At 39.1% G+C, this 144,179-nt stretch overlaps 3 protein-coding genes across 5 annotated transcripts; 2 read left to right on the forward strand and 1 right to left on the reverse strand.

Moving 5' to 3' along the window:
* Window positions 1-11,830: 11,830 nt before the first annotated feature.
* On the forward strand, window positions 11,831-12,910 carry NEUROD1 (neuronal differentiation 1). Its single transcript, XM_065638007.1, has one exon. It carries the CDS (start codon window positions 11,831-11,833, stop codon window positions 12,908-12,910), a length of 1,080 nt encoding a protein of 359 aa, XP_065494079.1.
* Window positions 12,911-21,657: 8,747 nt separating this feature from the next.
* Window positions 21,658-74,538, forward strand: CERKL (ceramide kinase like). 3 transcript variants are annotated; one of them, XM_065637996.1, is made up of 14 exons: window positions 21,658-21,717; window positions 21,805-21,967; window positions 44,186-44,428; window positions 52,207-52,338; window positions 56,616-56,679; window positions 61,089-61,231; window positions 66,625-66,699; window positions 68,129-68,306; window positions 68,585-68,653; window positions 68,997-69,025; window positions 69,110-69,218; window positions 72,124-72,220; window positions 73,396-73,571; window positions 74,352-74,538. In XM_065637996.1, the coding sequence occupies exons 1-14, from the start codon at window positions 21,658-21,660 to the stop codon at window positions 74,431-74,433; spliced, it is 1,620 nt and encodes a 539-aa protein (XP_065494068.1). In that variant the 3' UTR covers window positions 74,434-74,538. The 3 variants fall into 3 exon arrangements, with proteins under 3 accessions (XP_065494068.1, XP_065494069.1, XP_065494066.1); XM_065637997.1 differs by having other exon boundaries at window positions 21,658-21,685; window positions 21,791-21,967; XM_065637994.1 differs by having other exon boundaries at window positions 21,658-21,967.
* A 2,138-nt stretch (window positions 74,539-76,676) lies between these two features.
* On the reverse strand, window positions 76,677-115,394 carry ITGA4 (integrin subunit alpha 4). The gene is made up of 28 exons (XM_065637543.1): window positions 115,012-115,394; window positions 114,786-114,907; window positions 107,733-107,839; window positions 107,505-107,634; window positions 106,082-106,149; window positions 105,238-105,367; window positions 101,618-101,703; window positions 101,230-101,289; window positions 101,000-101,137; window positions 99,843-99,954; window positions 96,696-96,790; window positions 96,238-96,328; window positions 94,910-94,955; window positions 94,377-94,531; window positions 92,286-92,440; window positions 89,830-89,979; window positions 88,454-88,530; window positions 85,598-85,748; window positions 84,862-84,960; window positions 84,349-84,428; window positions 83,953-84,039; window positions 83,300-83,390; window positions 82,488-82,595; window positions 82,098-82,217; window positions 80,253-80,372; window positions 79,649-79,747; window positions 79,321-79,440; window positions 76,677-78,442 (listed from the first exon to the last, which is right to left on the reverse strand). Exons 1-28 carry the CDS (start codon window positions 115,194-115,196, stop codon window positions 78,350-78,352), a joined length of 3,075 nt encoding a protein of 1,024 aa, XP_065493615.1. The 5' UTR covers window positions 115,197-115,394; the 3' UTR covers window positions 76,677-78,349.
* Window positions 115,395-144,179: the final 28,785 nt, after the last annotated feature.

Raw genomic sequence — 144,179 nt, forward strand, 5'->3', positions numbered from 1 at the left:
TTTGAATTGTTTTATTTTCAAAAATTCAAAGCCAGTTTGTGAATCTGAATTCTCCTCTTTCTAGGACCTATCTGTAGGACAGGTTCTTTCAGTGCCACCTTCTGGTAGGCATGATCATCAGGAAGACTATGGCACTGAAGCTGACGTAGGTGCAGGAAGATTAAATGCCAACATAGATATTTATTTCTGGAAAATTATAAAACAGAATGACACAATCTAGTGGCAGATTTTTTTTCTGCAAATGATTTCGATTGTTTGTACCACACATTGTTATCCTTCAATACATACTTATATACATATATTAATTTACTTATAAGTAAATAAATGGACACATAAAGCACATGAAGCATTGCTATTTTGTGTCTAGAATATGTGAGAAAGATTTTCATTCAAACAAATGCAAATGTGAAAATAGATTTTTAAGGGGAGTTAGTTTGCTTATTGTCACCATCTAATAAATATTTTCTTTATTTAGGACATACCCATCTTCTCTGCCAGAGAAAACAGACCATTTTTGCGAATAAGAAGAGGGCTTTATAATCACTTTATTCACTGACTTTGTGGCAGCCTCTCTGTGCCATCTTCAAAGATATATGTGCTGAGATGAACTGAGGATGGAGATGGAAAGAAAAACTTGTGCTCAGATATTACTGCAATTCCAGAGCAGAACTTAGCATTCACAAACATAATCCTGCTCCCACGTATGGGTAGCACGGTCCTGGACCACCAGCACAGGAGCCCATTCAGGAGATGCTGGTGCCACTGCTGGGAGCCTCAACAGCCCCTGCAGACTGTGGAGTACAGTGGTACCTCTCTGCACACTTCTGTTGTTCAAAACAACTGGCAGCTGGTATAAATGGGAAATATTCTTCATCTTCTCTAATTTATTTGGAAAGTTGATAGGGAATGCAGTAGTTAAATGAGCACAGAAATGGCTTTAAGTTACCTTGTTTTATTGCCTCCTCCACTCCTCCCACTCATCTGCACAGCACTGTCCTCATTGCCATTCATCTCTCCACCACAGCAGTAATATGCCAAAGTGAACTTCTGCACAGGTGCCCCATTTCTTTTCTATTGCCAGTATGAAGCAAAACATTTGATCAAATCTATTTTTCTCATTTCATCTCACATTCTAATACCTATATTTCATTGAAGACTTATTTCCAGTTCCCTGTAAACAACCTCACATCATAGTCGAGAATATTATGTCCTATTTCCATCTTAATGCAAAGAAATGAAGATGTGTTCTCTTGAAGTCAACCAGAAACAATACAAAACAAAAAAGGCTGGCTGAAGTTCATTGTGTTTAATGTAGGGTTTATTTAACAATTCCAGGGATTTAAAGAAAAAGAGGGTTCCTTCTGTTTATTGAAAGGATTCATAGAAAATACTAAATTTTATAATCAAATAAATGCCAGCAGTAAGGTTGTTAGAAACAGCCTCTGCTGGTTGAAAGTGATTGTATATTGATCATACTGGCTGCAGCTTGGAAGGAGGAGTTAGCTGCAGAGGTGCAAGAAGTCCTGCGTTGCTAGCGATGGATCCTGAACGCCACCTTCTCTTAGTATGATATTGACTCTTGCATGTTTCTTCCCAAATAATGCTTAGTGAATCCTTTTACAGAACCCCCTCCAACTTGGTGTGGCGGAACGTCAGTATCTCGCTGGATATTTTCTTCCCCATGGAGTCTGTTAGTTTGGTTTCTGACTAAAACAATGCTGTTGCCCAAATGAATGAAAGCTGCCATCTCTTCATACCAAAAATGTAGCTCTAAGCAGCCTTGTGCTGTCTGTTCTTCAGACTGAACTACTGCAGGTAACACATGAGGGTGAACTTGGAGCAAGAAGGAAGCATATTGCAGATGGACAGTACGGTGGGTAGGATGACATGGGTGCCAGCTATCCAGGGAGACTTTAGCCTCACTGAAGACATCTCAGGGATCAGTTGTTCAGGGATCTGAACGGGGACAGGCAGGAATTCCCTTCTGCTGCTGGCTGATTCCTACAATAGTAAAAACAAGGAGAAGGACAGAATAATGTAAACATAATAACATGATGTCCCCATATTGGACCAGACCAAAGGTTCATCTAGCCTGCTAATCATGTTTTCAACAGGTCCATCCTGGGTGGTTTAGCAAGGAGAGGAAAATGATGCAGTTCCTCCAGAAATGATGGCTCAATGCAGCACTTCATTGCAGCAGAAAGAGCGAGGGTGTCCTACCCCATTCCCTTTTCCTCTCTTCCCCATCTTCATTCTGCTCCTGGCTGTGCATTCCTGCCCCTCACCCTGCACTTGTGAAGGTGTTTGTCCATGACCCAATGTCACCTGTTCAGTAACAAGGGGTTTTCTAAACGGAGTCACAGGCAGCAGATCTGGTTCAGGAGATGGAGCAGACTACGCCAACCAGGGCAAAGGAAAGAGAGACATAGAAAAGGAGGCAGAAGGGATGAGCCCTCCTGGCTTGAGCAGCAGCAAGCTGTTACATTTGTCTGACTGCACATGAAAAGGCAGCAAAACTGAAGTGTTTATCTATTTCAAAAGCTTCATGAGATAATGCCCTGCTTCTGTCTTGTAGACGTGTGAGCTAGAAGATGCGCAGGTAATCACACTAGTTCTTACTGTGATCCCTCACATGCCTGACATAAGGTACGCACCTGCATCGTCACATTCAGGCTCATTTTCTCAGAATGAAGCCCTCAGTCAAAGGGTGGGAATACAGCAATGCTGCCAAGGGACAGCCAGACCTGCTTGGCAGCACTGCTGCTTCCCGGTCACAGCTCTCACATCCATTTGCTCACATCAGCTGTTGAATGAGCTGCCCCAAAATTTCAACACATAATTTGAAATCAAGGTGATCCAAGAAACTTATAACTTCTTGTGGATATATAGTAGAACAAATGAACCATAAATTACCTTTGAACTTGATTATACGCCTGACACCAACTGAAATTGCCAAGGGTCTATAATTATATCTATGGTTTATCCTTTCAATAATAATTTATTATAGAAATACAAATTTTTCAAAGGTTGCTTCTATTGTGAATCTTGAATGTGTAGTTTAAAAAAAAAAAAAGAAGGCTGACAGTGGCTTTTGAATTCTGGAGGGATTATTTTTTTAAAGGAGATTTCTCCCTCTAAATCAAAATCAACATGGACAACTTAACTCTTTAAATTCATTTCAGAAGGAATACATAGTCTACTTACTGATAGCTTTGCAGAACACATATCTACCTAGAGATGACATGGATACAGAACTACAGATGATAGTTTGAAATAGATCTTTAAAAAATATATCTTAATGGTATGCTCTATATTTCTGCTTCCAGTCAATTTTAAAAGATGCTAGGTCTCATTCTCCATTGCCCTGCTGTTGGTTTTGAGGTTTTCTGTGTTGCCAAAAAGATTCTGCCAAATACAGCAAGACGTACCAGGATAAATGTACAGAAATGCAAAAATCATAGATCTGCTTTCAGCTGCTTTATATTTCATGTTGTGAAATACAGCTCTGCAGGCCACCTGAAGAGTGATCAGATGAGAATCCTCCACTCCCGTCACGAGGGTAGGTTTAACACTGACTTTCAGCAGTGACCATGCTCTGCAAAACAGTGGAGAGAAGGGTTATTTATGTGTTCTTGTATAAGTGAACATAAACAAGTGGGTGCTCTAGCAAACTGACAATAGACTAACAAAGGGCTAGATGCTCTTATCCTCTTACAAGTGTGAAGAGGCACAAAATGAGTAATTATTTATCTTATCATAGTGGCACATAACTGGAGCTCAGCTGTGGAGGAAACAGTGATTTACCAGCATGTTCCTCCTCTTTTGGGAATCCATATAAACCAAGCAAAGGTTCAGCAGTGAGAAAAAAAGTCTGACAGAAGGACTGAGCAAGATGAGAGAGCTACAGGTTTTCAGGATGTACTTTTCTCTGTGCTCAGAAGATGCCTAACAAAGAGAAATGTTTTCCTGGGCAAGAGTCACCACAGATGAGTACAAAAGCTCTACCTGGACACATAAGTGTTTGCGCATCACAGCACACAGCCTCACCCCCAGCACCTCAGAAATTGTCTCTGCTAGAGCCTTGAGCTAAAGCTCTGCTTTCAGGACCTCTCCCTGCCAGATGACTCCAGCCAGAACATCGTAAGTTTTTGTGTCACTGCACATGCCATAACTCCACTAAGGCCAGCTTTCCTTGAAAGGGCAACTGGCAGGCTACAGTGTGTAGATCATTCCTCATCTACTGTTTTTTTCTAGTTTGTCCACTCTTGTCCCACAATTACTTAAAGTCAATGGCCATCACAGAAGGTTAATTTTGCACAAGAATTTTAAATATTTTGTATTCCATATTTTTGATCCTAATGGACACTTGCCTTTGAGAGTTCTTGAAGTGTGACTGCAGGCTACTTAGGTCTATGTTCTGTGTAGTCTCAGTCCTAGGGCTTTCATATGTCCACAACTCATTTAGGTGGATGTTAAGATTGGAGCAAATTGCACTCTCTGCAGGAACTGAGAGCAGAACAAAGATGCTTTTTGGTTAACAAGATGGCACCTCTTAAGTGTGCCTCTGGAGTCAAAGGCGGCAAACAAAGTGTGCTATCTGATGCTCGTCCTGTCCTTTGTGGGTAAGAGGTTGAGACACCACATTGAGACACAGAGAAAGACTACATCATACGTCTGTGGAGTGCAGGGGAAAGCATACTTGTAGCTGGGATAGTTAACATCCCAGGAGCATCTCTGAAAAGCAGTCACATGTGATGACACATGCGCTTGGGCATTTCCTACACTGTTGTGAAACACCAGTGGCAATCACAGTGGTAAACTGGGAGTGATGACAGGAATGGCAGAGGAAGGCAAGCACTCAAAATGTGGTGCTGTATATAGTGAATAATATCCCCATATACACTTAAAATTCTTAGTAAGAGTTTCAGTTGACCAGTTTTGTTCTACAGCTGTAGAGGTTACACTGTACTGTGATGGGAAAATGATTCTCCATCATGCCCGGCTCACCGTGGAGCACTTAAAGCACAGATCCAGGTGTGAACTCACTCCGAGAGGTAAAAACAAAGCCGCATTATGTAATAAGATTTAATGATTATTTGAATCTCTTTTTCCATCCCTGTGGATCATTGATTTAACCTTCCTTCTTTTTGTTCTCAGGATACTGCTGAAACAAGTAACCATATTCTGAAATTAATCAGGATCATTTTTTGCATAACCCTGTAAGAGTGTTGTGACTTTTGCTTTCTCTCTTCAAGAAAGAAACACTAACAGAACCAGTATCTTTGCTAGGAACTGCAAAATATTCAGATTGCATGGCCATAGGGAACGAATACATAAGCTATTACGTGCATAGCCTGGGGTTCAACCATTATGCTATCTCAGAGGAAAACAAAATCAGACCTTTTAAAGCCTCCACTAAGGAGATTTCTATTTAGAGAATATGCAATAACTCATATTGAGACAAGATTTTAATCTCAGCAAAGCTTTGGATAATCTGCTGGCACCTGTGTTTGCTGCTCTTCCACCCCATTGCACTGCTCAGCGTGAGGGCCAAAGGCCGGATCCTGCACGTATGTCAGTGGCAGCGGTCCTGCTTCCCTGAGAGAGAATCTTGGCAGGACCGAGGCAAAGATTTTTCAGGATCTGCCCCCCAAAGAGTCACCTATGAGGAAATGATACCAGTGTCATCGACTTTTCTGTTCCACTGGAGCCTCTTCTTCTTTTTTTTTGCCAAGTACCGCACTAGTTGACATCATTTGTTGTGGTACATACATACTGGTATATCGTGCTGACTTGCTTGAGAAAAAGGTGTGAAGTATAGACCACTCTGCCCACGAGAAACAGATAGAAAGGTATTATCTGGAGTGGTTTATGAAAGAATTGGGAAAGCTTTTTCATACATAGATCTAAGCTACTGGACATGTAGTCTGTGTGTGCTCTGGAGAGATTTTTATAGTGGTTTAATTACACGAGCAAGTGGGGGTGTTTTCTGCACTATGCAGATAGCACTATGGATACTGTGGAGTCCTGTTGCTGTGGAGGCCCTTCTATCTGACTGAGATATGAACTCCAGTTACCAAGTGTCACACTTGTAAGACTTTAGTCTCTGCATCTCAAGGAAGGAGAAAGAAATGTTAAAAAAACAAAAAAAACCCAAAACAAGCAATCAACCAACCAAACAAAAAAAACCCCCAAACTTGTTTTATTCACGATAATTTGGGCATGCAGCGAATGGTGCTGTAAAGGAGATCATGTGACTGGGCATAGGAAAGAAAATTTAAAAAATCTATTGCTGATGTATCTCACATAGGTTTTATCCCCTTAAAAATGATCATTATTTATTTGAAAGGATTAAAAATAACATCAGATTTCTCTCCTCCTTTCATTCTGTGATTTATGCTTCCCATTTTAAAGCCTACGCCCTGTGAAGAGGAGTGCATTATCAAGGAAAGGAAAGAGGCTTGCCAGGGACAGAAGGTAATTTCCCGTAGCAGGTGCGTACAGCAGGTGGTACACAGTGTACCTGCAACGAAAAGGTAGATTTAGTCTAAGATTTTATTTAATATGGAAAACTTATTGCATCCTGAGCCACTACTGGGGACGTGCCAAAAATCGTGTCTGCAGCATGATTTATTACGTGAAAATACCACCGAACTAATCAGTGGAGTTACTAATTAATACAAATCTGCATTTTTGCATAAGCAATTAGTGCAAAGAGAGTGCAATGAAAGAGGAAGTTTGACTCATTTAATCTCAGTGTCTATTCAAGCGGAAAGACTCACTAGGGCAAGGCACTAGGATCCACATTTGGATTTTTTTTTCCTTTTGATTAGTTAAAGGAACTAAAAGGTCGAATTATCAATATTTAATTCAAATGGAAATGCATTTGTTCAAGAGGAAAGAAAACACTTTATTTAAACAAGGTGGGACTCTGGGGGTAAATGCCTGGATCAAAAATAATTAGATTTTGCAGTTATAAGAGCATCTAAATCCCGTCTGATAAGAATCCTTTTTCCTAATAACAGAGGTGGTTTGACACCGATAGCAAAGACTGCTGATGTTATTTAAACTCTAGCTCAGGCAGTAGCTGGCCTACCAATATAATTTAGACATTTGCTTTAATGGTGCGTACTTGTCTGATTTTTTTTAATCAATTTGAATTATATTTTAAATCTATTGTGATTTCATAATTGTGTGCACTTGACTAAAAGAGTCATTTAAAAAGCTGATAATTAAACCTTGATGATGATGTATTTTCCATTAACTAAATAGAAGTTTACATTTATAGAATTAAAACAACAACAGTATTTATCTAACGAGGAAAGGCTCAATACAATTAATACACTGAGTCTTAAGGGGAAAAAGAGTAAAAACGGCACCTTAATCATTGGTACCAATTTCGACTCCAGCTGTACACGTATCCTAGAGAGTAGTTTGTGCGATACAGACGCATCCCGGCCCCAAACCGTTACCAGGGCGCTATTTTAAAGCGTTCTTCTCGCCGGTGATTTCTCAGCCGAGGCAGCCAGAGCCGTCCGGGCAGCGGGCGGTGTGGGTGTCCGCTCCTCCTGGCCCCTCTCGCCGCAGCGCTGCGAGAGGGGCGAGCGGGGCACCCCCGCGATGGGCCCGGGCCGGCAAACCCAAGCGGGACCTTCCCGAGCCCTGCCCGGCTGCCCGCGCCGGCAGTGGCCCCGCCGTGCGGTGGGATGGAGGGGCCGTGCTGAGCGGAGCGGGGGGGCGGGGAAGCCGCTAGGGACACTTTCTCTCTTTTTTTTTTTTTTTTTTTTTAGGATAACCCTCGGGTTCTGTGTGGGTGCCCCACTGGAGAGGGAGGGAGCGGAAAACGTGACAGCGAAAGGAGAGAGCCCCAACAGCCTGGGCTGCCCGGGCAGTAAATCACTCGCTAAATTATCAGCGCGGCTTCCTCTCTCCAATAGCTTTAAGCTATTTGGGGAGGCATCCTTTTTCCGCACTCTCGCAGGTGCAATATGAATCAATTATCTTAATTAAGATAATGCCGCAAACCCAAGAGATTTCCTCAGGAGCGGATTTCTCGGTCCGGACAACTGTAAGGCATTTCCACAGCGCTGCTCCCCCCACCCGCGCCCTAACGAACCCTCCTCCTGCCCGGCTGGGCCAGGGCTCAGCCCCGGCGGCGACTCGCTCTCCTCTCCACCGCTCGCCGCTCTGGGCCCCAGCAGCCCCCGGGCTTCCCCTCCTGCCAGGACCGGGAGGCAGCAGATGAGGCGGGAGCCGGGGGCGGGGGGCGGCCGGGCCGGGCCGCAAATTGTTGGGACGCGTGCGGTTCGCGTGCCGCGCCGCGGGGGGGGGGAGAAAGGAGAGAGAGGGGGACAGGGCGGAGAGGGAAAAAGAAAATGAAAAAAAAAAAGAGAGAGAAATAAAAAGAGAAAAAGAAGAGCGGATTCGGGAGGGAAAATAAGCAGAAGCCGAATTAGAAGCCAGATGGAGAAGGAGGAGTCTATGGGTCAGGGAGGAAAAAAAAAACCAACAAAAACAACGATGCTCGGAGCGATAAAATCAAGGGGCTGGGAGGAGAGGCAGGGAAGGTGGGAAACCGGAGCCGCGGAGCCAGGGAACGGTCCAAGGGGGAAGCCGGAGCCGTCTCACTGTGAGATCCCGTCGGAGAAGTGGTGCCGGAGCAGCGAGAGGAGCGGGAAGGATGAAGCCGGCGCGGCAGAGAGCCCTGGAGAGCAGCGCCCGTCCTCGGCCACGACGGGCCGCACCGCAGAGTGCCCCGTACCTACCGGGCCGGCTCCTCCACGGCCTCGCGTGTCCCCTCGCCCAGCGCCGCCTGGGGCGGAACGAGCTCCTCGCGCCGGGCTTCAAACCCCTCTGTCCGACTGCCTGCCGGTTTATTTGTCTATCTACTTTTCTGGTTACCGGCAATTTGTTGACTATTTTGTTCTGGAGGAAGCTGACAGTACTGAACACACGCAGAGGCACACGAGCATCCCAAATCTCTCACCGCTCCCCGGGATCGAGCTCTCAGCCAGGGCCCTCCTCCGGGTGTTTTTGCCGGTTGTTTCCCCAGCGCCCCGCACTCCCGGGTGTATTCCCAAGTCAGTCCCATTCAAACACGGATGACATTTTTCAAGCAGCCGAGACAGGGCTGGCCCAGCCCCAGCCCTCTCCCGCGCCCTCAAAACCTGTTCGAACCTCACCGGTTCCAAAACGTCTTCGCTTCAGCAGCGCGGCAGCCCCAGCAGCGCCCCGTTATCGGAGTCGCGCTCCCGAAGGGGCGGCCGGCCCGGCGGGACGCCCTGCCCAGCCTCCCGGGACACCGACATCCTACCGGCCCCTTCCCCGGGGGCACCTCTGCGGGCACAGAAGGCGCTCGCCGCGGGCAAGGGCTGCCGGTAGGTGGGCCGGCACCGACGCTGCCCTACTGGTCGTGCCCCAGGGAAGGGCCGCAGCCGCCGGCGACCCGCTCCAGCCCCGCTCATCCCGCCCGGCGGCACACGCCGCGCTGCCGCCCCTCGCTTCGCACGGAGAACCGGCCAGCTTGAAAATAACAAAAACGCAGCCGGTTGTCCTTCGTATTTGATTACCGAGAAGGCAAACATCCCCTGGAGTCCCCTCCTGTCGCCCCGCCAGCCCCAGGGCTATGTAGGTCACGAACAGGAGAGAAACATTTTAAAAATAACCCGCCCTGGAAAAATATCTTTCGAATCGGTCTCCGCAGGGCGGAATTAAAGGTTTCACATTTAAAGCTGCATGAGGCGAAAATAAATGATTTTTTTTTCTTGTATTGATTAAATCTCCGGATAACGCATGCCGGTAGCAAAGTTCCCCATGTTATCATGCAAGGGGGTATCTCCCTCGTTAAAGCAAGCGCATCTCTAAAATTTGGCGGTGTTTGCAAAGTCCGCCGAGGCGTTTAAAGACTTTAAAGCCATCGCTCAGCATCTTTCTTTCAAACTCCACGTAACCGCCGGTATTTCCATCAAAAACCCGGGGAAAGCGAAACAGCATTTGCTCCAGACGGCAGGACGCAGCGAGGGGCACAGCGGCTCCGGGACGCCGTTTACCCCAGCACCGGGGAAAGCCACGAAGGGGACGTTTTATCTGTGGCGGCGAGGGAACGGGAAGGCCGGGGACAGGGAAGCTCCGGGGGCCAGAGGAGCCCGTTAGGAGCTGCAAAGGAGGGGCGGCGGGGCCCGCGGAGGCCGCATCTCTGAACAATGGGAACAATGCGGCTCCGCGGATCGGGGCAGGCGGCCTCCCAGGGCGGCGGCGGGGCGGGCGCGGAGAGGTGCGGAAAGGAGCAGAGACGAGCGGTGGCTCCGCTCCGCCGCCGCCCGGAGGGGGCCGCCCGGTGACAGATGGCGGCGCCCGACGGGCCACAAAAGGCGTGGCGGCCCAACGGGCGGGCGCGCGGCCGCATACAAATAAGGGGCGTCACGTGGAAAGGAGGGACACGGCCGCGCCTGACGTGGGCGGCCATATGGCGCGTGCCGCGGGGCGGGGCGGGGCGCGGGGCGGGGCGCAGGCGCGCTGGGCGGTGGCGAGCGCCGCCGTGCACAGGTCCCGGTGCCGGCCCCCCGCCGAGCATCCGCGGCCCCGCTATATAACGGGGGAGCCCGGCGCTGCGCAACCTCGGGAAAAAAAAACACGCGGTGCCCTCGGACGGAGAGCTGCGCCGGGGTTATGAGACCGTCACCGCGCAGGACAGGCTGAGCAACGGAGGTAACGGGAAACCGGGTTCCTCCCGCCCCCCGCGGGAGAGGGGTTGTTGGCGGCGGCTGCCGGGGTGGGAGAGGAGTTTGCGGGGTCGGGGCGGGAGGGACCTGCCTCTGCCGGACCAGCTTCGGTGTGTGTTGTCGGTTGCGGTCGTGGGAACGGCGGTCGCTCTTACCGCTGTGTGCGCACACCTGTATCCATCCATACACGTACACGCATATATGTGTGTGTATACGTATATGTACATAAATGTACATATGCGCCTATGCACACATATGAATATGTGTGAGTACGTCTATACACATTATATATGTACATGTGCTTCCACCTATGCACCTCCTAACTTCCAGCTCCGTCTCCGCCGCGGCACCCCGCAGGCTGCGCCCCAGCGGGCGGGCGGCATTGTTCCTCCCCGCTGTGCCCGGCGCGACCGGGGGACGGTCTCAACACATCACGAAAGGCCCCCGCGGGAAGCGGGGGGACGATGCCCGTCTGCGGCGACGGGGATGACGGACACGGAAAGCCGCGACCGGTCCCGCACCTGTTACCGCGGGCGGGGGCCGCGGAGCGCCTCCACTCGCCATCTCGCCGCGGGCACCCAGCAACAATCCTGGGGGCGGAGGCGGGAGCGAGGAAGCCTCGCCAGGAGGGGATGAGCAGCGTCGGTCGGGGGAGCAGGTGCCCAGTGCCTATCGAAGGAGTGGGGGAGCTCCGCGCAAGGCGGCGGCAAGGAGGAGCGGCAGGGACAGGCGTCACGGGTGGCCATCCGTCCCCCTCCCCATCTTTCTCGCTCCGCAATTCTACACATGTCGGGTTTTTTTAAAAAAAACCCGCTTGGTCTGCTTGCGTCGTGCCGCTCGGGCTGTCTCCCGCACACGTAATCTGCTTATATTCCCCGTTAATATCGGCGAGTTACATAATGGCATTTGAACATATGTCAATTTGATTATAAGGCAGGACCGCGGAGACAATTAAAAGTTTGCGCTGGCACCGTGGGGAAGCCGGGGCTTCCCGTGGGAGGGGAGCGCGGGCGGCTTCTCCCCGCGGGTTCCTGCGCGGGGCCGCGGCCGCTGGTCCGGGTGCTGATCCCGCTCTTTTTTCTGTCTCCTCCGCGACGCAGGCGCTCACCATGACCAAGTCGTACAGCGAGAGCGGGCTGATGGGTGAGCCCCAGCCCCAGGGGCCCCCGAGCTGGACGGACGAGTGCCTCAGCTCCCAGGACGAGGACCACGAGGTGGACAAGAAGGAGGAGGACCTGGAGGGTCTGCACGCCGAGGCCGAGGAGGACTCGCTGCGGAACGGCGAGGAGGAGGACGAGGAGGACGACTTGGACGAAGAGGAGGAAGAAGAGGAGGAGGAGGAGGACGACGACCAGAAGCCCAAGAGGCGGGGCCCCAAGAAGAAGAAGATGACCAAGGCGCGCATGGAGCGGTTCAAGCTGCGGCGCATGAAGGCCAACGCCCGGGAACGCAACCGCATGCACGGCCTGAACGCGGCCCTGGACAACCTGCGGAAGGTGGTGCCCTGCTACTCCAAGACGCAGAAGCTCTCCAAGATCGAGACCCTGCGCCTGGCCAAGAACTACATCTGGGCGCTCTCCGAGATCCTGCGCTCGGGCAAGAGCCCCGACCTGGTCTCCTTCGTGCAGACCCTCTGCAAGGGCCTGTCGCAGCCCACCACCAACCTGGTGGCCGGCTGCCTGCAGCTCAACCCACGGACTTTCCTTCCCGAGCAGAGCCAGGAGGTGCCGCCCCACGTGGCGGCGGCGGGCGCCCCCTTCCCGGCCCACCCCTACCCCTACCAGTCCCCCGGGCTGCCCAGCCCGCCCTACGGCACCATGGACAGCTCCCACCTCTTCCACCTCAAGCCGCCGCACGCCTACGGCGCCGCGCTCGAGCCCTTCTTCGAGAGCGGCCTGGCCGAGGGCGCCAGCCCCGCCTTCGACGGGCCGCTCAGCCCGCCCCTCAGCGTCAACGGCAACTTCTCCTTCAAGCACGAGCCGGCCGCCGACTTCGACAAGAGCTACGCCTTCACCATGCACTACCCCGCCGCCGCCGCCGCGCTGGCCGCCGCGCCCGCCCACGCCGCCATCTTCCCGGCCGCCGCCTCCCGCTGCGAGATCCCGGTCGACGGCCTGGCGCCCTACGAGGGCCACCCCCACCACGAGCGGGTCCTGAGCGCCCAGCTCAACGCCATCTTCCACGACTGAGCCCTCCGCCCGCGGGAGGGGCCGAGAGGAGAGGGGCAGAGCCGAGCCCCGCCGCCCGCCGGCGGCCAGCGCCTTGTTTACAGGGGCAGCCCGGCGGGGCCCGCCGCTGCCTTCGGGGGCCCCCGCGGCCCCGCTCACCTTCTGTCTTGCTTCTGCTCCTCGGAGCGACGCTGTAAATTCGGGGTAGGGGCATTGGGATCGCGTCAATTACCTGATCGGGATAACAAAATCACAAGCAATAATTAGGATCTATGCAATTTTTAAACTAGCGATGGGCCAATTACAAAATATATATGAGATCTATATTTTTCAACCAACGTTTTACTACTTGTTACCTTTCCCATGCTGAATTATTTTGTTGTGATTTTGTACAGAATTTTTAATGACTTTTTATAACGTGAATTTCCTATTTTAAATCATGCAGCTTCATCAATTTTTATACATATTGGAAAGGTAGAATTATATCTAATTTATACAAAATAATTTAACTAATTTAAACCAGCAGAAAAGTGCTTAGAGAAGTTATGTTGCCTTAGCACTTCTTTCCTTTCAAATAGTTAAAGAAGAAAAAAAAATGCACAATCCGGGCAATTTCTTTCCCATGAAAGTATTTTTTTTCTTTCTTATTTTCTTGTTGTTTTCTTTTCTTTTTCTCCTTTCTCCCCTACAACAAGAACCAGATCCCCTAGGTCTTGAGAAGATATAAGAACGAGAGACTTATTTTCTATTAAAACATATCAATTCAACACATTACTTGCACAAACTTGTATATAAAGATTATAAGCAAATGCCAACACCCTTTTTAAATCGAAAGCTGCTTGACTATCACATACAATTTGCACTGTTTCTTTTTAGTCTTTGAACCCTTCGGCATTCCGTGTTTGGTTTTGGTTTTTTTTTTTTTAAGAGAACTTGAAAATGTTAATGTTTCCAGGCGATATAAATGCATGATTTTTATACATATTCACACAATCCGTGGTTGTCATATGCTTATCTTATAAATCGGAACCTAAAACTAATCAGGTTGTTAAAGTCAGGCTATATACCTATTGTAGTCGATTAGTACGGTAGCTTGAAACAAATTCAGACCATTTAATCCGTAATTAGAACAATAGCTCTTGCATGTACAATGCAGTCCAGAATAAGTGCTGTTTGAAATGTAACGCTGGTTCAACTGGAATCAATCTGTACTGTAATTTTGTTTGTAATCCTGTATATTATGGTGTAATGCACACTGGGATTTTAGAAAAACATCCATTCTTTGGCAACGACATAGTATTGAACATTTGGTCGAATGTTGCATTTCTCCTTAAATGTGATTATTATTTTTTTTTCTTAGTGTATGTAATTCCTATGGGATTATTGTTTTATTCGGATAGCTCATGAAAGGTGCAACATTTATTATTTGTAGAATAAAATTGGACTTTAAAAAAAGGACACGAATTCTTTACTTGAGGGGTTCCGGGAAAAGGAGGGGGGTTGCGGATTTTGTTGGTTTGTTTACAGCGGAACTGGCCATTTGCAATGCTGATTTGTTGAATTAGGGAAACGGGCAGAAACGCGGTTCGCCTGGGACCTGCGGCTGCCGGGCTGGGCTGTGCCGAGCGCCCGCTCCCGCCCGCGGCCGGGCAGGCTCGGCTCAGCCCAGCCCAGCCCAGCAGCTGCCGCCCACCCGCGGGTCCCCCCTCTCAGGCCACGGCGGGAGCGGTGGAGGGACCCCCAGTCCGCCTCGAGCCGCCGTACCGGCGGGGCTCCCCGCACCGAGAGGCACACCGGGCAAATGCCGTTTCGGCCCCGGCCTCGCCGGCAGCAGGTGCTCCTTCTCCTGCAAACCAGCCCAGGATCCAGCGCTGTCGATTCGCTGTACCCCCTTCCAGACGCGAAACGTGTGTGGTAATTCTGGGGTTTAAACCCGGAGACAACCTGCGGGAGAGCAATTCCCCTAATGACCAGGAACAATTATCAACAGGTCTTTGCCTCCGACCCGCAGAAACAGTTTTACGGGGCTCCCTGAAATACCTTATCTGAAACCTGTCACAACGCAGAGGTATTTCAGAAATATTTCACTTAAACCCAGCAGAAAGTGAACAAGATCTCCTGTGGACGACGGCATTTTTATTTTTTTTTTCCCCAAGAGAAATCAAGCTCTTGACGTCTATTTTAAAGGTGTTTATAGCTACGGAAATCCAACGCGTAAGCGTTGCAAACCCGTGTTGGTGGTGCAGCACCCGTTCTGCCAGTCTTTTGTGCTAAAAAGAGGCTGAAAATTAATTGCGATGCCGGCTGATGCATTTTGCAGCATCTCGCCGCGTTTTAGCTGAGCTCGCAGCTCCGCGCTCCAAAACTGTGGCAGAATCTGAAGAAAGCAAGAGGCAACTTTTCAAGCACCCGATTAACCTTTCCCTGTCAGTGGCAATACAGCTAACTATAACCTAGGTAACCTGAGGTGGGGAAATGAATGACAATTTTCAGATAAAATTGAAAAAGCTGACCTAGGCTTGCTCGCCTTTTGGTTACACACCTTCTTAAATATAAGGATTCTTCTAGTTAGTCAAGGGGCAACTCACATGCCACCATCTTTTATTCAAAGGCAGGCACAGATGTTCCTTCTGCAGGGGAGGTTTTAATTTATGAAAATGATATTGTTTATGCATGAATGCACTCTGCATAACACACAGTACTTCCATCTGATGAGAGAAATACCACAGAACCAGTGCCAATGTCAGGAACATATTCTGCAAATTTAGTTGCTTAAATGTTTAATGAATATTTGGAAGGCATTTCCAAACCACAAGAAACCTTTTCAATTACCTTTTCTTTTTCCATGGTTAATAACAAAATTCAACTCCTCTAGCCAATGCAATTTACTTAAGTGATCTACCTAGGCTATCTGAACGTTTGCTATTGTGATACTTTAGAGAAAATAATATTTTAATGTTATGAGCATCCAAATAAGGCAAATGAATTAGGCATTTTAGTAACTAGAAACTCCATTTCACAAATCACTTCTGAGTTTTGTTATTTCAATTAGTTTAGGGTTTGCTTTTTTTTCCTCTTGCCACCCTTATAATATATTTGAGATTTTTTTCCCTTTGCTGCTGCTTCTGATGCCTTCATGATATTTATTTTCTCTTACTGTTAATATCAAGAAAAATCTTAATCTCTGCTCATAACTTCCACAGAAAGGTCTATCAAGGTCTCTTTCAAAGGAAAGAATTACTCATACTGCTCCTCTGCTGTGAACGTACCGCTAATTAACTAAGGCTATGGTGGGATTATCTAATTTCCACATGCCGAAGAGACTCTGGGGCTGAGTCACACACACACACACTGAGTCAGCCAGCAAAGGCCTGGGACTCTATTTTTATGGCTTGTTGGGACCAGTGGCATTTCCCTCCTTCTTTATGCCATACTGGTGCGTGCCTGAGAAGACCTCAGTGAAACCTCTCCAGGAACCACACACAGGTAACAGTCACGACTGGCAGCTTTTCCCGTCTTGGTTTTCTGAAGCAACAGAAGAGGGTCCAGAGGTTGTGGACTCATCGTTGCCTGTGCTACAGCTGAGGTCACAGCTATGACAGAGGGGTCTGAAATGTTGGAACTCCAGATCACATCCACAATGTGTCTGAAAGGCTGAAGCCTCAGGTTTTACCTAGCACAAATAGAAAAATGTGCCTAAACAGCATCAGCCTTTGGCCCAGTGCCTCCAGGAGGCCTTCCCAAGTGAAGGGAAGTAGGTTCAAGGAGAATCAAAATTCCTGAATTCACCAGAAAACAGAAAGTCTCTTCCTCCAGAAGATAATGTTCCAGAATTTTAATAAACTAACATTAAAAACCAACATACAATCCCAGAGGTAACAGGAATTACTAGAAATAATTCTAAACTAAGACTTGAGAGCAAATAAAACAGACCTTTTTCTGTCATCTCTAATAGTAAAAATTCTGGCTTACTTCAGTATTGTAACGGATCAAAACTGGATTCACCATGACTTTAACATAACTTTTGACATATTGAAAATATAATGAATGTCCTTTTTTAAAAAACAAACAAACAAAAAACCAACAATGACCATAGTACTTCTCTACAAAGAACAATCTTGTGACATAGTTTTAGAAATTACAGAGTTAAATTCCTGTTCTCTTGTTTGTATACATATAGAATCTAAAGAGAAGAAAAAGGAAAAAAAAAAGCAAACAAAACCCACTCAGTTCTCACTCATTTCTATTGAGGAAGAACTCACAGAAATGAAAACCTGGAGTTCTGCCTGGTGCTGTATCAAGGAAAATATGCCAAAATTGGTCTTTGTTTTTATTGACCAAGATGGGTTGTATAGTAATTATTTCAGAAATTATAAATGGTCTACACTATTTTCTTAGCCGAAAATCCTATATTACAAAAAGTCTTAAAAAACATAGTACAGGAATGTGTTGAAACAGTGAGCTGAAGATCTACAAATAGACTGTTCTTTAAATATGTACATAAGTGTTTTTTAAATAATTCATATATGTATTTAACAAACTGTCAGAAGCTATGCAATACAAAATTAAAACTGACAATGCTCTCAAAGCATTCTCTTAAGTATTTAGGTTGCCTACAGGATATGTAAGACATAGAATATCAGTCCTGGCTTTCACTTTCCTAGCTTGTAGTGGTCTGCAGCATATAGTTAACTGCATTTTGCTGAAATAAAATAGAAGCAACTAAGATTTACACTATCTGGCAACATTTTGGTGAAATAAGAGTAGAAAATAAATTCAGAGTAAAACTTAATTATCTTAAAAAGATAGCATATCAACCTTAATGCAAAGAAAAAATAAAATATATTTTTGTCAACATATTCTCATTGCATATTCCATCCCATTATCACATTTTCCTTGATTTTGAATAAGATCAGTTTCAGCTCCTGGTGCTCATAGGAATGACTTCAACTTGAAACTGGTTTAGCCGCTTCTTATTCCTGCATAATAATCTCACTCATTCTTGTTCTATTCTTCGCAGAATTTATCCATCTCCACGAGTTCAGACTTTCTTTTCCTTAACTGCTCCTCTTTCTCTCTCTAAAAAAAACCCAACAAACAAACCAAACCAAACAACAACAAAAAACCCACAAGAGGGGATGTCCCCTCCTTCACTCAAGAGCTGTGGTTAACAAGAGATTCTCACCCTGGTATCTGCTTTCATGATACTGCAGCTATGCCCGTACCCAGCCATATCATGACCCTCATCACAGACTTGATATCCTTGCTTGGCCTTGCACCTGCCTTGAGAGTACAGACTTTTCTGGTGGCTGCTGGACTGGCACTGGTTCCTGTCACCAAGCCTAACCTACTGACTCTGCTTTTCAGCTTGATGTTTGACCTACCTCATTGCAACTGGTTTGTCTAGCTAGGGGGACCCTTGGCTGCAGACAGGTCTGCTTGCCTTGGTTAGGTACATAGTGATCTGCCTAACTTGTGGTCACTCTCTGCTCCACTCCTGCTGTAGAAGATCCTGCACTTACTGCTCTTTGACAATTCTTTTGTGTGTCTGGCTGCTTGGGCCCTGGGGCCACTACCAAGCCTTAAAAACCATGACCAGCTCCACCTGCAGCCCCCCCACCCACCCCACCCAAGGGCCTGGAGCTCTATTTAAGCTCAGCCAGGGCCATCAGTTCTTCTTTTAGAGAGGCTGTGGGATGCTGGTCTCCAGTTTGGCTGTAGCCATGATCTGGCTATGAGTCTTGATAATCTAGGTCTGCAAACGGGCATCCTGTTCTGGCCTAAGCCCTGCTCATCACTGTAAGCTTACATGATGATTTGGATTATTGGGGGATCCTAGCGCTCTCCCCTGGACTACCTTGCTCAGGTATGATGTCTGTTGATCATTCTGGAATCACAAGTACCTATATGTTCCACTTCCAAATTCTGGCTATGATCAAAGATGTAGAAGAAAACAAGGCCATTCATTATATGTATGCTCTATACTGTTGCTCTATACTGTTTGCCTACTATACAGTTCCTGCTACACATTTACTTGTTGTCTTGTGTCTCTCTTTTTCTTTCTCTAGTATGGCAACATCACACCATACACTCCATGGGATGATCAATACACACAATCCTTCCTACAAGAAAGGACAAAGGAAGTTCTATGTGTGAGAGTTCCAGAAATAGTCTGGAAAATTGATAAAATGATATTGCTAGACTATTCCTTGTTTTTTTTTTCTGAACTCAATGTACAAATCTGAAAGCTGTAATATTTTTTTAAAAGTCTATTAAAGTAGACTTGCTTAGATTTTTCTTTTCCCCGCCCCCCCAAGAAAAAGTGTCTAGCTTAGACTTACAAAGGATTGTGGGGACTGAGGATTTGTGAACAGACTTGTATATTTGCTCCTCCTGTGGTTTTTGTTACTATGCACAGTTCTTTTACTATTTTCATCTACTACATTTTAGTATCTTAACAGTAATTGATTTAATACACCTTTCAAGTAACATCAATAAGAGAGTCTTAAGTTTTAATGACATCAGCTGAAAGGTATTACAAGTCTCTTAGGAACTGTAATAGTCTTCCACTCATGGTACTGAATTATTTTATGGTTCTAAGACAATGCTCAGCTTATCCTTTCCTGTACCTTATAGGAAATTATCTGGTGACAATATATAATACACATAGATGGGTTAGGCTAACAAATGGTCTCAGAAACAAACAGAAATGACTGCAGGGGATTAGAAAGGGCGTACTGCCTCAAAATTGATTCAACTCTATCCAGTTTCATGTTGTGCTTTATCTTCTAGTTAATGATTTAGCTTGCCTTTTGAATGACATCAATGCAAACACATTAAAGATCACTGATGCCAAATAACAGACACAAGTTTAATTGGTTCTAGTGTTGTACCAGAATGATAAATTGGTATGGCAAGTTTGTTTGGCTTGCAGTTATTCCTGCCTTGTCACTCAGTTATCTTTAGGCAAAAAATGTATTTTGCATAAAACTTTCACATTTTACACAATTTCAATTATTTACGCTTTATTTTATCTGATTATTCTGCAGTCAAGATATTTATATGCCAATAAAGAAGATCTAAGGGCCAAAAAATATTGACACAATTGAAGTCAGAATAAGCCTATTGACACAACTTTAAGCAAGCAAAAATGTTATGTGGTCATGTTATGATTCAGAAAGGCAAATTGGTGAGGTCTGCATTTCAGTGAAAGCTGTATCAATGGCTTGATGCAAATTGAAAAGCACTTATAGGTTGTGTATTCAACAAACATTCAGAGTATACTTTAAATGTGACAAAGAAATAGATGGAAATAAGTATCAAAAAGCTGTACCACAGTTATTTTAAGAATGTATGTTAAACATGTCTCCTCAGCTACATAACTAGGAGCTTGGTACAGGTTCTTATGCAACAATTAGTATTACAGAAGGCAGCTTAATAGTCGTGAAATCATATATCATCTCATGGACTCTTGGCTGGTTTAATTGCAGACAATCAGATTTCCTTACCTGTAAAAGCATTTCTCTTCTAAAGAGACAAGCATCACAATAAGAGCCGTGGGTATTTTGACATGCACTCTGAAATGTGGTTTGTATCAGTGTGCAAAAGGCAATTTTTATAATTTGTTGCTTTATTTCTCAGAGAGATGTTGCATATTTGTCTTATTACAACCACTAAAGATAAAATCACTAAACTGCTCATTTACAAATGTCCTTTTCATGCACTAATAAGCCACCAGGACATTATACAACTCAACTGAAAAAGCTCTTCTTGCGTTCCTTCAAGTGAAGCCCTAACAGGCTCAGGAGCACCTTATAACTTGGAGTTAATGTGATTGTCATCAGTGAATCTTACAGCACATGTGAGTGAAGCTGTCATACCTCCAAACAGTTTACAGACTGGAAGCAAACAAGTGTCTTCCTCTGCATTTAAGCTTTGAGGGTGAGGGATGACTATGCCACCTTCTGGGTAAACTTTCTGCATTGGCCCACTTGATACAGAATCTGATGTTGCATGAGTTTATATCGGATTCTGAGTCCCTGTGTTCCTCAGTTGTTATGAAGGATATGTATAATTGTGATACCTCCACCTAGGTTTATGATAATACTGTTCTGTAGGATGAACGTCAACATGTGATTTATCTTAAGGCTAAGCCACAGACACAATCTGCGAAAGACTTGACCTTTTTAGTATGAAAGGGCTATTATAACTTCATGTCATACTTTTCCAAAGCTAAATAATCTTATTATTTTAGTGACGACAGGAAAATGGAAGACATATGGGAGTCTGACAAGGAAAATGAACTTCTGTAGCTAGAGAATTCCTTCATTGTACTTCTTGGGGAACCACTCAGAGTAACTCCGGAGAAGAAACCCTTCTCACGCCAGACAGCGCTTGGGCTGTTGTCACCGCACAGAGCTCCGTCCCTCGAGCAGGGGCCGGGCTGGTGCCGGTGCCCGCGGCAGGCTGGGCGGCGCCAGTCCCCGCCGACGGCAGCGAGGGGCTCGCCCGAAGCGGCACAGGGAGAGGTTTCCCCCAGACGTGGGCTCAGCGCGGCCCGGCCGGGCTGGCCCGCTCCTCTCCCTCCGCTCCCGTGAGGGAACGGGCGCACCCGCGGGCGGTGCCGGGCGAGGACGCGGCTGCGGGCCCGGGACGAGCTCCGTCCCGCCGGCCCCTGGGCGGCCGCGGCTCCGCCCGCGGGGCGGGGCGGGCGCTGCCTTGGCAGCAGCCGGGACGCCGCCAGCGGCCGGTGCGGCGGTGCTGCCGCCATGCTGGGCGCCGCGGGCCCCGCCGTCCGCCCGCAGCGACGGGCCTGGCCCGAGCGCCCGGCCCGCGGCCGGTCCCCGCGGGAGCAGCGCGCGCCGGCGGCGGCCGTTGGTGCCGCTCGCGCTCGCTCCTCAGCGGCGGCACGCGAGGAGCGGCGGCGCAGGGTGGCCCCGCTGGCGGCGGCCCCGCCGGCCGAGGCGGGAGAGGAGCCGCTCCTCAGGGGCATCTTCGAGATCAGCAAGAGGAGCTGCGACGTGGTGCTGAGCGCCCGGCGGCTCCGCTGGAGCCCCATCCTGCCCGAGAGCCCCGCAGGTGGGACGGGGCGGGGGGTGTCCGGCGCGGGGGCCGGGGCCGGGCCGCCTCCGGGAGCCGTCGGTGTGCCCACGGCGCTGGGAGGGAACGGCGAGCTGCGGCCGGGGCCTCTTGAGGTGGGGCCATGGCGAGTCGTTTTAAAACGGGATTATAGTAAAGTAGTTCAAGTCAGTGGTGTCAGACATGTCTCTTCCCTTCAAGGTTACGCTGGGGATTTAAAAAAAAAAAAAAGTTCATAACGCAATGAGCGTCTTGTATCTAAACCAACTCTTCCCGGCAAGAGCCCTTAACTTCTTGGCGGGTGATATGAAAAGGACAAAATGTAAGAGATGGTGTTTTATGGCTTCTTAGCCCCGGGTGGAACAGTAAGAGGATTTGATTTTGTTTCTGCTGTATCAGCTTTTCTCTGTTTATTCCCTTTGATAGGTACATCAACTAGAGTGTGTATAGGTGGGTATGATTTTGTGAGACATGCCAGAGTTTTGTGATGAGGCTTCTGTAACAGGTCATCATTGCTCTATGTTTTCCAAAGAAGCAACAGATTATGAGAAAGTGTTGTTGCAAAGGATTTGATCATGTGAAACAAATTATGCACAAAAGTTTTAGAAGAATAGGGATGCTCCTTAAACTTATCCAAAGTTTTTTTCTCTCTCTTTTTTTTTTTTTTCTCCTAGAAACTGCGAAAACATAAACTTTCAAAACTATTTACAAACTCTTATAAGTGCTTGTTTACTTCCTTGACCTCCCAGTGCTTATGTGAAGGAGAAATTGAAGTTGTGTTCAGGAATGCAAAGTTTCCAGACAGCACAGTTGCCTTCTGGTATGGTGCAGTTTACTTGTTCGGGTCTAAAATGCCAGATTAATTTTAGTATTATTTTGGACAGAACTTAGTACTTCATGTAGGTAAGATCCAACAGCCATAAACTTGGCATACAGAGAAACAAATTTTCATCCACAGACCAGTTTTTCTATGTTATAATAATCTGTTCCTCTTCAAGGTAGCCTGTATGCTGCAGAGGCTTGAGAATGGTGTAAATGTCTGTGACTCCAGTGCAGCTGCTGCAGAAAAATAATCAGATGGTCACAGTAGAAGTCATTATGCTTTGTTTCATGAAAACATGTTGACATACCAGAGCTACTGAAATCAAACCAATATGGTGCCATGCACAGCTATTGACTCTTATCCTCCGAATAGTGTAACAGTGTTAGTGCAGTGTTGTGCTTAGCTACTGGCTTTTCAGGAGGACCGCTGAGTTCTGATGATGGCCGCACTGACGTGCATATGGTAATTCCTCTTGTGGAGCCAGTCTGGGTGCTTTAGTAATGCTGTTACACAATGCTGTAGCCTCTCTTCCTTCCCTTTTGGGATTAACTACAGGTCTCTGTCTATGTAATCCGAAGTGAGATTTATTAATTATTTAGTTCTGTGTGCAGTGCTCTTATTTGATTGCCACTTTAACTTCTAGTTACTTTAATGTAGCTTGAATTGTCATATATCAGGAAGTAGGGCCCATGAATGCCTTTTGTTACCAGGGAAAGATTTTAAGGTACAGAGAGGAAGAACAAATTTCAGTATGTATTGCTTCATGCTTCCAGGGACGGGAATAAATTCTGTGGGTTTTTTTGTTTGTTTTCCTAGGAAAAATTCACCCCCTAAATTGCTACTTTTTTATACTGAGCTTTTTATACTGAGCTTACTCATGAAGACATTGTGAGCTTTTCTGTCTTAGTTCCTGGAAGGTAATAAAGTATGCAGAGCTTGAAGTCAGACCGATTACAGATGGCAAAATTTCAGGGATCTTATGAAAAGCAGCACTGACAATTTGGTGTCAATTATATCAGGATTTTGGCTTTTACTGCACATGTGTTAAATATATGCCGATACTTCATTGTCTCTGACAATTCAGTTTTGTACAACGGTGTATTGAGCTGCTGAATATTTTGGTTTCTGAGAAGTTCTTTATGTCGTACTTCTTTATTAGCTTCAGTGCAAAAGGCAGTGGTGTCTTCCAAATGCTAGGCTTTTCCCTGAGGGCTGTGGTAGGCTATGAGCTTTTACCATAGGGTTTCCAAATTCTTAAATGTCAAGTACTTACATTGAAGATAAAAGAATTTTCAGTTCCTCAGTGATACAGATGCCACCACTATGTCATCTGTGGCTGTTCCTGCTGATGCAGTTGCAGATGTCAAATGTGGGGTTTGGAACCTGATTTCTGACACCCCCTGCTCCCCATCCCCCATGCTATTTTGTATCCCGGTAGCAATTACCCTCGGGTGTTGCAAGGGTGGGACCTGTACTGGTGATGGGAGGGGCCATCTGTTACTGTCTTATTCCATGTAACAGAAGTACAGCAGTGCAGAGCTTGGGCTGAGCTGTCAGTAGGTACAGAGAATGGTGGATGGCAATCTGAATAGGTCTGTTCCACTGGGATTTAGCTTAAGCATACTTTCTCCAAAACAAAGGATTCATAATGTAGTTTACTTTAGGCTCTAAAAGGTCAGGTCTTCAGACTTTGCCAGTGATGCTAAATGAAATGTCTCTTGCTTGGAATTGCATGTAGTAATTTTTCATATTTTCAGAAAAGACCTTTCTTCTATGGCAGTCACTCTAGTCTGTCAAGTGCAGGAACTGCTAGGTAGTCGCTTTCTCCCCTTTTCTCTAACCTCACCCCCGTCCCAAATAGTTCATTAAAAATATTCCTGTCTTGCTGAAACTTTCATTTGTTGTCCACAGTTCTGTCATTCCCATCGTATGTTCTTGTGTGTGGTAGTTCATGCAGCCTTGGCTCCTTCAGCTTCTCTTAAATAGAACTCAAAGCCCCAGTTTAAAGTTCCCAAGCAGGTGACATCTGCTCTGCCTGGGCTTCACGTGTGTGTAGTTGTGCTCCGTTGCACTGTTTCTGTGGAGCTTTTGGCAGTGATTATAAGGCAGACATCCTTCTTTACGCTCCCTTTGATTTCTGTAGCTTCTGTCTCCTAGAAGTTTTTGGCTGCCAGTGCTCGCTGAGGATTTTTGATGGCATCCTTTGTTGTTCACTCTCCATTCCTCATAGTAAGCTCCCCAGCAGCCTTTTCTCCCCTCCCAAATAAGCATGACCATTATGATTTTTGTGTGTTCTGTATTATAACACAGCTTTGGGCAGCAGTAAGGCTTGGGCAGGCAACTGGATGTGGAGCCTGAGGGAGCGAATGAGTCAAGTGGGAACATGGGCAGTGCGAGGCAGGGCTTGGCTGCCCCCCTGACAGGCTAAAATTACAGCCTGGCTGTGCAGCTCAGCTGAGCCTTTTCTTCTCACTGAAGCCGGATACCCTCTGACCCAGAGCTGCTTGCTTGCTTGTAACAATGCACTGGGTAGTGCAATGAGAAGCAGAGCTCACAGGCAGTAGTTACTTGTTTTTTCTCCAGCTTCTTTTCTGTGTGACTTTGTTATGCTATAAATATAATCACTGAAATTAAGAAAACCCAAGACTTCCCTTTCTGTATTAATAATCCAGCCCCAAACTGTAGAGCTTCTCATTTTGGACGCTGCTTCAAAACCACAGCAAAGAAAGCTCTCTTAAGTACATGCTTGAGTATTATATGTGATTTTTAGATGTTTTCAGAAGATAGTAAGAATGACTGAATGATGGAAAAAAATTATTTACGTTTAAGAACAAATGCTCAGAGTGGAAATTTTTTTTGATGTGGCTAAAGTTTAAAAACTAATGAAATGTAGGGTATTAGTAGCAGCAGATGTGGGAATTATTTGTATTTTAGGACAGATTCAGTCTTCTTTATGCTGTTCTTCCAATATGGCTTGCTTTTTGCTGTTGAATGAGCACTTCAATCCTGATATTTCTTTAAAGTTTTCAGCCTATTTTTAAAGATTGCTGCAGAACTTCCTGGTTTACAATAACTGCAGTTTTTCAGCAGATTTCTGTCAGGCAGAAATGGAACAAAACCGGCACTCACTCAATGTTTTAATGGTATGTGAAGTCCAGAGGCTTTTGATCATTCTGAAAAACTTTGTAAATGTAGTTTCTTGTGTGTATAGTGTACTTGACTGAGGGGTATATGAAGTTGTTCTCTTAGACTGACAGCATGTAAGCTGGACTAAGTATTTGCATAATAAAAATAATTTGGATAAAACTTGCTTTTTAAACATAAGTAATTTAACATTATGTTATAAATTAATTGACCAATAAGAAAGGAAAATCTCTGGAGCAATCCAGAGGTTCATGTATTATTGACTATATATTTCCATAATGAAGTAAAAAAACCCCAGTATGTGTTGAAGTATACTATTCTTACATATAGCATACTATAGTTCTTGCTGATATTCTTCTAAAATCTAGATTTATAAATATTCTATATAAGTGCAGCAATAAGGAAAAAAATCACTGCTGTATTGCAACAGTGAAAGAGTTAGCAATAAAGGCTCTAATATTAATTCTGAGTGCATAGTGGCCTGCTGCCAAGGCTATTTAGGAACAGATGTGGCTGAAATAGATACCAATAGTCTGTTTGGGATCTCTGAAGTAAGACATCTGTCAGTCTATCGGTCAGTCAGGAATAATGGAAATGGAAACTGGCTGTTACAAAATGTGAAGTTCCACATTGGTGAAATTCAAAGCTTTCGATTGCACTTCTGACCTGTAGAGAGCATAATTTTTATAAGTGGCTTGCCTATTGTCCAAATAGGAAACTATTTTTAAGGAAGAGACATAAAAATAATAATATGAAGTATATCCGACAGTGAGATGTACATGTATCACATTAATATATGGCTTTAAAATGTAAATTGGAGGAAGAAGGCATGCTATTTTAAGCAATTCCATGGTGTCTGAACTTGTAAGACACTCAAATATGTTTCAAGGAAGTCCATAAAATTAAGGTCTTTAAGATTAATACTGCATGAAACTGCAAAAGAATTTATTAATTTACAACGTCTTGTGAAAAATTAAAAATATTTAAGGAAATTTGGTATACTAATTAAAGGCCTCTTAAAATTAGTTCTTAATTCATGCAAATTTGAGACATAATGTCTTGATTCTCTGTGTGTCTTTTATCCTTTATAAGTACATCGGTTCATTACTATGTGCTTTTGGAACAATTTACGCTGTTTCATGCTTTCTAGTATTTTTCTTGTATTTCACATGTTTATGTACCTCTCTGCTTATGTTGAAAGGGATTAACACACTCTGGGCATCTAATAGTGGCTTTTGTATGTACTTTAATTCTCTACCTCCAAAGAGAGAGATCAGATATTTAAATCTTCACTCCAGAAAATAAGTTTCTATGCTAGGTCTTGCGAATTGTATTTGTGTGTGTTTGGGTTCACCTACATGTTAAGCTGCACTTGTGTTAGTGAGTTGGATTCTGGTACTCTGTAAGTTTGAAATAAAATTATTTATTTACCTTCCTCATGAAGTAATAACTCTTCTTCACGACCTTTTCTTTTTAATGTAAAGTCTGAGACTGCTGTCTACTTTCTTTGTCTGTGGCTGTTTCTCTCGTTGAACTGTGTGTAGGATGTGGTTCTGTAGCTCCTTCTCTGGGATAGTTGTGGGGATCATGGTTCCTAACGGATGGTAAAGCCATACAAGCATGCCTCCATAGTTGTAACTGTTCATGGTAATAAATGGGTTAGAATTCAGAAAATTATGTTCTTTTGCATTTTCTTACTTTGTATCTTGACAAAACACGTACTCAGATTAAGACATTTCTATCTTTATTTTACAGTTACAAAATAGAAATACAAATAAAACAGCATAGTCTGTCGTCTGGTCTCGTTGGAGTCAAAATAAACAAAACTCAGAAAACCAATTTTCCTTTCATTGTAGATATCTTATTTGTGAATGATGTATATTACAAGAGCAGCAGGTAAATAATAGATGTTGCTGCAATTATGCAAAAAGCCAAACAAATAGGTATTGGATAGAAGGAATCACTTTCTGTTTGCGGTTTCATTTAGGTATATCTAACTATATTATGCACTGCTTTTAGAAGGAATTTTTTACTTAAATACCCATAGTACTCTAAAAATATGTTTATCCTTCTTAGACAATTTATGAAAAAGCCTAAATGGCTGAAAATCTGAGAACATAAACCTGAAGAACTGTCTTTGTGTACATTAACATTAGTGGTTTGTGGAACTAATGTTTTCCTTTCAAGGAAATCAGTGGTCCTGTTTTTTATGACTTATAACAGTATGTGCGGACAAAAAAAACCATAATGTGTTGAGTATCTGATACATGTATTACCATATTGCCATAAGGAACTGCTATTATGTTAGACACCAACTGATTTTGTGATAGTGTTGGATTTCTCTCACATATGCTTATGTTTTTGTACAGATGATCCTTTAGGAACATCTGCTAGTTTTGTGGTGGTATCTGCTGTTTCCTTTCAAAATGTGACCTTTTTGTCATTTACTGCTGGGACTGCTATAGAATTGCATTATACTAATATCTTTTTCTAAATTGATTCCCCTCTCGTAGACATTAACTGTCAATTTTTTGAGTTAATTTGGTTTCACCATTTTCTGACATACTACAGATTTGAGTGCAACTGTAAAGTTGATAAATTAACCTTTTAAAATACCATTTAATAATATTAAAAAAAAAACACAACAAAAAACCAAACCAAACCAAAAAAACTCCAAACCACACCTGCTAACTTGAAATAAGTGACTAGAACATCTTCCTTCATACTGTTTAGGTGGTCTCAAAAATACTTGCGTCTGCAGACGAAGTATCAGGATGGTATTTCTCAAACTATTTCATTAGGGAAGAAGTTTTGGAACTCCACTCTTGCAGTTTAGGAACCCTTCCCCCTTTAGGTGTAGTGCAGATAATATCCTTTGGACAGCCATACCAGTTTAGGATCACATCTTCAAGTGTAGCTGAAAAAGTGAAATTGCAAGCATAGCTGAAATTCAGCTGTGCAGGTGGCACTGCAATCGGCAGGGGAGTCATGACCATATAAATGCAACCAAAAATGGGCTTGTAGTGTGCTGGAAACTCCTCCTCTTGGATGAATCACCCAGACGTATGAGAATGTCCCTTTCACATATGGATGTTATCTTGGTAACTGGATTTTCTGTAGTTACAATGAAGAGTTGAAGACATTGTTATTTCCTATTTCTGCACTCTGGCTGAGCATAGAAATCCTTTTTGTAGGACTTCAGATTTACTATCAGACTGGTTTGCTGTGGCCCTTTGCAAGAAAAAAATTGTGTTGATGTTTTGTAATTTGGAAAAGTGGCTAATTATTTTGTTTCCAACATTGGATATATGCTTGTATAGAGAGAGTACTTTCACATACTATTTATGGCATTAAAAGTTAAATGGTATTTAAGCGTGCATGAGACTTAATATATTTTGAAATATAATTAGGCTTCTTTAGCTTCATTCATTGATATGCATTAACATCTATTACTAGTTATACTTTTTACTTCAAACTGGATTAATTTCAAATGTGATTTTGAAGTTAAAAGTAATTAACTTAATACTCTTCAGTGACAATACTGCTAAAGGTGAAAAATAGTTAACTCATTTAAAATGCATTTGTGGCTTTCTTGATTGAACCTGGATTTCTTTATGAACATGCATTTTGTTATTATCAAAGTATTGAGGTTAAAAATGCTTTATTGAATGAGAACATTTTGCTTCCTGTAAGGTCTCATGGTAACTGTTTTTCTATTGTGTTTCCTCATGGAAAAAATTCCGCCCCCCCCCCCCTGCTTCCGACTTAAGTCGAGCAAAGCAACAAGAGTTGTCACACAAACCTAGAAGTTTTGTGATACTTGAATTACCAATATCATCAGCTCTCCTTTGGAGAAGAATCAATAAGCTGTGTTTCACACAACATCCCAGTCCCCATTATTTAGGTACAGTTATCGGGAGTGGCTTGTTCAAGGTGTAGGACAATATTAGCTGAGTTCATCTTTTGGGAATGAGTTTGGTGTTTGGAGATGAGTGCATTTGTTTGAAGCCTTGAGCTGTATTTGTATCTTTATCCTACTTGTAGGTGGGGGGGGCTTAAAAATGCCTAGGTAAAGATTGAGAGGGTGCTTCTGATTTTATTCCTTCCCTGAATTTTCCTATTTTTTGTTCTGTTTAATATTAAACAATGTCCTCACTTTATTCTTTGGATGGGTTTTTGATTAAATATTTTTTTCTGTGTGATCTGTGTTTGTCATCCTAGCTGAATATTGTGAAATATTTCAACAGTGTCTACTGTAAATGCCAAATAGTAAATGTTACTTTATGAATGTTAGAGATTAAAGAAAACAAAAACAAAGCACAGAACTCATGTTGAGCTCTTTATGTATATCTATCAATGACAACATAGCTCTTAGCTACTTCGATGCTATAAATATGTAAGCCCTTAAGTTACAAAACCAAGAAAATGTTTCAAGCCACACTTAATTTGGAGGTTTTGTAATATGATTGTAAGCCAGAACATGTAGAACGATTGTAAGCCACAATGCTTAATTTTTGTAAAATTAGAGCTCAGAAACCAGAGTGGATCCCAAGTTATTCATATGATCCCAGCATAACTTGTATAAGAATTAGAAATTATTTTCCAGGCCCACCATGGACTTTATGTTACAAGGAACAATTTGTTTTCCTTACTAGTAGTATGGAGGCTGCTCTTTTCTCTCATGGTCTTTTAGTGGTAGCAGACACAGAGAAATGTTTGATTTATTTTATTATTTTTTTTTTTAAAGGAAGATAAGAAGTGTTCATAAAAAAAATCTAGGTCTGAATTTTCATGTGAGCATTGATGTATGATACCCTTTCTGTAAGGCATTCGAATAAAGAAAATTCTATTACTTCTATTTAAGATCTGGTGCAGCTTCCTCCTTCCCCTGTCCTCTTGTTTGGTTGTAGATGTAGGATTTTTTTTTTTTTTTTTTTTTATTTAGAAGTACAGTAACTTGGTTTACCTCACAGTTCTTTAATCTAGCATGTGGTTGTTTCTTCCCTGTGTTGCGATTTTAAACAAATGGTCAATTCATGAGCAGAATTCGATGCCAAATGCTGAATTTCCCAGCTTTTGTCTATTTGGGCTATGTAAGGTGGTAGTTACATGGTTTTCAGTATGGAGTTGTTGCCATAGTTGTCAGTTTATTTGAACTGTGACAATATATCTCTTCTGTGAGTCCATACACTGAAGTGAATATAGGAAAGTATACTTTGCGAAGCTCAGAAAATGCAAAGCGACAGATGTTATGTACTGCACAATTATGTGTATCCTGGAAACAGATCTTTGCACAGTGCAGACAGTCTTGGAAAAACAAAATTTGACATACAAAATATCAAGTTAAGGGTCATAGCAGTAGATACATATGACTAAATATAATGCTGTTTTGCAGATACTGTTCTGAGTTTGAGTAATTAAGTGCTCATCATTCTATTAAAACCCCTTGTCTGACGGATGTTTAAAAATCATCTTTATATTTATATTTTGCTCTGTTGTTTTAGTACAGTAAAGTAGAAATAGAATAAGTATTACCACTTAATGTTGTAGGAAAATGACTTTTAAAAAAGAGCCTGTGTTATTTTAACTCAAGTGAAAATTCTTGTAAATAAATTTTTAAAAGTAAGTAGAAAAAATTTCAAGATAACTGGCTTTCTGTGTGAGAACAGCACATCTTTGCCTGACTAATCTGTTGACTGTTCAAGATGGTTCAAAATGAGATTGCTCCTGTCTAAGTCCTCTCCCTGGTATGGTGTTTGTCACAGGGCCTGTTGGAGACTTGTCAAATAGCTCTGTCAAGAAAGGTATTGAAAAACTTCACACTTGGATGGTTTTGGACTTCCCAAAGGCCTGTTCTGTCACATCTATGTAGAGTAACTGGGGCTGAGGTAATTAGTTAGGGATCAAAATAATCATAGCGCCACTGAATAATACACTAAGTTAGATGGCTATAGATGGCGGTAACTCATGTCAACATCAAACTTCGAACAGATTTATGGCTTCATTTAGTAAATTCTGCAGTTGACACATTCCAGGGTAAACCTAAATATATCGATATGTTACAATAATTGGGAGAAGGTTGTATGTAGATGTCTATTTTTAACTTGGTATTATTTTAATTAAAGGAAAAAGAATGCTTCTGCATATTTAATGTGATACTGATTCTTGGTCACTTAACTGCAACATGCTCATTTAACAAGGCTGTGATTAAACTAAGAATATCCTCCAGATCCTTTTCTGTTCCATAGATCTTTTGTGATGCAAGAACAGTAATAACTAAGATTGCTTTAAAAAACAATGAAAAGAGCACCTGATAAATGTTTGTAGTTTTCTTTTTTTCCTTTTTTTTTTTTTTTTTTCCCTGTAGTACAAATATAAGTAAAATCAAAAGGTGGTGTGGTTTGGTGTGGTGTGTGGTTTGTTTTGTGGTTTTGTTTGTTGTTTTGGTTTTTTTTTTCCCCGCTTACATTTGTTGAGGAGTTAATTATTTAAAATATGATGGAAACAAGCAGGTGGTGGTTTTGAAATTTTGTCCCTAGGTCTCACTTGTTTTATGGAAACCATTTGTGGAATGTATACACAGCAATTCAGTACTGAACTTACAATGTAATTAATACACATTTGTTTGTTTTTCTTGCTTAAAGCAGCTATTACTTTTTTGCCTTTGCAAGTTTAGCAGTTTAGCAATCTTAGTTTGTATGCAGGAGCATAGTAAAATGAACTAGTAAAATGAACTTACAGTAGAAAGAAAGCTGTTCTTAAATATGTTTCTCTTTGTTTTATGTTTCTAATATTTGTTTTCTTTGTCAAATTCATGGAGTGAAGCCTGCCATAAAATTTCATAGTGCCTTTGGTATATTAACAGTATGATCTGGAAGGAGTGTGGATGAGAAAGAATGACACAGGATAAACATAGAAAAGCAAAAATGCTGCATTTGGGGTTTTGGGGACTGTTAAAATTGAAGTGGAAAAGCATTTAGAGGTTGTCAGTTATGTCCTACAGTACAGCTTCAGACCCACGTCCGTTCTACAGATTTGACTAGACAATGCGACAGTGAGTCCAGGAGTTAATATAATTAAGCATAGTGTAATGTACTGATCTCTTATTTGAATGCCATCAGCTTGGGATCAAGATCAGGAGCTGTAGCTGCACCGTTCCACATTAGGAATGGGTTTATTATGTGGAAAATGTCATCTGTCACTTAAACAATTGTTAGGATTATTATATTAAGGATCATTAGGACATAAATAGAGACTAAACCAGATGTTTGTATGCTCTCTAAACGAGCACTTATTTAACCATGTCTTGAATACTGTGTGCAGTTCCGGTGTTTCTCAACAAGGATGATGTGGGACTGGAGAAGGTTCAGAGTATGACAGTGAGTAATGGTAAGGAACGGCTCCTCAATGAGGGTGACGTGACGGACTAGGCCAGCACTCTTTGGTCTGAAAGGGAGGCTGTTGAGATGAAGCTTGGAGAGAGTAGGTGGCAAGGGCTTTCTATCTTCCAACATAAGACATACAGTGCATTTAATAGGCTAAGAAGAACCAGACTCAAAACAAAATAATCATGCAGCAAGTAAGGGAACCGCAAAACTTACTGCCAAAGGAGATTGTAAATAAGAAAAGATTTTGTGGATTCGGCTGGAGATGGAAGGCCTAATTTAAGTGCTTTTCAGTGTGAAGAAATGGCAGTCAGTTCAGTGTGTCCCAAATGAAAAAAGTTGAGGAGTGGAAAAGTATTGGTAGAAATTAGAATAAATGCTTGCTTTATTCCTTCTCTTCTCTTAGTATCTGCTTATGGCTGCAGTTTGACACAGGATACTGGGACAGATGGACTTTGCTCTGACCTGCTATTCCTGGTCTTAGGTACCAGAAGCAGGTTAAATTATATTTAAATGATATTTTATATAAAAGTGACATCGCTAGTCTGTAACTCCATCTCTATGTAGAATCTGAACTTCAGTTTGCCTAGCCTTCCATTTGCAAAGTACTTGTTTTTATCAGTGGATCAATGTAGCTTAAAGAATGTGTGTTCTTTGACAATATATCAAAAGGTTAATTTTATTAAATCTTGTTAAGAATTACAATGCAGTAGTGGACTGCATAGGAAACTCGTATTTCTTAGCTATAAGTGCCTTGAAAATACTGCTGTTGTGTACATTCATAATTACTATAGTCTTGTGTGGGTGGTGTTTGTTTTGTTTGGTTGGTTTTTGTGGAGAAGGGAAGCTAAATTCCAAATACAATATCTACACTTGTACAGGATATGAATCTGAAACCATTGCAAACCATTTCAGAATAGTAATTAGTTTCATCAACCTTAAGATTAGGAAAAAGTGCAATTTTAATATGCTTTAGGTCTTTTTTTCCATAAATCTCTTTCAGAAGACTTCTGATGTTCACAGGGTAGAAGATGACACTCAATGTAAAACATTCAATTCATTATGTCAACAGTTCAAAGATGTGTGCCAGAGTATCTATAGTAATTAATTCTTGAACACAGGTGGTGATAATTTTCTTGCACTGGTTCACATTAGGGCTAAGTCAAAGATTATTGTCTGATTTGTAATGTGTGGCTGGATATGTGTGGAAACTCAGATTTGTTCAATTTACTTTTAAATGAGAAAAGTAAGTTTTTAATATTGAGACAGAGGAAAATTTAGATAGAATAGTAATAATAATGTACATACTGTGCACGTGCCTGTTGGAGACAGTCTGAAGATGCATCGCTGTTAGTTGCTGTATGAGTGCTTTAAATATGAATCTCTCTCTGATCCTGTGACCATATGCAGGATCTTTATGGTGTGAGTAAAATTCTTAGCATCTGCAAGTGAGATATTTACTTCAACCTCATAGTGCTAATCCCTGTACATATGTGTCTGTGTGGTGTAATTCTAGCATTTACAAGTTTGGAGGAACAAAAATTCGTGTGTATTATGAGAGATTTGAATTGTATCTTTGTCATCTGACATGTGTTTCTCCAACAGTGAAAACTCATCTGAATTTTTTTTGATATGTCAATCAGTAGTCTTTCTGTTTGATTTTAGTATTTCCTGATACTGGATTACTAGGATTAGGAATAGGCTGCGATTAGGAGTAGGTATGTAAATGTGGTATGTAGCTACAGTTACCATACTGGAGTTAAGAGGAGTAGATGGGGTATGTCAAGGAATTGGCTTAAAATGGATAGGAGACTGCTTGTTCGAGACTGTTGATGCACACAGGGAAGCAAAGCATACATCATGGAAAATTTTGGGGTGTTTTTTGACTAGTGGCTCTGTTTTGAAGAAGTTGGTATGCCTGTCAGAAAATAAGTAGGTTTCTATATGTAACCTAGTATAATACAGGGTGTTTCAAAAAGACAGACCCAATTTGAAATCACTATATCTCTGTTGGGACAAATTCAACTACCTTCTCGAAGCTGTCCTTACAGCAGGTGGAGGGAACACAGAGCATTTATAAAAAGGTTACTTGATAACTCTGTTAAACCATTTGTAATTTTTTGTGTAATTGTAACATGTTGCCATTGTGAAATACACTGCTTTGAAATTGGGTCCAGCTTTTTGAAACACCCGATAATTTATAATGCTTGATGTTAAAGTAAGTTATTTCTGTGCTGATAGTTAATTTTGAATTTCATGGTACTTAATGCTAAAATTTTATTCACAAAATATTTTATGGATTCTGCATGTTCTTTATAAAATACGTTAACTTATTCTACTTTATGCACTTGTTATTACACAAATAAAAAACAAGATGGAGATCTCTTGATTTTTGAGAATCTCATGAAAATTTCAAATAATGTGTTTCAAATGGCTCATTATCATTTGTTCTTATAATTCCTGAACTGTATAACAATATAAAATATTAAAATAACTCAAAGCACTGGCTTTACCTGGTAATTTCTGAGTGTATTTTGATTTCCAAAATAGCATTATATGTAATTTATTAAAGTCTAATCAGATATTCCACAGAATTATTTTTTTCTGGAAAACATTTTGTAGAGCTGATGATATACTTTGTCAGTGTCTTATGTACATGGTTCAAAATTTAAATTAGCTTAAAGAGATTCATTATTTACAATTTTGGTTTTGTTTCAACATAAGTGTATTGCAGTGTGTATTCAACAGTTCTGCTGCTAAATGAAGTAAGCATATACTTAGCTTGCTGTGCAGATACATGGGCACAGGTGGACGTCTTGGTAGCGTGCACCATGCAGTGAAACACATGGCGCTACACAACATGGGGCAAAGAGCACGCAGTTTGAATTAGAAGTCATTTTATGGATACCTTGTAAATTTGTGCTTGCTCATATATAGACTGTAATTTCTAAAAAGGATGTTTATGTTTTTATGTTGAACATTTGTGATACATCACTCTAATGTAGTTGTCCTTTGTGGAGCAAGGCAGTATTGTTTGAGCCCGTTTATGTCAATATTTTAATAATATATCTTTATAACTGCTTTTGTCTATATTTATAGTAACATTGGCACCCTGTGTACAGAAGATACAATCGATGCTGAAAGGAAACTTGCATCCATCTGGAAGCAATAAACTTTTCTAAAAGACTGCACAGTGTTACTTAATCCTGTGATTTCTTACTGTGAGCGAAATTAGGGTTTGGTTCAGTTGTGTCACATCATATTGGTATCAAATTTTTTTGTGAGAGCTTTGTCATAGCATTAAGCTACAAACAAAATTTTAAGATTGATGAAAGCCTGAGAATGTAATTTCCTCAGTCACAGGATTACGCATCGCTGCAAACGTAGTCAATTCCGTATAATAACAATCATTGTAATACCAGAAAGCCGCTGGAGTGTTGCATTTTGTAAGCATTCTCTTTAGATGAAGGGCTAATTTGTGTATTGCACAACTGACTAAGTATACCTTAAATTTTGCATTGTGTTCAAAGTAATTTTTGTTCTATACCTATATGCCGAAATATTTTACAAAGTTAGAGAAATATGAACAGTTCCCTTAAGAGGAACAAGAACATGTATGTTATAAAGATCATGTAACAATTGTTTTTTTCTTTTAAGTCTGTTACAAGTGTGGTGTATATGAACAAAACAGGATTCATTCACTCATTCACCCCTGCAGGCAAAGCGGTGTAGCTTACATTCTTCCTATTCCTATATGGCAACTGAACTGAAGAGCATTGGGGTGAGGGAAAGGTTTTATGCTTGTCAGAGGATTCTGGTGGGGCTGCTCCCATCTCTTACCCTTGGGCTAGTGTAGAAGGTCCAAATAGGATGATACAAAGGATGACTGAGTATATGAAGAAAGCTCCTAGAAAAATAGACCAAAGATCAGTGAGGATCAAGCCAAACATGTAGCTGTTAATCAGTGAGAAGTTCATGGATGAGTTTATCTAGCAGCTAATAGCTGTGCTTTAATACCTAAAAGCTAATATACATGAATTGCTGATAGTTTATAGAAGGAAATTGTCCTGTGTTTAGAATGGGATGTGTCTGTTCTTTTTTCCTGAAGGAAATGTTGAATTGAAAATCTTTTCCAGAAAAGACCAGAATTCAGGTATTGGAGGCATGTGGAGTTCCCTGAAAGTGAGACATTAATATTTAGCTTTATGGATGGTTTGTAAATCTGTATTTGAGGCTAAAGCAAATCTCATGCCAATAAGAATCCAAGTAGAACCAATCATTAACTTGTTGTTGATAAAACTCAGTGATGTCATGTGGCCATAAAAGGCTGGTTTGATTCCCCATGTCCCTCTTATCTTCTGAAATGACAGAAGTAATTGCTGTGATTATGACATAAATTAGTAGGTACAAAACAGTGTGTACATGTGAAGTTTTTTTAAGGAATATGAAATTGAGCTCATGTTTCCTCTTTGGGATTTTTTTTAGTACCTTTCAGTTCTGCTACCCCATTGTATTAAAACATGTAAGCCACTAGATCTCAGTCTTACGCTTTATTTCAGAAATCTATCTCTTTTAATGAATTCCATTATATGATGGTTGTATTGTTGGACTAATCATTTAATCTGATGGTTGTGTTTGCAGAGGTTTTACAAAATTATGTAAATCATTGATGTTTGTTACCCTGTTACTCTGAACTTTGTTACATAACTCCTTTCACTTATTACATGAGAAGCCCCAATGTTTCAGGTGCTTAATAAAAGGTTTGCTGCTACTTTTCCAACCATATTATGAAATTAGGCACTAGGTAGGCTGTAATCTTAATGTTAGTTGTAGAGCTTTCTATAGTAAACTTACTTTCAGTGACCTCTTTCTTGGTGTGGTATTAATGAGAAAATGTTAACTATAATATTAAAATCAAAGTCTCTGCTGCATGCATCCTCTCAAATGCTTCAGGTTCAGAATCACTCGCTTCTTTTCAGCTAGCATTGTTGTTCTGCACAGCATTATTCCCAGTTAAACCTCTTATTTGGGAGGTTATTTTTCATTTCGTCATTCTTTGTTGGAGAGTAATGGGAAAAACTCTTCCTTAAGGTGGAGCTTCTTGTCTGAGACAGCATTAGGCCTTGTGCTAAGCTTTAATCACACTTTTCCATGGAGGTATTTATTCAAGAAGCTATTTGGTTTCATTTCAAACTGCCAGTTTCGCTAAGTTTTTCTGAAGTTCTGCCATTAGCCTGTAATTAATAAGCAAGGTACTTCACTGCTGTAAAACAGAGATGGAACAAGATGATAATGAAAACTTGATGGATATATGTCTAATGAGCCTTATTACAAGAAGAACGGCCTTGTCCATGGCCTGCTGGGCATCATAGAGCCTGCTGTGGATTTTGTTATCACTTTGAAGCATCTCCAGTTTCATACAACTTGTGTTGAACTGATTATATTAAAAAAAATGTCAGAAGACTAAGCCAGCAAAAAAAAAGAAAAATGAACTGGACAATCTGTTACTTTAGGGAGTTGAACTGACTCAACCTGGTTTTGCCAGGTGCCAGATGTAAGGAGAAGGGCTGGACTACACAGTTGTGGCAGGTAAGTGAGGGTAGGTGCTGGTATTGGAAGAAGCATTAGCAGCAAGGTATTGCATTGGCTTGGCAAAATACATCACTTCACCCTCAGACTCTCTGGAGGAGGAGAATGAAAATTGGTTGTATTCCTGTCAGATATTTTTAAGATCAATTTTCTGCCCTGAAGGAATACAGCTGTTGCTGCAAGTGAATAGCTGCCATTAAAAGATTAAGTTAGTAGTTACACACCGCTTTTACTCTCCAGCTCTGGAGGAACTGAGATGCATCTCTTTAATACTTTGTAGTACTTTCTGAGCTTCTTGCTGTTTCCAAGGAAGTCATTACACACAGTCTGAAAAACGTTTTTCTGTACTAGGGCCTCAGTTATGTTGTGCTTCTCTAGGAGGACTGGAGTAGTGTAAATGTAATCTTCAAGGGAAAACCAGCTCCTCCCTAATCCGGCACTTGCTGTACCGTGTTCTCCTCAGTTTACTCTTTGAAACTCTTGGCAAGCAGAAAGTGCAATTTTGCTTTCTCTGCTTGCAGAAGAGCGTAAGAGGGATAGCATCAAATTTTGCCAAAGGTGTTGCATGACCTCTCTTTTTGAAATATAAAACCCTTCAAAATTTAGAAGTTCTGAAAATAGCTTTTATGGCTCATGTTTTTAGTCTTTAATTTAATGTTAAATAGCCTGAAAAGCTATACAGTGATTCTCAGCTCTTCTGGCAAGGATGATCATACTTGCTCCTTTATATTTCTCATAGCCAGTCCTTCTTAATCAAAGGTGTAGCTGGAAACTCTGTAGAGCTTTTATGAATGAGTTGTATGCTACTTATTGTGCTCTGTAGGCTATAGTAGGGAAAAAAGGGCTTAATAGTTACTGTTGATTGCTGTATTTTCTTTGGTATAGTCTTGATGATTTTTCTTTCTAATTATTTCTATAATGTTACACTGCACTCAGCTAAAGCAATCGACTATTAATGAAGTAAACTTTGAGAGCATAATGGGATAGAGAACCTTAAATGTTTAAGAGATTTATCTACTAAATGTAGTTAAGTGGGACTAGGTGTCTTGCCAAAGGCCATAGGAAGAATTTATGGCCAAGGGAGTATAATAGGTTTTCCTTAATGTCCAATTGTCATACTTGAATTATACAGCCATGTTTCATGTACATTTTCTACTGTATCCCATGTACTCCAGAACTTTGCAGTAGAATTTAATTCTTCAAATACCACTTCTGGATGTTGGGCCTCTATTGAAGGAAACCAGTCCAATAAATGTTTTGTTGTTGAAGTGTCAGAGTTGATATTTTAATACTGGATTTCTCTTTACAAAGTTCTATTTTTCAGTAGTACTGCTTTTTCTTTTGTGTATGTTTTCATCAATTTTGCTTTAAACATGAGATGATCTATTTGTTTAAAGTTTAGTTTAACACTCTTAACTAATTAAAATTTGGTTTGGTATTTACAATTAAACTTTGAGTGAATTAGCCCCTCACCCTTTGATTTAGCTCAGTGTGGTGTATTTAGACATCATTTTTCATTAAATAGGAGATTAGATGAGGATAAATAGGAAAAATGTAGGATAGTCCCGTTACTTGAAATCAGTGAGAAGATAAATAGGGGCATAAAACTTCCTAGAAATTCACATATCCGGGCAGGCTTTTTTTGATGCTGTATTTGGAAAAAAAAGTGGACATGTGCAGAAACTGTGAGTACAATTAGCGTCAAGCAGATAAATCCAACTCTAATCCTGTTTACGCTCTACATCAGACAGATGTGTTGAGATTGGTTTAGACAAGCCCTTGGCTTATAGTAATTTTTTTTAAAGTGCCATATATTCTGTTTTTGTTAGATCATTGTTAAATGTTAAGTGCTGTTAGTTTTACTCTTCCTAATGCCTGTAACCTACTTTATACAGGTTCCCTCTCTGCTCTCATGATGACAAGGCAGCCTGGTAGAAGAGATTATCTTTATTCCTTGTAATTAAGTTGACTTTTTTTTTCAGAAGATACAACAATGGGAAGTGGGTACTGAATTAAATAAATAGCACGATATCTAATAGATGTATACTTAAATCTCTTGCAAGAACAGATGGTACCCAATATCTTTCTAAGTAATGTGAGAGGACAGTTAATGTCCTGAAACTGCTAGCAATAACCAATATGATACTAATGAACCAATAGGTTTTTTTAAGTTTAAAAATGTGTCTAATCCAAGATACACTTTAGAGTAAACTAAGTTGTTGTTACATACTATAAATATTTTATAAATGTAGCTCATGACTTATGTTTTTCAATCCGAATTGTTTTATAAATTTTTACTGCATTCGTGATGATCTTATTTTCAGTAAAAACAGAAGATGAAAATTATAGAATATACCTAGGGACTTTTGTGCAGACTTCTTTTCAACATTAGTAAAAATTGGCTGTCCTAATCCTACTAGCTAATTCAATATCTCCTCTACAGTTTAAAACTTGAGGATGATGCTTTTGTATGATTCAGTATTCCTACAGTTTATATGGTTCTCCAAGCTGTATCTGAAAATATATTCCAGTAAAACAACTAGAGTCAAATACTGGTTTTGAAAGTGTAGTTCAGCCTAGTAAGAATGTATTATTTTAATTTTCAAAAGTTTCGATGTGCATCTGAACAACACAAGAATTTGACAGGTACAGAATAAGAGGAAGATGTAAGGGAAATAAATATCAGGCTGAAAAAGCAGCATGAAAACAAGACTAGAAAAGCCTTACCTGCCTCATGACTAAATGTCATTTTATGAAAGCTAGTAGGGGGAATAAAAAGTATTTTAACACGCTTTCATTTGACCTGATTTGTGCAGGACGAGTAGGCTACTATTTGTAATTTATTTGTGATGTATATACATAACCTTAGCATAACAGAATTTGTGATATTCTCAGCAAAACTAACAGTTTAATCCAAAATGTTATTTGTTTAAAAATATTTAAAAAGCAAACTTATTTAACATATTTGTATTGGTCTGGGGGAATAAATACTGCAGCTCTCTGTTGCTGCAGAACAGCTGTTATACAGGGTGTTTCAAAAAGACATACCCAATGTGAAATTACTATGCTTTGAAATTGGGTCCATCTTTTTGAAACACCCTGTATTTCACATGTCTTTATGTTTACCCATTCCTGAAACTTTGAGTTTGCGTGCTGGAATTTTCAGTGTTTTGTATGTCTGACAGTGAGACTTTCCACAAAAAGATAAGCAGACCTCCTTGGAAATGCTGTTTTTAAAATTAAAACAAGTCATAAATAAAGGTACTAAACTATGTAAGTCTAGGTAAGTGATTCAGGACATCACAAATAGGTGTTTCATTTAAGGCCTACAAAGACTATTTACACCCAAATGTTTTAGAAGAGCAATACAAATTTTGAAAAATAAAAAAAAAAATCAAGTTCTCAGATTTGGTAATGTTAGTATTAAGGTTGCTTGTACAATGTCCACTCACCCTTTGAGTGCATGTAAAATCAGAGTTCAAATGGAATCATGCAATTTTTTTTTCCCCTCAGTCCCCTGGTTTCATTCAATGTATCTTATAGAAAGCACTTTTACAGCAGTTATTATAGTACTTTAAGCTTTGTTTTGTTTCATATTTTGTTGAGTTGCCTTCTGTTTATTTGCTGCATACTTCTGAAACTCTGCACTACGGACAATTTCCCATATACTATCTCAGCGCACACAAACATTTACTTGTCACGGTATTCTGACTAAGTACGGAGTGGTTTTAGTCCAATTTTACACCTTAGTAGCTGACACATGGAGAAATTAAGGTGGTCAAATGTATGGGAAATACAATAACGTCATGCTTCTATCTGCAGTAGGTTATGGGTGTGGAACAGGAACAATACTAAAATGGGTTGATTGATGATTGTTCAGAGAGGCAATACTGACGTGAGCTTCAAGGCATGTTAGCATTGCTCCAGGATTTCTGGATAGAAAGATGATCACTGCATAGTTTGGTTCAAGAAATGATGTTGAGAAATGCCAGTTTCAAACGGTTACAAGAATTGCCACAGGCTTTATTTTCCTGCTCAGAAAATGTATGACTTTCTGAAGCCCTCAGCTTCATGTGCGATAATGAAATAGGTGATACCTGATCTTGCAGTCTCACATCTGCAGGGCTGTCCATCTTCTCCAGGAAGACAGTCAAAATACTATTTTGGAGCTTCTCTCTGGCGCTTCAGTAGAACATGCAGCAAATATTCATCAAACAGAATCTGTTATGGCTTTTCCTATTGAGAAACCACTTGACTGAGTTGTTGCTGGATTTGAAAAAGGTTTCTGGTTTCTAGTTTTTCTTGCCTTGGGCTGCAAAGGGATCTTTATTTGTCTAGCATATCAGATCTGCTGTAATTACAAAGAAAGCAGGGAAACTTTTGTGTCTGGAGTATCAGACACCTACAGGAACAGCGACTTTTTTCCTTCACTCTGTGTATTTGACTTTATTTTTGAGGAATCAGGTATTTTACAGGTCAAGAGAACAGAAAAAGCAGAAGCCTGCAGCACGGTAGTTTGGTTGCTACATCTCCAATAGGCATTTGGAACCAGTGTCACTGAAGCAATAGTGTCTGCAGCCACAAGGGCCGTGTGTAAAACAGCCCTAAGATAAGAAAACCTTCACCCAGTATTCCAGCCTCACACAAACCTCCCCCAGTGTGAGGGTTTTGAACTATCATAAGAAATTTTGAAACTATTTTTCTTTTACTTGTCTTCTGAAGTAAGTTCATAACTCAAAAATGAAAGATAAGATGGGTGACACGCTTTTGGTTTATTTTTCTATTTTTGCTTAATTATTTTCTGATATATGTTTAGTGTAAGCCCAAAAGGCAGCAATTGTATCACATGAAAAAATACATTGAGCACCTAGTCAGCTTGAGTCACAGCACACTTTCTGATCTATGATTGAGGAGAATACGATTGCTATGATTTAGGAGAATTCAATGAAGAATTTGCTTTTTGAATGCAAATACATAAAAGTGGTTCACTGTTCTTAAAGTCTGCAATTTTATTCATTTTTTGAATGTCAGAAAAAGGATTAAATAACCTCTTTGAAATAATTTTGAATTTTGCATAGCCAGACACCTAACCAAAATAAAGTTGGTAAAATATAAGACCAGTGATTGAGGCAAATGATATGCAGTAAGTTTCAATATAGGCATGAGCAGATGGAATAAGTGAAGCTAGATATGAAGCCATAATAATATGGGTTTTTTAGATCTTACTCCTAATAATATTGGTAACACTTTTTTTTTTTTTTTCCTTCCCCCGTACAGGTGATTCCACTATGGTATTACAAGCTCAGGAGGAGATTATTGAAATGAAAGATGTATTTTCGGTAAAACTGAAACGTCGTCGTTTTGTAGGGCAGAAAAAAGGTGGTACTTTGTTGGGCATCACAATTTTTAAATGCTTGGATAAAGAAGAGAATAAGCTAACAGACTGCGCTATCAATTTAAATAACCTAAGTGAAGATCATTGTCATACATGGTTTAGACACCTAAAGGAAATTTTGAATGGTAAGCACTTAACTGGGGTTCATGTCGTTATTATTTCAGACTTGTTTCTGTTGGCTGTACATAAGGTTGAGTGAAGCCTAGAAAAATATTTTGCCTGTGGGAGTTAAGAAAGTCAGATATGAATATTGTTGCTGGAAAATGTTTACTACTAAAGGTTTACATGGTGAAGTGTAAAATTTAGGAAAGTGGCAATAATAATTATAATTAATAATTAAACAAATTGGTGCTATGTTTTGGAATTGTTTTGGAAGCTACTGAAAATAAGTAGCTTTTACTGTATTCTAACTGAAGAGTCTTCTGGGAAATCTACTTCTTAAATAAATAAATATAAGTTGTTGATGTTGTCACTTGGAATTGCAGCACATCTGATAGTACTACAGTTGCTGCAGTCCTGGGAACCCTTCAGGGACTTCCTAGTGACTGTTCAGGAGCTCCCACCTGAGACCTACAGATTCTTTTAAGAGGCTAATTGGAGAGGCTTTCCTCTTTATAAATTTACAGGTGGAAGTGCTCTTAGTGTTCTGTAGGACTCTTATTGTAGAATCTGATACAAAATGTATTGACATTAGCTAGTGATGAGAGGCAATACTTTATTTTAAAAAGATCTTTCTGTGTTTGCCTGGCCTAATGCCAGTTTCAGGATGCTTTGTTTAACCCATGATAGTTGCATTTATTTCATGGAAGCTGTATCAAATTCAAGAAAAAAAATATTCACCATTTAGGGAAAACAAATAAACAACAACAACAAACAAAACCTTTTCACTGTAATTTAATACAGTGAATGTTGGAAAGACATAGAATATAGCACACTTGTGATTTAAAAAACAAGCAAACAAAACCAAGACAAAAAGCCACGAACCAAACTCTGATTTAGCTCCAAAATGTCTGTGTTTACAGACTATAGCAAATTAGTTTGTATACTACAGAAGAAAAACAATCCATCTTGTAACAGACTATTAAAACTCACACTGAATTGTTTATACTAAGCCAGATTACAAAATTCAAATCCTACGTGTTTGCAGTGTAACAACACTTCCAATAGCGATTTGTAGTGTACTTCTAGTAAAGTGACTTTTTGTCAAAAACAAATATTAGAGAAAGTAAAATAACATGAGTTATTAAGAACGCATTCTTACATAGTTTGCTTACAATATGCTTTCGATTTTCCAAATAAAATGTGTATTTAAAAATGCCTTCCCTTGCACCTTTTTGAAAGACTTTGTCACGAAATACCTCAATCTGCGGAAGTGCCAAGATTCTTGCAGATCTCCAGCTACCCATAAAGGCAAGGACATTTGCATAAGGAGCAAATGTCTGTTTTGTTCCCAGATTACCCTCCATCCATCAGGAGCAGTGGTACCATATGTTCACAGAGAAAAAGCTGCAGTATCTCTTGCTCAGGTTGCCTTGACTTCGAGGTGCAGTCTCTGTTTTATAGCTTTGTAATTGGAAGCCACCTGAACCCGAAAAAAACATTCGGTGCAATGTTGCTGTTTCTAGTTCTCCCTTCAGCTTCGGTCTTTCTCCAGAAGCTTGAACCTTGTGCAGATTTTTCTTGATCTCTAATCAGTACATTTTTCTCCTTTCCTTTTACTTTAGGAAAAATCAGGACTCGGAGGTGAAAAAATAACCAATCACAACCCTCAAAATATTATTTACTAATGTGTTTTTTGTTTTAAGTTCTGTAGTTACAATAAAAGTAGTTTTCATACTGTTACATTTTTAAGTCTAAATAAATATTCAAACTGCCTTTCTATCTAGAAAATCAGCAAAAAAGCAGCATCATTTCTGCATTCAATGTGGCAGAGGCACATTACCAGTAATTCAAACAGTGATGGTATAGTAATGGTGTAATTCAGAAAAAAATCTTCTCATTTAAAATGTACCAAACATTGTTCCCAGTGGGATTCAAGTCTGAACTAAAAGTGTAAAATGCAGACAACTTCTGTTGATTCCTCAGTAAGTGAAATCTCAGAAGGCACATTGATATAGCTCTGCTTGAAACAGTGATGAACTTTCATAGTTTTTGCCACAGATTGCTTTCGTAATGGTGCTGATGACATCTTTGTTAATGAACTCAAATGGGCTCCTTTTTGGTTTCCTTATGAACTGCAGGATAAAATTAAAATTTCATTCTTCTAAAATGGTCACAATTAAGTGTATATGTCTCTTTTCTAATCTATGTGATCACAAAATAAATTTTCATTAACTGCTGCATTATTTGTTTCAAGGTTTTTTTATTGCTTCTAGGCTGGGACAAATTAAAAGCAGGTGATTTATTAATACCAAAGTGGAATGTATATATGTTTGGGTATGGCTATCAGTAAACATGCATTTTCATTTGTCAGAATGACTAAATAGTATGAAGAGTTGTCTCTCCTTTGAAAATAAATGCAATTTCTATTTATTTACCTTGCTCTTTGACAAGTTTTAGATTTTTACGCATACACATTCATTAAGGAACAACAATAGCAAGTTTGTCAGTGATGATACAAGCCAGAGTTTGTTTTGGAGATTTGTTCTAGTGAAGATCTCACTTTTTTCTTTTTTCTGAAATACCATATATACAGTTTTCCTTTTACTGTGCATTTTATGTCTGACATGAATGTTTCTTGCATGGTTTTTCCTGCTCATTCTTATTCTCTTCATAGTGGGTATCCTCTGTTGCTTGGAACTTGATTTCAGAGTATTTCAATTCAAAGCCTAACTAGGCTATAATTTTTTATGATGCCTATCATAATAGAAGTGACACACAGATACAGTTGTAGAATTCACAGTGGCTTCTATTATGGCTTTTTGTGCATGTGTGGCAGAGTAACAAAACACATGAACTACCATCTTATTGCTTTTAAATAAGTTATTTTTTATTTGCATAACGTTGCTGCTGTTCAGATGCATGCCAGCTAGATATGATAAGCTTGCTCAATGACATGGTGTTCAGGAAAATTGATCTTCTGTATATGGCTTATTTGTTAAACTGACATAAAATTACCACTGCCGTCTTAAGGCATGCACCTATGGACCCTTGGTTCTGGACTGGCTCCTGGAAAGCCCCAGATGGCAGCTTTGACAGATTCTAATATGTTGCTATCTTGTGTCAGACCTGTTGTACACTTGACTCTTGGCGATATCCTTTTGTACTTCGCATCTTTTTGTACCTGGACTTACGGCCATATATAGTGCACATACTCTATCACTGGAATTCACTGTTTAATGTAGTGTCCTCTATGCACACAAATGCCCAGTGTTACTTAAAGGGTTAAGATAGCCCCAGAAATGAAAGTGCGTAATTGCCAAAGCTTTTTTTTTTTTTTCCCCCCAGCAAGATAAGACTTATTTTTATTAACAGGTGATTTGAAAAAGTTTTGCTTAAAAACTCTGTAAACTATCAGAAGACACTAAATGTCATTAACAATAAATGGCAAAGTAGCAAAAAAATGCAGGAAGTGCATTTTATTTTTATCTACCATTCTGTAGTATCGCTCACAGTGGGATTTGATATGAATGTCTGAAACTTCACGCATGAAGTTTTAATTAAACCATTAATGTTAAACATTAACTTTGGTTAGTTAATATTAACAGTAGTGTCTCCATAGTTACATTAACAAATCTGTCTCATATTATTCATTTTCCTCATGTATAATATTCTTACTGTTGTACAAAGTATTTATAAGCGTATGCGGTAATGACATGATTCCAGGCTCTTAACTTTTGTAACATAAACCCGTTTTCATAAAGCTAAGAACTGAAAGCAGCACAGATGTATGTCTGAGTATAGCGTCTCTGCTGCCCTATGAGCCTTTGTTTTCAGAACACCCTGATTGACCCACCACCCTTCATGGTTCACTGATTCACTTGATAGATCAAGTTTAAACTAGTGCATATTAGCACATTTGTTAGTACTAGAGGAACAGTTGGCCTTCCTGCTTAGGCTGCTGGTTCGTTTCAAATGGAGCAGCCACAGAAAACAATAACCGAATACCAGTTAGGAGAACACCAAAAGGCTGACAGACTGAAATCAGTTGCAGACCACAGTAAAAGAGATTTGATTCATTCATATAGATGTTGTTTAAAGAAAATTAAAAGACTATTATTATTTTAAAATACTTTAAAAGAAGTTTTGCTATACAATTGCATGAAAGTTTAATTTTTTACTGTTATTGGATGTTCTCTTATTAAACTCAGTTTTTTGGTGTGTTATAACATGTCCAGATCACGCTGGGAATTATAAATAATAATTTTTGGCATGATGATCCTTTCATGTCAGTTGGCAATCATTTGGCACAAACAAAACCACATCACTAGTTTACCATGTCTCTGCTCAAATGCCTTCTTTTGGTACCTATTTCTATAAATAAAATAGCTTACCTCTCTAAAAATGTCAGTTGATATTCAAGTAGTCGTAAAGAGAATATTCTAACACTTTTCTCCTGTGAATTTATTTGGTTATTGAAAGTCTCACTAGAATTTATGTATTAACTCTGACCTACTTTTCATAATCATAAATACAGTTCCTGGTTTACAATCATTTAAGGAATGAATTTTTGGTTAAAAAAAAAAAAAGAAACAAATTCAACTGTTTCCTTAAAAATCTAGCTTTTTCCCCCCACCAATTGAAAAGTCTTTATTCTTTTGCCTGCTTATGCTTTCTTTTAAAACTTTGTATTCCCACTTGGGGAATAAATTTTTACACCTAAAACTCAAAAACAGTTAAGTGAGATAACGATGTTTGGGGTTTTTTCCTTCAGTTTTCTCCTAATGGTGCTTTAGCAATATTGTAGCTTGCACTCTCTGGGTAACAGAATTTATGATACTTCTACACCTTTCTCTACTTCTACAAACTCTATACGTCACTCTTCTTTACCTCTGCTTTCTGTAGTATATTTTTATATATGTATATGTATCTATTTTTTTTTTGAGCTTAAAGGTATGCTTTACTTAGAAATCAAAGACTTGAGTCAGTTTTTACAGTTTTGTGTCTCTGGGTATTGGTGGGGATTGAGCATTTAGGGCCAGCTGATCACAGGTAACAGTTCCCATAGAGAAGATAAGAAACATGACAGCACATTTATGAATGTGGGTAAATATTTTATCTTTTAAATCAGGAGTCTTAATTCTTGTAGTTTTCAGTTTAATTTCTGTTGACACTATAGGCAAAATATCAAGTCACTAAAATTTTTTTTTGGTCTTAATATTTTTATGACTTCTGAAAGACTGCAACAATACCAGATTCTTGTTAAGTGTATTGAATAAAAATTATTATAATGCCTGTATGGTGATGATTTATGTATTTTAATAGTCTTTGGGAACTTTTGTGTAGTCTTCCTCATTAGTGTTGTGATTTCTGTTATTAGAAATTATACTACAGTTCACACCTGCAGTGTTTGTTTCTGTTTCCAGAGAATCAAGAATAGTTTAGGTTGGAATGGACCTCTGGACATTATCTGTTCCAGCTTCCTGCTCAAAGTGGGTGAGCTTCTAAACAAGAACAGGTTGCTAAGAGCCATGTCCAGATAAGTTTTGAAAATCTCTAAGGATGGACATTCCAGGCTCTCTGAGCAAAGTGATCCATGGCTTAACCGCTCTCATGGTAGAGTTTGGGTTTTTTCTTTATTTCAGATTGGAAGGTTCCTTGCTGTAACTTGTGTCTGTCCCCTTTTTGTCCTTGCACCTACAAGAAGTCTGGCTTGGTGGTCTTTGTTACTCCCACATAGATAGTTAAGGACAGCATTTAGGTAGATTGTCTTCTCAAGGCTATACAAAGCCAGCAGCCTCTGCCTCTTGCATGTGGCCTCTTCAGCTGCTTGTTGTAGTCACAGTTCTCTGTTGGACTCACTCTACCTTATCAGTCTGGTGCTGGGGAACTTAAAGGCCGATGCAGTTTTTGAGATTCAGGCTCAAAAGATGTTGATTCAAGGGCATAGTGATATCTTTTGAATTGCTGGTTGTCCTCTTGTTACTGCAACCCAGTAAGCACTCGGCCTTCATGGTATCAATGGCGCACTGTTGACTCATGTTCAAGTCCCTGTCCATCAGGAACTCCAGATGCTGTCTAAAGAGGTCAGTCCCCAGCCTCCACTGTGAGGGTTTTGCTGGGCCAGGTGATGGACTTTGTATTTGTCTGTATTGAATATCTTGAGGCTTTTGTCAAATCTTTCTTGTAGCTAATCAAGGTCCTTGTGAATGGCAGCTCTGTCCTCCAGCACACCCGCTGTCCTCACCAAGTTCCTTATTTTCTTTTTATCTCCTTTTTAAATGAGATACTTTTAAATATAAGTACTAAGGCATATTAGCTAAGACATTTAAGATTCATCGGGCGTCAGGGATACATCAGGATTAGTTTGCTGTGCAATGACATGGCACTGTGTGTAACATTTTGCAGTAAATAGAATTTGAAATCCTGTTTTTTATATATGCTTTATAGCAGCAAACTGATTCAGTATTTTCCTTCAGCATCTTGAAGAAATCATCTAAGATTTACTAACATAGACTGGATAGAGTGCTACTTTTCATTTCCAGAATCTTTGTGTTTAAATAAGTGAAAAAATAGTCTATAGGACTTTTATAATTGTTATTAGATATTTTGATCTTAAGGAATACTTTCCCATTTGCTGCTGAAATAGTACTTAGCTATAATTTCTCTGAGGAATTGTTCCTGGTCAGTCATTGAGGTACAGTGAGGAAGAAGAGTTTCAGGAAGTACCAGCTGACACTCTGAAGGTACCTGTGGCTGTAAAAATTGAATAGTCTACAGGGGACAGGAAAATGTGCTTTCACTCTTGGTTTCTTCTGGAGTTGTGGCCTACTACTAATTTTGTTCCTGAATGCTGAAAGCAGCATAGTTGCCAGATATTCTAGCTTTCATTTGGCTAAGAAAGTGATAGTTTATCCTGATACTAAAAGAAAATTTAGAATTTATAAATGAATTAATTAAATACAAAATTGCACAAATCATATATTTTAAATGACTATCAAGGGAACAGCAGTATCATATACCACCAGTTGCTTTTTGTAGCAAACCAACCTCACTGAATCATGACAATTGTAGGAATTCTAGAAAAGAGAATTTGAAGACTAATGTTATTGTTTTAGTAGAAATTATTTACCAGTCAACAAAATGCAATATTCTGAACAATAAAATTACTTAATGGGATCAATGTGCAAGACAAGGTAGTGTTTGCATAGCAGTATTTCTTAATGCTGTTTGTTATTTCAAAGACCTACATGTAACTTTTTTAAAAAAATAAACAATATTTCTCAGATTTCTGAATGATACTAACAAGTTTTCTATTCCTTGGTATTTCTTCAGACCTCTTTTGAGATAAGGGATTTCCTTTGCACTGTTTGATTTGCATCTTGGAAAATAAAAATATTGGATTGTAGTATCAGTTCTGTTGGGTGTTACTGTCATATGCCTGCTGGGAGTGTTTCATATTAAATTCCAAGAAGAATAGTTTTTGATGTTTGGGGTTTTTTGTTGCCCAATCTTCTAACTTCTCCATATTCACACTGTTCCTGTATCAGGGTTTAACTAGGTTATGACATATACTTTTTTTTTCCTGGTGATTAGTTTCTACTGTTTATTAGCTGTACGCTCAAAAGTAATCAGTACTGTAATTTAAAGATAAATAGCACACATCCAAGAAGAAACTGAAACTTTTTAAAGACTATAATTTACTTATCCTGTTAAAATACTGTAGTGGTTCTAATATTAAAAATCAAGCTGTAAAAATAGCTGAGCTGTGTGTAATCTTAAATGTTTTGTGTTTTCTTTGTAGGCTTTCAAAATAGACCAAAATCCTTAAAAGTGTTCATCAATCCAAGCAGTCACAAAAGAGAAGCCACTCATGTTTATTATGAACAAGTTGCACCTCTTTTCAACCTTGCTGACATCAAGACTGATGTCACAGGTAAGTTGCTTCAAGAGCATAGTTTAATCCTTTGTGAAACTAGTACTTAAGTGTGCAAGACAATTTGAATTTACTGCTAATCCTTATTGGCTTTGCCTGCAAGTAGTGCATTTGGAACCGTAGATATATACAATAGATAGGTATATACAATATAATATAGTTTCGTTTTATCAAAAAATGGTTTAGTAATTCTGTTATTCATTGAAAGATTTTCCCCTGTAGCTATCAATACTAGTAATATACTTTTTGTATTTTTTTAAAGCAGGCATTCTATAGAAAGAAACAAGCATAATGTGTGAGTTGTATGTACTTGCTAAGAGTTGTTCCTGCGTTCTGACAAACACGTGTCCTTAAATATTACTTCTCTTCTGACAACATCTATTGGCCTGACATCATAAGAGGGACTTATCCAAAGGAGACATTATTTATGGGTTCTGACTCAGTTTCAGGGATGATATGGAGCCTGAGTGATTAAGTTCTGTGATGACAAGGGCAGTTCTCACGAGGCACATGGGCATGACTTGCGAACTGGAGAATGAAAGGTGGAACTTTCATGTTGTAGCAATGCTGCCTTCTGCTCAGCAATGGGTTCCTGATAGCAGGGTTGCATTTAAGGCTCCAGTTTCTGCCAGAGTTCTGCTTTATGTCCTGAATTTGCCCGTTGGCTATTTCCCTTGATTGACTTTTTTTGTAAGAAATTGAACAGGGAAACAATGAATTTTTTTAAAAGCAGTAACACCTTAATGATCTGATCATTACTTTTGCCTCCTTCTGTGAAGAGATTGAAACTTAGGCTGCATCAAATTTGGTCTCTGAAAACACCCAGGTTTACAGAGAAATTATGTTAGTATTTCCCATTCCAAATAATTTTTTATCCGTAGCATTACAATTCCCTTTAATACATTGCTAATTTTTTATTATGCATTTCAAATTCATGTGACATGTAAACTCTGATGCAAGACCTTTAACAACAAAAAGTCTTTTTCCCATGTCTGTTGTAGTTGATTTGCAAAATAATCAGTTCCATCTTAAACAAATTATAAGATAGAGGGCTCATCCTACAGTTGTCCATTAAACTTCTTGTGAAATTGTGACTACTTCAGGTTGTAGGGCAAGAATCTTTCTGAGCAAATCTGATATAGGCATGAGGAGTGTATTTTTAAGTTACTTAGCCCACAATATAAAGTAAAATCAACTGAAGATTAAAGACACATGAAAAAGATTGTCTGTGTTAGAATTCTGTAGTGATAATTTCTTAACTTCCCTTAACTGACAAGGGAATGTCAGTAGCTTTATATAAGTTTTGATTCTCACAGATGTATTTTTCATCTGCAAGGCACAGATGACAGTGTGAAGAGATTAATCATAATATTGTTTTCTTAGAAATTGAACTTAGACTTATTTGGTCGCAGTTTTTTGAAAGAATTTTTTTTTTTGGTCAGGCAAACCTTAGTTACAGATGGCTATGTCATATTGTTAAATTATTAATTGCTTTACTTTAAACAGCTATGTAAAGAAAATTGGTTTTTTTAAATTGTATGCCTTACTACTGGTTAGTGTGTGTTTGCTGTGAACACAACCTTGTTTCTTAGACCCTATTAAAAGCAGCATTATCATTAACCTGTGTAAGATTATATTTTTAGCTATGCAGTGTCACCTGGAATCCTAAAGCTGAAATAATAAACCAAATCTGTATCAATAATTTTTTAGATTAATTCATAAAATGTCATATGAGCTCTGAATATAATTTGTAGTGGTTTTAAAAATGTTTTTCCTAATTCAGTAAAACCAGTTAAAGTTTTTTTTTTTAATTATTATTATTTTAGTTTTAAATTTTGAAAAGAAACTTCCAGTTTTAGCCAGGTATATGTTTAATGGCTTATCCTTAAAATAAGGTTATTTTGGCAATGTCCAGACTATTGTGCTTATTAGCTGCCTAACACTCCTCCTACAGGCAAAATGAGAAAACTACAGTTTTAAATGCTGGTAGAGAACTAAATAATTAAGAATTATGCATTAAAATAAAATTTTAAAAAAAAAGAAGGGTGGTGGTGGGTGCTGAGTGAAAGTCCTGTCTACTGGTACCATCTTCCAATAAAACAAGTACCTCATTTCAAGAAAATTGAACAATTTTTTTCCCTCCCATAATTGTTTCAGATTTTGTGGAGTCTGTATCTCACTGTTACTGCTTTCCTGAAACACGGCCAATATTTATATACATAGTGGTTTTTTTTTTTCTCTCCCCTGAATTAGAACAGGACTATGTATCCATGTATTCAGACATCTAGCTTTTTCACACTATCAGAATTACATTTATGTGCCCCTCTGGAAGTTGTCAACCCTGCAGAAAACTTTTTAGATGTGTGGTTTTTTGTGTCAGTGTTGGATTTTTTCATTTTTTTTCTACTTGATCGCTCTTCTGTATGTTCTCATGAATCTTTTTCCTGGAAACTTAATTTTTTCCTTAACTCTTTGTCACAGTGTTTCAAAATAGATGCCTCTGTCATTCTCTCATTATCCCCAGTGTTAAGTGTTGCAGCAGTCCCTCTATATAATTCCAAATTTAAGATCTTAGATGCAAAGAGGATGGAGTCCCCATCAATCTGGCTAACACTAGTAATTTTTACTGCCTTTATTGATTTCTCTGTACACGAGTTCTCTTTTTTTTCCTGTTGTTGTTCTTTGAGTGAATTAATTTTGCAACAGTATTAGGAAACCACTGAGCATGTTTTCTCTTACAAAATAAAATCTTACTTATAGTACCATTTTAATTAGACCGTATTCATAACTTTTGAAATCTCATCATGTTCCTTTAAAAAGCATGTACCTGGTAACCAACTCTGTTTTCATGGGAACAATTTCTTTCATAGTTAAGCAATGGTAAAATATTTAAACCTTTCTGCATTTTTGCATGATGCACAGTTTTATTGGTCACTTTTTTCCCCAGTCTACAGATAATGACAAAAGGATAGTTCATGTCAGTAAATGCAAAACTGAGTATGATATCTTAAATATTGTGCTTTGAGCTTCCAGAAGAGGTCCTGCATGAAAGTAAATTCTATAAATAATTCCTAAAAGCTATTATAGTGATAGGTATTTCTGTAGCAAAATGATAATTCTCTGCCTTTGGTATAATAAAAATAATTCTAGTTTTTAATTAAGAATTTAAAACCACCAAGCACTAGAACTTTGCTGATACTGTTGGAAGATTTTGAAGTTATATGGTGATATACAATTGTTTAGTGTGAATTGTAAAAATGTTATCACTTTTATTTTGATATTTTATTAAATTATATATACACTCACTGTATACATGCATTCTTGTGTGTGCATATATTTAGGGAGAGAGGTGTTTTCAGTTATTGTAAGCAGCATTTGAATAGTCTGTAGAAATACTGTTATAACAAGTACAGATACGGAATGATTGTTTTAGACACCAAGACTAATAATTTTAACAGTGTTTAGAAACACTGGAGAAAAGCCTTGAACTATGCTAGCACCAGGGACAGGCAAGCATGAAAGATTAATGTAATTTTGCATATAATGATGCACATTCTTACACAAAAAATCCATCTGCAAGTGTCATGTCAGTCAGCAAAAATCTTTGATGGGTGGCTGCAGCTGGGCTGCCTCTTCTGGCAAAGCTGGCCTAGAAAATGCTAAATGTAGTTATGATGCTTTGTGCCATCTGTAGTATGCCAGTTTATCCTGTCTTCACTGGCATTTACAGTGCTATGTAGGGTATCAGCAAACACAGAGACGTCAATGTAGAGTGACAGATTCATTTCCTCCAGAGGCTATGAACTCTGGTGTATACTTGTGCCACCTTCCTCTGCGTGTTATATTCTGTTGTCACTGGTATTTGGCTTGATTTCGTACTTCTCTGTTTAATTTCTCGTATTTTTGATTTAGCAATTTGCATATCCTAACACAAAGGCAATTAAATTTGATTGATACTGAAATAATTCAGTCTTAACTGAGGATATGCTTACATTTTCCTGAAGTTTACTAACTGTGTCAATGCTGAAACTTGCACGGCGATGCAAAAACATATCTAATTCTCTGAATTTAAATGCACTAAAAAGCTGAGTTTTAATGTCTGGCCTTTTAGCAAGTGTAACTGTAAAACATAAGTTCTCATACTTCTAATGCATTCAATTATTTTTAAAATATCTGAAATGAATTACTCTATGTTCCTTACGTTAGAAGGTAAAAAAATTAAAAAACTCTTAAATTATCTGATCTTCTGATGATTAAATAATGTTGTTTTTCCACAGTAACTGAATATGAAGGTCATGCTCTCTCAGTACTTAAAGAATGTGAACTCCAGGCATTTGATGGGTAAGTTGGTTAGTGGCAATGGATGTTAGTAAACCTCATCACATCAGTTTCTATTTGTATTCCATCCAAAATTATGCTAGTAGGTATTTAATGAGTTACTCTGTTTCACATATATGTTAAGACTGAGAAAATCAGTTCTCATTCAATGCTTTGGTTCTTTATTACTTACTGACAATAGATATGTATTTTAATTTCATACATAATGGTAAATAAACATAAAGCTTTCTTAAATACGCTTCATAGAAGCTTCAATCTCTGTATTTGCAAGAATTTCACAAGCGCCTTGTATATCGCTCTGTCCATTCAAATAGTACTTATGGAGAACATTTTATCTAAAAGTAATTTGAATTTTTTTTCCATTTAAAAAAAAAAAGAAATCTTTGAAACTTGGAGTCGAGAGCGAAAATGCTTGTTCAAGCATTTCTAAAGACCTTGCTATGTGGATTAGTCATGCAATCTTTGGCGTTTTTACATTAATCATTCAATAATAAGATTCAATAATATGTATAAAAGAATAGTTTCGCATACTGTGAAAATCTTACAGCATTCTTACAGCTCTTATTGGGATATGTAGTGAGCCATACAAAAAGGCTGAAATAGTGGTTTATAGTATAATCAATCTCTATTAGTTCTAGAAATTCATGGAGTTAGGTAAGAAAATGTATCTGAAAATGTATGTATGTATTCCAGATTCTGGGGGCAATTTCTTTCCAGATAAGACATGCCTATTGGGGTTCTAGCTGGGGAACCAGTTTGTCCTGGGAAGCAGATATGAAGACAGAGAAGAAAAACCCTGGGTTGTATCTTCTTGCAGAAACTCCTCCTGCTCTGAGTCATATTTGAGTGGTTTCATCTTTGATCAATGGGTAGAGTCACTGAAGTACTTCTGTAAGACTTCTCTTCACTCACCAGAACTAAGGGCAAATAAGAACAGAAGAAACTGGAAGAAAATAACCCTTAAGTCAATAAGATGCTAGGATTTCCAAGGTGAAGAGATCCCTGTCCTTTCTAAGTTAACTGTTTAAGTGTTGAGTTTTGGTTTTGTGGTGTGTTTTGGTGGTGGTGGTTGTTTTTTGAGTTTTTTTAGGGTTTGGTTTTGTTTTTACCTCATGTGGAAATTAAGTAGCTTTTATTATCAGGCGTTAAAAGCAAAAATTAAATTTCTGAAGTGTTTGAAAAATGAGTTTTACAACTTCCCAAATAGCCTGGCCTCCATTTATGTACTCAGTCAATAAACTGCAATACAGAAAAACATGCTATTAAATAGCTAACTTGGGATGCTTTTTTATTTAAGACCATAGGGAAGATGAGTTGCAAGGGTAACTCTTTACGTTGAGGTACCTAGAGATATCTTAATTGCTGTATTCAAGTAAAATCTATAGAGACTGATAGGATGTGGTCAGCATTCATAGTACACTGAAGGACTGATACTTTGAAAAAGAAAGCTACAAAACACCACTAGTCTCTTCTCCATTATCTTCAGAGTTGTTATGAAGAACAGGAAGATAATATTTGAAACTGGGATTTTCTTTTTGAAATTGTTCAAAGGCTTGTTGTGTACTTTTGATTATGTTCCTGTGAAGTACTTTGACTTCCTCGTTGCTGTCTAGCCTAAGAATTTTTGCTGTATATATATAATTGTAGCGCCCTCCCCCGCCCCCAACCACCTCAGTGCTTTCCAAATAACCTTAATGACAATTTTGGTTTATTGAAAATTGAAACAGAAAATATATGAGATCTGGTTTGAATTAATATGTAACTTCACAACAATGAAATTGTCCTACTCCTGAAAAAGTCATGCCTTTAGCAATTCTAGCAGCCACCTGACAGTGTCTTTTCAGTATTTCTCAAGACTACCGAGTCTTGAGAAATTTTACTTGTTTATTGAGCAGCACTGCTTGTGACTTGCCAGGCTTCAGTTCTTTCCTGTTTTGCCCTGGCTTCCTGTCCAGTTTTGTTCAAGTCAGATACTATATCTATCACTTAATTCCCTGGTTAGAAAACAAAATAGCACTTCTGTACCTCCTTTTAGATGTGAAAGGCACAGTATATGGTGGTAATAGGTAAGATATTTTTTGTGCTCTTTCTACATGGCAGAGTTCATGTAGACCTAATCTTCATCTTGACCTAATCCCAAGCGCAGAAGCGACTGGAGGCAAGTTAGATGTGGGGTGAAGGCCGTGCCTTCATGCATTAGTCTGCTTCTCCAACTCAGCTCATGCTTTTCAAGTGTTGCCTGTTTCAGACTGACTGGAAACTAATTCAGGTAAAAATGTATAAAGGCCAAGTTTTTTATTCACTAGAGTAGGTAAGCAGTAGAGCAACATACAATATCTGGTCTTTAATTTCTAAGAAAGCTATGGTTCCTTATGTGTTAAACAGCATAGGAAGTAATTTGAAGCTTATGGTTTGCAGTAGTAAATTGGAAGTGTGTATCTCAGTGCTTTCTGTAAGCAATACTGCTATGTTTTAATTCTTTGTGAAAGATGTTGGTTTCTTTATATAATTTATTTCCTCTGATTTCTCCAGTTCTCACTCTGTTTTGCAAGATCATAGGCATATGTCATGTATCTCATATACTCCCACCTTTTTTTGTTATTCACTTTTTTTTTCTTACCAACACTGGAAATGTAGGTACTTTGCCAACTTGGCAGTGTGCTTTTTTTCCCTGCCTTGAGGCCAAGCCTTAGTGACAATCAGAGACAGTGCATTTGTGATTCTGCCATCTCAGCTGCATTTTCTTGTTTGTACAGTGACAGAAATACTCAATATACATGCCTGTATTTCTTCCCTCATCGGGAGCCTAAGGTATTATGGATATTATTTAGAGTAGTACAGTTTAGTCAAGCTTCAGTGAATAGTTGATTAAGAAACTTGTGTCTGGTTAGACTGATAGTCAGACAGAAGTTTCTTCATCTAAGGAGCCTTCTTCAAGGTCTTAGTCAAATCTGTTTGCTCAAGACTTTCTACTCTTTTATGTGTAGCAGGTTCTCTCCCATCAGCTTTGGAATCTCTGGTCCCTGACGATATCTCTATGTCCATCCAAAAAGGCAACTCTTGATGATCAATGCTAAATTAATAAAAATTAAAGTTGGCAGTATTTTCATGTTATTCCTTGGACTCTATTTCCAATAACAAACACAGCCTCTTCCCCCTCCCCCCAAATCAGAAGAAAATATATCTGTTTTCAAAAGTGTTAATAGCTAGAAGACAGGCCACATAAGTCCTTCCAGGTGTACAATTTATCATACTATAGAGATTAACTGGTTTTGCTGCTGTCGCAGAAACTTCTAAGCCTAGGAATAAACCAGTCTAAACTCGAAGTGAGACAAAAGACAGGAGATGACTCCCAATTACAAGCGGGAATAAAATGTGCTCTGAATGTTTGCTATGTACTTTTTAAAATGTGGACAGTGTGTTTAGCTAGATAGAGGAAATATTCCTAAAAATTTAGAAATTAAAAAAATACCTATGAAACAATAGGAACTGAAGAAAAATATTAAAGGACCTCAGATAATTTAATTTAAACGTTTAATAACATAGTGAGTATTTTCTTATAAAGAGCTTACCAGTTTTATCTGGTTGAATTACTGGACATAGTTTCATAACTGCATTCATATAGAAATACGAAAAAGATGTTTTAAGTAAGTGCCTCCTAAAGTAAATCCAACATTTGTATTGTAAATACTTGGATTGTACTGTTACTATTTTTATCATTTAAATGTATTGACTTTAAAAATTAACTTTCAAACATTACTGATTTGGAAATCACTTTAACAGTTACTTAAATAAATAAAAACAGGAGGAAAAAGAAGTTCTTTGCTGTAACAGAGCTTTTACAGACAAATGCAGTTGTCTCTGTAGTCACAGCAGGTGGGAGTTTAATTACATTCTCCAGAAGGAGAGATTAAGTACCTTCATGCAAAGGATTGCTGGCATGAGAGTTTTATACCTTGCTAAATCCCTCAACTGCCTGCATAGTGTGTGGAATTAGCTATTTTCAAGTATTTTTAATTTTATCGTAATATTTGGTGAGTTGTTATTATAAGGGCAATTAAAAAGCATTGGAATGCTTCTGTGGGTTAGAATTGAAAGATTTAAAGAACTTTTACGCCGAGGCACTTGAGCATGTGCTTAACTCTTCCATTTGATTGGTTCACATGCACGACATGTGATTAGGTAAGAAATACTTTGTTAGTTGTTAAATATATTTACTTCCAAGGATGCTTGTATCTTGTTCGTTAGCATTCACTGATCTGACAGCGAAGCGTTAGTCTGTTCTTAAAGAAAGAATGTTTATCTTTTTGAAATATCATTGTGTAGATGGTGCACGATATCTACCTTCCACTTGTTTGGTCACCTGGGGAAGAATTTATTTTGAACTATTTATAATTTTTGTTTTGTAATAGGGTGGTTTGTGTCGGTGGAGACGGATCTGTCAGTGAAGTTGCTCATGGTCTGCTACTGAAAGCCCAGATAGATGCTGGAAAAGACACAGACTATATACCAACACCTGTCAGAGCACCGATTCCTCTTGGAGTAATACCAGCAGGTGAGACTAAAAGATACTGTTACATTTTTAAAGTCATCTGTCTTAAGTGCTTCTGGCATGTTTTACAGTTTTGGCAACTAAAGGCAGTTCTTGGTGCCTTCAGTTACTTAAGGGAGCTATTGAATAAATGCCCTAAATTAGTGATTTAGATTGATTACAAATGACTAGATTTTAAATCATTATGATAATTTATAGTAATGCACAGATGAGGTCTTTGCCTAGAGGAAGAAAAATGAATAATTTTCAACTGATCCATGCAAAGATCAAGTTTTGCCCTTATTTGTTGCCAGAAATTATACCAAATGAAAACTTTGTTTTCTAGAATTTCCTTAATATAAGCCATACTGTTTCACTTCTCTCTTCAGTTTTCTTGGCAGGATTCTCTGTTGGATTCATGCTTAGAGTCTATTTTTAAATGATGTCTGAGGAATACATTTTGTGAATTATGTTAAAGAAAAATAATACTGTGCACACAAATGTGCTTTCTCTCTCCTTTGCTTCTACAGACCTGAAAATGTTTGCATCTCTCTGGAAAAATCCTCTTGCTCCTTTATTAAATTCTGCTTGCATCTTGTGGTATGGGGGGTATTTTGTTTGCTTTGAGGGTGTGTGTGTCCTTTCTCCTTCCAATTTGCCCTTCTTGAAGTGTAACTTGGGCCAGGCAGGGAGGCTTAGCTAGAATTAGTAGAGGCAGATTCTGGACTGGTATATTAATCACTTCTCTTTAAGAGAGGAAAAGCATTTTTGCACAGACATGACCTTCTGGCGTGGATGTTGATGTGACCTGCAAGTTAAAAAACATTTCAAAATGCATTAGTAAAAGATACAGTGATCTCAAAGACATGAAGCAAATGAATTTTAGTGCAGGAATTGGACCATCTCTTATCAGTTCAGTTACTGAGAATATCTTGCTGGCGTTGAGTTGGAATCTCTCCAGCACTTGACTCCGTGCTCTCTGGGTGTGCTTAGGTCACTGTGTCTCATCCTTAGTGCTTTCTCTCCTCTGTTTAAGACAAATGCATCATGACGAAAGAGGATTTGTAAACCCAGAAGAATGCTGTATGGCTTGTTACACGTAATGCCATAGACTTTGTAGAAAGAGGTTGAGAACAATTTATAGAATGATAGTGCGAGAAAATCCTTAATAGGTTCTTAAAAATAATCTGTAGCTTATTTTATTTCCATATTATTGATATTCCAAAAAGTAGTCAGTTAGGAAACAGATAAATATGATACTTGTGTACCTGAAGAAGATGGAATTCAATGGTCAATTATTTTTTTTTCCCAGAAATCCGTTGTACCAAATTCTTAGATTCTCCAGCTGAGTAAGAATAGAAACAATATTACAGGAGACCATTATTCGAGTGGCTTAAGATCTGATTTTAGCCTTGGCAGCATTTAGAAGTTTCAACCGACTTCGATGGGAAGGAGCTGCTTTTGAAACCATTTACTTCCTGAAGAGAAAGGTTCAGAAGGGAGTGTGTTTTTACTAAAACATTCCACTGAGCTGCCTTATTCTGGTCCAGATGCAATGGCTGAGATGTGGGGAAGCTACGGTTGTACTGCTGGCCCTGAGCAAGAGCGTGTGTTGCTATGGGAACTACAGCTAAGAAACTGCACGGAGGGCGAATGGGAGGAAGGGGAGGGGGAACTGGAAGGACATTAAAAAAAGCTATCCAGTTGTTGCAGAACATGAGACAATCTATATCTGATGACTCTGAACCTTTTGGTCCTAAATGGTTCATTTAAATAAATTCATGATTTCCAATTAATTCAGAAAATAAAATATTACTGAGGGGCTGTTAATTTCTGTGATATTTCAGGCAAAGAACCAAAATGTTGGTGCAGTTTTCATCAGAATTTTAGCTATGCTTGACTAGGAAGTCATTACATCACATTTATCTGTTTGGATGGGGGAGACATTAACAGCCTTATGAATATTCATGTTGTCTGGTTAATTAAGTTAATTGTACTGCAGAAGTGCTTGCACTTCCAAGGACAATTTTTTTCTCTACAATTTCTGTTTGGTACCTTCATCAGTCATGTTTTACATGACCTGCAGATACTTTGTCCTTACTGTGATGCTTTTGCACACTTCATTGGAAGGAGGTTGTAGGAAGTTGGTTGTAATGTCAGGAAAATTGGTTAATATTTTGAACAGAATTATATTTTTATTAATAACAGAACCTTCTTTGTTTCTGTTTAAAAAATGCTGGAGTTGTATGAATTAAACCTTTTTACAGCTAATTGAGTAGCTGGAGTGAGATCTAAAAATGTGACTTGGTAATCTGTGATGGGTGCAAGCCCATACACAAGCATCAAAGAAGGTTATTAGTCTCTGAAGTAATACAGCAGCATTCAGGGGAACCATCTTGTTATTGGTAAATAATATATCAAGCTTACACAGGAGAGATAAAGGTTTAGATGACTTGGGAAGATGAATAATGACATTAAAACCACTCTTACTGAATCACCACTTAAATCAGCAAAGCAAAAGTTCTAATATTTTTTGTGTGATAATTTTCATTGTTTACGTTCTGTTTATAAGCTTTGTGTGTGTGTGTGGCATCCTGCTTGTGTAGGACCTAGGTAATAAGACACGTTATTCAGTCATTACTGGGCTCAAAATGCTGTTAGGCATGTATTAAAAGTTTTTTAGAGAAGGTGATTGTACTTGCTACTGCAAAACTGCACATGTTCTGGATCTTCAACTTGTGAAAGAGTGGATAGTTATTTATGTTTTTAAACACAGGCAGAACTTGTTTTATTTTCCCAGGAGTCGTGAAAGAGTGGGGTTTTGCCTTGTTTACTTCTGCAAATATTAATGAGCTCCACAGATTTAAAAGCAGGATGCAATTACTTGTGCCCATCCTGTTTAGTAAGAATGAGATTTATTTCTCATTAAAGTCAGTATGAAGACTGCTATTGACTTCAGCTGTAGTCATTTGTTATCTTGCTGCCATCTGCATTGACAAATTGCTCTTACTTAAATGAGGAATCCCAATCTTAAGACTTACTGAGTTTGATCTTAAAAGTGTATTCTGCCTTGTGCTCTTTTATTAGCTTGATGTGTAGTGACAAAGAAAAACATTTTTTTTTCAGAATAACAACTTCCTTGTTGCCAGTTTACGGGAAATAAACACAATTTCCATGACTTGTGATGATCTGCTCTGTGTGTGTGTTATTTCCTTTGTTTTGGAGAAGTTCCCATAAAAGTTGATAAGAGTTGGAAAAATTTGGTTGAAGGAAATATTTTAGTATTTTTGAGTTACTTCTTTAGGCAGCTTCACTGGCTAAGAAGAATTAGTTGAATCTAGAGTTTAAATGTCATAAGTCATTCAAACATGAGGTAGTGTTGGACATATACTTGTATTATTCTGTGAAGAATTCTCTCTTAGATCAAACCTATCTTTTTGTCACTGAAATTTCCTTTAAGAACTGTTTTTCATGTTCACTGAATTGAAAATCTCACTATTTTGCATAGTAAATGGTATCTAGAGCTACATTTTTTGCCTTTTTTATGTGTGTTGTACAGAAAGTTCAAATTACTTTTAGTTGGATGTAAGTTATTGGATTGAAATGACTGAAATTCTAATATTTTTAATAAACTGGACTTCTTGTTAGTGTATCTAGAGAGACTTTCTTTTGTGAGAAAAAAGTGAAGACTTGCATTTGGCTTTCGAAGTTATTGGTTTATTCTTCTTTCAAAGTACTTCATAATCCCAATTTGCTGAGTTTATTTAAACATTACTTTTTTTTTTTAGGAAAAGGAGAAAAATTAATAGTATAGCCAACAATAAAATTCTGAGAAATATGTGAATGAAATGGCTGCTTTTTTAATTGTGCAAAGAATAAAATTGTACATAACCTGATTTCTTCTATGTACCACTGGAAATGTAAACTTCAAAGAATGTTTTGCATTGTTATCTTAATAGAGGTCCCTCACTTTTCTCCTTTACGTAGTAGGAACCCTGAGAGCCTTACTCAGAGCTCGTCTCTCTGATGTTACAAAGGCTTTCCTTGAGGTTCTGAGTGTTCTGAATTACTTTCAGAGACTAAGGTGTTCTAAGGATGTAACAGGTGCTCTAGGCGATACTGAGATAAAATTCCCAGTTATTTTACAAATTCTTATTCAGAGAAATTATTGAAAAAAATTGAAGCGTATACTCCTGAGTAAGAATGACAAGATGCCTTTAGAGCTTTGTAATTATGTACATCAGTCTTTCCAAATTTTTTTTTTTTTCCTACTGCTAACATGACATCAAACATTGCAGAATTTTGGAATGAACCTATTTTTTCAGTCTGGTGCATGATGCTTTTGAAGTGCTTATTTAAACATTGAGTGCTTCTTGTTTGAAATGTAATAGTTTTTCCCTTTCATCTTGTGTCTCCCTCACTTTTGAAAGACAAGTTTAAATGCTTCAATAAAACTTAAGACAAATTTAGCATCCAGAATAGTCTGTTGCTGCTGTAACACATTAAATAATTCAAGCAACAAGAAAATTATTTGAAAATCTAACTGAATTAATTCCTTTAAGGCATGTTAGGCTCTAAATTGTTCTTTTGTATTTTTTGTTACTTTAATTAATCTGTTATTGAATTATTCATCCCTTAATCAGTGATATGAAGAAGATTAATACTCTGCCTGCTTGATGGCAGGCCCTGGTTCTTTATTTTTGCAGAAGTGAATCCCATGGCCCTGCTGCTGGGCTAAGAAATGCCAGAGTTGTGATCAATGAGAAAAAGTAACTTGAAATTCTGTTAAACCTGTACGCAGTGTGGAAAGACACAAGTATTCTCTGTTCAAGATTTTTAAAATAAATTGCTGTTTAAAAGTTACCTGATGTACCTTGTCCTATACATTAAAGCAGAAGGGCAAAATTTACATGTATATTGCTGTTTCTTATACAGGTAAAGTGACTTAACATATGAAGCACCACCAAACATGAGTCTCAAGAATGATGCTTCTTTTTCTTACGACTAATAGCTAGTTTTCCACTCTCTCTAACTCCCTGATGACATTGCTAGTTCTTGACTTTTTTCTATTTACTAGCAGATTTACTACTTTTTCCCCTTGTTTCAGAATAAATTAGTCTCTTCTGTCCAGTGGCTGGTAGTACAACTGCTCTGCCAATGTCCAGGCTGAGTTGGTTTTTATGACACTTATGAATGAATTAGCAGAGATGATTTTGTAGAATGTCTAGAAGTTTTGATGGTTTCAGTTTGTATTATTCAGCATTTCTGCTGTTACCAAGATTAAGTAATTGAGCGGAAGGGCATTTTTTTAATGCAGTAAATGTCCTAGTTTATTCATTTAAAAAATGTTATATATATTTTTTCTTTTTATTCTGTATCTGTCTTATTTTTACAATAGTTTGTGTTCACTTTTACAGGTACTACTAATATTTTGGCCCACACTCTCTATGGTACTAAGCACGCAGTGACTGCAGCACTGCACATTATAATGGGTAAATGTTTTTACAGACGTTTTCAGATTTTAAATAATGAAGCAACATTTAGAAGTTTGCTATAATCAGTTGTTTAATAAACACATACCATTATGCTATATCACTGTAAACTATATTGTAAAACTTTAAAACCCAAATGATTCTTTCCTGATTCCTAGTGTACTAAAAAGGTTATGATTCTTTGAGCATAGTTTAGTAGCAAAGGTTGCGGATCTCATCTGGTAACTGAAATCTGCCATGGAATAATGCCTGATTTTGCCATCCATGCCCTATTACTTATATTCTCTTAGTGCAAAAAGTAACATTTTCCAGACTTGATTGTGTGAACAGTGTTACTCTGTGTGTGTTACTATGCAATGGTTGGTTACATTAATCACTTGATTATTTTAACTTAGTGTACCTGCTGAAGACAATAGGAAAATATACAGTACTAACAGATTGAGAAATTGGTTAGAATTAGACTTCTAGGGAAGTATTTTCCTATTTCTGAGAAAGTATAATTCATTTCTTTAGCTCTGTGTATTTTTCTTTCAAATACTAGCAGTTTTCTTAAGAGAACTTTATTAGTAGAAAAAACAATATCACTTGCTATTCAGTCTGCACAATATAAATAGGTTTTTGAATGTGAAAATGTAATTATGCTAAAGGAAAAAAAACCTAGGTTGCCAGTGCAAACCTTATTATCAGCTCTTAGGCACTGTTAATATTTCTCTCAAAGCAATTTTTCTTTAGGTCACTTTTTTTTTTTTAAATAAAAAAGAGAATAATGGGGAAGATAGTTCCATCTTGAGTATCTATTTTCTAGACTGTACAGTCAGCAGTGGAAGAGCCTTTTCTCTACTTCTTAGTATGAGCCTTTACATGAAAAATCTAAAACTGTATAAGAGATACTGAATCTGTTGGAAACCACCCAGGTTCTATTACAGAAAAAATGTACATACCCCATCTTGAACAGATGTAGATGTCTAAATTTCATAACTGTAAACATAAATATATTTGAAACCTATATTTAGGAGTTCCTGTAACTCCTCCAGTACAATGTTCAGTCATTACAAATATTTGGTGGAATGGTTGGAAATATTTATGTAGCAATATTGCATTTTCTTTCATGCCGAGTTTTGAAAATTGGAATAGAATTAGGAGTCACACCCTGCACAGCCTGATGGAATGGCCGAATTTTTGCTGTAATGTTTTTAATATTTTGAAGCATCTAAAAATTTTTCCCTGAAAATATGACTTTTACAGAATCTTATTTGTGTCTAGATTGATTTCAGTTTCAATCAATAAAACTAGACTTCCTAAAGAAAGGAGAGTCTAGAGGTTTTTTTTTTCTCTCTGCTGAATTAGGTGGAAAGAAAATGCTAAGTTGCATTCAGTTTAAAACACAGACGTTATTTGTAATTTCTGATCTTTATCTTTGAAATTTTAGGACATACTCAAGCAGTAGATGTCTGTACTTTCAGTACTCCAAGCAAGCTTTTGCGGTTTGGGTTCTCAGCTATGTTTGGTTTTGGTGCAAGGACTCTGGCTTTGGCTGAAAAACACCGTTGGATGCCCTCCGGTCAGCGGAAGGATTTTGCTTTTATCAAAACACTGGCAGATCTCAAGTATGCTATAAGCTGTTCTATTTTTGTAGTATTTCTCATTTTCTTGAGGAAAACACAATAGCTAATGTGATAAAAATATAGACAACAGTAGTTTAGCTGTCTTGACTTCTCAATTGCAGACATTTAACTCAGATGTGATCTATATCCCCCTTACAAGTTAAAGAGTCGATAAATTCTGTATATTCAGCACCTCCTTAAAATGATCTTAACTTGGATAAAAGTCTGCCTCACAGTCAGAATGTTGGTTTACATTATAGTAAATATCAATACTTTTCTAGGCCAGAGGAATGTGAATTATTATTTCTACCTCTACAATTTCCACAGGAGGACTATCATGAGAATGACGGGTAAGTAAAACTGAATCAAACAATTCCAAAGCTACAAAAATGTGTGTGTCTGAAGATAGAATTTTACAAATTCTTAATTTTGTTCAAATTTGATCATCAGGTAAAACAACCTTAAAAAAAAGATGTATTTTGCCAACTGCAAACTTGTACATTTTGTCGAGTGTCCCCTATAGACTGTAGAGGATTTGTTATGAAGCAGTCTTCCACTCAGTATTACTGATTTTTTTTCAGTTACATTGATCATTTCTTGCATTGAGATCTTACTTTTTTTCTAAAGTAGATGTTGTTTAAATGTGCTAAAATGACTTTGAGTTATTTTACCTACATGTTTCCACCCTTTTAGAAAGAAGAAAGAGAAAATTAAAAATAAGGGTGAGTTTTTGCTTTTATAATTATTTAAAAGCAAACTGTGGCTGGTTAAACTGGAGTAATATAAAATTACTGTGTTATATTTAGGTAGCAAGGATCAATGGCAAAAAATTCAGGGTCATTTCCTGAATGTGAGCATTATGGCAATCCCTTGTCTGTGTTCAACAGCACCAAGAGGCTTGGCACCTAATACGAGGTCAGTAGGGGTTTAGAGAATTAGTCATGTCTATAAATTCTGACATCTTACCTTAAGACCTTGGCTTTTCCAAGAATACGAGCCTTTGTTTAGGTAGTCTAGACCCTCTGGAATGGGGGAGGGAGCATGGACTGCAGCAGACTTGATAATCCCAGGAATTGTAATCAGTTTTTGGATCAGGCAAATAAGGTCAAGCAGTCTAACTAGAATAATGAGTAGATAATTGCTGTGATTAAATTAGTTGGCAAGTCTGACTTAAGTAGTAGTCATCGAGCAATCATCTGTCATAGGATTTGGCTATATATAAAAACTTTTTCTCTTCCCCCCCCGCCCCACCCCGAACTTGGGAAATATATCTTCTGCAAGTAAGGTTTTGGAAAACGAATGAGTATGTAATCTGGTTGTTGACATTTAATCATTTTGCCTTTAGCTCATTATGGAGAGCATGCTTTGAGGTGATCAAAATAGTTACTGGGTTATAAATATTTGTACTTGATTTATCCAGTTCATGATTAAGCAGAATAGCAAGTACAAACTTGTTGTATGCAAAATACAACACACTCCCTCAAACAAGAATGCAGAAACTCGTATGCGTGTGTGTATCTATAAAAAAAGCCCCAACTAAACAAAAAACCCCAACACTCATAGAAGTTTATGGAATGAGTCTGTTTGTTTGTTTTTGTCATTGTTGTTTGTTTATTTGGTTTCTTTTTTTCATTTGATTATCATTAGATGAAAATGGATGGGCCTTAGAATTGATCAAGTATTTTTCTTCAAAATTACTAGTTGATCTGGTAGAATTTGACTTCTAAGAAACAATGTAGAAACAAATGGTTTTGATGAAACTCTTATTGAGAAGTTTTCGTTGCTGCACGGGTCCTCCTAAGACTCAGACACCTCAAGATACTGCCCTGATCCCGTCCTTTCTTAGGAACTTCCTCTGTTCAGCATTTAGTGTGTTATATATGAGTCAGTAGAAAAGCTCTGACAAAAATTGAAGAAATTAGTCTTTTTCAGCTTTGCTTTCTCTTCCCGTCTGTTCTGACACCTGTTTCTCAGTGACAGGGAATTTTACAACAACTCCATGCAATTATTGCAGGTTTGAATGAGCCTGTTTCTCCCACAGTGTAGTTGCTCAGTGGACCTCCCTATCCTTTCATAAGGGACATGCTTTTTTTTCCTCTCTTTTAAAAAATAATCTTAGGAATGCAGTCAGATAGTAGAGGAGGAAGAGCAGACTCTTCAGACAGGTGCTTCATTTCTCATAGTAAATAGCATCTTGCCTGTAAGGCTTTTCAGCACTAGAAACCTAAATGTTGCACTAATTTTTAGAGACTCAAGACCCATTCTGGAAGTGTCAGCTAAACTTAGCTAGGTTTCTTCACTCTGTCCTATTTTCCCCAAGAGGTTTTTGCCAGATGAAGACATTTGAAGTGCAATGAAAGCTTTGACTGCTGCTTGTAACACTAGTTATACTTGTATAAATTTGCAGAAACATGTCAAGGTATGTTCAGCTGTCTGTGCTATGTGAGCCATGTGGGACATGTGTTTCTCACAGCATAGGTGGTGTGCTTTGCTGCAGATTGGACTTTCAAGAGAATTAATGAGAATTCTTAGTCAGCTCTGAAGATAAAAGGCCATAGTGCCCGGTAGCCTGCTGTGCTCTTTCCTTGCAGCAAATGTGACAAGGAGGCAACTTTTTCAGTTTCACCATCACTGTTTTCTAAATCAGCAGAGTGACTTGCCAGGTGACTTGTGTAATGGCTATGTAAAAAATTTCTAGACTGTGCTGTGTCATAGTCTGAGAACATTTCTGATGCAGTCGTTCAGTGGCCAGAGAACTAGGAGTGGGGAAAGATCTGTGGTGATAGGCTGGAAGTATTTTTTTTAAACATTCTTAACATATTTTCCAAGTATACATGCTGAATAAGTAAATATATATATGTATCCATATGTATTCAGAAGATACGAAATACATCATCTTCATATAAAATACTATCTTAGCAGTGAATGTTATGTTCATCAGATACTCCTGCTGAACATTGATTTGTCTCTGTAACTTAAATTGTTCTTAGGAATGATTGCATTGAGATTCACGTTATTAGCTTCTGTGACAAGGCACAGTTGTATTAAGGACTCTGTGAATTGGTACTAGCTCATTGTCTGACCAAATTATCAAAGATGCTAAAATATAAATGGTGACTGGATACCACTGAGTATCTGCACGGTAGGGTGTCTTCTTGATTAATCTCTAGTATATGACTCTCTTATCTCATACAAAATTCCCTTAATTTTTTAACTTTCATGTGCTTTGTGAAATGTGTAAGTAGAACTGTACTGAGAATTGCAACAGGAGTTTGAACAGTGGCATAGTTGATAATCAGGGTCTATTTTAAGGCAGCATTAGTGTTAATAGAGGAGGTGAATGAACCTGTCTGCACTGGGCTGTACGATGGGGACGTCCTTGCATGTATCACAGGAATGGCTTATTAGCGAAGCTCTGCCTCACAACAGTTAGGGTAATCATTATACTTTGCTGGAGAGAAAAGCATAAAGATAAATTTGTGATCCCTGATGTTTGAAAATCATCTGTTAAGTAGAAAAGCAGTGTTTTAGATTATATGTATTATGTTCAATAAATTATGGATGTTGGTAAGGGAGCACGATTCTATTATTACAGTGTATATCATAAATACAAAGATGCTGAATAACCTCAGTTGCATAGTTTATATTGATCTACAGAGGGTGGTGGTGGGGTTTTGGCAGGAAGATTTGAAAAAACATTGAGACTATTCTATTAATTTACTCTAGTAGCTTTTTTGTTTTAACCTAGACTTTCGAAGGGCCTGTTAAACTTCCAAATTAATGAATTTTCTTTTGGGAACTAAACTGATCTGCTTTTCAGGTTGAATAATGGAAGCATGGCTCTTATTGTCGTAAAAAATACTTCTCGGACAGAGTTTATGAAACACCTGAAAAGATATGCCAGTGTAAAAAATCAGGTACTATTAATCTCTTTCTGGTGATTATAAAAAGAACAGTTAATCATGAAGGTAGACATGCTGCAAGAGTTAATGTTAGCATCCTTGTAAAGAGACTTAGCTTCCTGTCAGAATACATTAGCCCCCTTTTTATCTGATTTTTTTTTTTTTTTTTTAAATCACTAGACTAATACCGATTAGCCTATTTCAGCCCATCTGTTGTGGTTTAAATTGTATTTGTGTTGTACCATAGTTTTATGGGTGTAAAGCTCTTTCACCAAAACAAAGGAAACGCATCCTGCGTTTAAATTTTGTGTAGTGCAGAGATGAAGAATGCAGACTGGGGGTGCATCATGAAACTCTTTATAAGAAATAGGTGAAGTCCATAATTTCAGCAGATTACTGCATGCTCTGCTGGCAGCAGTGGATTATGACCATTGATTTTTAGCAGGTATGCATTCAATCTAGTTATGAATGTTCGCAAACTTGTGGTCATTATTCTGTCTTCAAAGACAAAAATGAAGCATCCAAACACAGTGCTTTATTGCTGTCCTAAATACCCAGTGCATAGCCAAAGTACACTGGTACCCGTTCAAATGTTTCAGGACTATGGAAAATCACTTTTACAAGAAGGTTTAGGTTTGAATCTGTCAACGGTCAGAGAGTTTCAGGGGAGAGGTGGATGACAATTCCGTGTGACAGCACTAACAGCTGCATTTAGGAAATAGTTTATGCTTTCCAGTTATGCTTTTTAAACTTAAGATGACCATTTACTGGAATTCTAACTAGCCTTGTTTAGGACAGGATTACTGGTTATGATGAACAGAGCACAGGAAAAAATCTGCTTGAATTTTCACATACTCTGAACACATGTGCCACTTTGTGTGCAAACTGTACCATCTCACCTGTAAACTGAGCAAGTCTGACATGGAAATGCAAATCGAACACTAACATTTTTTCTGATACAGTATTTAGGATAAAAATAGCATGTTAATCTATAAATGCTAGCTATAATGCCGTATGTGGTCAAAGCTAGAGTTAAGTGTTCCCATTTACTTCAGACCAAAAAAATAACCAACCAAACCCAAAAAACCCCATGAACACCCAAGCTTTTTAATTTCAAATAATCCAGTTTGTTGCTGAACTACTACATCTATCTTTTGTCTTCATTTAATATATATCTGTGTTTGGTTTAGTTCAATTTTCCCTTTGTTGAGACCTACACAGTTCAAGAAGTAAAAGTACAACCAAGACTTAAAAGTGGGCTTGATGCCAAAGAAAATACATATTTGAATGCCGCTTCTGCAGAAGGAAATTACCCTTGGAATATAGATGGAGACTTAATGGAAGAAGCATCAGAAGTTCATGTTCGGTAAGGCTAAGTATTATGATTATGGACTGTGTGCCTGTAACAGATTAGTACTGCAATCTTAAATGTACATAGTACAGATGACATCAAAACTGGGCGTTGTAAATACTGTGAGAATGGTATTTTTGTGTGCTCCTGTGCACCGCACCCTCTGGTCCCTTTGCCATTGTTTGGGACTCTGCCCTGTTGCCTTGTGCTCATCTTTGGAGAGGTTTGTTGTCACCCACTTGGCCTTTCCTTTCTGATGCTTTATCAGCTTCCAGCTCCACTTCTTTCTGCCTGGGACTTTACCCTTCAGATTCCTAGGGAACACATGTATATAAAGGTCTGTGACTTCTGGGAAGAGGAGCTTCTTTTGGGATAAGGATTCCTGCTTGGAAAGCCCTGTGTGTAACCTTAAAAACGTGCAGTTGTTCAATTGTGGGGAACTTAGTGCTGCTCAAGTATAGTCTCCATATCTTGGACCAAAGAGCGAGCCCAGGAAATAAGAGGAGTATCAGTGGAATTAAATGGGCAGCAGCTCATTCTTCTGCAGCGCACGCAGGACTAGTTGAAGGCACAGAGCTCAGGGTAGTAGTCTGGTATGCGAAATAAAAGGCAGATCATGTTATAGGATATATAATATGTACTTCTAAAGGTGACCTTATAGGAATGGTCAGAATGTAATTCACCTGATTTTATTCCATATAGCAGTTCATACATATTTGCTCTCCCCCTTGATCCCCAGAAATGACAGCCCCATTGCAAGGGTTAATGATAAAGTTTGACTTCCTCACTTCACAGGTTGCATCCTCAACTTGTTAATCTCTACGGAGTGAACACTGATGACCTGGAGAGTTCCCAAGCAACATGCAAGTGCATATAGGAGGGACACACCACAAGTTGTGTTTTACAGAGTCCCAACTCACTGAGTTCAGTTGTAGCAGCTTAACTGGGATATTTGTAATATTTCTGGTTTGAAATTTTAATCAAGTTATATATTTTTATCAGTTTGTACTTAACTGTAAAGAAACTACTAGGCTTAATAAGAAAAAATGAAAAATTATTATATTGGTCTCATAAATGTGAGGTTTGAGAAGTATCTGTCAGGATAGAAGAAAATATTTTTTTTTTCTTGAAAATTATTCAGCTTTTGCAGAAAATACAGTATTAGATACATTCAAGTCTGCTGTTGCTCTCCATGTTGTCAGATAACTCAGCTCAATTAGAGCTGGTGAGTGGAGGTGTGATATCACCTCATGCTAAATAATGGTGGCAAAATATAGATAGTTTATATTTTTTTTTAACCAAGTACTTCCATTTTAGGTATCATTTTTAATGTTGCTTTTATGTATTAGCTTTCAAATAACTTCCTGTCAAACAGTAATACAAAAGAATATGCTAATGTCTTATATAGCTTTTCTTTGTTGAAATGTATTTTAAAGACTACTCTTTATACAAAATAAATATTTTAAACTATTTTATCTATCCTAGAACTGAAATCATATTCAGCATAGTTTTTGTTGTTGCTGAGAAAAATGTTACGATAAATACCTTAAGAGTTGACTTATATTTTTATAACTGCCTTTTAGGGCATAATTTTTATGAGCATTTGGTTTTTGTTTGTTTGCAAGTTATTAAATACTTAATACAATTATTTGAGACGACAGCAAATTAAGACTACATTCTTTCTGGAAACTGGCTTGCTTTGAGATGATGAAAAGTAGCAGCCCAACAAGTTTGTCTGCCTGCAGGACCACAGGGATAAATGAATGTTTTCATGTTCACTTGTCTATGAACCATTCAGAGAGCGGCTGACAAATAACGCTATGAAAGCTGCATTGTCTCCTGGCTCGAATGAGCTGCTTCAAGTTCCTTCTTCAGTAAGCAGTCAAGTATAATAGGAAATCTAGTCATTTAAAATCTTGTTAAGTCAAGGTCCTAGGCCTTCACATGGGATCTAGACCTACTACTTTTTATTTTAAATACTACTTGCGAAAAATTCTTACCTGTGATAAATACACAAGAGAAAAAAGAACTGCACCTAAAGTACAGCAGATGATTGTCTCCTAGGAACAAGCTGTTACTTGTTGGAAATCTCACACAGTTTCTGTGGGCAAACCTGGCCAGCAGTAGAGGCCCATTTCCCAGACAAACAATTGTTGTAGGGCTCTTCCAGCTGGTTCTGCTCTTTGTCCTGGGGGGCTCAGAGCAGGAGCAGTCACAGCACCCTTTGGGCTGGCCTGGCCCTGGCCCAACCTCCTGCTCAGAGAACAGCCATGAGACCAGGTCTGGTCGCCGAGGGCTTCACTCAGTCTGGCCTTGAACTGTCCAAGGATGGAGACGACACCACTTCTCTGCAGCCCTGTTCCCATGCCTGGCTGTCCTCGTGATGTTCAGAACCGACCCCTGGTCTGAGTCACAGTGAGTAGTCTCCAGTTAAACCACTATTAATTGATACTGTATCACATCCAATATTTTTAACATGCTAAGACAAGTCAAACTAAACTTCCTAAAGTTGTCTAAGAAGGAGATTCCAGCTACATTCAGCAGATTTAACTGTTTTTATTACATGACTGAGAATTAACAAAATGAACTTGCAGAGGAAACAGCATTCATGTGCTTAATTTTTGGGGGTATTTTTAATACAACGAAATTGAGTGATACTTTATAACCTTGCCATCATCTGGACATTGTACTTTTTTTTTTTTTTGGTCAGCCTGGTTTATAAAAGCTAACTGAATTTTGCTTCATATCCTAAAAACGGGCAGCCAACATTAACATGTTAATAATAAAATCTGAATAGGAAGTATACAATTTCCAAGGCAACATTAACACATATACTGACTTATGTAAACTATTTCAAAGATAAATAAAATGTTTTCATTTCACTTCTTTGCATTGCTTGTACTAAAAAGAATGTTAATGCTTCTTCCAGTATTTGAGGTATATTTTTTGCAATATGCTGTTATATCAAACTAATTTCTGTTCAAAGATATTTTTGTTAAAGTGCAAAAATTCACTAAAGACATTTGGAAGATAAGCATTTTGTATGCATTTTCATAGACTTGCAAGAAAATATTTCATTCTTCACATACTTTATTTTGAATTTTTAAAAAACATACACACATTCATTTGTCCTTACACTGCAGAAGATTTTAGAGAAAAAATTTACTTCAGAGTGATCCACATCTTTGGCATCAAATGAAGTGAAAGGAAATTACAAAATGGTCCCCAATACCTTTAGAATATGTGGCCAATGTGGCTTTTATGGCAGCAAACACTCTATTAGCAAAAGTGCTTGCTGAAGGCACTTCTGTATTGCTTCTGAGTCTCAGGCTAATTCCCATATGATGGTGCAGGTTCAAGGCATATGTACGTATTACATTCATCTCTCCTTGCAGCTCAGAAAGACATCAAAGCCCGACAAGAAAGGCAGTATTGTGCACTGCTGCTGCAGTAAATGCGGTTATTGAACAAGTTGTACATCCTCCAGTTGTACCAGGGAGAAATGCAATTTTTTTTTTCCCTGGATTGTACTATTTCACCAAAGCTAGGTGGCAGTGCAAACTTAGCTAGCTGAAGAAACTTCCTGTAGTAGCAGAGCAGTGGTTTGAACCATGTTTCTATTCCATCGTTTGCTCTTCCACTGAGTGGCTTCTGAAGTTACCTGTTTGGATGGTATTTACCTAAAAGCTTCACAAGAACTCAAGCTAGTTCTCTGAATGACTTCCTTACTAAGTACTTTCAGGTAAAGGGTGGCACATTGAAAGATAAAATTTGGCCCAGTAAGGTTGGCATTTGGAGACTTTTGAGTATGTGTTCCTCTGTCTTGACATCATGTGAAGGTTTGGGTTGTTTGTTTTTTTTTTTTTCAGGTCCCAGAAGAGTGACAGTACTAAATACTATTATGCTAAGTACTATAGAAAAATCTTCAAATAAATAGAAATAAATACTTGCTTTAAAAAACCCCACATAGAAATATTTCATTGGAGAAGCCCAAAATATCACGGCACCAATATCTGAGGAAGGGATGAAACGACTAATTCTATCATGCTTGCAAGTACCATGTTAAAGATGGCTACAAATGATCATCTCCAATGCATTCCTCTTTCTACAGCTGAGCGAGGATTCTGTGTTGCATCTCCAGGCTACCCCACAGAATTCCCTGCTCTAAATCCACCTCCATCCCCCCCTGGTTCTGGCTTGCCTGGGTGTCTCAGTCTCTGCAGTGCTGGGGCTGTGCCCATGAAGCCAAGGCTTATAAGGTTACCTCCAGAAGCCCAAGAGAACTTCTGATAGCTGTTCTCTGCACCCATGTGCTCCACTTATGGTTCTTTTAATGGTTTAGACTAATTTACCCTTGTAAAACTGCCAAAGCAAGATGAGGCAGGATTTCTCCTTGAATGGCTAATCAAAAGATAATTGAAACTTGAAGACGAATAGAATAACTCATGCTAATGTGTTTGAGATCTTATTTTCCAGGATTGGCCAAATGTTGTTACTTTCTAGAAATTCTTCTCTCTGGTAAGTAATTATTTTTATCTTTAGTGTTCTTCTATCTGTTTGAATATGGCATTTCAAATAATACTGTGAGACTTCAAAACAAACTGTCTTACCATTTTCATGTTAGGAAAACAACAGTACTCTAAGGTGTAGTCCTCCATACAGTTCAAGGAAATAACGTGTATTTTGTAAGAGCAAGTGAGCCCACGACCAGTTTTCTTGTCACTGATGTTTCTCCTGTGAATTAACCTGAATCTTAAATTCTTCATTTTAAAATCAAACATTTATTTGCCATCTTAGTCATCTTTGTTCCCACTTGTAAAACTCCAGCTGTTTCTTGTGTTCTTGTCTTGAGGGACTGGCTTGTATTGCCTTTTGAAAAAGCCAATCTGAAAAACATAATTTTAGAATCTGTTGTCAACAAATCTTTGTTATAAAATCTAAACCATAAAAGATGAAGTAAAATAAAATGCATATTTATGGTGTTTATGATCGATGGTATTTGCCACTGCTTTGTCATACCAAGTAATCAAGTATTACTCATCAATCAAAAAAGTGGGTTTGCTTTTTCTTTGACTTATTGGGAGGCTAATATTCCCCTGCAAGGAATAAGGACATGTGGGCTTGTGAACTATAACAATCCACAGAATGCAGTATTTTTTTTTTAAATGTGAAATGGTAATAAAAATTTCCTGTTAAATTTGTTTCATTTCTACATTTCCCTGGGAACAACAATGGACAGAGAAAGTCTGCATGTAGGTAAAGAAGTTAACAGTCTCTTCATCGCCTACCAGAGAAGCTGCTTCCTTCATAGTTTTCTTTTTTTACTTATGCATAGGATTTTTTTTTTTTAGCATTTATGTTGCAGTTTAAAATCTTAAACATTTCATTCTGTCATGAAACTATGTTATAGACTATTAGTCACTCTGTGTCAAGTGACATTAAATATGGAGCACTATCCCACAAAAAATGATCCATTTGATATCAGTAAATTATATAAATCATTTGCAAGCATGAGATGCCATATAAAACATGGGAAGGGGTTTGTGGTGTTAGATAACAGATGTAGAATACGCAGAAGATAAAATGAAGAGAAATGGAGAGGTAATTTGAAAAAACACAAGTTACAGGAGGAGTTATGTTTCTTTAGGAAGGACAGATCATAATAAAATATTATTTATCCTTTAACCTGCATTAACCGATCTAAAGATCCACCAACGGTGTGAATTCCTGACCTGAGAACAACTGAGAAATACTGAAAACCCACCTTCCATAGCAGAAGTGAAAGAAGCAAAAACAAGGTAACACCAACTATTAGGCCTAGTCCAATAATTAGCACAGTAACACGGTATTTTGGCTTTTGGTGGTGCACTCCTTCCAAATAGACCTGGAAAGCAGAAAATAAGTTTAGTGCTAACTGATTTCTCCCCCCCACTAAAAGATACTAAAGCAAACTAGGAAAATTAATTGCATCCTTAAGTAATTAATGCTATATTTATTGCCTGTTTATATCTATATAGAATTCCACAATTTTAATTGCTGTTGTTTTTTCTACTTTAAAAAGTTTAGCACAAATTCATTAAGAGAATTCTTACATATGCAACTTGCTTGTCCTTGTGTAGTTCAATAACTTTTGCATTCTTTTCTGGTGAGGCTGTTGCTCTTACTTCAAACTTCAATGCTGATGCATCATCCTGATTTAAAAAAATAAATCCCATCTTTTATAAAATAGCTTCAACACATTAATTCCTACCCAGTAAAAATGGTAACACAGCTGCTCACAGAAACAGAATCTCACACAAACACACAATGGTGCCTTTTTCTGATCACAAAACAAATTAGTACCAGAAGCTGGAATGAAGCCCAGTTGGATTTTGCTTAAGTCCATATCCATGCTGCTCTTCTTAGAAAAGTACAATTATGAGTTGAAATTAAATCCCAATCCTACATAACCCAGCCAGAACAGGCAAAGCAATACATAAAGTGATTATCTAAAATACATTTTTTTTCTAGTGGTTTTCATTTTTCATCTATCACCTTAAGACTTAACATTGAAAACATAATATAGGTAACACCTGAAAGATTTGGATTTAATCATACTATTTGCAAAAATATGTTGATATCTAGAATTGATATGCAGAGAATATAGCAAATATGCCTTGAAATATTCCCCTCAAGTGTGAAAAATTCATGCTTTACCATTTCTAAAAGTGAAGGAGTAGCCTCCAGATGCAACTGAACAGTTGCTTCTTTTCCACTTTCCATGCTTCCAAGTGTGCAATATATTTGTAAGCAAAGGTTGTCATTTTTCATGCAGTACTGTAGAAGGGAGGAAAAGGTTAAAACTTAAGTTTATCAACTTTATCATCTTAGTATTAAAGACACTCGGGCACCGAGTGAAACGAAAAGATCCAGGTTTGTTCTTACAAAATCAGGATGTAACTCTAGGTTGTCATACATCACTGACCTTCATAACTGCTAAAGGAACAGTACAAGGGACCAATCTAATTGTTACAGAAGACCAGAGGTTGTTTTCCTTAAAAATTCAAATTTTTTTAGATTGAAAAATAACTTCTCATAACTTGGTTGTAGATTTGTTTTACACTGTTATTTCAAATTAGCTTTTATCAAGAATGATAAATGACACTGGCTATAAAATACCCAGTATAAACACTACAATTGATAGATCCTCATACTTGTACGCTACCAGCTAGCACCATTTGCCTCAGCTTTGGAGAAGACAAAAGAGCAAGCCTGTACATGACTATATTCCTTGTCCAAGACTGTGATGACTAAGTTCTGATTTGATAGTCTAGTGCGGGCTGTCTCTCAATCATTGGTTGATGTTCCTTGTAACATCCTTACTTAAAGTCCCAAATATTTTAAAATGTCCAGTTTCTTTTAAGATGAAAGTATTAAATAAAATCGTACTTTAACAAAAACAATTGGCAGGACACAGATTTGTATGAGAACCAACCCTCAAAAATGTAACACATTTTGTAACCAGCAATTCTGGTTTGGACTACTGGTGGTCGAGCAGTGCCCCCCTGCCAACCCTCCCCCTAGTTTTATTGCTGAGCACAGTGTCATATGGTCAGGACCTTTGGTCAGTCGGGCTCAGCTGTCCCTGCTGTGTCCGCTTCCAACCTTTCGTGCACCCCCAGCCCACCCTGCTGGAGGGGTGGGAAATGGGGAAGGCTGTGATGCTGTGTAAGCACTGCTCAGCAATAACCAAAACATCCCGGTGTTATCAACACTGTTATGGTCACAGATCAAAACCACACCCCCCTGCAAGCTACTGTGAAGAAAATTAACTCTCTCCCAGACAAAACCAGCACAACCACCCAGTCAAGCATCTGATCTCCAGCCAGGTCCATAAGCAGTTACGGAGGGACAAACTTGAACAGGCCAGGCATGTACAATATTGTCCCTAGCTGCCAAATATTTTTAATAAGAACTTCCCGAGCCAAAAATTATTTCCATATATTTTGTAATTCTTAATGACTTTCAGTCCCATTAACTTGTATAGACTTCTTTGGAATTCACTTATGTTTTGCATTCATAACACCCTTCAGTGAAAAAGTTCCATCATTAGTACTACCTTTTTTTTTTTTCCAACCTGGCTCCTATTAGTTACATTTGATGGCCCTTTTTTGATGTGGAAAAGGCAATGAATATTTGATCTGCATAGTTCACATAATTAAAATTAAGACTGTTTTTCCCACATGCATCATTTTCCCTTTGTTACTGAATTTCATCTGCCATTCTGTTTGCCCACTCTTTCAGTTACATAACCCTTTGGCAGTTCTTTGTAGGTGACTGTCATCACCGCTGACTTCAGTGACGTGTCATTAATCAACTTTCTCATCTCAGTTCTCACCTTGTTCACTAAAGTCACTTAGGACTATGCTGAGCTTATCACAGGTCCCACCACAAATCCTTAGAAGACTGCTCTGGTGACCTCATTATATAAGATATACCATTGTCTTAAGGCTCATTCATACAGTCATTTATTTCCCACTGATGCCAAAAGACAGACCTTACCATTTGTCTCTTAGCAGGCTTTGAAAAGAAAGTGACAACATCTTTTAATATGTTCTCATTTTTTTCTGCTGCACTACAGTCTCTGGGATATTTATTATAGGAACACTGCCCAACTGTTGTCTGGAAATAAAAATAACATCATCACTGTTAGAATGTAAACATCAGACAATAATCAGAATACAGATTTCTGAAAGGCAAGAAGCTCTAAAGGAATGTAACTTTTACTTTCAGAATTCTATACCACATGGGGCTGAAGATCATTCTGTTCTTGTTCACTCTGATTCACCATGGCTAACAAACCAAATACAAACTTAGTAACTAGTTCTGCTCTGCTTCTTTTTCATAGAATTCATATAGCTAATAATATTATATTAAGTAACCTGTGCTTACCTTGATATCCAATGTGTTGAATAATTTGAAGTCATTGGGTGGAAAAGCATTAGGTATCGTTATCTCTAAGTTTGTATTTGGAGCCATGCTTGGTCCTGCATTCATAACCTTGTGGGGAAGAACGTTATACATTTAAAGACTTAACTCACGGTAGCTATTCAAGCAACAAAAAATATCTATGAAGTATAAATACATAGGACTTCATAGAATGGGGTAGCACCTGCATTGTTACACTGTCACAAAAGGGGATTCTGCTAGGAGTTGTAACATTTTGCTTAATTCATTCAGTAGGCTGACTGAACCCTTAACTCTCCAAACCCAATGAGTAAGTAGTGCTAATGTGTGATGACTACCCTGAGGTCATACAGGCTGCCTTCCGGGAGAATACGCAAAAGGAACTAGGAGGGATTAATGTCTAACTCCTGCTCTTAATCCATTGGAGACAAATCTGATACCTATAGATCTTCTTATACGGAGCTCCTAGTTCCTTTTGGTTACTGTAAGATAATTCCTTTTAAAGTGTTTGTTAATGGAAGAAGTGGCAAGTCAGAACTGCTCTGCCACTTTCAATCCTGCTTGTGCTAAGTATTTTTTCTCTGACCATTAAGTGGAAGATTGTCCAGACCAAAAAAAAGTGTTCAAAGAGGGATTAACAGCCACTTCCCATCACTAATGCACAAAAGTTGCTCACTATGCCCTTGTACTCTTAAAAAGCTCTTATTGACTGTGCAGACAGTCATTAGATACACTGAAAATCTTAGCAATTAACCTTCAAAACAAGGATAATGAGGTTTACAAAGAAAAACTCTTACATGGAAAGTGAAGTTTATATTCTCCTTCATACATGTAACTGGTGAATCTTTCTCACTTGTTCCATAAATAAATGAAGCTGGTGATACAAATCTACAATGGTTTAGAAATTGTTAGTTAATAGAATTGCTATATATCATTAGCATAACTTTCTGCTCCATGCTATCTCCAGTAAGATTGGTTCTAAGAAAATACCCCAGTTTGTGTTTAAGTAAATAGAGGAACACTGAGTAGAAGTCTTCTACTTTTGTGCTCTTTCCTCTTAAAAAGGCAGACAAATCAGAAAAAGTCATAAATCATCACCTATGCTCCATGAATGGCCCATGACAAACCCAGAATATGGTCCATGTTAAGCAAGAAGTCCAAGGATCTGCTGTGCTCATATTTAATACTCTTATCTATAAAAAAATATTCCAGTTCTTAAAAAATATTAGTCTCTTAGGAGACAAGTTAGAAGCAGCACTGATATTGCTCTCATCTCCCAGTAGTGGAAGCAAAATCTTAGCAGCGTGTGGGTCAGACCCCAGGACAGCTGTGCCATCTCATTCACAAGGTTTTTCAGCTACATCAAGCTTCTCCTTAAAAGCTTTGGGAATTTAGACTAGTAACAAGACAACAGTTCTGTGGATGTGCAATAGAACAACAGCTGACTTACCCGTGAGCATTTAACTCAATCTCATATTTTAGAGGTACAGCTAAAGTTAGTGTGTTATCCAGCAACATGTTCCCATCTTCGTTTTTACTATAAGAACACAAGAGAGAAACGAGTATGAAATGCATCATCATATGCATTATTTCTATAAACAAATATTAAACACATCTTTTGGCTTATTAAAACAAAAATATTTTATTGGTAACAACATGTCAGGCAGTAACCTGCTCATTATTTTAATGTCTGTTATCTGGGGTTTTTTGTAATTTTCCTTTCTCTATAGATTTGCAATTGATGTGCTTTCTCGCAAGTGTGCTTTGCTAAGTCTTTCCAGTATTCCCTACTCTGTTTTCCAAAGCTAGTAATATTTTTCATTGAGCAATTTTTATTAGACTTTACCAGGTAGCATTAATGACGATGTTGAGGTCATCTTCTGCTCTGGTAAATGAGCTTGCATCCAAGAGGAAACTAAAATCCAGCTGTAGAAGAAATAAAATTTTCTTTATATCACATGATAGTGTGTCTTAAACACAGTTTAAATAAAAATATTCTTCTAAGCTCATTTAGAATTTCCTGCTTTAAAAAAATGCAGAATTAAGGAAATACTTGCTTTTTCTGTCTTCTACTCCCTTTCTATTGACCCAATACATTTGTTCACAGCCTTAGCTTGCTTGTCGAGGAAGCCAAGCACAATCAGTTGATGCATAATACAATGTTGTCACTTAATAAATTATTCCAGAGAATTTTAACTAATTTTAAAAGTAGCAGAGAGATTCAGATAGCAGCATAATAGAAGATGTTAGTTGTGAATGAAGGAGAGATTCTGAAAAACAGGGTTTCCTTTCCCGCCCCGAAAATCCTCATAATGTATTTTGGTTGTTTTTAAAGCTAGGCACTTCACAGATAGATTACCTTTGATTTGTGATCTACATATAAATAACCAATGCTGCACTCAAGTTTCACTGCATGAATTTCTTTATCTAATACTTCACAATGGATCTGTTTTTCTTCCTAAAATAAAGGACAAGTTATCAATGGTTAAAATAAAACCGCTTTTTTTCCCGATATTTCAAATTACATGAGCACATGAAAATTGTGTAGTTTTTATTTCCCTGAACTAGGTGTTTGCTATTTTACTGATGCAAATATACAGAACATCCATATTATTCATGACTACTTTAACATAGCCTTGTACTGATTGCTGTGTCCTGTTACTTCATCTGCTGTTTGCTAATAGTGAAGCCAAGGCAAATGCATCAGACTCACTCAAGTTTAAAACCAACCTCTGAAAGGTGGCAGGGGGATTTTACACAGGGAGCAGTTATTTTAAAAAGACAGAAAAACAAAAAGTAGCAATAACATCCTGAAATACATTTAGAAACCATTTAAAAAAAATTTTAGTTGTTACCATCAAATAATTTCAAAACCAGGATGTAATTCACCTGTATTGATTAAATTGCACATGGTTTAGGAAGCTAGAAGTCTGAGAACTTAAAAACTGGAGTTTTGTCAGCTTTTTTGGAGGGCAGAGGTGTAGGTTGTCAGTATCTAAAGAAATGCAACAAGCTATTAGCATAATTTGAAAAATGTCTGGCTGAAAAAGAAAAATGTCAAAGGGTTACTGTTTGACAGGCTGTTTTGTTCTTACCAATTCTAAGACTCGGATGAAATAAAGACCTTTAGGGATGTGAATGTGGAGGACAGTTTCATATGCATCATCTCCAGCATTAAGCAGAGAAACGTTCAACAATAAAGTCTTCATGCTTCCAACAGCGAGATACATTTTCTTATCATGAGGCCTATAAAAATAATGATCATAATATAAGCGAAAAGTAATTGTATATAGAGCTTGGATGCAAAAATTTTCCACCACTGCTCTTTTAGCTCATTTCATTTGGTTCTGCCCAAGCTCAGCTGGAGATCATTAGGAAAGTTTTTACTCTGTCCTGTAACTGAAGGTATTACACCCAAAATATGCTGGTCAGCTCCAGTATGGTACTTTTTAAGGCCAAAGGTTATTAATGTGAGAGTAAAAACATTGTTAGCAGAGCAGTTGTGCTTCTGGCTTTTACAAGACAGGTCCTTTCCTTCAAAAACAAGAATAGCAGTGTGCTACTGCTATGGTATTTTCAGGCATTATTTCAAAATTCACTCTTTGTACTCAAAGTACAGGACTGAGTTCGTATGTAACAGGTCACAAAGAGGGGAGTGAACATGCCTGTCTCATGGTCTATGTAATGCCCTATAATCATGTCACAAGTACAGCCACCCTATGGGGGGCTAAAAGTAAACTTCAGCTTGACATTAAAGTTTAATTAAGACTTGTAGAAAGGCTGCCTAGAAGTAGACATTTATCAGAAATTCTGGCTTGAAACCAAAGCATTAGTCACCAAACACCTTTGGGAATGAGGCTGGCACTTTGAAAAGCGACAGAAGGTAAAAGCACTGCATAAGCAGATAGGTTCTAAGACAAAAGCAAATTAAAGAAAACCACAATGTTAACATTTGAGTAGCTTGATTAAGTTTAGGCCATATTTTAAAGTTGTTTTACTTGTTATATGCTTACCACTCAGTCCTCTTCCATGCCTTAAAGCCAAGCTCATTAACAAGATGCTGTCACAAAGATGCCTCCCAGCTTAACACACAAGTACACAAAAGCACCAGGTGCATATTTGGGACTACAACAAAGCTGCACTAGAGCTTTGCCCTGGTAATCAGATTTCATTCTTCATTAAAAATGCGTGTTGTGGACTAGAATTTACAGAGCAGGCCAAAATCTAAGCAATTTAAGCAAAACATGATAGTGGATACATGAAGGCTCGTAACTTAGTAAGTAAAGCGTTGCGGTGACACCCCTATTTGATTTCATTCTTTTAAGACTAAAAGTGTCTGCTTTGCTGTTCAAGGATAATGAATGCATTCTGTCTAGACAAAATAAATTAACGCTTCACAGCTAACTAGTTTTTAATCAGGATTCTAGGGGCACAACAATTTAAGGTGATACTTCACACTTTATCAAGATATTTAGCCTATTTATTTACACTGAAAATCTACTACTGGTACCTAATGCCAAGCAGGTATGTTGTAATCTGTTTTTCTTGCTTTGAGGTACTTGCAAAACTGCACTGTTAATGTCACAAATGGAAACACTGAACAACTTCTCTTTCTGAAAAGTTTATGATCGTTCAAATAAAATAACCATCAAGCCCAAGAAAACGAAAGGGCTTAAGATTCATGCTACAGGCCACATCATAAAGTAGGCAGAGAGATACCAATCTTACTCTGAAATCTATGAAGATGAAAAAGCTTGTGCTCAGGATCACACAGCTGTGATTAATCAGAATTATGTGATTGTCATCATCTTCTGTTGTTACCTTATGTTGTTCAACCTAGTATCTTGATTAAAGTAGAATCAACTTTAAAAGTGATAAATTACACAAGAAAATCCAAGTCACACACAAAATACCTAACTAGCTGAGATGCACAACAGGTAGAGTTTCTCTTTCTGCACACCAACAACCGACATTTCTTGCTTTGAAGTATAATATTCAATGAAGATAAAGGTTGTGATGATAAAATATAACAAAATCAAATCATTAAAATCCATTCTGAATAGAAACCATGGTACATGGCTTAAAACTTTTCAGAGATGCTGCTAAATGGAGGTATATCTCACAAAGTATTGCTTGGTGCAATACAGATTCTGCAAGACAAGAATAATTGTATTTAAATACTTTTAAAGTGCATTGATTATCTTTCATAACAACAGGACTTAAACATGATACCTAATTGGAACAAATAGGAAAAACTGAAACATACAAAGGGGTATATGAAAAAAATTAGGGATGTAAATGAAAAAAAAAACCACAAAACAAAATTAATTTTGGAAAATGCAGGCTAATTCATGTAGCAAAAAGAAGTCTAAACCTCACATAATACTGAACCATCTGGTGTCTCAATCAGCAGTATAAAACTGAGGATGTAATATTCTCAAGTAAACAAGGAAAAAGAGCCACTTAATTATTTTATAATTGAAATAATAAATATAAGAATGTCTTAGTACAAAACTGAAGTATCTTCTTTGTACAGTGCAAGTACAGTATCTTTGTAAGAGCAGCAGAAATAATTGACAGCTTGTCAATTTAACAGTAGTTCTGATGTCTACACATTGAGTATGCATTGTGCACTGTATCATAGCCCAGTTATATACGAAGTGCAGAAATCAAGTTTACCTTTTCGTGACAAAGTCATTTTATGAGCTGTAAAGTCTAATTCTAATTATGCAACATCGGTCCTCCAATTATATACCTTTTGTTACATTTCCTGAAAGATTTATGATTTTAAAATATTCTTCAACTAAACACAGCTTTACTCGTCATATTTCCTCAGGAAGTCTATAGTCTACTTTTGCAAATTAGTGTTCTTGACATACAAAAGATTAAAGAATAATTTAGATAAAATCTTACTGAACCCGCAAAAAAAATGAAAGCTACATTATACTTACTTTGGAAAAGCAACTTTTCCAGAAACTCTCAAGTCAGCAGAACAATTTTCTTGGGAGCAAAATCTGGCAAAAACAAACTATAAAAGACAAATTTTAAAAAAGCACTTTAGTCTATTATGCATATTCTAGTGAGTAAAAGTATTTCCAAAGAAAGAAACAAATCGCCTTGTTACCAAGTATCTGGAATTGGCTAATAGCTCTTGCTCCTAAAAACAATTCAATCAGGCCATGATTTGCCATTCTCCAAACACATTCTGTGCACCCAGAATGACAGCAGAGAGATTCTCCAGACTCAGTCGCTCACTGTTAAACTGGTGCGTGTAGGTTCAGGTTTTTTTAAAAGTAGTACATAAAAAGGGCCGGGTCTTTTAGAGGATCCAGACCTGAGCTCTCTGCACTCTCTCCTATGATACAGCACATTGACTTTTGCAAGAGCTTTTCATTACGTGAACTTTACTTATCATAATATACTTGGTGAAGTTTGATGAGACTAGAGACACCATGAGTTGCATATGTCTGTGCCTTGGTTATCAGTGCGGTATGGAGCACATTTATGTCGCTATATTCAACACCACCTTCTTTCACTCTAACTCCATGGTTTCTAAAACAAAATTGTGAATGAAGATGAAAAGGAGAAGCACGCCACTCAAAAGGAGCTTTTATGTATCTCAGTGTTCTGATGGTCAACTGTATCTGAATTACATGAAGCTCACTTGTTGTGACAAGTCTTTGTATGCTTATGACCATTTCGTAGTTAAAAATTCAGAGCATCCTGAGTTTAGGTTAAGTCAAAGTCTGTTGACTCTTAATAAGGTTTTTTTTTTTAAAAAAAGTTAATTTCATACTAATTTAAGGATACAGAATACTTTTTTTTTACCTCACAGACTATGTGTTTGAAAACTTGCAATACTTTCACAGAACTAATATTTCAGCAGCATCGTTGAAACACTTCAGGATTAATACCAACATGATATTGTGTATTTAACACAGAATTAATTTTAAAGAACAGTTTTATACCGGAAAGTGGCCCATCCTGTCTAGTTGTAAAAGAACGAATACTTCAAAGAGTGAATTTCAGATCTCTGCGTTCTGACATACATAATATTTTATATTCTTGCAAGTTCTCTGCACACACGTCTTTTTTCTTTTCTTTTTTCTTAAATCATAATACAAATTATATACCAGTTCTGCAAATATTTTTTTAGCGAACACTTTGGCATTTTTTAGCATGCTGGTTTATTAATTAAGATCAAGGCACTAGATGCTGGTCAGGAAAATACATTCCTTCACATCTATAGATGTGCAAAGCTTTTTTTAACTGAAGATTAAAACGTGAATATTTACTGCATTTGAAAAAAGAGAACTTGAACACTAACCTTGCTTTTTATAACATCTTTTTCTTTCCTTTGTTGAAGAACAGGTTGAAGTGGTGAAAATTCTTGAGCATTTCTTTTCTGTAGAATATGATGACCCAGATGATAACTTGCTTCAACATGTACAGGAGTCAAGATATCCCTTACATCTTTCTATGAAAATTGGAAACCTAATGAGTTAATCATATAAGACAAGACATGTGTGCTTATGTTTTAAAGATTATAAGGTTCCCTAGCACTAACTTAAACAGGAACACTTATTTTTTACATGTAAAATAATTCCATATGCCATATGGCTCATACACTTTTCCAGACATCTTTGCTACTGTAAGAGGTAGTTGGAAGTGCAGAAGGGCATCATACATCCAATGACACCATCAGGCATTTCAGAACAGGAGATTCTTGTATGAAAAGAAGTCTTACTGAATCGTGAACCTACTTCTGTCAATAATGCTGCCTTAGACACCTATGAAATGCTGTCCCACTCAAACAGAAAAAAAGGCAAAAGTTGGCTAAAATAGAGAAAATTAACCAGTGGCATCATGCCAGCCCAAAGCCATGGCTGTTTCTGTGTGAAGTCAAAAGGAGCTCTCCCGCAGTACCACTAAATCAAATCATGACTGCATTTTATTTTTCTGCCTTTTTATTTAGAATCATATAATTGTTTCGGTTGGAAGAGACCCTCAGGGTCATCGAGTCCAGCCATAACCTAACTCTCGCACTAAACCTTGTCCCTGAGAACCTCATCTACGCGTCTTTTAAACCCCTCCAGGGATGGTGACTCCACCACTTTCCTGGGCAGCCTGTTCCAATGCCTGACAACCCTTTCTGTGAAGAATTTTTTCCTAATATCCAAATATTGCCTATTCTATATTAAAAATTATTAAACTCCTCAATAAATGACCATTTTGTACATGAAAGCTTAACAGTATAGGCATGTTGCAGATAAGAGCCCAAACTACCTACTTGTGAAAACTGAACAGCTTGAAGCAGCGAGTGCTGACAACGGCAAACCCGCCTCAGTTATTCCCCAAGCGCAGGAGCCAGGCGGACACTGACTGTACCCTCCACATGGCCACTACTTTAATTCTTATCTGCAAGCTTGCTTTGGCCAAATCACATATTATCTAATTCATTTTCCACAAGGTCTTCTCTGCATCTGCTTTATATTACTTCCATTATACTAATTAGCTATTAATTAGTCTTTACTCAAAATACATAAAATGTACATTGTCTCTTGCAAAGACTGTACTTGACAGATATTCACACTTACTTAACTTTAGAAGCTTCACACAAGTACAGAAACCTCAGTGGGTGGAAGGAGATGCTTATAATGCTATTAATTAAGAATTAGAAGGAAAATTGAATTACCTGGAGGAAAAAATACTAATGATAAACTACAGGAAGTGATGAACCAAATAATATCCTTCCTCCTACACAAATACCTGCTGATGCTGGTACAGCAATCTGTACAAGGGTGGCTGTCAGTCAGATCTCTCTTAGCTAATCAAACTCTTATAAGTGGCAATTTGCTGTTGCTCCTCTAAGTAACATCCACTTGGGTGCAACTACCAGTTGAGATACATCTGGGCAATTTGCCAGAAGATAACATGAGCTTTCCTGTCTGTCCCGAAGCTTTATCATGAAGAATTGGCTTGTAATGGTGTCATAAACAAAACATCAGTAAAAGGAAGAATAAAAATACATGGAAGACTTTTTCCCTGCAGGTTTTTTTGTTTTGGTTTTTTTTAGCTGTATAAAATTAAGTCTGTTTCCCAGCCTCTGTGTAGGATCAGCTGCACTGGTCATCCCAATAGGTGTTTGTTTCAAAAGGTCACAGAATTGCTACCTTGAGGATTTTAAAGAAAAGGCCAGGCAAACTCACCCTTTATTTTATTACCCTTGTTTCTCTTTACATCTAAATATTCCCTGTGTGAAAAATGCAGAATTCTTTAAAGAATTATTTTCCCCGTTAGGTAAGGTCTTACAGGAGACAAGTCTATCTTTTCTGTGTTAAATAAAACATAGTTCCTCTGCGTCTGCTAGTTTTTATTGTTTGTGTTTTAGGACTTCCCAGTTATTCTCCAAATTTTTGTTGGTGTAGGCAAGCTTCTAAGATGTTTGATAGACTGAATCACTTTCATTTTTTCTTGTCCATTGAATGGCAACAAAAATATTATATCCTCGTCCTGATTGCAGTTGCTTTTACTTTCATGACAGGTTCCTCATTCATCCTTCGGAGGGATACAAGCAGGAATTCACATTTCATTTCCTCCAGGGCAACAGTGACTTTGCAGCTACTACTGGAGTCAGGATCTTACTGACTAGATTCTTACTAATTTACTGCCAAGTCAGTACCGTCCTTAATTCCAAAGGATCGTTGCTGTTGGATCGAACTCTGCTTCCGGAGAAGCCAACAGGGCAATTTACAGGGCGATACATATTGAAAAGTTCATTACCCTCATAAATGCTGGATGATCTTTGCAGGCAACATTCTTGCTGTAAATCTTTACATTTCCTGAGATTGCATCAGATGTTCCATTGAAGGAAAAATAAAATCTTGCTTGTGTATCCACTTTTCTGTTCACATCAACACTTAGATTGTAAAGCAGTACTGCAAAATAAACCCCAGGGAAAATAAAAGTTATAAAAACTTTAAGTGTTATAATTTTCATGAAATTATGATAGAAATTACATCTTTTGACTCACTTCCTTAAGTATATTCCATAATATCCATTTTGAAATGCTCTGTTTAAAAATTCTCTGACATAAATCCATACCTAACAAAAGCTTCTATCCCTCTGAAAACTGATTGCATCATGACTGATCCCTGATACATGCTCTTATAATTTTGTCAAGTTATATTTATAGTTTTCTGTCTGAATCTATTTAAAGAAAACCTGCTTCAGTTACTTAGAGGGCTGACATTAAATTTCAACAAACAGATAAGTCAGAAGACACTGACAAATATTGTTTAACTTCACAGTTTTTTCTAGTTAGGTTAGCATGAATTGCTGTGATAACAAATTGCAAATAAGTTTCAGAGCATTACTGATCTATTACTTTTTAATCTCTGCCAAAAGCTGAGTTAGAACATCCAGAATTTCCTCTAGTCTTCTCTATTTAAGTTGAAAAGTCTTATGTCCAAATCAAGCAAGGATAATCCAGTCTGACTGCTTGTCTTTCACAACAAATATGAATTTCAAGAGATCTCAACTTGAAACTTTACAGTTCATCATTGGATGTGTTCTCTGTAGCATGTCCCTAAAGTTAATTGCATATTGTCATACAGAAGATTTAAGCACTTTAATTTTATATACCATGTATTTGCAAGGCTGTTTGCAGTTTACAAATAGCACAACAAGTTAAAAGCACCCAGGCAATACAGTCAGATTTAGAAAGTAAATGATTTTAAATAAGTTCACCATGAATATTCCCTCCAATAGATACTGCTTCAAGCAATATCAGTTTTTGCCAAAAGCAAAATATGCATTATTTAAAATAAAATATAATACAAGATGTATTTTTCGGTACTTTTGATGGGATCCCCTCATTTTCACATAAAGTTCCATACTGGCCGGCTCAGGGGCTCGAGCTGCTTTAGAAAGGAACATCTTTTCCCCGCTGCTAAGCGGAGGAGAGCGTCCTCCAGCAGTCCTGTACGTCCCTGTCTGGGAAGACTGCTTTTAGAGGACATCTGAATCTCACGCTGAGTAATCCATTTGATTCTATGTTAAGAAAAGACATTCACCCACATTAATTCCTTACCTAATTGCAAAGCAACAGCCCAGACATTTGCACGTGGAAAGTTCAGACACACTTGACAGAGACCCGTGTTGGGCCCTGTGCTAAACAGAGTGTGGTCCCTGGGCAACTATGTAAAACAAACTGTTCACAGCGTGAGTGCACTCTGTTTTTTCGTGAACCCTAATGGCATATCACCTCATGTAAAAACCTATCAGAATGACAGGTCTAGTTATTATGGTGCTATGAAAGGGACCATCTGAAATGCCATCACTACAATGTAGTTCAAAGGTATTATAGGAGTGTGAATTTAACCCCACCACTGTTACGCAAATTAATTCAGGTACCGGAATTCACCTGTCTGTGGTGGTACCAGTTTAGTACTGCTGCAAAACCCATGTGGAAATATTACTAAAGGGTTGTGCACAGCCCCAGCTCAACTCTTTAGCGTCACAACTGAGCAGCTAGCTAAAAGTTAGTCTTTGTTTGTCCAAAACTTTAGACCACATTGTTGATACAACGGACAACTTGGGAGTTCTACCTTCACTCTCGCAATATCTCGCCTTTTTAACATCACTATCTCTTCTAGGCCACAAAACCCCGGTAGTCCTAGTAGGGATGTGCTGTTATTCTAAATTGAATAAAAGTGTAATGGCTCGATGTTATAGGGTAATTGTGAGCTAAAAAAGGTATTGTCATTTTATACTGAACTCATATTAATGGTCCAATAAACACCAATAGCATTATTCTGTAAATAGGTGCATTTGAAATGAATACATTTACTGGAATTTTTCCAAGTGGCTTACCAATATAACCAGGTACCTCTCGTCCTGTATAGGTAAAGCATATCTTCAAATTCATACAGACAGCAGGCTGGTCATTTTCCATGCAGTTTAAATTAGTTCGATTTATTGAATTAGGATGTTTTAAAGAAGCTTCAACAATTATCACCGGTTTTGTTCTAAGAATAGAAAAGAGTTAATGTTCGCAAACACTTCAGAAATAGCTTAAAGAATCTGCAGAATCTAACAACCTCTGACAGAATCTAATTTTATGTTTTACAATTAATTTTAAGTTATCTGCATTTTTCAGAATTCAAATAGTTGTATGCAGAATGTTTGTGCCTCAAGAAGTTTCAGAATTACATTTTCTTTTTCTTCAAAGTGTTTACTTAAATGTTGCAGTTGTAGAGCATTCTAGAGCCTAATGACTGAAGTTCAAGACACCAATAAAAATATCAGGAGGTTAAAATATACTACTCTGTTTTATTAAATTGCATTTAAAAAAAATACTGTTAAATTGCATGATCTTTAAAAGCACCGAAATGTAGCAATCCCACCTCAGCACCACAGCAGAATCGGAGAGAAATGCACCAACTGCTACATCTGTAGTCAAAAAAAAAAAAAATAGATCAATAAGGACTATTTTTCAACAAGAATTACTTCTCAAGTACAAGCATTTTGTAGCATATTCACCTTTTGGTCAACATTAAAACATGATTTGCCCTTTATTTATTAGAAAGCATGTGCTAATATTCAAAGGTAGTGTTCTCCATCTAGAAGATGATTCCTCAAATACTTGCCCACTGCTTATTAACGCTGCATGCTAATTTGCTGGACTTGCAGATATGGGTAATGCCATAATATGATTTCTATTTCATGTTTAAGTGGCTGATACTGAAGGACAATTCAGCTAAATAGGAGATATTTGACTTCTTTTTAATCCAAATATTCAATATTGCTATACACACACATATACATGAACAATTCAGTTATATACATATATATAGCTATATCTATTATATGTATTAAATTGTACATAGAGAAAGAAAAAAATATTTAATTTATTCCAAACTAACTGAAAACTATTCACGCAATAAGGAAAGAAATACACACAGCATATATACCTCTCAAATGAGGTTGTAAAAGGGAATCATCAGATGAGTCTAAATGATACAAGAGTCTATACATGACCTCTGAGCTCAGCATTACAAATTAACCCCGATAACTTTTCTGTTGACACAGCCAGAGCACACAACATGCAGCTCATGGTAACTTTGTGCTTTTACACACATGGGGGCAGGACAGGCAATACCCGACCTGCTGTAACAACTATCTGCATAATGGTAAAATATTTTGACAATATGTTTTACACCAAAATAGCACTTTTGTTTCATGCCCACGAGGACTCCACAACAGTCTCGATCCAATGCCATGAGCCCTGACTCAGGTTCAGGTATTGTTCACACAGACTGAGAGTCACAGTGCTGTGTGACTCCTGGCAAAACCCAGATTTTGTGAAGACCAACAAGACTTTTAGGTTAGCACACTAGTCCAGACAACAAACATGCTTCCAGTGCCCAAGCTAGCTCACTGACATTAGCAGATGAGATAGCTGCCATCAAAACAGAAATTGTTGTTCTTCCTCTTGTGCACTATGAGCTTACATCATTCTCAGTCCTTAAATAATGTCAGATGACCGTGAAAACTGACCGCTTGGCCTCACCTTTACCTCTTTTTTTTTTTTTTCCCTAAAATGCGAGATGTGATATGTCATCTTAATAACAGATTCTGCTTCTGTAAAAAGTAACAAGTATCATGGTAGGGTTGTTCCCTATGACTCTCTAGTCTTCTAAAAATAAAAAATAAACAAAATTGCTTAATTCACCTTGATAACCATTGTTATCTGCATCAATGCCACTTGCTATGGATTGTCCAAACATGCTTAAAGAATTACTGACTTCGTGTCCTTGTATTCTCTGAGGAGGAAAAAAAAACAGAAGAGAAAATATTTCTTGGAAAGGTAATCTTTGAGTTACAATTTCCAATGAAAAATGTCAGCACAACCATCCTGCAGTTACATGCTTACCTGTGAAAATACACCTCTGAAAGCAATATTCCTCAATTACTGCAAATGTTATATCCCATAAACCCTGTCTGAGGCCTCCAAATCAATTCATTTTCTGTTACAGGTTATATTGTGACTGGAAATCACAGATTGCAAAAAAAATTTCTGAAGTCTTTTAAAGTACCTCAGGTGGTCTTAATGTTAAATGAAGGGAAACCCCTCTCAGATTTAGACTTGAGGTTTTTCTGGACTGATTATTTTTTACTGGAAAAGCATACCTGTGAAAATGATGGTGTTATTCCATTTTCCCTGCCATTGTATATATAAATAACCCCTTTCAGATCATCTTCTTGTGGAGCCCCAATTGCTACATCTGTGGAAAAACAATTTAACAATAATCACTTGACTAGAAAACATAAAGAAGGAAGAGTTAAAGAAACCCAAATCAAGATGCATTCAATGCCAGACTAAATTTGTTAGACTGAATTCAAAAGAAGTGCTGAAGATAGATACAAAGCAAATGGAAACAACAGACCACCTCAGTAATCTGACTCTGTCTTAAGTATTATGTTTCTGGAAAACAAGGGCAAATATAGCCATTTTGTTCAAGAGAAAGTCTGTTTCTACCAATACTGAATCTGATCCTTAAGAGGTAACCATGGAGAACGGCCAAAATTATCATGGTCTTTGAGGAGGAAAAAAAAAAAAAAAGCCTTGTATTCCTGGAACTATGATTATTTTCTTCCACTCTGCTATTCCCACATGGATTAAATCACTGAAACACAAGAAGTACTCTTATTACACTGCCTGAAATCAATTATTTATTTTGCTATGAAATGTCATTAACAGCTGATAACAAGCCTGAACAGGCATTTCACAAGGAACTGAAGGTGGCTGGTTTGTACAAAGGGATATATGTTCTATGCCCAGATTACTTAATCCCAGACAGGTACAGTAACACATGAACAACCAACCAACGCAGCCACCCTCAACAGCCCTTACCAAATAGCCCTGTGGTTCAAATAGCCAGAGGCTGTTCACCAGAAAGTGGAGGGTTGAGAGGGTGAGATGAATGACATCATCTTGAAATTTACTAATATAAATTATTATTGTGAACTTTCATTCACAAATAAGCAAAACCGAACTATCTGCAAATCGGAAATACTGTATGTTGCACCAAACCAAAATCACAAGAAAAGTATAGCTCTGACGGTTTGGTTTTACTGAACAGCTCTCTGATTGAATCCATATTTATTGAATCCATACTTTGGTGACTAAAGGACACAAAATATGTCTTTCTAGTTGGTGAGATGAAAACAGGACAGCCAAATTGTGCTGCTTAATTAAAACTACACGTATGTTCTTGAGGAGGTCAGACTCTACACCAACATGCATGCCGTTATCTTCACAAGGCTTTTTTTTAGACCGTTGAAGAAGTTGGCTATGCTCTGCTTTTTTATTACTTACTGCAGACAAATGGTTTCTCCAACTTGTCTTTATATTTTGCTTCCAGCTCTTTTTCTTAGAAAATTTATTTTCCTACTGCCACTCTCAATATTGCCTCCACTTTTTCTTTTCAATGTTTTTGCTCCCTTTAAAAGCTAATCCACTTGTTTGCTCTGCCTTCCCCTGCAGGTTTAGGATGCCCATTTTACATTATATCCTGTGTCATGCATCTACTTTACTATGCTGCTATTAATTTGATTTCACTTCCCTGTTCTCCAGCCCAACATTTGGATACTCTTTTTCCTTTGCAGTTTGCAAATGGTTTGGGACAAAAACTGAAACTTGTGTATAAAATTGTGAAGGTAATGCAAAGCAGGAGAGACTGAATTTAACAGGAGTTGGAAGGACAGGTAGCAAAGAAGTTAAAAAAAAAAAAAGACTAAGGAAAAAGGAGACCAGATAAGAAGAGAATGACTGTTCCAAGATTTGCACTTTACGGAACAGGAGCAAGAACACAAGACAAAGGGAAGAGTGAAAGGACCCTGGATGATAAGTGCAAATAAAAAGGGTAATTCAGAAGTGTGAAGAAAGACATGGACTTGGTAAAGATAGAGCCCAGAAAAAGCTGACAGTTTTTGCACAGTGAATGTAGGCTCCCTGCCTACAGTCCAAGTTTTGATAATGGAAAAACTAAAACCGTTTATGAATTTTTGAATAGTAGAAAACGCCTATCATATTTTTATCCCGCCCCTACACAGCCTACAGTGCCTGCCCCTCTGCTGGAAGGGAGTACATGCCGGTTTTCCAGGCAGGAATGCCGGCCATCCCCACGTGTTTGAAACCATGACAAGATGCACGGAGGTGCTGGGCCAGGTGCCCTCTGCCTGTCTCCAGTCCAGCTGGAGCCCTCCCCGCTGGCGGTGGGTTTGCAGGTGGCCGGAACAGCCAGTGTGTGGTCTGGGGAGAAAAGAAGCTGCGAGCAGCAGACCATGGGGCTTTCTGTTATAAATACATTTTAGGCAGCCTGACTAGAAGCAGAAGGGAAGTAGAAGGCCACAAGAGTCATTCTAGATGTTGTAACACATCTTCCATCCTTTCATCTGTTTCCTTTAACTAACAACCCTTTTAGCTGTAACTTTCACATGGCATTCTCTTTTCAGTGTCTATTTCTTTTACACTTATTACAGAGGGTAGACACAAATCTGGAGACTGAATCTCTTTGCCCTCTAAGCAGGTTCCACATGAACAACATTGATGGAAATTTCAGCCCACATCTCATCATATTTAGAGAGTCTGCTTCGGCCTGGGCACTGGGAAGGAAGGGCCAACAGTTTCTGTTTCTATTTAGGCATCTAATTTCATGTGCCTGAAACAGACCTTCCTGTATAGACAACAGGAAGAAAAAGGTCCCTCAGAGCCCCATTAACATTTTGAATTCACTATTGGGGCATGGCCATCAAAGTCCTTCCCCTTGTTCTCTGTCCTTCCCCCCCAGAGAGCCTGTTCCAGGCAACCCCTGAGTCACCTGAGGGGCTGAGTGGGAAGAATCCCACAATAGTCTCCCAACTTGCAAGTGCTTTTCAATATTCCCATGTGTTTAGTACTTTCTATTGGTGACACAGAAGCAGATCTTGACTCAAAGTATGATTTTCATTTATGATGTTAAAAAATTGCCAAACTGTTCCCCAGCTGTTGTCTCAGATGTCCAAAAGAAGATTAGGGATTCCACTTGAGGTCCAGCACCCAAATGTACAGAGTATGTTATCTCCTTATGCACACTTAATTAAAGCAATAGAACCTAATCTCTTGGTATTACACATCAACAACTGTGAAACAGCTATATTTCAAATCAGTGGCCTAGAAAAGAAAGGTCAAGTCACCAACTGAAAGTCCTCTCAGCTTCCATAATCCTCCTGTCTATCATGACAGTCCATTGCTCAGAGAAAACTAAACCCAAGGGGTTTTCTTTATATACTTACCTTCAAAACCATCATTATCAATGTCTCCTAGGTTGGCTATGGACTCTCCAAACCTGGCTGCATATGAGTCACTCCCGCTGAGCTCTATGTTCAGTTCTACCATCTTCGCTTCCTGAAGGAAAACAGAACCAACGGCACATTAACAGAACGTCTTCCAGGTCACCTGGAATATTACTCAAAATGTTAAAACTGCCTTGGATGCTAATATATAATCCTACTGAGCTCCTTGGTGCAGAAGCGAGCATTACCAAAGATAATTAACAGCATTTAGTATTAAGAATAATGAAGAATAAGAAGGATGCTCTTTAAGAAAAAGAACAGCAATGTGTTCCCATAACAAACACCTGTAAAGAGCGGCAAGCTTATATCAGAATATAGGGGCTTACTGCTCTGCGAAAACTGTGTTTGCTAAAAAGGTAGTAAACAGTAGCTGCTTCAGAGCTATTGTGTGTGCCTTAGGTAGCTGTAGGTATCCTGGAGTGACTCAGTTCTCTGTGAGGAAAACATGTTAAAAAAATGCTAATGGCAAGCATAAGAGAATAAATATGTATTAGCATGGAGAGGAAGGAAGGAAAATAAGAAATGAAGATAAAATATACAACGCCAGCCAAATTCAAAAGCACACAAAAAATAGTGATTATACTTTCACTTCTGATCCTTAAAAAGAATAAAAGGAAGCTAATTCTAATGCACAATCTGTCCAGCTACTTTATTTGCCAAACTGAGGACTACCAGTCTCTTTCTTGACTTGTACCACTTAAGTGCACACAAATTTTTCATTCCCCTGTTTGTTTCTGAAGTGCTAAATCAGTTACTCTTTGCATGCCAGCTCAGTGGGAAGCACGGCAGTGGAGGAAAGCTCACTCAGAGGCTGCAGTGGCAGGCAGCCACCACCTGAAGTTACTGTGAAGGAAAACCAGCCTGTCCTCAGTTCTAACACCAGCCCAAGGAACCGTGCGTTGGAGTTTACACAGCTGTTGGAGTTTCCACAGCCGTTGCAGGGGTGCTACACAGTCCTGCTGGGACTCTCATCGTGGTTCTAGAGCTGGTTTTCCTATATCCTGAAATATTGTATGATAAGAGAGGAAATCTCTTCTTCTTAGCTTGTTGTACTGGAATGATTGTGTTACTATGTGTTTTTAATAGAAAATACTTACAGAACCTGAATTGATATAGACATAAACTCTTCCTTCTTCTCTGATGGTACTCTGCATTGGAGCACCAACTAGCAAGTCTGAGAGGCCATCTGAATTCAGGTCCACAGCACAAACTGCAGCTCCAAAGTAAGAACCAAGCTGTGTGCAAACACGAAATCACATTATCTTCAAATTTTGATCAAAACATGCAAGAAGTTCCAAGGTGCAGAAAAATAGCATGAAATCTTTACCTTTTTACCCCTTAGTTCAAATAGAATATTTAGTTGCTTCTCAATGCTAAAGATGTATGCCTAAAATGAAAAGAAAATATAAGTGGAGTTCAGCGAACATAATCTGAAATACTTTCCTGTGCCTTCTCTACATCACATCCTAGAGAATCAGTAAAGCAACACACGAGGTACAAGCTGTTTACTATTTCCTATCTGTACCTTTCCTTAACACCATAGCTCACAGCAATGTTACCTACACTATCTTCCCTCATTCCTTCTTAGACTTTTTTCCCCATGAGAAATCATACATCTCTGACACTTGTCTTTAAAACATTAATCTAAATTGGAAAATCATGGGTGGGTATGTGGGAGCATATTCTTCAAACCAATAGCACAGACAATCTCTTACTTTACCAGTCTGCTCCTGTTGGGGGGCCCCTCCAACTACTTCTGTACTGGCCGATGTCAGAAAATGCCCAGCTCCAACAGAGTATCCTGTAAATTAGAAATACACTATTCAATACTGCTCTATAAATAAAAAAAAATATGGGAGCATGACGTATAAAAGCTGTCGACACCACAAATTATTGTGAGTCTGACATTCAGACTTCATGCAACTTAGCAATGAAAACCGAAAAGAAAATTTTTGAAATATAAACAAAAGGTCAATACAAACAGTAAGTTCCAGCAAGCAGAAACAAGTGTCAGAAACACTCGTTTCTTCCCAGGATCTCAATTATCTGCCATACTTTAAAAGCCAATAAAATAAACTGCAGATGCCTTCTGTTAATACATAATCTACAATTGTAAGTCCATATTGTAATATAAATAAAAATTATCAAATGCCCATACAACCCAATGTGGAAAAACTTGATTCAGCTGTTCCTCTTTAACTGTTTTAACTGGACTGCAGAAAAATGAAATGTAGTGCTACTTACATGCATGTGTGTGTATATATACACACACAGAGAGCACTGGAGATACACACATATGAAAATATCAGGAACAAACTGGAGCAAAAGCTTGATTATATAACAAGAAAACGTTGCATCAGTTTTTGTAAATGAATCTACATAACAAAGTATTTCTGTACATGGCAACAGCTCTTAAACAGGACCATATTTTGGTGCAGACGTCCAGCCACAGAATTGCAAACTGGCGGCTATGCCTTAGTCTGTAGCTGCACAAGTCAGCCTTACTCTTTCCAAAATACATTATGGTGAAGTTGAAACAGGGAAGACAGCTAACATATTCTGCTCTCTCACAATTACTGAATGACTGTTGATTTTCACAGCATACAGGGAAAATGAAAAAATCATCTTGGATCAGATGAGAACGAGCCTTAAATCTTTCATCTGTGAAGATGACTGTCTAGAATTCAAGTTCTCATTAACCCAGCTTTTTATTTTCATAATTTAAGTTAAAAGGGGTGAACGAGACAATTTATCATTTAAAGATCAACACCTAGTTTTTAATTATTCAACAAAAATTTAAGCTTAAGTGAATGAACCTTAATTTACCTCCTCTGACCTTTATTTTCTAGTTATTTTGGTTTTGCTGAAGTGTAAATATTGCTAATTTTGAACTTAAAACAAACCAACAAAAGAACAACCCAAACCCAAACAACAGCAAAAGCCAAACACACCAAAAAAAAAAAAAAAAAAAAAAAAAAAAAAAGAGTACAGTAATCAGATAGTCCTCATTTTTATTATGGTATGTGGGTTACTATTATTATTATTATATTTTTATTTATTATTTTTATTATTTTATTAACATTTTATTATGTTTGGTGGGTGGAGAGTCACATAATTGACCCTTTAAATTTAAAGGTGCAGTTAAATGAAATTTTATTTCCAACCCCAGAATTCTCTCCCGTTTACCATTACTACAGCTTTTCAGTTTTCTGAAATGTCATTTGCCACCCTCTGGTTCCTCAAAGAAACTGTGTATTACTTTGTGATTTCTTTAAGGCAGTATGTTAGGAGCCTAAGGCTATTCTTTCACCAGGCCCAGTTGATTTGAAACACTGACTTAGGTATCTAATTCTGTTTAACGAAGTCAGTTATTAATCTCCAAGATACTCTGAAGTAGTCAAGGAAATACTACCAGAAGTTGTGTATTACCAGCTTCTAACTTCCTTCTTTCTTCTAATTGTCTGGTACTTAAACAGCTTTGTTTCTTCCAATTTATGGAAAATGTTATGATACTTTTGCACACTCTTCCTGCAATCTCCAAATTGTTTAGTATTACTGTTTGACAGTTTAATTAAAAATGTAAATAAAGCCAGCTTCTCAATCCCCGCCAGAAGGATAGCGTAAGTAGGTAATTATGTCTAGCTATGTGCTTGAATTACATTCTGGTCACAATATACTTCCACCACTTGGTAAAGACATTTTTGTTCATTACTAAAGGGAGAAGCAAACTCAGACTTAAAAAAAAATAAGAATTTGGTAACAGAATTAACTCTAAATAGATTTTGGCCTTAAACAATGCCAAAGATGGGATAGAAGCAAAGTGGCAGGAAGGTATCTTCACATTTTTTCAACCACAGGATGTATTATCACAAGGGAACAAAGTGGAGGTTTAGGTAGTGTGGAACAATGCAAAATTTAAGGTTGATCACAGCTGCTACTGTAGAGACACACGGATGAGCTAATGGCCCCTTTCTCCACTTTCCTGTAGAAAGGGCGAGTTCAGAGGACGCGCGGCTCTGCCAAGCCAGCGTGCCGGCTGCTGCACCAGCTCACCGCACGAGGGCTGGTGCAGCAAACCCCAGCTGATCCCAGGTCCTGGACGGTGACGGGAACCAGGAGAGGCCAGAAGTGCGGGATGTCCTCCCCTGCACAGTGCTCACGCAGGCTTTTACCCCTTCACCCGTGTCTGGTTTTTGGTTATCTATGACTTGACTTGTTCATTACAGAAATTCTCACTCTTATATTTGTAGGAGCAGAAACCTGGAATGAGCTTTTTTCCCCAGACAGCTGCAATATTTGGTCTGCAGACGGTTACTGGACAGCTGAAGCAAGCACTCTCTGAAGTTTTTCTTTTGTCCTATGAAAGCTCAGGAAATGTCACTGGTTAACCACAGTGATCTGAGCATCTGATCGCCTTTTCCCATCCAGCATCTCTTTTGCATGACTTTCCTGCAGAGCCAAACTGCAGCCTTTGCAAGGCTAAGTACTGAATACTGAAGCACTAGCCACTTTGTATTTCATAACAGTTATTTCATAACATATGTCTGCTTCCTATTATCGAAAGAGGGAAATCAGAAACAGGAAACATTTATCTACATGAACAGATCTATGAATGGGAAAAATGCAAAAACCAGTGGTCACGGGCAAAAATATTCTTGCTCAGGAGTTCAGGAAGGACAGACAAACCTTTCTTCATGCGTAGTGAGAAAACTGAGGCTGCCGATGGCTCTTGGGATAAACCCTTACAAATTCTAGCACTACATTCAGTGAATTACTTGGATTTAGGTACATGAGTAGGAACTTCATGGCTTTCTTTGCACGCATTTGTAGATAAGGTTTGCCCTTCCATGTATCCAGACCAAGATATGGTTGAAAAATAAATCACGATTAGAGGCAAGTCTGTCTCTTAAGATCATAGCATATTTCCCCTTATTGACAATGCAATTAAGACTTGCTTCCTTGCAGATTTCACTGTAACAAACTCTTCATATTTGTTATATGCAAAATTATTGTATTTTGCTATGAAAGCCCTTGGCAGCATTTCAAACTTAAAAGTGAAGTACAAACCATTGCTGATCAGAAGCATATCTACACCTTCTAAATTAAGAAATGATAGAAAGAGAAATCCAGTGTTTGAGAAGCTTCCATGTAAGAAGAACAAGAGAGCAAGACTTATAATTAAATAATATTTAACAAAATCAGAACACATTTAGAACTGTCGCTTCTGGAGTTAATAAAGAAATCACTGATAAACACTGTGCACTCCTTTCAAGATCAGCTATTCAGCTAATTCTTTGACTTATATTTTTTCAAAGTATTAAATATTTTTAAGTACCTAGATAACTGCCAAATTTCACTTGGTTATTTGAATCTGTATAAGCATGGATTGTATTTGCAGTTGTATTGTATACAAAAATAGAACCGGTCCAGTAAAATGATCCAGGGGCTCCCATTATAATTAAGTCCTAAAAGAAAAATAAAACAAAGCCTTGTTATTCCTATGTAAATATTCATGAACATAAGCAAAACCAAGTCAAATGCTTTTCTTTACATCTCCTGTGAACTCTACTGGAGATGCATCTAGCTGGGAGATTACCACTAGATGAGACAACATTTTTCAGACTTTCTAAAAACACAGTTATTAAAAACTTCGAGCTGTGAACAACTTAAAAGAGAGCAACAAACAGAATATTTTCTTCTCAAAAGAGTTTTTTTAAAAATCACAATCTTAGGGCAAAATTGAGATTAAATAATACAGAATATTACTCTGTAAAGCAAGAAAGTAGGCATTATTAGTGTTGATGTTACAATGAAGAGAGAATAATAAAACTTCTATTATAAACTATAACTTCTGTTATAGTCATGCTCTTTTTCCAGATGAAAAGTAATTTTAGATTTTGTAAGGTGTAAAAGTATTCTTGGGAATAAAACGTAAAAGTATTAGTTGGGAATTATCATGCAAGTCTTATCAAGATTCAATGAAAAAGAAATGAGAAAAGTCTGATTTTTCTCTCCCACAAAAAAAGACAGTGTTAATGTCTTCACTTACATACATACTTTTATGTGTGTGTATACATATATATATATATATATATATATATATACACATACACACACACACACACACATAAGTGTATACATACATATATAGAGAGAAGTTTGGTATCTTCAATACACACCTCAATATAAAAACTAGAGATTCCAGCCTGGCATGACCCATGGTTTTCTCCAAACTTTCGTACATGATCTGGGAACGGACAGGAAATATTAAAAAGGATGAGAAGCATGTGGTCTCAGAATTTGTTACTAGGTCTTCAAGAGAAGTTGAGACAAGTTAAAAACAAAACAACACAATGTTGGTTTTCAGTTCCATAATAGAACCAAACCCACTGGTTTCCACTGTATAGCCTTTGGCTTCAATATACTATTGTAACAAACTCAAGGCATGGTGTATCACTTGATCACAGCTGCCCTTGAAATCTTGTGACTTTAAAGGATGTAATTTTAAATTGTTCCCTGAAAGTAATATGCTACATGAAATAGCATGAATAGTTTGAGCAGCACAGATAGATAAGCTTAATTTTTCCCTTCCACTCTGTGTATAATTCAGGCATAATCTGATTGACAGGCTTATGTATCTCGATAGAAGTTGCCTTGATGCTCCGCTACAGCTTTGAATGCTTGTGTTACGGATATCTTAGACACATTAGTATCTATCATCCTTAGCAGCTGTCTTTACGTCCAACTCTGCCAGCTCTGTTTTCCTGCTTTTCTTTGCTAACTGCCTCCCACCAGGGTTCCCCCTTCATTTCATCCACAGATTTGTTCACTTTGAAGTCACCGAAGACAGAAGCATGATTTCATCCATGCTCGTAACGGCCTCCTAAGCCAATGGCAGGACAGCGTTTGATGGTATCACTTCGTCAGTCTGCATGGAAAGGCCAGACTGTCAGCTCCTCTTTGCGCTGGGCAAGGGGCAGGGTCACGAGATCCTTCTCCCGGCTGGGAGTGGGGTATGAAAGGGAAGGTAGGGATGGACTCATTCAATAGCTCCAGGTCTTGACTCATTCTGCTCCTGCGGTCCTCTGGGGAAGGACCACTGAAGGTCTCATACCACAGCAGAAGCCTTGGCAGGAGTCAAGTAAGGAACAGGGACACACGCTGCGTCGAGGGACCACAGCAGCTTTGTACCAGGCTAAGGAGCAGACGGCAACAACCACCTGTGGGTATTGCTGCTGCTCTGCTGTGAGGCACACTGCTGAGCAGAGCAAGCAAATGACAGAGGAAAGGAAGGAAGGAGGGATGTCCTCTGCTGGCCTGGTTTTGGGAAGCACACATCCTTCAGTGATCCAGTCCAAGGAGCAAGTATTCTGATGCCCTGTTTAAACTAATTTTTTTGCATGTTGAAAGCAGCTTTTCTTTGAAGGGATAAACCTCTTGCTAACACATTGCATCGTAAGTTGGGCTTGTATAATCAGCCCTCAATCTTCAAATCTTTGGCTGCAGAAAGCCTGCTCGGAGCAACACAGGCTCTTCACAACTCTGCACCACGCAATTATGTATCTCACCCTTCCCTACAAAGGACTTAAGGATTCTGCTTACCTATATAGCATGGGCATATTCTTCTGCTCAGTTCAGTCCGAAAATCGGAGGAGATGGCATAACAAATACCATGTGGGAGTTTGTGTTCATTTCTTATGTAAAAGATATTTTTCCATCTATGTCCGCAAGCCTACAGATAAAAAACAAACGCGATGTTTGACACAGAAGCATAAGAAAAGTGAAGGCAATCTGACAAACAGACATACAGCTCCAGCAGTTGGTACGTACAACGACAGATCCGTTTTCTTTTGGCTGCCTCGATAAGCTGACACCCAGCCACTGGTTATCACGTTCTTCCAAACACGTCTTCCCACAGCGCTCTCCCCTGGGGTCGCCTAGGACACAAAGACCAATGCTCTGAACAGGGAGACAAGCTGAGGGGCCTCATGGTGAGGAACAAGAGCACCCAAGGACCCTATGGGGAGACTGCAGTAACTCAGGTTTGGTGGGCCTGACCCCTGTCTCTTACACAGGCCATGTAGACTTTTGACCTTCTTCTTGACCAAAGGTACGGTGGCACACAGCCAAAGGGAATACGCTGGTTCTGAACATGAGAGGTTGGCAGTGAGGGTTGGCTTCTCCATCGTTATTGAAATTAAGATAGAAAGTGACATTACACTGAGTCTGATGAAGGGCTGGCTTTGCAAGTGTTCTCAGCCTAAAAGTTCATAGGAAACACAAACAATACCCCTGAGTACTACCTAAACTCTAGCCTAAGGCAAGCATCTCCAACCACAGATCTATTGGTAGCAGACCTTATATTGATCTCTACTGCAAATGCCTATCAAATAAAGGGCACATAACTGCAGTCTCTACTGGTGATGTCAGATCATTATGTATGCATGTCTCCTGTGTACTCCTTGCACTGTTGCAATTATTTAGCAGTAGCTCTTTGTTTTTTAAGACCTTGAAGAACATAGTGAAATTTCTTCTAACTCCCCCAAAAGGCTACAGTATTGCCAAGGCAGCAAATATTTGCTTCCTTCTACAAAGCAGTAGTGGTACCCATGGTGAGGAGAAGCTACACATTTTAAAGTATTCTAAGTCATATAAAGCAAACTTTTCATTTGTAGGATGCTCATATTAATAAGCATTAACCAAACTATTGAACCGGTATTTTCTATGCATCAGCATTACACGGTTTATGAAAAAACTGCTTATAAAATAAGGAAACACATCATGTAATTCAAACAATCTCTTTTGCATAATTTTAAGGCTTTCCTAGATTCAATGCAGTTACTGGTGAATCTGAAACTTTTGAGGTTTGAGGGGTTTAGTTACCCAGAAGAGGGCACCAGTGCAGATGACAGAGCACCAGTACTGACAGGGACATGGTTTGACAGGACAAAAAAAAAAAAAAAAAAAAAAAGTAGTCCAATGCATTAGAAAGATTAGTGGACTTGCTGAATTCCTTTCACAGGACATGCAACTGAACAATATTAAATATGGAAACAGAATAAAGCAATACACTTTGTCTATTCAGTAGCCAGGAGAAAGATGAATGACTATGGACTTTGCTACATACACTCTCACAACCAACACTGACTTAAATGATTTTATGCCTAGGATGTCACGGACTGGAAGATACCAGATTAATGGAATCAAGATAATTCTTTATCGGATGGTAACAAAACATCAGGAGAAACATTTGCAGGAATAAAACCCAAACAACCATCCTTATTTCAGAGCTTGTTCCTTACTGTTTTCTGATAGGCCTAGCAATTGACATTTGTCTGAAGAAACTGCTGGAGCCTTGATTTCTTCTACTTCCGTACTACCGCTCCTCTTCTTTTTCCAAACATCATGCTCTCTCCCTGCCCCGATGGAGAGGCACAAGTAGTGCGGTCCAGAACCCCTCACCACACTGCAGGGAGGGCAATGTACCCTGTGCACTGCAAATGTACTCTGCCTTCTTCCAAAAATAACACCCTTGACAGGGTCGAGAGGATCTGATCCTTCTTCATCTTTTCTTTACCACTTCCTCTGCCATGTGCCCTTCCCCAAGACATCAAAGAAATAGTAAGCAGAATCCAAGTAAACAGGAACCAACCTTAGCACTCACAATAACATCACATTCAATTGTCTTTGCGCCAAGAGATTTTATGTTATTGTAATTTAATAACTCCTGTAGGTCACCTGAGGAACAGTAATTAACATATGGGCTCTTATTCCAAGGCAAGCACAAAGTAAAATGCCTTAAAAATCTACTAAAAAGTTTACTTTTCTGCAGGTTGTCAATTATTGAGGTTTCAGTGATAAGTTTCTGAATTCTCCTACTGGGCTAATGTCAGCAACATGAACTTCCATGTACTAAATATACACCATTTTCAGACACAGGTTTGGAATTTAGTTTTGGAATTTAATTTTTGAGTTACGTCACATAGAACTCCTCACTTCATAAGGGAGACATTTCCATGATTTGCATGAATTATAGTGCATGTTAAAATGATTGAAATCTCCACAGAAAACACAATTACAGTACACTTCCATGTGTAAGAATTAATCCTCCTTTAAATCACAAAAGGCACTTCTGGTAACTCCCTTCTAGCAATGCTTTCTGTCTTCTTATGACAATGACTTACCTGGGACTTGCTGTATAGCATTTATGTGAATTTGCAGGAAATGGAAGTTCTCCACTTTATGACCAGTGTCATAAATTTAGATCTCAGGAGGCTTTCTGAGACTTTCTGCCAGTAAGTCAGACAAGACCAGATAATGATGACCTGAGACATATGAGGAAGTTTTGCTCATTTCAGCACTTCATTCCTGTGCCTATTTCAGAGGTCCATAACAAGAAAAAGCATAACCATTCCTTCATGCTCGTTAGACTGTACTCCTCTTTTCCTTGGCACCAGCATATGTTCTTGATTCAGGTTTACTTTGGCCCTTTGCTGACCTGCTGTCTTATGTCTCCTCTCTTTCTCTGACTGGCAAGTATTCAACCACCTTGGTAATGACAGGCCTTTGTGGGTGAGAGAAGCGTGAGCTTGACATCCCAGACACTATGATGAGCCCCTGCTCAGGGTATGACATTATAAAAGCTTTACTGGATGAGAAGAGAAAATGCTATATTCTGCACAAGCAGCACTGCATAAGCTCAAGAGGACATGACAGCTTGGCTGCCTCAGGGAAAAGGAGCATGCGCTGTCATAAAGTCACCAAGAGATAAGTAATTGCCCAGCCTGTGTACATTGCACAGCTGGAAGATACACTGCGGCTATCGCTGCACGCATCCACAGAAACAGCACCATCACATATAAATGAGGTCACAACTTACAAAGCCACTTCTAGCTTTGGGCTCAAGGGCTGTAATACAGATGTTTGCAATGTCATCTGAGAAACCAGTTTTATATAACTTGCTCCAGTGCTTTCCGTGCCTGACTGCCTCCTACAATCCTCCTTATCCTCCCAGATCTCCTCTTATCCTATTGCTAATTGATTGAAACTAGGCAGTGTACCCCAAAGACAAACCTTCTGATATCCTGCGCCCAGGTGTCAGGGCCTCATCAGACTCTCTGTTCATTCATCCAGCACCATCTTTTCTCTTTTCACAGATTTGATGGGTCTTATCCCTCTTATGTCCCTCCAATCACTTCTACCCAAAACACTGTAGCAAAGCACCAGCTGTTTCCACAACTCTCAAACAGACTGAGGCCCAGAAGGTCCTGTCTTCCTCAGAATAGCGCAGCTATTTCAGAGGAGATCACTGGCAGGGTACAAGCAAGGCTAGTGAGATCAAAAAGCCAAACTACCAAAGGCAAAGCTTACTGAAATCAAAGTTCAAACAACACAGGTCAGCCTTTTGGGGAAAGTAATTAATTGTTCACTTTTCCATTGTAACGATTCAGCTGGGGGAGCTAGAGGGCAATTTGTTCATAGGTTAATTGTAGCGGGGTCTGAAAGGAATGGCCAGAAGGCTGAAACTCAGGGCAGAGCTTTCTGGCCTTAGGTTAAACAACATGCACTGAATTTACTGTGTACATTCGTAGATAAAACTTTTTTTTTCTTTAACTAGATGAAAAATTTTATCAATTATTTCCTGTCTTTTTAGCCAATGAATCACTCTGTTTCAAATCTGTGAGCAACTTCGTTGAAGAATTTATGTAATGTTTTCCAGGTCCAAAACATAACCAGTCAAAACATCTAAAGGACTTGGTGCAAGTCCCTCTGCAATAGCCTACGACTGCTCCAAACTGACATGGGCAAGGTCCTCAAGTTCAAAAGCCTAGAAGACCAGTAGAAGACTGACAGTGCCCCAAATAATAAACCTGAAACATTATACCTTGTATTCATGCCTAGAGCTTGATTACAAACCTATGCATGTAATTTACCATTTAGAAATACTCCAAATACAAATAAATCAGCAGTCCAGAATACTTGACACCATTAACAGTAGTGCTAGAACAGAAACTCACAAAATGTTACTCCTGTATTCAGCAATCAGAGAAAGATTTAACAATACCGGTAAGGGGACAGGAAGACAAAGATTTGCTAGTATATCTCATGGCTCCTCTCAGCTCTTAAACCAGCTCAGGTCCCCGCAACACCTTGAACAACATTAAAATTCTCCAAAGAGTTATTTCCAGATCCTGCAGCAACTACAGCATAGGATTGTTCCCAGCAACTCTTTCCCTATTGAGGAAGCACATAGGAATGTGTGACATAAAAAAATACAACAGCAGTTTTGTGTGATTAGAGGCTTCCTAATTGTGCATGAATCCTTCATTAATGAGTTATGTCAGTTTCGAGGCTACTTCAGTGAAAAATAGAAACAAAGTGTTTTACAATATTTATGTCTCCAAGTAATTCAGGTCCATTTATTACAGAGACCAAACATTTGGAAAAAAAACACTTCTATTGCCTGTTGTCACCTCTACATTTCTATGACTCATAATTAGAAACTTATTATCTCAAAGATTCTTTTACTGAAAGGAATGTGAATCTAAGTATTTAAGAGAAAGACAGAAATAGCTATTCCTTAATTTGCCTGTCCCAACAATATAATAAATATATCCCTACACATTTTTCCAAGGAAATTACCCATTCTACAAGATCAGAACCCAAACTTGTCAGTGGCAAGAATCCAAGCAGAAGAACGAGGAGGTCACTGACTGAAAGACACAGTGTCAATAAAACCATTACATCCAAAAGTTGCTGACAGCCTGAATGAGTTAGACAAGAGATAATTAAGTTCAGCTTTGCAATTGCAAGTTCCCTTGTGTATTTCTGTGACCGCTCAGCAGGATGGCAGAGGCTTAACAAACCTCAGATAGTACCCCACTTCATTTACATCCCATTCACCACAGCTGCCTTTGGCTTCTTCATTGACCTCATTGCCCTGTTTTACAATAGAGCACTTCTTTTCAGTATCTATTTAATTTCAGAGATACTGTAAATGTACCTTGGTGATGTAAAGGTGTCACTAAGAGAAATAAACATTTTGCAAAACACTCTTGTAGTATCACTGCTTTTAAAAGTGCAGGACAAGACATCATTGTGTAACTTACAGCCTCTGAACCCAGGAATAGAAGCTGTGTTAAATTATGCCTTTGGAACCACATAAACATTTTCATTTACCTGTTGCATCATTTTGTTTAGGATCCCCATAGCTGCTGAGGAAAAGCCCAGCATTACTTTGTTAGAGATTTTGTTTCTCCACTAGCTAAATGAGTAAGTTGAGAAGTACTGCAGATGTATGTAGTCTTGAAAGAACCTGAAACTTTCTACCCTTCCCCTCCTTTCCTTCCCACACATAGTGGAGGACTATTTTTACCTCCAATCCAGGAGTAGGGGTTCGTTGCCTCTTAGCATATGCTATTTCACCACTTTAGTTGACTTCTTTGGCTTTTGCAAACCTCCTCTTACAAACAAGCAGTTGGAGAAAAAAAATCTCCTTGTTATGTATAATTTTTCAATAGATCTAACGTTGGAATGAAATTACTCAAAAAAACCTAAACAAACCAAAAAACTCCACCCCAAAACCAACCAACCAACCAACCCACCCACCTAAACAAACCAAACTACTTGGCCTGGAATAAGTTTAATTGCAGTTCTTTCTCTGGGCAACTGTTTGTCTTTTCCTTATGTGGTTACCGGTAATGTACCAGTGAAGTACCTTAAGTGTTGTAGTTTAGTTACAAAAAATAACTCTTACGTCTGTAGGAAAAAAAATGATAGAACCTGTCAGTTCTGAGTGTTACACATAGATGTGTAAACAAATAATTGTTTTAACATTTTTGTCACCAAATGCTGCGATCTGCCCTGAAAGCCCATCAGGTCATGGCGCACTATCGCTTTCATTGGTTTCAAATATTTTTAAAACTCTTTCCCGCGCGTCTTATCCTTACTGGGCGGCAAGTTCATAGTTGTAACGGATCGGATGGTCTCAGTCACCGCAGGGCAGAAAGTTCAGCAAGTTTTCTATGCATAGCATAGGGATAAAACGAATGGCACTGTATGCAAGGCGGGGAGGAGAACAGAGCCCAGAGCAATTCACGCATATTCATGGTAACCCATTGCAAAGTGTTCACCTTTTTAAAAAAGTATCAAACTCTTGGAAGTTGGAAAAGTACATCCAGTTACATCTCCCAAGCATGGGGACTGGGCAGGTTAAGAGAAGTTAAGTTAAATGCATGAGCTGGAAAATTTTATTCAATCAAAAATAGCTTTGTTCCCCTGACACTCATTTTTTCAACAAATTTGCAAGCTGGGAGAACCCATCTGCAAGGCGACTGTGGTTCAGAGTTACTTTAGGGTGCTTCCCCGAAAGGAAAACATTGCAGAAGAAAAGGCGGTTTAGGCACACACTTCCACCCCCTCATCTCTGAGCTAATTGCATTTGCCCTCTGCTCTAAGAGTTAGACTAGCTTTCTGCTGAGAAGGACGAGAGACAGGCCGAAACTGTTGAAATGGGTGCTGAAAGGTGCGAAAGAAAACTGTGGGAACGGGAGCTGTCACATGCGACTTCGCTAAACCAAGTTTCGGTGCGTTTCTTTCTGTCTACGGTAAAAAGGTGCCATCGTTGCTGCTCTTCAGCAATAGCGTTGATCTCGCCCTTTAGCGAGAGGAAAACGCCAGTTTTATCCGAAAAGGACCCAGGGGAAAGCGCCCGTAGGTCTGAAGGCAGCGGCGCCGCGGGGCGCGCAGGGCGGGTGGGCACAGGCGGGCACGGACCGTCCCGTCCCGTCCCGTCCCGCTGCCGCCCGGGCCCCGCCACCGCCCTCCCCGCCCCCCACGGCCCAGCGCCGGGGTCTCCCCGCCCGCACCCCGCCGCCGACTCACCCAGCTGGAGCTGCTCGCACCGCCCGCGGGGGTTCCTCCCGATCCGGCACCGGAAAATGGCCCCGGGGTTGGTCACCGAGCTGTTGGCGGGCCAGCTGGCTCGGGGGGCGCCCGCAACGAGCCTGCGGGGCAGAGAGGGCGGCGTGAGGGGCCGCGGCCGGCGGAGCCGGGAGAAGGCGCGACGGGCGGGACGGTACTCGCGGGGGCGGCCCGGCCGGGAACTCACCATCTCTCCTCGCCGTGGCTGTGCAGGAGAACCGAGTACCCGAAGAGGGTCCCGTTGTCTCCTCGGAAGAGCAGCGGTTGCTGGGTGTCCAGGTTGTAGGGCCGCGCCGTCGGCAGGCACTGCCACAGCAGGAGCAGCGGGGCGGCCCAACCCGCAGCCCTCCTCGTCCGCCCGCAGCTCCACATGGCTCCGGCCGGCCGGAGGCAGACGGGCGCCCGGCCCCGGCTTCCCGCCTCGCTCCGCTCTCCCGCTCGGCGAGAGGGCAGCGCCGCGCCCCCACCCCTGCCCTGCCCCGGGACGGCGGCAGCCCGCACCCTCCGCCGCCTCTGCTACGGGCGGGCCAAGCCGGGCCGGGCGGGCTCCCCGCAGCCCGGGGTGGGGGTGTCCCCTCCGGATGGGGGAGTCGCTCCGCCGCGCCGCCTCCTCCCGCGCAGCGGCAGCCCCTCTCCCTTCCCAGGCGGCGGGGGTCGGGTTTCTCCCCGCCCCGTCCGCGCCCACGGGGGTGCTGCGGAAGGAGCACGGCCCGCAGGCACTGGAGGGTGCGGTTCCCGGGACCCCGCAGCCCCGGGCAGGGCACGGGCCGGTGGAACGCGGCCGACTCGACCTCCACCCCGGCGGGACAGCGAGGGGTCGGCCCCCCTCATCTCAGCCCCGGCACACCTGCCCGGAGGGCGGCGCGGGAGAACTCCCTGCCGGGCCGGCGGGCGTTTTGGCAGCAGGGGGAGAAGGGAGAGCCGGCAGCTTTTCCTAAAAACTCCCCGCGGACCTTCCTGCCCCCGCTGCTCTTGAGGCGCCCGGGCCCAGTTAGTTGTTTCCCGCTCTCGGAGCCCATCTCCCCTGAGCACCAGCCGGGGAGCTCCAGCCAGTCGCAGACCCGTCATCTGGGAGGAGAAGCGTGTGGCAAAGCTTGCGTTTTCCTTTCAGATTTAGGAAGAATCCCAGTACCCCTGTGCTGTGAGGCTTGTCACGTTGCCGTTGTGCTGAGAGGGTCTTCTTTGCCCCCTCCGCTGGGAGATATTTGAGTCCTGAAACCAGTGCCCTAACAGCAGCGGACAGTTCTGAGCCCAGCCTGCCCATGCTGTGCAAGACTGCTCGCTGCTGATGACTTCTTCCTTCTGCGTGGAATGAAATCAGAACGACCCCCCATCACCGTTTTTACATTTTAGAATAACTTTTTCACATTGCTGTTCAGTTTTTCTGTTGCTGACAAAGTTACCAGACATTCCTCCAGACAGCATGGGAACAAAGGAAAACCTGAGCATCACGCAAGAGATCTGGTATTTAGCAGACCTTGAAAAGGCTCCCTTGATCTTAGTGAGGAGCTTTGCTGTGCGTGTTTTCAGAAGTCAGTCACTGACTCTTGGTTTAGCTCATACTAAGTTGTGTGCATACTGAAATAAAGGTTGTTACTTCTACCTATGAACCTTGCCTCACTGGGGTCCTTTGAGTACCAGGGCTTCCCTCCTGCTAAAATAATCTGTATATATGGATAACCAATGTATGATGGTATTTTGAGCCAGAGGAACAAGAACATAAGTATTTCTTCAAAATGAAAAGTTTTGTTTTAAAGATTAAAGTATCTGGAAGACAAATCCAGTATAATTTCTACTAGTGCATATTATACACATTTGAAATAACTGCAAGATGATAGAATCCCATCCACTAATAGAAATTCAGAACACAGCATTTTAAGCCTCTTGGAATAAAACTTCCCATTCATTTCCACTCAGTTGGTGAAAATGTGGAAAGTTTAACACTTCTGCAGAATGTTGAACAGCTACCCGAGTGGGACACTGAGGCGATGCAGGAGTGATACATGTTTTCATCCCAGCCACATGCAGATGTGTAGGTCCTGGAATGAGATCAGCATGTTGCATGATCTGACCATTTGTCAGTCAGTCAGCAGTGTAGCTCCTTTTTTTTTTTTTTTTAAGTTCTCATCTCCAGAACCATCAGAAGGCTTCCCTGGATCACCTTGATGTGGACCAGGGACTGTTCTGTGTAAAGGAGTTAAACAGCTCCTCAGCTGCTATTCATCTCCCAACTGCTGACATCAAAGGAGTTACAACAATCAACAGCAGCTGTGAATCTGCATTTCTACCAGTCAAGAAATTTTCACCATCATTCTGAAAGCAGCAAAACAAGCATGATTCAAAACTGAAATGCTAAGTTGTGGTTTAGTTGGTGGGAAAGCGTAACATTGTTTCTCCACCATCCGGACCACTTAGCCAGTTTTGGGGGACTTTCAGGTTTTTCTCCAAGAGATCATTACAATTCCTGGTTTCATTTCTGATTCACAAAAATGGACGCAAAGCTCTATTCCTTGAATGACAGAGAAAGGAACAGTTTCCCAGACTCCTTTTCCCTTGCCAGTTTATGTCCTGAACATCTCTGTTCTTTCTGCTCTCTCACAAGACCAAACTTAAGTCTATCATTTTGTAAATAGCTGCTGCAGGAAGCATGTGACTGCCTCTGAGCAATCTCTCTGCAGCTGTATTTCTAACCATTTGAGAGAACCCCACCCTAACCCTTGATTAGATGAGCTGTTCCTCACACTTGATGCTGTAGCTTATCAATAGGTATCATATAGGCACAGGGTAAACGTGTGCAAGCTGGCTATAATACCTAGAGACAAATGCTAGTCTCTTGAGACCAGTTTTGCTTGGAAGGAGAGACATTGCTGAAACTTAGAGGAGCTTTGTAGAGCCTCCAATGTAGTGGTTCCCGGACTGCTCAGAGGGCATTGAGTTGGTGGCAGGGATCCTAGCTCATGGGAAAAGGTAGATGGTAAAGCTGTGGGATTCAGCTATCAGCACAAAAATACCTGCTTATGGGATGTAGATGAGAACTGTATTGTAGCTCACCTGTCAGGAGGAAATGTGTCTGTTGTCACCTAGACTGTGCTAGAGTAGACATGATCATGATCCACCAGACATCAATGAAATCAGCTGAACATGAATCTACTGGAGTGTGAGAAATTCATATTTTGAGAAATACCAAGTACAGCACCAGGCAGAGAGCAAAAACAATGCAAAACTGACAAAATGGTGTAATAGAGACAGAGATTAGGAGAACTTGCAGAAAAGGTGGAACCAACACTGCAAGCCAAGTACCTGTATTTACAAAGAAAAAAAATATTTATATATGTGAAGCTATCCTGAAATAATAAAAAGTTACCTGAAATAATAAAAATAAATTATTCCCAAAACATCTTGCCACTGTGCAATCTTGACAGCATATCTCCCATAGTCCTCTGTGGGTTAATAACACTAGGAGCAAAATATCACAGTGACTTGCTCTTCTGCTTGACTTCGTTTGACCATCTAAGGCAATTTCAGAGACGCTATTGGGATGGTTTGTTAAGTGAGAAAGTGTATTAGTCCACAGTTTGGCAAGCATTTTTCATAGCAGATGCGTGCACTTCATCTGTCCTCATCTCTTGCTGCTCATTCTTGAGTCATCCTGCTGCCTCTGTTACACTGATACTGTTTTGTGTCCAAGCAGTGAAGCAGATCAGAGAAGTGATCTGGGTTAAAAATAACCCAGGAAAACCCCCAAACCTAGATCAGATCAGCAGTGCATATGTTGTGTGGCTGGCCAGTTCTATTGATTGTTGCACTAGGGTGGTTTAAGCCGGTGCTGCAGCTTTAGGAACTTTCTCAGGCAACAGCCTTAACTTTCCAGAAGAAGTGGCAAGAGTCTGCAAAGTTAAAGCCTACACATCTACCTTAAAATGGAAGCAGAAATCCATTTTCCCAGCATTGTTTTCCTGCTGGAGTTAGGGATCTTGGTCCAAATACTCTTCTGCCTATGTCCTGAGGATACCAGCTTAAAAAGAGCTCTGTTAGAGTAAACCCGGTTTACTGGTGTCATAAATGTCAATGTACAACATAATGGGAACAAGATGACCATATAGATCTATATAGGATCATATATGGTCCTTCAAGATTTAATATTTCAAATGCAATTATGAGGTAGTAACTACTGCTGAGATTTTCATGTGGTTTTGCATTTGGAGGGAGTGTGAAAGGAAGTCACTGGGGAAAAACAAACAAACAAACAAACAAAAACCACAAACAAACACCCCCTCCAACAAACAAACAAACAAAACCCACAAACAAATAAACACACCCTCCAACAAACAAACAAAACCCAACAAACAAACCAAACCAACAAAACACTTGCCTTCCCCATAGCTGTTCAATTTGGGAAAAGGAATGTTTTGGGTCTTTAATCACTCTGTGAACATTGCTAACCTGTAGTACATCCCACTGCTGGTGGGAAGCAAGGGAAGAAAATCACTGTAGGAAGAACATATTCAATTCTGAATGTCTGTCATTAGCTTTCTTCTGTGTAACCTGTACCACTGCCTTTTTGATTCCCTAACTTGGAAGGCATTTGTATTAGATTAAGCCCTGTGTATGGGCTGACATTGGGTAACTGATTGTAGGAGTGCTTTCTCTGTCTTGCAAATGCAAGGGAAAGCACACATTCCTAAAAATCTTCATGCATATGCATGCTTCCAGCTGTGTCTGTCCTTGTTGTCCTCCCTGTCATGTAAGCCTACCACTGCTTATGGAAGAGTGTCTCTAAATCTACTCTTGCTTAGAAATAAAAATAATCAGTAGCTGATTTCCCATTCCTAATAAGAAAGAGTTGGAAGTTTCACTTTGAAATTGCCTAAGTACTTAAGTATGGGTATTTCAAATTGAATTTTTCTAAACCTTTGTAATTCACTGAAACATGGATCTAGGATTTTGGTCAGACCAGAGCTATGTCTTGTTATTCTGTAAGCTTTCCTCTCATTCCCACTCCCCTCAATGTCAGTGGGCCAAAAAGTCTATTATTCATACACTGTCATCTATGAAATTATAGAAGGCAAATATATTGTTTCACTTACCCCTAAGATTATCCTCAAGAAACTTCATCTTCCCTCTGCTGTAAGATATAGGTGAGCTTGCAAGAAGAGGATACAGGTCCACTGACAAGTATAATTAAGCGCAGATGTCTGAGGCACCAAAAAGCAGCTAATATTAACAAGGGTCTTAATTTTTATCATTTTGCTTATGTTCTCTTTAGAGGTCTGAATTTCGTGCAGAATCACTTAATGAGCAAGAAGCTTTTCATTTAATCACAATATCTTCATGCTCATATAATGTCTTTTTAGGAAATACTTTAAAGAAGTTTTTCTTCCCTTGAACACTTGTGTCGGTGAAGTAAAGACAGGCTTTCCAAAAGATCTTTCCAATATTCAGGCTTATAATGTTATCACACAGATAATGACTATGGCATCCTGACTGCGAGAAGCAAACAATTATATTATATTTATTATATTTAACAACAGCTTAACTAATGACTGTATTCTGATTTATAGATAGGTAAGGCTGGAAATTAATCATTACATGTGTATGTGTGAAAAATGCATTCCATATCCTTTTTCTTCCTCAGAATTTTGTCTAAGATTTTTGAGTTTCAAGATCAGATCCAGCAATAAAAAATTAGATTTGAGTAGAGCTGGGCAGTAACCTCTTTTCCGATGCCAAAGGAATTGCTGAGCTTTTGAAACTTTCCCATCTCAAATTCAAATAAAGACCATTTTCATGTGGCATCTCTGTGTCTTCCATTACAAAAGTCTGGATCAGCACAGTTGCAGCATTTTTCATTACTTTCACCTTTAAAACCAAATATTTTAGTCTTGATACTGTTATTTTGACATGGAAAGCAAATATGCATGTTCAGAGAATTTCAACATAAAATATTATTTAGTTTTCTTTTTTTTTCAAAATGAATTTCCTTAAATTGACCCTTTCCTGCAATTACTTTCCATTTCAATATATCAGTATGTCCACAAAAAAAATCCTGACCATGTCTTCATATTGTGAATCTCTATTTTTTTCGTATTTCTATTCTTCCATAGCCGACGAGATTGGGTGCAAAGGAAATGGAACAGAATCCATGAGAACTTTGCCTAGATTTATTTCTTACCTGCAAAGCAACCTTAACATTGGTCTGTTGCTTCTGCTAGGCAAGATAAACCAGAGGACAAGGTAAAAACACAAGCTTTGGTTATTTGACCAAAGTCCACCAAAGCAGACATTAGTTGGGCTGACAAGAAGCATCAGTTCTGTATTCAGGTATGAATTTATACAGTACTTATCATCACTAGACCAAAATCTTTTGGAGATATGATAGTTTCAGTTTGTATCAACCTTTGAGTATGTGCATATGTCAATACAATGAGATCGTTATGTTACACAGGACTGCCTTAATAGTTGTTATTTTCCAAAAATGTCCATTCAAGAATACTTAAATGACTGAGAATTTTGAGAGGAGTGGGGGTGCTCTTTGCTCTCTCTCTCTCTTTTTTTTTTTAAATAATTTGTAACAAAATTAGGCATGGTAAATGATTGGTGAAAGTTGGATAATTAATAGTTTAGAATCTGTGGGTCAAATGATGTTGAGGCTGAAAGCCTTTAGCTCCACAGGAAAAGTGAGCACTATGAAAACAGCTCCCAAATTATGAAGGTTTTGGTTGTGTGCAGAGCATGTTCTTTCAGCAGTGACAGCAGCTAGGTTTCAGATAGGAAACAAACTCGTAAGACCCTCTTATTTCTTGGAAAAGAAAAAAATCAAAACCCAAACTAAAACAGTCGTTGGAAGAGAACTGTTGAAAGGAAACATCTGGAGGAAATGCCAGTCCAATTTCAATCCTGTCTTTGGGATACCATAACTTACATTTTCCAGGATGTGATACTGTGCTTCATCAGACAACATCACAATGAGATCATACCTCTGAATATGGACTCCAGGCCACCTTTATGAAGCATGGTAATCATTATGTCTGATTCTGCTTCCTGAGAGAGTATATTAGAAATATTTCTCATCCATTGGTCCTTTCTTTCACGCTAGCATGGAATCCTAGGTATGCACAAAAATGATTGCTTCACAAATTCCAAATCTATGTGAGGATGGCATCTCTAACCAGGAGCCAGCCCTGAGATGTCAGCAGTGTTGCAGAGAAAAGCCTAAGACAAGCCACAGCTAAACCCAGGACAAAATGATGATAAAAAGGAATTATGGTAGAAGACAGTGAAAAATCAGTGATCTTATGTAGCCGAATGCATTGTGAGATTTTTGGAATTTTTCAGAGGAGAGAAGAAAAGAAAGAGTGTTCTAGCTTTTTATGTACGTGTTGATTTTGTTCTAGCACTCCTTCCATGGATGCTCTTAGTAGGAGCACAAAACACATACACTCTCCATAATACATCTTCATGGATTTATTAACCTCTTTAAAAATTTGGGAAAACAAAACTTTTTGGCAAGCTCTCAGAGTTCTAGTTGTTAAAATGTTGACTTAAAATGCCCTTAGTACTGGCATAAACTTCATAAGTATTTATTTGCTAGCTGTGATTACTATGATTTCATAGTAGTCAGGTCCAAGACAAGTTTAGACCCTCACATTTTAAATGTAAAGAATTTTTGTTGGCTTGCAGGAGCAAGACCAATCTGAGTATCATTGTTGTATAGTCTGAAAGAGAGCTTTTTTTAAAGTTACACCTCATATTCAAGAAAAATGTAAGAATATTGAGACTAGGCAGAAAACCAAGTATGTAGAGAATATACTATTAAGAGTTCATCCACTTACAGGTAAACAGTTGTTCTTGTTCCTGTTTTTTGTTGAAGTAGGCTCTGTCTATTTACCTGTGTATTTGTTTTTGTTTTGTTTGGGGTTTTTTGTTTGTTTGTTTGGGGTTTGTTTTTTTGGTTTTTGTTTTTTGTTTTTGTTTTTTTTCCTGTAGAGTGATCTACATAATAGGCACCATAAACAATTAGTTACAAGTTGTTGCTATAAAACCAGTAATGAAATGAAATGTGCTGCTTAGTGGAATTTCTCTGAGTTGTCTTGGCTCTGTTTTAGGTTACTACATGTAGTAACTTTAATATTTTCTTTTTTAGGCTTTGACTTTGAAACATCCTAATTCTCTATTTCTTTCTGAAATGTTGTAATTATAGCTGGATGTATTTGAAAAGCATGTAGCCTTTTGAGCACTCTACAGACTCTACACCCAAAATACATGTATGAGCTATGTACATATGTATTTTAATCTCATATTCCCATGGTAAGTCTTCTGTTGCAAAATAGACCTGGAGCTTTTGTAGCATACTCTTAAACTCTTTCATTAACTCATATTAAAAATTTACACACCCTATATACGTAGGGATCAGGTTTGAAAAATGTTGTTCTCCTTTTTCAGTGAATGCTTGTCATACCTGAGCAGGTGCCTCACAGTATAGCCTGTACTGAGAAGAGAATACTCTGGCTGCATTGCTCCTCCTGTTATCAAAGAATATTGATATTCAGCTCTTTGTTGCTAAAATACACCACTCCAAGACAATGGTGTGTTACAGCAACACAATAAGCAAGATGCTTTAATGAAGAAAAGCTTTGGCAAAAGAGCCTTCTTATAAAAACAATATTATAATTCCAGGACATCAGTGATTTCCTAAGGAAGGAGTAAGATCTACCATGTCTTTTCCTTTTAATGAGACAGTATTTCCAAAAGTCAAGAAAATGCCATATGTCTGTCTTCCACATAGTTGTGGTTTGCCTGCAACTAACTGTGATAATCTTTTTCTTTGTGGGAGGAAACCATAAAGACATGCGTATCAGTTATTTTGTGACAAATGCATAAATGTTTTAATAATAGGAGCAGAATGAACAGTGAAACTGATTATTTAATAACTCAAATAACACAATGATTAAAAAAATCACTCATGTCCTGGAAGATCATGAAAGCATGTGTTCAGCTGTGGCACAGCCCTGAATTTTAGTGAACTTAAATTTCAACTCATACATGAATATCCTAATTAGAGAATCATTGACTGAATTTGTATAGTTTAGTGCACTTCACAGGGAATACTGAGAATATTGCCTGATTTATGAACTGAAATGCGTTCCTTTTTAATTTCTAAAATTCCTACAGAGATTTTTACGTTCTAGAGGGCTGCAATAAAACGTGTTACCTAGTTTTTCAAATCAGCTTTGCATACATGGAAACTAGATGACTGATTTCTATAGTTTTCCTGCCTTCTATTAAATGGAGAAAACCAGTGGAAATAATACGTGATTGAAAAGTGAACTGAGTTGTGTAAATTTTGGGAGAATCCTGTCTTCACTGGCTTTTGGTACACCTGGGAGCATCATTATGTTGAACAGATCGTGATATCTACTAGTCATTTAAGTGCTTATGAATGCTTGTTCTGGTTCAGAGCAAGGGCCTGGCCAAGCCAGCACTCCTGTCTGCAGGGGCTGCTGGGCCAGACCACAGCGAGGACAGGAAAATCTGATATGATACTCCCCCATGGATGTTCTCCTGATCCCAGTACCCAAACCAGTTTTGCCCTTCGGGTTTTCCTGATTATACATGAAGAACGAGCTCCTACTGTTTGTTTTGAAGCTGGCTCACTCAGCTGTATTTGTTGTCCCTGAGCTCTTGTACCAGAAGACATGGGGGTGACCAGGCCCTGCGCGTGTTCCCCGTGCTCTGCTCCCCCGTCTCTTCCCCAGGCTGAGGAGGCTTGGCCTGATCCATAAACCCTTCACAGAATCACAGAATCAGAGAATGGTTGTGGTTGGAAGGGACCTCTGGAGATCATCCAGTCCAACCCACCCGCTAAAGCAGGTTCACCCAGAGCAGATCGCACAGGAAGGTGTCCAGGCGGGTTTGAATGTCTCCAGAGAAGGAGACTCCACAACCTCTCTGGGCAGCCTGTTCCAGGCTCTGTCACCCTCAAAGTGAAGAAGTTTCTCCTCATATTCAGATGGAACCTCCTGTGCTTCAGTCTGTACATGTTGCCCCTCATCCCATCGTTGAGCACAACTGAAAGGAGTCTGGTCCATCCTCTTGACACCCACCCTTGAGATATTTATAAACATTGATAAGATCCCCTCTCAGCTTCTCTTCTCCAGGCTGAACAGACCCAGCTCTCTCAGTCTCTCCTCATAAGAAAGATGCTCTAGACCCCTGATCTTGGCAGCACATGTGCCGTTAATGAGCGCTCGCTGAAAGGCCACTGTGTGTGTCCCTGGCAAGTGCTGGCAGCTGGGCTCTGCGGGGCACCCTGTGGGAGGGAGGGGGCCAGGGGCTGCCCCGTGCTGGACAGAGCCGGTTCCAGCCGGTTCCAGCCGGTTCCAGCCCGCTCCTCAACGGACTCGCTGCAGGATGGGCCAATCCACGAAGCTGATGGCGCCTCTGAAAATATCTAAAAAAAGTGAAAAACACTGCACAGGTGGTGAGGAGTGAAGGGGGAAAAGTGACAAGCAGCCCTGCGAACACCAGGGCTCGGGCAGGAGGAAGGAGAGGAGGCGCCCAGAGCAGAGACCCCCTGGCAGCCCCTGCAGAAGAAAGCGCCATAACAGAGATCGGGCCTGCGGTTCAGGGAGAACCACCTGAAGCTGTGTGCCCTGAAGGAACCACGGACTATGGAGAGCCCATGTTGGGGCTTGTTGTCCTGACAGGAACTGTGGCCGTGGAGAGCCCACACTGGAGCAGAGTTTCTGACAGGGACTGTGGTCTTGGAGAGCCCATGCTGGAGCAGTTTCTCCTGACAGGAATTCTGGCCATGGAGAGCCCACACTATAACAGGTTCTTCTGAAAAGAAGTGTGGCCATGGAAAGCCCACGCTATCGCAGAGCTTTTCTGACAGGAACTTTGGCCTTGGACAACACAAGCTGGAGCAGATTTTTCCTGACAGTAAATGTGGCCCATGGAGAGCCCACTCCAGAAGAGGTTCTTCTGACAAGAACTGTGGCCTCTGGATACCTCATACTGCAGCTGGTTCTCCTGACAGAAACTGTGTCCCTGGACAGCCCACACTGGAGCAGATTTTTTCCTGACAGGAACTGTAGCTCATGTAGAGCCCACACTGGAGCATGTTCTCCTTACAGGAACTGCACCCATGCTGTAGCACGTTCTTCTGACAGGAACTGTGACCCTGGACAACCCACGCTGGAGCAGATTTTTCCTGACAGAAACTGTGGGCTGTGGAGAGCCCATGCTAGAACAGGTTCTTCTGATGGGAACGGTGGCCATAGGAAGCCCATGATGTAGCAGAGTTTTCCTGACAGGAAATTTGGTCCTGGACAGCCCATACTGGAGCTGGTTCCTCTTACAGGAATTCTGGCTCTGGATAGCCCATGATGGAGCAGACTTTTCCTGACAGAAACCGCGCCCACGGAGAGCTGGTGGTGGAACTGGTTCTCCTTACAGGAACTTTGGCCCTGGAGAACCCACACTGTAGCAAGTATGGGTTGATGTTTGCTGGAAGGACTACTCAGCCAGCCAGCCTCAGTCTAGGAGGTTCCTCCAGTGCATTGATGATAACTTTCTGATGCAAATGATGGAGGAGCCGATTAGGATCCACTGCTGGATCTCGTCCTCACTAACAAGGAGAGTCTGGTTGAAGCAGTGAAGGTGGAGGGCTGCCTTGGTTGCAGTGACCATGACACAGTGGAGTTCAGGATCTCTTGTGGCGGGAGCAGAACAGCAAGCAGAATTGCAACCCTGGACTTTAGCAGGGCCAACTTTGGCCTTTTCAAACAATTGCTAGGGGAAATCCCGTGGGCAACGCTGCTTGAAGGCAAAGGGGCCCAAGATAGTTGGTTAACATTCAGGGACTGCTTCTACCAAGCTCAAGGTCAGAGCATCCTGACACGTAGGAAGTCAAGGAAGGGAGCCAGGAGACCTGCGTGGTTATACAAGGAACTGCTGGGTAAGCTCAAGTGGAAGAGAAGAGTTTATAGATCATGGAAGGAGGGGCTGGCCATTTGCGAAGAATATAAGGCTGTTGTTAGAGGATGTAGGGAGGTAACTAGGAAAGCTAAGGCCTCCTTAGAGTTAAACCTGGCAAGAGGGGTCAAGGACAACAGAAAGAGCTTCTTCAAATACATGGCAGATAAAACTAACACCAGAGGCAATGTAGGCCCACTGACGAATGAGTTGGGTGCCCTGGTGACAGAAGATACGGAGAAGGCAGAGTTACTGAATGCCTTCTTTGTCTCTGTGTACTCTGCCGGAGGCTGTCCTGAGGAGCCCCGTACCCCTGAGGCCCCAGAGGAAGGCAGGACAATGAGGAAGTTTGCCTTAGTTGATGAGGACTGGGTTAGGGAGCATTTAAGCAATCTGGACATCCATAAATCCATGGATCCAGATGGGATGCACTCGCGGGTGCTGAGGGAGCTGGCTGGACCACTCTCTATGATCTTTGCCAAGTCTTGGGAAATGGGAGAGGTGCCTGAGGACTGGAGGAAAGCAAATGTCAGTCCGGTCTTCAAAAAAGGGCAAGAAGGAGGACCCAGGTAACTACAGACCGGTCAGCCTCACCTCCGTCCCTGGGAAGGTGATGGAACACCTTATCCTTGGTGCCATCTTAAGGCATATCAAGGATAAGAGGGTTATCAGGGGCAGTCAACATGGCTTCACCAAGGGGAAGTGGTGCTTGACCAACCTCATAGCCTTTTATGAAGACATAACAAAGTGTATTGATGATGGCAGAGCAGTGGATGTGGTCTACCTTGATTTCAGTAAAGCATTTGACAGTGTCTCCCACAGCATCCTCATAGCTAAACTGAGGAAGTGTGGATTGTACGATCAGGTAGTGAGGTGGACTGTGAACTGGCTGAATGAAAGAAGCCAGAGAGTCGTGGTCAATGGGGTAGAGTCTGGTTGGAGGCCAGTATCTAGTGGAGTGCCTCAAGGGTCAGTTCTAGGGCCAGTATTATTTAATATATTCATCAGCGACTTGGATGAGGGAATCGAGTGTACTATCAGCAAGTTTGCTGATGACACCAAGCTGGGAGGAGTAGCTGACACGCCAGAAGGCCGTGCTGCCATCCAGCGAGATCTGGACAGGCTGGAGAGTTGGGCAGGGAAAAATTTAATGAAATATAACAAGGTAAAGTGCAGAGTCTTACATCTGGGCAGAAACAACCCCAGGTTCCAGTATAGGTTGGGGAATGACCTATTAGAGAGCAGTGTAGGGGAAAGGGACCTGGGGGTCCTGGTGGACAGCAGGATGACCATGAGCCAGCACTATGCCCTTGCAGCCAAGAAGGCCAATGGCATCCTTGGGTGGATTAGAAGGGGGATGGTTAGTAGGTCGAGAGAGGTTCTCCTTCCCCTCTACTCTTCCCTGGTGAGACCTCATTTGGAATATTGTGTCCAGTTCTGGGCCCCTCAGTTCAAGAAGGACAGGGAACTGCTGGAGAGAGTCCAGTGCAGGGCAATGAAGATGATGAAGGGAGTGGAGCATCTCCCTTATGAGGAAAGGCTGAGGGAGCTGGGTCTCTTTAGCTTGGAGAAGAGGAGACTGAGGGGAGACCTCATTAATGTTTATAAATATGTAAAGGGTGAGTGTCATGAGGATGGAGCCAGGCTCTTCTCAGTGACAACCAACAGTAAGACAAGGGGTAATGGGTTCAAGCTGGAACACAAGAGGTTCCACTTAAATTTGAGAAGAAACTTCTTCTCAGTGAGGGTGATGGAACACTGGAACAGGCTGCCCAGGGAGGTTGTGGAGTCTCCTTCTCTGGAGACATTCAAAACCTGCCTGGACGCCTTCCTGTGTAACCTCACCTAGGTGTTCCTGCTCCAGCAGGGGGATTGGACTAGGTGATCTTTTGAGGTTCCTTCCAATCCCTAACATTCTGTGATTCTGTGAAGTGGTCCTAGCAGGAATTGCACCCATGCCATAGCATATTCTCCTCACAGGAGATGTGGCCCTAGAGAGCACGTGCTGGAGCAGGTTCTCCTGGCAAGAACAGGAGCCCATGAAGAGGAATTGTAATCCATGGAGAGAACCCACACGGGAGCTGGGAAAAATGTAAGAAGAAGGGAGAGGCAGAGAGGGACTGTTATGTACTCACAATAACCCCACATTCCCCATCTCCCTTGCACCTCTTGGACATGGATGTGAGACACAGAGGACCTGGGAATTATGGAGTGAAGTTGAGCCAGGGAAAAAAGTTGTGGTGGTGGGGAAGGTGGTGGTTTAGTTTGTCTTTGTTTCTCACTCTCCAACTCTTTTTTAACTGGCATTAAATTATTTTTCTCAAGTCGATTCTTCTTTTCCTGATGACAGTAACTTGTAAGTGATCTCCGTGTCTTTATCTTGGCCCACAAGATTTTTCATCATACTTTGTCCCCTTGTCCTGTTTGAGGAGGGGGAGTGAGAGAGTGGCTGGGTGGGTGCCTGGCAGCCTGACAAAGTCAGCCCACCAAAAAGTTCCAGACCTTTTCCAATTCCACAATACTGCTTTCAGTGTAAAGGGGACTAGGGCTGTAAAATTTGAGATATAATCAATATTCAGGGCAATATTCAAGGTATAACTGAATGGGTTTATATAATATCATGTGAATGTTCTCTATTTTCCTAAAGCTTGTTTTGGATTTTTAATTTTTTAAAATTTTTTCTTTTTACTTTTTTGATGCAGCTTACCATGAGAGTCATGGTGAGAAAAGGCTTAATCGAGGTCTAGTATCTGCAGAAGAGTCGAGCTAGTTCGTCACAACTAAGTGGTAAGAAACCACACATTATTTGATTTTTCCAGACTTTAAAGTGATATGTAATTTCTCATACGATATGGAAGCAAAATATCCAGCACTTGGTTACACAAATATCTTCTTCGGGTTTACAGCTATTACAAGCTCAATATTATACCTTGTGATCTCCCCTCTGATAACCCTTCCCTACTGTGCCTTCCCCATGAGAATCCTCTCTGGGCTGTACAGAGAGTGGAAGAGTTCAAAAAGCGCTGAGGATCTTATCCTGAATGTGTGAATTTGTGTCAGTTTTAGATAAGGTGAGTAAAGAATCTAAAGCATAGTGTCTATTACATAATGATCACAAAAATGCATCATAATTTTAAGAACAAAGGCTTTTCTTACTTTAGACAGAGTACAGTTGTCTTTTTATGCCATGTCATAATTTTAAAGCAAGTCAAAAGATGTACTAATAAAAAAAACCCCGCACCTATATTTAAGCATCATTCTAAGCCATATCTGGTAGCACTTAAAATTTTGTGGAAAAAGTGCTATGGGTATTAACCTAGCACATAAGAAAAGAACAAAAATAACTGAACCATCTTCTTTCTTGTGACACATCTGAACCACAGTTTTCTCTTTATTCTCACAGTCAAGATTATTTCATGTATACAAACTGACCATAAATGAGCATGCAGTTTGCATCATAGACATGCCTGTGGGATAAGATGACATAATATCTGTTTTGAGAAATGAGTGTTGCTTATCTATTTTTTTTTTCTGCTTACTGAGATCACAGAAGGCAGTTCAGAGAAAAGCAAAACAGAATTTAAGTGTCATCACAGATGGGTAAAAATAAGATGTTGAATATGTATTTTATGTAACTAAGACAAAATTCTATGTTTCTCAGAAAAACAAAATCACATCTAGATCCAACAAATGCTGAATATCTTAAGCAATGGGCCACGTCTCTGTAACCTTCAGTATTCATAAAAGCTATTTGGCATTTCCTTTAATAAAGCAGAGACAGTTGCCCATACTATTAATTATTTAAGGTTAGACTCAGTTTGAAATTCTAGCTCTTTGAAAAGCTAATGGAGTTTTTCCATTGTTTTCAACTAGGACACAATTTTGCCCATCTGTGTATTTGTCTGGGACTGTGCGAAGACCAAAACACAATCACTAGAATCAGATTTATGTGCTTTGCAGCGTGATTTTTGTTTAGGTTTTCTGGCTAATAAAAATTGATCTTATAATTTAAAATCTCACAAAGATTCTGGCATATTTACTTAAAATACGATTACATAAATACTTGGCACAATGTATGAAAAACAGATTATCTATTTAAATGAGTTTTCCCAAGATGTTTCTATTTTGAAATGATACAGTGCGTTATGTCTTTACTATATCATATCACTATCATAAACCTTCTGTTTTGTAAGAAGTTATATTTTTCTTCTTGTTGAGTAGAATGAAGTGTAATATTGTACATCTCTTTCTGAACAAACTTTGTTTCTGCTATAAATGTATAGCAATTACTATGAGGAACAAGTCACTAAACATCCCCCCTCATGTCTCAGCGACTCATGTGTTGACAGCAGAACTTTCAGAGTCAAGAGTAAAGGCCTTTACGAACATAAAATGTATGAAAATATAGAGTTTAAAAGGCAGTCATCAGTTTTCAAAAATGAGTTAAAGGATGAATTTGCTTGTGGTAATTTTATCTGTTCCAGGTAATTATGAACATTTTGCCGCTTGGTCATTTTCAGTTATAGCTTATCTGAAACAGTAAGTAAGGCTTACATAAGCAAACCTGACAATTGATGAAATTTTCCTATATTGGAAAACTTATGAGTATATCTCTGCATGAATACAGTTATAGCTTGAACCCAACTGGATCATGTGTAGTAATGTCTGCATTGCTTTTCCATCTTTCTTCTCTAGATCCAGTCTTTTATTTACTTCTAGTTTTCAAAACCAGTAGTGTCTACTTTTTTTGAATTTAAAAATCCAAAACTTATAGTTGTGTCATCTCCTTTTTGAGAAGGTTTTTGAATATTCACATTGTATTGGTTGCTTGTTCATCTTTTATGGTTTAGATCTTGAAAATGCAGTTTATGAAGACTGTGAAATCAAATAGCTCTAGTTTTATGTATTTCCAAGGGGACTGGTGTTTTGAAATTAAGGAAGCCACACGTGTCAGTCCACTAGTAGAATTCTGCTCCAAAAAAGATACTTGGGCCCCGTGTTCGTGGTCACTCAGTCTGATATACCCGTAAAATGCTAAATATTTTTAAAGAAATCTTCCTGATACTTTTCCATAGAAAGGGCGAATCAGTGCTTCTGAAATCATTGGGAGACTGCAATGACTGTTGGACTTCAGGCTTATGGTAGATGAATAGAGAAGAACAGAACAATCCTGGAAGTTAATGGTAGTAGAAGGCTGCTTTCCACAAGGGAAAAGTATTACAACTTTTCAAATATCACGGTGTTTAAAAGAACAAGCTGACTGATGGAAATATTATCCTTTAAAAGGGTTTAAACTAGCGCCCATGCATCTTTTAAAATCTACAGCATGGCAAACTGTACTTCAACAACAGCTATAGTCACTGAAAAGAGAGAATGCAGCAAGCACTGTGCTACTTCTGAGTGGAGAAATGCCTGTTCAAGTCTGGGGTGATATCTGAAGGACAGATTCATTAGCACGAAGGAAGTGTCATGTGTAGTTTTGGTATTTGGATCAAAATTGCAGCTCTGGATCTAATCTGTTGAGCACAGGGTCTGACTTCAATAGATGCACGTGTAGGACTAAGTGTTTGCCATCTTAGGCTGTAACAGCCAGCAGGGCTTATAATGAGCTGTGACTTGTAGATAAATACACCATAGTAAATAATGCAGATCATGTATTAAAAACTTTAAGATGCAGCAGTTCAGGTAGTTAGGCAGACTGCAGGCTTTTGTTCTATGTCTCAAAGCTAAATAGTATATGCCAGAGGGATGGTGGGGGATGAGAGGTCAGTGGAGTTACACTAGTTGAGAAAGTGGTGTGGCTAATTATTTCCAACCGCTCCTTGGGCAGTAGATACATATTTTTATATTCCTAAAATAGTTTCCTCTCCACTTGCCTCTGTTCAGCAGTGGTTGCTGACATTAAACATTTGAGAGCAATTTTGCCATGACTAGGACCAGTTTCAGTAACAGCTGAAGTTTTCCCATAAACTTGTGTGGATTATGCAATTTAAATGGAGAGAATTCAATCTTAGCTGCCTGTCATGTTGTTCATAATCACAGTTACTTTTTAGAGAGTATTTTTGTAGTCTTTGCACATATGATCTCTGCAACTCAGAGTGTTTGCATACCACGCAGCATCTGGCTCAGTTTTTACAGGATCTTAACAGATGCAGTCAGGAGCAATGTACAACTCCCTGAAGTCTAAAAATAATTGTGTTTCAGTAATCTCTTATGCTATAATCACTATCTCATACAAATATCATAATCATATAGCATTGGAAATGACTCTGAAAAACCAGAGGAAATGTCCACAGCATGTAGTCCCTGAATCTTTCATTGAACGAAGAAGTGTTAGAGATAGAGAATACTTAAAGAAACATATTGAAATTTTTGTGCAAGAACAGTTTTAACTTAAATAATGTTGGAAATATTTTTAGTATCAAAACAACCCTCCATAGATGTAAATGACATATTCACTTAAACGAGTACTAGGATTTGGCCTGCATTATTTTATGTTACGGAACTTACAAAATTGCTTCTATTTTCTTCACATCAAGAAGAAAGAAAACTGTGTTTCTTTTACATCTGCAGCATAGATGCACCATTGTAACATACTGGAAGGAAGTGTAACTTCATCAAGCCACATGTTGGGCTCATACTTTTAGTTTTTCCACAAAAGTATCATTGACTGAAGTGAATGTTTTGCCTGAATAGATGAAAGTCCGAGAGAACAGGACAAAGTGCCTGATGAAAGAGCCTGCTTACAGTAACTTTAAAATAAATATAATGTCCCATAACTGTGAGTAGCTCCAAGTACAAATCATGTGTAACCCTTTCAGATGCATGCAGTAGATCCAAAGTTAAATCCTATCCTCAAAGTGATTGCTGAAAAGAAGAAATAACTAGGCATTGAGAAGACTTCAGCCATTCCTCAGTGTTCATTCATCATTCATCATGTTTTGGGGTATTATTTTGTTGTAGAGAGATTCTTAAAGCTAACATTTGTCTAGGTTTTCCCTTTCTTTCGTCCTGAAGTTTTGACTGGCAGGAAGAGAGGAGTATGGCTCTTATCTGGGATTCCCACGGCTCCAGCAGGACTCTGGGCTACAACTGTTGGAACTAGTAACCACTAGTATAGTAACCACTACGGGGCTACACGCCCTGGACTAGTAACCACTACGTATAGATGTTGTTGTTGTTTTCTTTTTGTGCAGGGCATGTGTAGTGAGATGGAAAATGAGCAAAAGTAAGAATGGCATTAGGTATGACTCTTCAAGTTAATACAAAGGCTGATGGCTTTAGGCCATACATGAAACAGGTGTCTGAAATCGTGTGCTATTGTGGAAGGATATAGTAATTCCTGCATGTACATATAAGCAACTGAAGTGAGACCAGGCTGTGTGGAGAGTGTGTATTAACAACACAATGCACATGTCTCCCCTATTACTGGAGACTTGCATGTAAAGGAAAAAGCAAACAAAAATTTCGTTAGGAAGCTCACTCAAACCAGAATGAGCTTTGAAATCTGAGGTCTCCATATATTACCAACCAAGATGTCACTAGTTATATTTCCCTTGCAACACACATACACAAAATAATTTGTGGAATTAGATCTGTCTTATCACAGAGAGATTATAAAGGTAAATGATTTTCAGGTATGCTCAATTTTATGAAACAGAAATCATCTAATTACCATCTAAATAACTTGTGACTTGAGTGATCTATCACATATAATTTTGTGCAAATAATAGCCTTACATTTCAGATAATCCATAGGCAGTAATTTGTTTGGACAAGTGTCAGTGAACAGTGATGAATAACAAGCAAATTCTACAAGATCATTATTGGTTTGTGGTTCAGTCCTAACAGGGAAAATGACATGTAGTAAATAGAGCGTTAATTTTGAATGGTTCATCCAATTCTACTAAAAGGCTTCTTGGGGAAAAGATGTCAAGGTTTCGATTCTCATTTTCAGCAATTCATTTACGTATTGCAAATAACTCATAGATAGCAAGTCAGGAATGTGCTCCTTTACAACATGAGCAACTCTAGCTGTATATATAATAAAACATTCTTTGGTGACAGCATTAATCCAAAAAAGCCAGATGTGTAATGTTTTCATGTTTGCTTTTCTTGTCACTTTCAAATGGTTCCAGTTTTCATCTCCTAAAGGTTTTCATAAGGCATTCTGGAGAGCACTCTAAATCTGACATCCTTTAAGTAGTGTCTTTCTGAGATTTCAGAAATTCAGAAAGAAAGTCCTAGAATCTGAGAGGTGTGCGACAGCATAAATTATTTGTTAACAGTATTTAATTATTATGGTACTGAATACAACATTCAGAAGAACATTTCTCTTTTGTTCTGTATTACACAAGTCTGTCCTTTCATCTTTTGAATAGCACAGCTCTTCTTCAGCCATCCTTGACTTGAAGGCTGGTTGCATGACAAACTTTTACTTAATCTGTTTTATCATGTTGTGTTAGAGAAGTAGCAGATGGTGGGGATATTTATCTGCTCTGTTTGTGGACCCTGTTCCTGGATGACCTGTCAAGATTAAGTGTGCTCTGGTATCTATGTGGAGCTTTCAGCTCTAGAAGTATCAGCTGCAATCCTATAGAAATGGGATTTCTTCTATTGTTCAGTGAAGCGGGGGTACTATGCACTGCTGTACCTCTGTCATTGGGACAGAATATGGTGGAGTTTTTATTGAGTTTTATACCCTAGTGCAAATTTTATGCAGATACACATTTTAAGCCAAATGAATTTGAGAAAATTACTCGGAAAGAAAAAGCACCTCTCCTGCTAGTAAGTGTTTTTTGTCAAGTCATTAATATATACTAAAACAGTTCTCAGTTTTGTGATCATCTTTCAAGGAAGTTCTTGAACTGAAAGTACAACATAAAATAGAAAATAAAGAAGGTTTCCTCTTTATTATAGTCTATGATGTATATTTTTCACTTCACTACAAATTTATGTTTTTCCCTACTAACTGAAGTGTATTATAATTATAATTATACTCATGCTCATACCATTTAGCATGAGACTGCAGCACCAGGAAGGTAAGGCATTTTGGATTTTTTTCATCAGCTACAACAAGAAATAACTCTTGCGCATATGGGAAATATGAAAGGACTTTGTATCTTGGCTCTATCTTAGCTCTGTATCTAAGCTTAGTATCTTAATTTCTGAGCTATCACCCTGCTTCTGCAGTGTGATGGCTCAGAAGAAGCAAAGATGAACTTGTATCTTCTGTTTGGTACGTTACAATACTTTTCTCACCTATTATTATGCAGAGTATATTTAAAACAACATAACCAAATGCTAGGCACTTAGTGAATTAAGTTTGTGAACTTCAGCAAAACCAGATCTGTCTGAAGGATATAATGCCCAAATATTCGTGCTTCTTTTGGTCTTCCTGAGAATGTTTAAAGCAAGAATAATTTTTCTGTGGGGCTCATGGAAAAATAAATCTTGCTTACTGTTATGACTTTAGAGTCTGGAGGTAATTTCTTCTTAACTAGACTTTTCGTGAAATGAATTTGCCAATACTTAAACCGCCTCTGAGGGGAATGAGAGGAAAAATGCATTCTCAGCACCTGAAATGAACTGTTTCTATTTGGATAGATCTTTCTGGCCTCCCCGAAAGCTGTGGCTTGACTTCATCAAGCTCTTCATGCTCAAATAAGCATAGATACTAGCTAGCTTAGGTTTCCAGTGATGTGCTAGAACAAAAACTCCTGTCTTGCAAACAGCTTATTTCAAGGTGAGAGGACACCAAACAGCACAAAAGACACTAAGGAAGGTGCAGGCAAATCAGCAGGTCAGCCTGTACAAAGCAGGGGAAATTGCAAAGCACCCAAACTTAAAAGTCTCATTTGAGTATAGCAATATTTATCCAACATTTATGTCTGTCTTCTTTAGAAAGTTTTAAACAACAACAACAACAAGAGTTGGGATGTCCTCTTTCAGATTAGTTTTACCTCTGCTTCTCCTTTCATATTAAGCAATTCTTTGTTCCTACTGTCTTCTGACTTACCTTAAACTATGCCCTGAGAGAATCTAAATGGTGCTGCCCTGTCGTACGCATAACTGAGTACTTCTTCAGAAGACTGAGGGAACAGATGTAGTTCCACTTTTCCACAAGGCCTGGGGTATTTGGAGGACTGAGATTGCCAGTGTTTTCATTCATATCCCACCTTGAGAGCAGTATAAAATTTCCTGAAGGAGCCTGGATGTAACTGAGAGACTTTAGGAATACGAAACAACGATAAATCTGAAAGGTTTGTCAGAATATCAATAGTTTCACTAGATTTTAGTTTTCATTTGATACTCTCAGGAACATAGACTCAAATGAGCCTACAAAATCTAGTTGCATATCTTATTTTAGTTGACTTATTTTATTGAAATCACAAGAACATTTTCATTATAAAATCTAGTTCATGTAAGTAGATAAATACAAGATATACTTCTTTCCTCTTTGTTTGTTTCCCCTTATACTTACTTTCAGTATCAGTTTAATGCCGCTGCAGAGCTCTCTTTCACAATCCAACAGCAATGCTTTGCACAACCTTTCTGTAGAAATTCTGGTAACCAGAAGCTTGATGTAAACAAAGCCCAAAAGAGAAAGAGCTTTGCGAGGTTCTCCATTTACATGCATGGTTGGATCCTGGCAGACAAAGGAAGGCTTTTGGAAAGGGTTAGGGCATTTTGGAAAAACAATTATGGTTTATTACTAATTTTTATTTTATTTTGTATGACTGGAAAAATTCTGCTATGTTATATTCCAACTCATAAGAACAATTGCTCTCTAGTTAAATATTTAAAGTGTAATTTTCTAGCTTGTTTTTGACCACATCTTTAGCTCCTGTGAGGTTTTTAGAGATACAGTCTAGTATCCCTCGAGTGCTTTTGAATCTCTTGTGTTTAATATACTCTTTTTTATATCTCTAGTTTAATGCACTTACTAGCAAAACTATTCTATAGCATGCAAATATATGATTTTTGAAAGTTCTACTAGGCACATCTGAAGGATTATTCTCTTATCACAGAGAAAGAAAAGAAAACGTAACCAATACTCTGTGTACTGGTCTTGCATGAGAACATAAATATACTGAGGATGTTTCTTAATCAGTACCAAATTTATTTCTTGCTGACTATGGGGTAAAGAAGGTTTAAAATCCTTTAAATAGTACTGAGTAGACAAAGTGCTTATAAATGAAAGTTATATATTAGGTCAGTGAAGAACAGAGAGACTATTGTACATAAGTGGTAAAGTGGACTGATTTGTGAAGGACACAATAAAAAATGGGTGGGAGAAAAGGCTAGAGGAAGAAGTTCAGTATCTCTGGTATATAATATTTTTTCTGTTGTGTTCAGTGGTTGTGTCAGAGATGTTGTTAGATATGATTATGGTTGCTATCAACAGAGATTAGGACAAAGCTCCATGGTCTGAAAAAACAGGAACGGTTTTCTAACCCAACAGTCATGCACCCCTGAGTTAGAAAGGGAACTAGGTGGAAGCAAGCAGTCTGTGGTAAAGGCTTCAGTACCAGCAGCCCCCCTAAAACGTATGGAGATATCAGCTTGCATAAGTATATGGAATAAACCTAAAACTATGCAAGTCATTTTGGTTTTGAACTAGAATAAAAGAATGCAGCTTATTTATCCAAAGGATGTTCCCAGTTACCTCAACTGGTCCATTTCCTTTCTGAAGACAAGACATCATATAAGCAATAATTTGAGGTATGTGCATTATTACATCTAGTTGGGGTTATCTGCATGATAACCTTCTAACCTACATGAAAAATGTCCAGATAACATCTGCTGTAAATATGACTCTAGTACTGAGTAGGAATCAGATACAGAAAAAAAAGGACAGAAATATTGAGGCTGATCCAGTATTTCCTCAGTTATCTGTAGCTATTTTTCCTTCCCATAAGTACGATATAGTAGAATTAGGTGGAAACAGGAATGAAGGGCACACAGGAAGGTATTTCATCTGCAAATAAATTATTATCTAGGAGGTTATACCTGGCTTACTCACAGAAGATACTTCTAATAAAATGTTTAATTTCTTGCTTGCTATAACAGTTGCTTTATTCTGTTAATTAAGAGTTTTGTAACAATGAAACATTAATAAGAACAAACAGTGTGAACATTTTTTGTAAAGTTACTTTGTTAAATATTTATAAAAATATACAAACTGGATAGCTACTGTATTAAATTAAATTACCACCATTCGTGATAAACAGAACACATATTATGTGATAATGTGATTTTAAATTGTTTAAACAATTGAGATAAATGGTAGAGACAAGATCCTGGAGTTTTCTCACTGAATTCAAAACAGACTAGGCTACTGCTGAAAAACCTTAATTTAGTAAGTCGGTATCCATGACATACATGTGGAAAAGAATGTAATATGAAACTACCACTGTTGTGAGAGCAATTTTACTGTGATATGAGGAAGAACTTAATAAAAAATTGAATTCAGAAGTCACATGGAAAAGCTAGAAAGAAAAACTCTCTCAGTCACGAGTAGAAGTTCTGGCCACATCTGGCCAGAAATTTTCTGGCAGAATCCTTTTCAGCTGAGAAGTGCAGTTTTAGTTCAGTCAAATGGACTGAAAACTTTATTGTGCATGATTGTTTTCACTGGGGAAATAAAAAAGATGTGATTCCTTGGGCTTGTGAATCCTTGCCTGGTCACCCAGCGGAGCCACTGCAGAATCAGGGCTGCCTCACAGGCAGAGACCTCAGCCCTGCAGGAGGCTTGTCCCCCTGTGTCCTGGGGACTTTGGTCATCGCAGAGCTGCTGCCTGTCTGAGTGGGAGGGCTGGAGGCTGCAGAGCTGGGTGGCGGGCTGGGGCAGTCAAAGGCCTACTTGATGAGGCCACCCCGTCCTTAGTGCCTGGCTTCACAGATTCCCACCTGTCCCCCTTTAATGACCATGCCGGGGGGTCAAATGGTTTAATAAGGCCATTGGTAGTTTTTCCTGACCATCCAACATAGCAATGAATAAATCGTGGAAAAATAGTTCACTAGGGGCACGCCTCCTATGCAGCAGGCTGAACCAGAGGAGGGAGTGCTATTCCTGGAAGTCTGGGTAGACATGGATGTGTTGTGTGTTAGAGGGAGCCTCATGCTCCCTTGAGTTGTGGGGCAACGCCTTGGCTGTTGTCTGTCTGCACATAGTGTGTGCGTGTTGTGGAACAGAAATCTTATAACAGAAATCACCATATATCTGCTATACCCATTCTGCTTAGTAGATAAATTGGAGATTTTGTGCCACTGGGTGATGTGGTTTGGTTCCTGCTGCTGCTGCTCTCTTAATGCCCCATGACAGACTGAAATTAGCTGATACTTCTAAATTGAACTGAATGAACCTTCAAATATCTTATTTTCCTATTCAAAGTTTCAAACAATTCAACTACAAAATGTATTTATTCAGTATTAGCGAGAATATTTATTCCTGCTTAATTTGAAAAGATAATTAAACAATAGATCAGTATTAAAATATTTAAAAAATATAAAGCCCAGACAACCCAGGAAAGAAGAAACTCCTAACATTATGATTGCTTAAGTTCTGAGCCAGAATTTTTCAACTCTGCTACCAATTTCTAACCTTTGGGGTTTTTTCTATAATATATATGCAGGAACAGATGTTTTCCACTACCAACATCTGATCTGTGTGTGAAGAATTAAGGGCATTACATACTGTCAAAGCAATGAGTGATATTTAACCATGCAGACTCCTGTTAACCCATACAGAACTACATTGGTAAGCATCTGCATATTGTCCTCAAATCTTAGAGTAACCTAATGTGGCAGTCAAGTCTCTATAAATGATATATATGTATTTAAATAAACAATTTGGTTAATTTAAATAATTCCAAACAAGGGCAAGGTTTGGTTTCCAGCAGTGTTAGAGCCATGGGATAGTTTTGGTCTGTATGATTCAACAACAACTTCAGGTATCAATCATGCATCTTAAAGATAAGATTGATTCTTCTTCCTAAATATTCCAGCACATTCAGCTTCTTTTGGTTCTGTAGGCCAGCCCCTGGATGGGCTTAAATGGCTGCTTCTGCTTCAGAGGATCGCTGTCTGATATGCTATTTTTGTTATTCCTACTCTGTTTCCCTTGTCAACCTGGACCCAAGAAACTGGAAAGTCAATAAGTCAGCATTTCTCTTCAAGTTTCCTCAACCACCCAGGCTGGAATGCCCAAGGAAAAAAGGCATTTAGCAATGATAGCTATGTTATTGCTGTCTCAATGCTGATCTCCATGGCCATCAAGTTAGAATAAATTATGGCATGGACAGAGCCTGTAGAAATCAGCCACATGTGAAAATCAGTCATGACAGAGCAGAGCCATTCTACAGACCTTATCGCTCCACAAGGATGTTTTATGTAAAGTGCCCCTGGATCTAGCAGATTTAATAAATATCAAATCTGATGCTGTTACTTACAATCATAAAGTGACAATGGCTTGTTTTATATGGCCTTTGTGAAAGCTCATTTTTGCACATCGGAGTTCCTTGTAGTCAAGATCAGTACTAACAAGAGGGAATTCCCAAGACCAGTCAAGTTGCTTGAACTAAAGAGAATGCTGGAAATTACTTTTCTAAACCAGCATTTTCCAAAGTCATTGCCATAAACCTGCCAAATAGATTCCAGACTGGTATTTTATGACAGAGTATTCCCCTTGTTATACCCAAAGGGAAAGACTGTAATCTGTGGCCTCCTTGCATTAACCAAAGAGGCTTACTGAAGGATGTTAATTTAGAAAAGATGAACATGATGTAACATTCCATAGTAATTTGCAATTTGAATAGTACTTGTCTCACAAAAGAATAATAAAGGGCCAGATGCATCAATGAGGCCACTCTTGTTAGCAGATGCAACACTGTAAATAAGGGATTTGTTATCAAAACATGGGTATCAGTCAATGGGCTATGTGAATTTGTAGTATGCATTAATTAAAAAAAAAAGTTCTTCTGCAAATGCAATAGCCTGCTGTTTTAGGAGAAACTTAACTATTTTATTTGTTGAAAGAACAGAAATCACAAAACCTGAAACCCTTGTAACTTTCAGGAAAATATGTGGCTGGGAAAGAAGAGAGATTCTGTGAAAGTCTCTCTGAAGTTGTCTAGACTAGTTGTGCTGCTAGCTCCAGCCACGTAAATCTGAGGTGTGCCTAAGCTGGAAATGTTGGATCCATGTTTGCAAAGTTGGACGGGCTTTGTTCGTGTCTTCAGTAGTCTTGTGGTCTACTGAAACCCTTTTAGCTTAGAAAAACAGAGTGCATTCTGCTGTTTGGAGTAATAGGAGAGGAGGAGTGAGAAGAGTAGAACAATTATACATTAAAATAGACAACAATTAGGAAATATATTATTATGTCCCTTACTTTTCCTAAAGTGAAATTAAACAATCTAGAGATACTGAAAACTGAAGTCGGACTTTGTTGTGTGCCCTATGATGAAGTTCAGAGGCACTGATGTGAGACTCTGGTGTCTAAGGGTGATCCTGGGCTCCCTGCCTACCCTCACCACTCAACAGGTGCAAGCTGGGACAGGTACATCATCTCCGAAGAAGATAAGCTATGGCCCAGATCATGTAAATTTATTTGATCCTTGGTTTGCTGTAAAGAAATATTACTACTTGCTTTGTCAGCACTGATGGCCAAGCCACCAGTGAGGCAGCACTCTGCAAAGAGATTTGGACAAATTCCTGTCACATATTATTTAAGAAAAGCAATATGGAGTTCAGCAATATAGAGAAGAGGGAATGATTTTATTTCATTAAGCTGTTGTCTGTTATTGCCTAGGTGATGCTACTGATGACAAGAGGCAGATTTAACCACTATTAGGTGATCATAAGGGCACACAGCTGCCTCTTCTTCTTCTTGTTTCCCTAGGGCTGGCCCCCCATGCCCTCTTGGGACAGTGCCCTGCTTCTTCAATATGTCACAGAAGGGACATTTGGCTATTGGCTTTCTTTGGTTTTGCTGGAAGAGAAGCAAACTACATGATGAGGGTAAACTTTCCCTCATAAAGGGAAAATCGTGTGAAATCTCCTTCAGGGTAAAGCATCAATCATTATTCTTCCTCTTTTGGAGTTTTTTTGCTGGGTTTTGTGCAGCAGAGGACAGGCAAGGCTCTAACAGTCAGTCAGTTATAAATTCCTTTGCTTTGAGTAAATGTGTTGTTTCCTATATGCTAAAAAAATTAATGACATCACCTCTTAATCATAGTTAATCACTCACCCTATTATAGTTCAGCTGTGCTGGGACATTAAAGAAAAATCTGTCAAACATATTTTACCATTTTTTTTGGTGCCAAAATTCTTTTCCACAGTTCATTTCCCTGTGATGTTAACTTCAGTCATTTTTAATTAATTTAGAAGGAATGGCTTCTCAGTCATCTACCCACCCACAGATGCATGCAAAAGCTAGAAAAGCTTAGTATATGGTGTACTAGGAGATTGTGAACAGCAGGCTACATCCCTCCTTGTAATGCAAGGGAACAATAGTTGGGGATCTGTGCTAAATGGGTTAAATACCTTCCCAAGATCCAAATTTGTGTGTGCAAATATCATTTACAGACTATCAGCAACTCTTTTTCATTCTTTCCTGAGTTAGTTTTAGTGATAACCCAATTTATGATTATTAATTATCCATATCACAAATCTGTATAAGTGAGCTTGGCATAGTCAACTCTGTTTCCATGAGACAGTTTCAAATACAGTCTAATATCATGGTGATAGTTATCACTATGCCATCACTATTCCCAACTCCACATTCCTTTAAATGCACTATTTCAGCCAGCTCTCTGACACTTCATTTGTGCTGTAACTCTAGTATGGGTTCTTAAATGTACCATAAGGTTAACTCTAAACTCAAGAGAAACTGAGCCTAAACTCATGAATTGGCCCCTATAGTTAACCAGAGCCACACATAAATCCCTATGCAACGTGATAAATTAGAGATCTCTCTTGTTTATTAATTTCATGCTTTCTTTAACATTTAATGCTCCAATTAATTTTTCTCCACATTAATCCACATGTCCTTTTTGATTTCCTTGGATTATGTTTTCTGGATTTATCCTTTCTTGAATGTTTGGTTGTTGGGTTTTTGTTTGTTGGTTTTTAATTCCTGAAGAATAAGTTTCTCCTTAGTTCCACAAGATTATAACTGTTATGCTTATTTCATTCCCATAAACCTAGAGGAAAAAAATAAATCTTTGCCATTAGACACCTGGAATGCTTGGAGCATTATTTTTCTACCATATATTTCTTTATTTGCTATATAGAATATTACAAAACCAAATTTCAGCTTGCATTAAAATTTGTCAAACACCTTTAGCAGTGCACAGAACATTACAACTAACATATGTCA

The sequence above is a fragment of the Caloenas nicobarica genome, chromosome 6 (assembly GCF_036013445.1).
Source record: "Caloenas nicobarica isolate bCalNic1 chromosome 6, bCalNic1.hap1, whole genome shotgun sequence".
Classification (NCBI taxonomy): domain Eukaryota; kingdom Metazoa; phylum Chordata; class Aves; order Columbiformes; family Columbidae; genus Caloenas; species Caloenas nicobarica.

Coding starts and splice junctions, on each gene's coding strand:
- NEUROD1 (XM_065638007.1), top strand. CDS start 11,831: ATGACCAAGTCGTACAGCGAGAGCGGGCTGATGGGTGAGCCCCAGCCC.
- CERKL (XM_065637994.1), top strand. CDS start 21,658: ATGCTGGGCGCCGCGGGCCCCGCCGTCCGCCCGCAGCGACGGGCCTGG. Junction 52,339..56,615: donor CATCAAGACTGATGTCACAG/GTAAGTTGCTTC, acceptor GTTTTTCCACAG/TAACTGAATATGAAGGTCAT. Junction 69,026..69,109: donor AGAGAAAATTAAAAATAAGG/GTGAGTTTTTGC, acceptor TGTTATATTTAG/GTAGCAAGGATCAATGGCAA.
- ITGA4 (XM_065637543.1), bottom strand. CDS start 115,196: ATGTGGAGCTGCGGGCGGACGAGGAGGGCTGCGGGTTGGGCCGCCCCG. Junction 84,961..85,597: donor TCATCCGAGTCTTAGAATTG/GTAAGAACAAAA, acceptor CCTTTATTTTAG/GAAGAAAAACAGATCCATTG. Junction 80,373..82,097: donor AGCCTGCTAAGAGACAAATG/GTAAGGTCTGTC, acceptor TCCCTTCTACAG/TACTGCATGAAAAATGACAA.